Consider the following 118,134-nt stretch of genomic DNA (forward strand, 5'->3'; position numbering starts at 1 on the left):
ATATATGTATATATATATATATACATATATATATATACACACAAACAGAGAGATAAATTCTACAAATTCTCCAAGTCAAGTAGAAGTTAGGTTGAACTAAATTATACCATGTTGTTTTCACCTACTGAGATCTTTCTTTTTTTTTTNTTAACCGACTGAGCCACCCAGGTGCCCCTCACCTACTGAGATCTTTCTTTTGAGCTTACAGATTCTATACAACTTGATTGTTTAGGTTTCCCTTCCATTTCCAGTCTCAGGTGCTAAAAGGATAGCTATTTGTATAAATATGCATAATCATAGCTTAGAATCTAAACAGTTGAAATGTGATGTATTAAAACTGCCGTCAATAGGTTAAATTTTATTTGAACACTTAGTTCATAACTTTTAAAATTTATTTTACTTACTAAAGATTTTTACTTTCCAAAGCTGAAGTACGACCCTTAGTCCCACTGAGCCAGCCAAGCGCCCCTTAAGGTGCTTTTTAAATGACAAAAAAAAAGACTTTTACATTTAATGTTAAATTCATAATATACCCTATTGGATACAATGAGACTATAGAATTACAGCTGTTTTGGTTTTCAAGATATTAGGTCACCTAAAAAATTTTTCAGGAGCGCTTGGTGGCTCAGTCGGTTAAGTGTCTAACTTTGGCTCAGTTCACGGATTTGAGCCTCATGTCAGGCTCTGTGCTGACAGCTCAGAGCGTGGAACCTTCCTTGGATTCTGTGTCTCTCTCAAAAATAAGGAAAAAAGTTAAAAAGCATTTTAAAAAATAAAATATTTTTCAACATAATAAATAACCTTTGTCTTTTTCCTTTTTTAGGGAAATGAAAGCCAGTGTTTCCTGACCCTAAATCCTTAGGCTTTGGTAGACATAGTAGGGTATTCACATTTAATTGTCTCTGCTCTGCTTGAAATCTTTTGAGAGTTTCTAGATATTAAGTGAGATTAAAAACCCAATTCTGTAGACACTGGGGTATTTCGTATTCTATGCCCAGTCAACACAAACATGGGTTGAAATCTTGGGCTCTATCTGCATTTACTTTTCTCACTTTTGTCTTGTGAAATATCAGCTACTTATCAGACGGGCCTATTTTAATGATTTGGGAGTGGTTGTTATAGAGTTTGTAACTTATCAGCAGGTACTGAGACTGCTTTTATGGAAACCCCAGACAATGAGTCTCACATTTTGTTCTCCGAGTAGAATAGCCTCAAAATAGCAAGTGGTACAAGTCAAGAGAATAAACTTTTGTCCTATTGATTCTCTTAATAGCATGTGCCAGCTTTCTGAAAAATAAATCACCTTACTCTTGACTGTCTAGTAAAAACCATCCACTTGAGAAGCTTAGGGACACTCAGCTCCTAGGTCCTTTCTCTAATGTCTCAAATGTCACTTTGTTGCCACCCAGATGCCCTGCCAAAGGCTCATATTGAAACAAAACAAAACAAAACATCCTGCCTTACTCTACCTCCCTGAAGAATAAGCATTTTCATTTTTGAGCGGTATACCTAACCATCCGAGTCTGAAATATTTGCCATTGGAAACCTCACAAAGTCAAGAGCTACCCCAAGAATGAGGAGGTTGACCTGACCAAGAGAAATCATCCAAGTGACCAAAGACAGTAATAGGAAGCATATTTTCAGTGGTTTTGTTTTTGTTGTTGTTATTTTGTTTTTTGTTTTTTTAAGTAGGCTCCACACCCACTGTGGGACCCAAACTCACAAACCCAAGATCAAGAGTCACAGACCCCACTGACTGAGCCAGGCAGGTGCTCCTCTAGTGGATTTGATAGCTTCCAGCGCTCTGCCTCATGAACAAGAAAAATGTTAACAGTAAGAGGATGTTGATGTTTCTTCTTAAAAGCTAAATACCTAGTAGCACTACAAACTTTTACTGAAGGCCTGTTTAAAGCACAAGGCAGGGGACTACCAGGATGTTCAAAAGAATGAGAGGGCCATTGCCCTATTAAATGTCACCATGTCATAGCTGGGAATAACTCAGTGCTTAAGTAATTACAGGAGAAGACACAAAAGTGTGAATGAACTGAGTAGGCGAAGAGTTCAGAAGAGAAAATGCGCTAGCTTTGTTTTTTTGTTTGTTTATTTTAACAACTTAATTCTTTGGGTAACACTGGCCCAAGACAGCAAGACTTTGGGAACCACACCTCCATTTTCTGGATTCCTTTTCTCCTTTTTAAATCAAATTCAGTTTCATTACATGCCCATTTATCCCTCCTGGGGTGTTTTCTGTCTCTTCATGCCATGTGGCAAAATATTAATCTTGCATAAGCCTACTATTTATTCCCTCTACTCCTGAACTTGAGAAGCCACGCTGGAAAAAGTCACACCACCAGACAATGGCTTCATGACAAACTAATGACCAGCATTAACACATCCTAGTCTTGTCTGATCAATTGCCTCTTTCATTGTTCCAATTATTTTTGCTGCAGGACAAACCATTCCTCAATTCAGAGGTGTAAAACAACCATTATATTCTCTCCCTCAGTTCTTTTGGCTGGGTGGGCTCAGCCGGAAGGATCTTGCTCAGATTTCTTACACAGTTGTAGTGAGATAGCAGCTGGGGCTGGAGCTGGTTGAAAAACTGACTGGACCAGATGTCCAAGATGGCTTCTCTGCTTGCATGTCCAACACCTTGGCGGAGGTGGCTGGAGCAGCTAGGGACTGGCTGATGGAGCATCTCTCTCTTTTCAAGTACCTTTCCAGATGGCTAGCTTGGGCTTCATCCTAGCCTGGTGGCCTATGGTCTAGCTGGTTTCTGCTAGAAGTGGCTAGTTTTCTTTTTCTTTTTAAAGTAGGCCCCACATCCAGCAGAGAGACTATCATGGGGCTTGAACCCACATCCCTGAGATCACAATCTGAACTGAGATCAAAAGTCGAACGCTTAACCAACTGAGCCACCCAGGCACCCCCAGATGTGGCTATTTTTAATCTACTTCAGTGGATAGTATCTCTGACAAGTACAGACTTAGGCTTGATCTGAAGGCAGATCAATATAACCTGTATATTAGCATCTTCTGCCTTCCCTTACTTTCCAAAAGACACATACACACAGAAAAACTATCTCATCTCCTTACCGCCTGCCTTAAATCTTTCATTGCAATTTTTTGGTTTCTGATCTTTCTCAGTTACAGAATTTGAGTTTAAAACAATCTTTCTTAGAATATGTAAACACTCCTGGAATGTTGTGGAGCTGTCCCTGGTATCAATCTCTGTGATGTACTAGTTATCTATTGCTATATAACCTCAAAACTTAGTGTTGTAAAACAATAAGCATTTTATATCGTAGTTTCCATGGGTCAGAAATTCAGTAGCAGCTTAGCTAAGTGATTCTGGCTCCAGGTCTTGTGGGAAGTTGTAGCAAGATGGAGGCTGGGGCTGTCATCATCTGAAGTCTTGACTTGGGCTGGAAAATCCATTTCCAAGATGGCACACTCACATAGTCCTGGTTATAGACAAGAACCTTCCTCTCCATGAGGACTTCTCAATGACTTGCTTTGCTGTTCTTTTGACACGGTGGTTGCATTTTCCCAGAGTAAGCAGTCCAAGAGACAGCAAAGTGGAGGCCATATTGCTTTCTGTGACCCAGCCTCAGAAGTCATCCTCTGTCATTTCTATAATATCCTATTGGTTACAGACATTTGATATTCAATGAGAGCAGGGACTGCATAAGGGCATGAATACTAGGAGGTAGGGATCATTGGGAGCCATCTTGGAAACTGAGCTCAGTTAAACTAAGGACAAGATAGTTGGGAAAAGAAAAGAAGACACAAAGGATGTATGTAATATTGATGCCAGGGGCATTTTAAGGAAAAGTCGAGCAATAGTTTTCATGTGGGAGCTGGAAATGGGATGGAGAGTCTGATAGACTGATAGTCCCTGACACGTCTTGTCAAAGATAAGAAGTGAAACAGAAGGGAGCAGGCCAATTTCTCCTCTTCCAAAGTTATTATCGTATTAACAATGGGAGACAAGCTGTCCCTGCCCTTAAAGGTCATTTTCAATTTCTTGGCTGAACTATAAAGGAGATTATTTCTCCTGAATAACTATTTGGTTTTATGAAGATAAATATTTTCAGCTTCTAACAAGAAACCAGGGCGGCCTAAATGATATCTTTATTCAGCAAGGGCACAGTCTTTTAGGAAGTTTACTTTTGCCAACATAATTAGTAGTTACTTCACAGGACAATAGTGTCCAGGTTTCATGCTGCGATGAAAGGAGGTGATTTTCCAGTTAGTGCTAATTGAAAATTGAAGCAAAGAGGGATTTGCAATCAAAACAGGAAGGGAAAACCAGACTAATATGAAAAGAATCTTAGAGCTTTGTTTTTGCATAACATGAATGGAAGCAAAGATCTTTTTAACTACTTTCATCAGAGCCAGGTTTCTTGGAAGAATGCCCTCCACATGCTGTCTCAACTTCTTTCCCTCCCCCATTCCCTCTGGCCTGGCTTTTGCCCTCATCATTTCATTGAACCTGCTTTCATCATGGTTAACAACAACCTCTTTGTTGCTCAATCTGATGGACATTTTTCTGTTTTTGTATTAACTGATCTCTAAGCATCATTGACCCAGTTGACTATCCCACTGTTTCTGGAAATACTCTTCTCCTGGTCCCTGGGATACTAATTTCTCCTGGTTTGCCATCTATGAAAGTTCTTTTTCCACCATCAAACCTCTAAATTTGGTAATTTTCTCTCTTGTCTTTCTGCATGACTTTATCCAGTCCCATGGCTCTGACACCATGTGGATACCAACAAGGCCAACATTAATACCTCCAGCCGTGATCTCTTCCTGGAACTCAAGACTCCTGTATCCAACTTCTTTCTTGATATTCCCATTAGAGGATTTCACAGATATCACGATGTGTCTGCTCTTGGTTTCTCATCTCCCAAACCTGTTGCCCCACCCTACGGCCTTACTTGTCTTGTAAATAGTACCACTCCTTATTTAATCTTCTAAATAGTACCACTCCTTATTTAATCTTCCTGGTGAGAAACTTCAGTATATCTTGATTCATCCTTTCTCTCACTCTCTATATCCAATTCATCAGAATGGCTGTTGATTATATCTCTAAAGCCCATTTCAAACATGTCCACCTCCACTACCACGCAATCTCCTTGCCCTATCCTACCCATTCTCTACACATCAAATCGGTTGGTTTTGTTTTATTTTATTATTTTTTAATGTTTGTTTATTTTTGAGAGACAGAGAGACAGCATGAGTTGGGGGGGGGTGGAGGGAGGGAAACACAAAATCTGAAGCAGGTTCCAGGCTCTGAGCTGTCAGCACAGAGGCTGATGCAGGGCTCAAACCCACAGACTGCGAGATCATGACCTGAGCCGAAGTTGGATGCTTAATCAACTGAGCCACCCAGGTGCCCTGATAGGTTGATTTTAAAAATCGGATCATGCCATGATCTATTTAACATCTTCGATGGATTTCTACCACAGTTAGAATTAAATATAAACTTGCTATTCTCTCTACCTATCCACCTTCACAAGCTCATTTCACACCACTACCTCTCAGGCTCACTATACTGGCCCTGTCCAGCCTCAGGGCCTTTGTCCATGCTATACCTTCTTATGAAAGCTCTTCCCATATTCTTCTTATTTTCCTCCTTTGGATCTTAGCTTAATTATTGTTTACGCCCAGACCATCCTATCTAAAGTAAGCCTCTTTGTTCCTCTATATTCTCTTCTTCGCTCCTTTTCCCCACCCCCATCATCACAGTTATTCCCATGGCTATCCTGCCAGACCAATTTTTCCATGAATGACACTGGGAAACTTTTAAGGCAGCTTGTTAGATTTGAAACAAACCAAAGGCAACATAAACAATGAATTACTTCTCTTCTCTCTGGGGATCCTGCTGGATGTGACCAACCACACCCAATTGTATCCATATCTAAACATTGATAAGGTGAATCTGCATCTGAAACCAAAAATAAGGACATTCTTGAGACCCTTTCTGTGGAAAGTGTTTCAGTAAGCAGTTCCTGTTTTGCTGCGGTCTTGGCCCTCGAAGACACACAGCTGCATTCAGCTTAACATGCAGAGACTGGAAGAATTTTCTCACAAGTCTCATTTCCTGTGTTTCTCATTGGAGTTGACTGTTGTTCTCTTTTTTCCTCCCCTAAGACTGAGGTCTTGGGAGATGGAGTAAGAAAAAAAGGTTTGAACTCACCTTAAACTCTTGTGGATGGGTGCATGAATGAAACTCCAGATGAGCTTCTGGCCCTTTGAAATTCTTACCTTCACAAAAACTATTAACATTAAGGAAATAGACCCTTGAAAGTACTATGTCTCACTTTTGTGTCTACAGCCAGACTTTGCGTTAGGCGCACTGAGCCAGACAACAGGTCTCCTAATAATTATGCAACTGGGAGCTGTCATTTACTTGGCTACATCTGACTCGGGGTTTGAATTCTGTTCTAACACCTTCAACAGCTCCTCTTCTGTTTTGTTAATAAATCACTAAATGCTGGGTACAAATGGCCAGCAAGTTATCAGTGGAATTTAACCCACGGAAGTTGCTACTTTCCAGCATTCATAAAAGCCATTAATCCCTTTTGTCAAGTTACGGATCCAGAAAGTCAAGCCTAAGTGAATTCAGATCATACTCCCCAACCCTCTCCCCCAAAAAACCAAAAATGGTTCAAGTGCTTCAAAATAAATCATTAAAAAGTGCACGGATAGACCAAATTATCTGGGAAGAAGTCTATTTTGCAGAGAATAGGCTTGTATTGGTGAATCTTCAGACAATTAAAAAGATTTTTACCTATAGAGAGTGAGTCAACAGATACTCAAGGGTCAAAGGTCCTAGGCTCATTTGTCCTTGAGGAAACTCTGAGGAGGAAATGTGCCCAGTTGTTCACAATTGTTTCCAAGAAGAAGAAAGCTTATTTTAGTGACAAAAATGCCACTTTTTAAAAAGATTTTTTAAAATGTTTGTTTATTTTTGAGAGAGAGAGAGAAAGAGCAAGCGGGGGAGGGGCAGAGGGAGAGGGAGACAGAAGGAAGATCTGAAGCGGGCCCCTTGCTGACAGCAGACAGTCCTATTCGGGCTCAAACTCACTAACTGTGAGGTCATGACTGGAGCCCAAGTCAGCCGCTTAACAAATGGTCCAGTCACCCAGGCGCCCCCCAAAATGCCACTTTTATATTTTCTTCCACCACTTATTCAATCCTTATGTTATTCAGGACCCAATTAAAATTTTTAAATGATATCAAGAGAAGCATTTTTGTTTGGTGAACTGTAAGGATCAGATGATTGGATTAAGAGATTGTCCTAACCGAGCCATGCATGCTGTATTTGTTAAGACTGTTTCCTTGGCTGTTTCTAAAGGAAGTTATTTGTACTGAGCCCGGCAGCTTAACTTGTAGGTAGAAAATGACATCGGTTTCATCTCTAACTCGGTGTCTGCCGAGCTTCTGGAAGAAATTAGGAGAGGCCACCAGCTACAAGAAGCAGCTCTTTACTTATTTACTTATTTTTGTTTATTTATTTTACAGCTCTCCTTTTATTGCTCAGCAAATACTGACAATGTACATTTTCTGCTCCCAATGAGTCAGCCAAATTGGTCAGCCCTGAGCATGGTGCATTACCTTCTTTAATTGGGTTCTGTGGGCCTAGGCATCTTTCAAATACCTCCACTTTCTAGATGCAGCCCAAATATTTCACAGCTGGAAGGAACCTAAGGACTCACCTCCTCTGATGCTGCCTTTTTTTTTCTTTTAAATCATTGAGTAATCTTTTAGTTTGGCATCGATAAAACAGAGTAGAACTTTCCTACATTCTCAATAAATGATTTAATTGGAAAATGATCACCAGACATATCTTTTAGAGGGGAAATCTGAAAGAAAGGCATTAGTTAATTCTCCTACTCTGAAGTCTACCTGTTGGTCATAACACGGCCCCAGAAGAAACCCACGAATGGGGATTTTGCACTCCAGGGTTTTAACCAGCACAGCTAGTAGCTGTTTATCAAGAAAGCAAATATTTAATAAAACTCAACTGTGGTGCCATGTGTCTACATTCTACTTCCCTCTCACTTTGACAAGGCTACACTGTCAAAACTCTTCATTGTTCTTCTCTTAGCTAATTAGGTCCAATCAAAACCGTATGCTGGCCTGTCCGGCCTCCCCTGTTGGTACTCTTTCTTCAACTCAGTGACCTCCTCCACATCTCCCTTCTCCTCCATCAAAGCCTATTTCTTGAGTGCCTGGGTGGCTCAGTCAGTTGAGTGTCCGACTTCGGCTCGGGTCATTATCTCACAGTTTGTGGGTTCAAGCCCCATATTGGGCTTTACACTGATAGCACTGAGCCTGCTTCAGATTCTCTCTCTCCCTCTCTCTCTGCCCCAACCCTGCTCACTCTCTCTCTCTCGAAAATAAACATTAAAAAAAATTTTTTGTAAGCCTATTCTTGAATAAATTCACTATAGCATAAATACCAAATTATGATTTTTGACAACACTCTCAGGGGTATGTATGTTTTAGGAGGAGGAAACACTTTAGGCCAAAAGAATGACTCTCTAATTGCAAAATTTGCAAACCTCTCATTTTAAAGAAGAGAAATCTGAGGCTCCAAGAAGCTAAGGGGATGTGCCAGAGGTTACCCACTGGCTGGTGGCGGGTTCAGGCTGGAGCTCCTGGCTTCCCATCACACACCACTCTCTTCTCTTGCTACCCAGATGTTGTGCCACGCAGCACCATCTACCAGCAAATGTACCTGTGTTTCATGGACCTGGGGTCCTTGCATAAAGAATCCTCTGCACATAGTAACTTGAGGTCCACTGGTGCTGAATGTCTCTCTGAGAAATGCACGGTTCCCACAATTTCTCTGATCAGTCACTCACATAATCTCACATTTCTACCACAGGAAATATTGAACAAATATTTTCAATTTTGTAGCGAAATGTTTGGAATGGATTTGATTACTCTCTACTCAGGAGACAAGCTTATTGTAACTCAAGGGTCAGTTTCCTGGACCCTTAAGGGCCAGCACAGTCCTTTTTGTGAGAGAGAGAACAAGAAGTGGGGGCAGAGAAAGAGAATCTCATGCAGGCTCTGAGCTGACCTCAATATCAAGACCCTAGGATCATGACCTGAGCTGAAATCAAGAGTGGACTCAACCGACTGAGCCACCCGAGTGCCCCCAGCACATTCTTTTAGGACACAAGAGGTCCCCCACATCCATCATGGACCACGTTAGCCCCCCAGTTTTAAGAGGCCCTCCCCTCCTTTCTCTGCTTTGGATCATCACACCCTTATGCAGGTCTCCCCAGATCCGGTGCCCCGATTGTCACAGCTCACAAGGTATGTAGGTAGGTCAGATTTCACCATACTATTGAGGAAAACTCAGATCGCACAGGACAGGAAAGGTCTGAGTTCAGATGAGGCTGGACAAGAATTTTTCTCTAGTTCAAGGGAAAACTTTCCAAACAGGTCAGTTATTCACTGAGGCTTCTTGTTGGCACACCTCAGTTCTGAAATCTGACCCCACCAACTCATCTTCTACCTTCTGTGAAAGACTCCCTTTCACTGCCACACATAGCTCTTTCGCTCATTCAAACCCAGCCCTGCCCCTGATGGGTCCTCATCAGTGTCCCTCTCTGGGTGTTTCATGTCCCCAAGGCTGATGTATTTGGTCTGGGTCAACACCTTGGGGACCTGGGTGTCAGGATGGTTCTTGAAGGTATTGGTGTCCCAAATCCCTTCCAAGAGTCCCATAAGGATGTGGATCCCTAAGTCCTAACCCTGAACTCCGAATCTCCCTACCAGGTAGTTGCAGAGAAATCTCTTTATTCACTCATTGCGCGTCAGGATGCTAAAGCCTCGTACACACACAAACACACACACGGTCTCCCAAGGACAGACGGAAATCTTTACTCTAAACCCCAAATGAGGAAATAAAAGATTTTCCTACATACCCCATAATTGGCATAGTTCTCTCCCCCCGGGGAATATAAAACTCCACATTTCTATATAAGGCCGCATTCCTTCCTTTCCCTAATCTGCCTTCCTTTCCCCTTCCCCCTTTCAGATGGCTTTTACAGGCCTGTTTGGAATATGAAAGAGGTCTGTGACTGAGTGGTTACATTCCTCAACAACTGTTCTCAGCCACACAGAGACCCAGCTAAAGCTCAGAAACGCACACACACACTCAGCTATTACTTTATGTTATTTCTGCTACATATATGCTATTTCCTGCTTTTTATAGTCTTGTGACCCCCAAAACTGCATTCATGGTGTCTATTATTCAGAATGAAGAGTCATACTCATCAAATTCCACTGTTCTCTGTGCTATGGGAATATATTCGAGAAGTTTCCCAAAAAAACTACAAATGACAATAATAGTGTATAGGCCACAGGGTTGTTGGGAGGTGCCAGTGAATTCAAACATAGCACAGGTACACACATATAACCTAAAAGGGAAGTGATAAGCATAGTACTCGGCACACAGCAAGTGCATGGAACATTCTGGGGATTATGATGAATATATGTATTCACGGTATGTATGTATGTATGAGATTTCAGTTTTTAAAAATGCCACAGTGTAAAAATTGAAAATCTTAGCTCCCCATTAAGCCTAACTATAGGTTGAAGGAAAGCCCCCCAAATATTGTCCAGTAAAGACCTTTGTACCTTTGAAAAACCCATGCTTCCATCAAGCAAATTAGTGATGGGTTTTGAAATCCATATGAATCACTAAAATCAATGGGACACTTCCAATGTGCTGGGTACATTGATAACTTATTCTCCAAAACATCCTCATGAAGAAGGTTCTACACTCATTGATGCCATTTTATAGTTGGGGAACTTGAAATTGACTCAGTCAATAGAGTGAATTAATTGGTTTGTAGGTTGAGAAATGCTCTGGTGACTGGTGTAGATGTGGGTTGAGCCAGTGGTTTTAATCTTGTGATTATTTCTTGCTTCCACTTTCCCATGCTGGCTGTAATCTCGGCAAGTATCTCTCATCATCTTCACTTTATTTTGTTTTATTTATTTATTTACTTACTTACTTATTTAAAGGTTTATTTTTGAGAGAGAGAGAAAGAAAGAGCACGAGCGAGAGAGGGGCAGTGACACAGAATCTGCAGCAGGATCCAGGCTCTGAGCTGTAAGCACAGAGCCCTATGTGGGGCTCAAACCCATGAACCACGAGATAGTGACCTGAACTGAAGATGGACGCTTAACTGACTGAGCCACCCAGGCATCCCTCATTATTGTTAGATGCCTGTCAACAACTCAAAGGAGCATACTTCCATGTCCACAGCTATTGACATAGAAGATCTTTTCTGGCAGATCTTCCAGAAAATTAGGAAAGGGTCATTTTTGGAAGTCTTCCTCAGATCTCTTCTCACTGTTTCATTGTCCTAATTCAGACATCAATGTGGCCTGGAGATGGAGGAGCAGAAGGCTGAGTATAGAAGAAATTACTCCAAAACTGCACTGCAAAAGTAAGAGAGAGAACTTCTCAAAGCAAGTTTAGGGTTGCTGCAGATTTTTATCCTAGAAGCAGATTCTGAGATGTACACGTACATTGGGGGGTATCCTTGTGAGCAGTGACTTGGAAGGGAAGAGAAAGAAGCAGGGTTGAGCAGGAGAAGCCAGACTGCAACATCTCAACAAGGACTTTGGCCAACTCTACAGGGAGCTCTGGTGCTGGGCCGACCCTTCAGAGGTATCTTGAGTTGGAATAAGGTAAGTGGGAATAGGGGTGGGGTCCTCACACCACCCTCACCTTCACCCCTGGTTATAGAAACCAGATATTGTTTGTGGGATGTCCAGGGAGGAAGCAGGGACTTGTGGGAGCCGGTTCTTGTCAGAAGAAGGCAGTTCCTGGAGAGAGATTGGACTGTCAGCTGACCACACTTCCAGCACCTGGGAGAATAAGCCCTTCTGGCCTGAAGAGGAATCTGGGCAGTGCATTCCAGTAGTCATGAAGCAGTGTGGGAAAGGAAGCAAGTCACCTAACTTCTAGAAGCAAAGCTCAGATCTGCACACAGGCCTTTTAGACGGCATTGCCCCAGCTCTCACCTTGTTGCTTCCTGTCCACCGTGTGCCGATTTCTACACAGATTGCTGCAGAGTGTTTTTGGAAAGAATCCCAGATACACAGTATCTAAGTGTCAGCTGCCCATTCACGTGGGGGTCTTGTGAGTAACTAAGAGGGCAGGATGTGAGGAGGAAACCAGTGGTGCTACACCTCACTGGGTGGGTAAGGAGGCTAGATGACCGGCCAGATTCGCACCAGAGAACCGTGGGGTTTGAACAAATGAGGAATGTGAAGAATTTGGAAAGGTTACAAAGAAGTCACTACAGTGATGAATGTTTTTCTGAACCAGCACGGTCAGGAAAGAGAAGACTGCGAATCAGGGATGGCTTTGGTGATCTCACAGAGTTGTTTTTTTACATCATGATGCAGAATGCAGCCAAAATTTACCATCACAGCCTTCTTCAGGCAAATTTGCCAAATGGTTTCATCCCTGACCACATAGACAAAAATGTTACCTGGTTCAGGGCACATGGCCGTTTTATTTCAAATGTTGGAGATGTTCGCCAGTGGCAAAATTAAAAACACACCTAATGGGAAGAAAACTCCCTGGTAGCTTGACAACACCTGACGGAGGATGAAACCTGACCAAGCTTTAGGATGTTGTTGGTCCATGGAGGCTGCATCCAATAAACTACTTAATCTTGTCTGGTTCCCATGGCAACAGGCACTGAAGCGGCTTCCTGAATAAGAGTGAATGTGATCCACTGCCAGCATGGAAATATAAATCCTCCCCTATTTCCTCTCTGTTTTCCAGCGTCTCTCTCTCTGACACGTTCTGTGTTACAAAGCAGTGCCGGGAACACTGCTTGTGTCTCCCTCTTCCCAACACTCACCAGTTGCAATGGTGAAGCCCCGTCCTCTCTATTTTCAGCACGAAACACAGAAATGGAGGTAGAAGAGCATAACGCATATTCTGAAAGGCAGGGAAAGTCATTCCAGATTGCACATTACCCATCCATGTTCCTCACCCTCACTCAGAGCCCTATTTTTACTTCCAGGCAGTAAAGCCTTTTTCCGTTGGAATCCAATCAAAGCGTGTTTGTGCTCAGGAGCAAGACAGATTTCCTAAGTAACAGAGAAGCCATTTTTAGGGAGTCTTAGGAGGGGGAAGATCTTAGAATCCACCTAAACTTAGATCCAGCCTTTGGTGCGGTATGTCTCACAGGATGTACTCACACATTTCATCTGGTTTATTATAAGCTGCCTGAGACGCCCTTCAAGGCTATGCCAGTTGAGCCTCAAGCTGCGGACTGCAGCAGCACAAAGCCTTCTCCTTCTTTTCCTTTACAGCACACCATCTGTTTTCCAGCTCTTGAAGAGCGCTACAATGAAGCCAGTTTGTGCTGACAATGATCATACCGATGGTATATCTGGGCTGTCTGTCAATATATCTGGGTGAGTTAGTTTTGAGGGGACGACATCAGTCGTGGTTTGTGGCTGGTGGTTTGTGGCTGCAGTTAGCTCTGCAAATATAAATGTGAACCGTGAGTTTGCATCCTAGGTGTGTGGCTTGGGGTGTGTACGAGCACAGACAATACTCCGTGATTCAACAAATATGGTAAGAGATGAGCGCTCGATACATATTTATATATATTAACTGAGTGAAAAAATCCAAGTATTATTTTGCAAAATGTGAACTCTAGATATTGATTCAAGCAAATAAACTTATTTAAATTATTTATGAGACATTTAAGGGAATTTGAACACCGATGCAATACTTGATGTTATTCCATCATTGAATGAAGTTGAATGATGGGTTAGAGGGAGTTCATGGTATTGTTCTCTCTACTATGGCATATAGTAAACATGAAAACCACATACAGCTCTGGTGGGGGTAATTTGAAGTTTCCTAGAAGAAGTGTCTTCTAAACTGAGAGCTCAGGATGGGAGGAACTAGAAGGCATAAACTGAAGGTAAGGGCGTGAGAATGAGGTATGAGCTGGGTAAATCTTCCAGGTGGAAGAAACTGCATGGACATAGGCTTGAAGGTGAAAAAGCATCTCCTGAAAGAAATTCAGTAGGATTGCATCAGAGGTTGGCAAGAGAAGAGGCTTAGAAGTAAAATTGGGATCTGCTTTCTTTCTTTTTCTTTCTTTCTTTCTTTCTTTCTTTCTTCCTTTCTTTCTTTCTTTCTTTCATTTCTTCCTTTCTTTCTTTCTTCCTTTCTCTCTTTCTTTCTTTCTTTCTTTCTTTCTTTCTTTCTTTCTTTCTTTCTTTCTTTCTCTTTTATTTTAGAGAGAGAGTGTATGAGCAGGGATAGGCAGAAGGAGAGGGAGAGAGAATATTAAGCAGGCTCCACTCTCAGTGCAGAGCCTGATGGGGGGCTCAACCTCATACCTCTGAGATCGTGACCTGAGCTGAAATCAAAAGTTGGATGCTCAACTGACTGAGCCACCCAGGCACCCCTCTGGACATTTTCTTAAGAGCAATTGGAAGCCATTGAACAAGGAAGTACCAGATTGGATTCAGGGTTTAGAAAATCTGCAGTTAGGCTTGATGGTCCCAAGAGAGTACCAACTTTAGAAAGTCTTTTTTGAGTACTACTCTAGCCCTACTCTTTCTGAGCTGTAGATTTCACCCTCCTTACCAGTTGCTATTGCTCCATGCTTTACAGATTCTATGGTGGTTACATTGAAAGTTCCATGTTGAGGTGAGGGCGGACTGTGTATTCTTTGCTGTGAGTCAGCTGTGTCCCTTGCAAATGCATAAATTGATGCCCCAACTCCTAATATGACTGTATTTAGAGATAGGGTTTTGGGAGGTAATTAAGTTTAAGTAAGGTCATAAGGTTGAAGTCCTGATCTAATAGAGTTGGTCCTGATCTAATAGGATTATAATAAGAGGAAGAAAGAGAGATTGTTCTGTCTATACACAAGCACTGAGAAAAGGCTCTGGGAGGACACGACAGAAGGCCGCCACCTGAAGCCAGGAGGAGAGCTCTCACCAGAACATAACCATGTTGGTATCCTGATCTCAGGCTTCCAGACATGAGGACCCTGAGAAAAGACATTTCTGTTGTTTAAGCCACCCAGCCTACGGTATTTTGTTATGGCGGCCCAATCCAACTAAGTCCCCCTCCATGCAGATAGATGAACTTGGGCTGTGAGAAACCTGCTAAACAAACTGCCTGGCAAATGACCGTCTTTGCAAATTTGATCATGATCCTCAAGCTGATTTTCCATTTCCTACATGACAGACCACCAAAGTATACTTCCCATGACAGACCACCAAAGTACACCGTCTCTCTCAGTGCTAAAGACACGTTTAGTAGTCCTTTCCTTCAGATATTCCCTAATGGCCCTCTATTAATATGATTTTATGCTCCCAGGAATCTGTATGAATTTGTTCCATGAAAATCAAACTCAAAAGCTGTCAACTTCCTCTGCACTCCTTAATGAAACTAAATTGGACTCAACCCCTATTGGCTTTAGCAATGAAGAAATCCAGTCCTAGACTTTTGGTGACCAGTTCCCTCCCCACTCCCTTTAGGATTGTAACAACACCCAGGATTTACTCAGAACAGACATCTTGTCATCTGATCTGTGGGAAGAAGTGGAGTTCTACTTATTCCCTCTCTTTTCCTTTCATTCAGGTGGGGGCTCTGAGTAGACAAGACTCCTGAGAAGCACCTAGGGTCCCAAACCCTTTGCAAACTTGTAACCATCTCATCCAGATGTCCTATCTCTGCAGATCTGTAAACCTTTCCTATCAGTTTTCAGAATTAACACCTCCATTCTGATTCCACCCTCATCCTTGTAAAATGTAGCTCTACTCTCTCACAGAGAGTTTAACTGTCTCCTGTCAAGATATGGAACTTTTCCACTACCCCAAAATGTTCTGATATTTCCCCTTCCCTGACCCCAGGCCTTCACTGACCACTGATTGGTTTTCTATCTATACAGTTTTGCCTTTTCTAGAATTTCTAATAAATGGATTCATAGTGTGTGTACTCTTTTCTGTCTGGGTTTATTCACGTAGTATAATGCTTTTGAGATTTATCCGTGTTGTATTGGCAGTTCATTCCTTTCTAGTGCTAAATACTGGTCCATAAGAAGAATAAACCATACTATCCATTCGCTAATTGGTTGATATTTGGGTTGTTTCTAATTTTTAGTTCTTATGAATTGTGCTGCTTTAAACATTCTCACACAGGTTTTTGTGTAAACCCATGTCTTTATTTCTCTTGAGTTGTTATTTAGGCATGGGAATATAAATCATAAGGTAGGTATGTTTCACCATGGCAAGTTTTCATTTAACTGTATAAAAAGCTGCCCAATTATTTTCTAAAGTGGTTGTGCCATTTTTGCATTCCAACCAGCATTGTATGAAAGTTCCAATTGCTTTACATCCTTGCCAACAATTGGTTTTGTCAGCCTTTGTAATCTTAGCTATTCTAGTGGTATGTGTTACATAAAATATAAAAATAATCTCCATTCTAAATATAGAAATAACTCCATATTACAATGTCAATGCCTCTGAGAAGGATATCAGTTTAAGGTGCTACCACCTAACATCTTAGTGGTATTTGCTCATATAGTCATTCCAGTATAGGGCCCTTGGAATTCAATGACTTCCTGGAGGCCATTAATAAGCAAATATTTCTTGGGCATAGTAATGGTTCATTTTATGCCAGTTTGACTGAGTCATAGTGATGGGGTTTTGGACTGATGGGGTCCACAGCCAACGGTCAAGAAAGAATTCTTGAGATGTCTTTGGTGCAAAAAGGGTGATTTTATTAAAGCACAGGGGCAGGACCCATGGGCAAGAAGAGCTGCACTGTAGTTGTAAAGAATGACTGGTCATATTCTATGGAGTTTGGGGGAAGTAAAGTCAAGAGGAAGTTTCTTAAAGGGATTTCCATCTGCTAAAGAAAACTCATAGATTACTAGGGGCCTAGCTATTGTCAAGCTAAGGTTGTTGTCCCCTCTAACAAAGCATTATCATTAAAACAGTAGGGAGTTCCTGGAGATTAGGCTATTGATAAAATTGCCTTTTTCTTGTAATTTACTAAAATATTTGTAAACTGATGGAGACTCTATCAGTTTAACCATTCATCTACTGTCCTTTCCTTTGTTCTTGGGCAGCGAGGAGTGCCTGAGGAATATCACACATATCCCACAGGGTGAAGGAGGGAGAAAGGGTTGTTAGCTTATGCTCTGCCCTCAGCTTTCCTTACACTTCCTCATTAACTGGATGCCTCCACATTTAGTTACACATTATTCTGAGTGTGTCTGTGAGGATGTTTTAGGATGAGATTAATATCTGTATTGGGGGACTGAGTAAAGTCTTCATTAGGATGGGCCTCATCCAGTCAAAGGAAGACCTGAATAGAAAAAAAGGGTGAATAGGGGCGCCTGGGTGGCTTAGTCGGTTAAGCGTCCGACTTTCACTTAGGTCATGATCTCGCGGTTCGTGGGTTCGAGCCCCGCGTCGGGTTCTGTGCTGACTGCCAGCTCAGAGCCTGGAGCCTGTTTCAGTCTGTGACTCCCTCTCTCTCTGACCCTCCCCTGCTCATGCTGTCTCTCTCTTTCTCTCTTCTATAAATAAATAAAAACATTAAAAAAAAAAAGAAAAAAAGGGTGAATAAGAGAAAATTTGCTCTCTCTCTCTGCCTAATTGTATTTGAGCAGGAACACTGGTCTTCTCCTGTTTTTGAACTCATACTTGGACCGGAACTTACATGATTGGATCTCCTGGTTTTCAGGCCTTTGGTCTCACACTGGAACTACCATTGGCTTTCCTGTCTCTGGCTGGCCACCTGCAGGTCTTGGGATTTTTCAGCCTCCATAATCACATGAGCCAGTTTCTTACAATAAATCTCTTCACATATGTTATGGACTGAATGTTTGTATTTCCNCCTCCAAATGGTGGTTTTAGGATGTGGGGTCTTTGGGGAGTAATTAGGTCGAGGGTAGAACCTTCATGATAGGGTTAGTGTCCTTATAAAAGAGAGTACAGGAAGCTCCCCATGCCCTCGCTGCCATGTTGGGACACAATGAGAAGACAGCTGCCTATGAACCAGGATGTGGGTTCTTTCCAGACACCAAAGCTGCCGGCAACTTGATCTTGGACTTCTCAGCCTCTAGAACTGTGAGAAATGAATTTCGGTTGTTTATAAGACACTGGTCTAAGTAGTTTGTTATAGCAGCAACCCCAAGGACTAAGATACATATAGATACAAATGATGGTATAGGTACGGTATAGATACGGATATAGGTGCGGATATACAGATTCTACATATTTTGTTTCTCTGGAGAACCTTGATGTTCCTACTATGCATGACTCAACACTTTAAACTCTTGGAATTCAGCAGTAAAAACAAAACAAAACGAAACAAAACAGACAATAACCCCTGCCTGCAGGGAATCCCTGCCCAACTTGAAGGCTACTGGAGAAAACAGAAAATAAGAGGAGACAGTAAGTAAAATGTATGGAATGTTAGATGGAGATAGAGGTGAGTGGGAACACCCAAAGCAGGGGAAGGGAGGGGCTGACATTTTAGATAAAGAGTTCCAGGTTTACTGGAAGGCTCACTGAGAAGGTGACGATTGAGAAGACCTGAAGTAGATGAAGGAGTAAGCCATGTAGCTATCTAGAGAAAGAGCATTCCAGGCAGGAGCCTTCCAGGCATGTGTCTGTCTCTGGAGTCACTGCCACAGCCCAGGAACAGTGAGGAAGAAATGTGGGAGAACAGAAATTGGGAAGGAGACAGCACACATGGTATAAGAGGCTAAGTAAGGAAGAGGCACAGGAGGGTTTGTTCTTAATTGTGGTAAAATGCACATAACATAGCATTTACCTCGTAACTATTTTCAAGGGTACCACTCAGTAGTGTTAAGCACGTTCACATTGTTGAGCAACCAACTTCCAGAGCTCTCGGATCTTACAAAATTGAAACCATAGTCCCCATTTGCCCTCCCCTCCAGCTTCTGGCAACCATGCTTCTACTTTCTGTTTCTATAATTTTGACTACTCTAGGTACCTCATGGAAGTGGAATCATACAGTATTTATCTTTTTGTGTCTGGCTTATTTCATTTAGCCTAATATCCTCAAGTTTTGTTTACCTTGTAGCACATAGTGAGATTTCCATTATTATTTTTTTAAGTTTATTTATTTATTTTGAGAGAGAGAGAGAGAGAGAAAGCAGAGCACATGAGCAGGGGAGGGACAGAGAGAGAGAGAGAAGGCAAGAGAATCTAAGCAGCCGAATGTGAGTCTTGAACTCACAAACCATGAGACCAGGACCTGAGCCAAGATCGAGAGTTGGAGTCAGTTTAGCTGACTGAGCCACCCAGGCACCCCAGAATTTCCTTCTTTTGGAAGACAGAATAGTATTCCATTGTACGTGTACACCACGTTTTATCTATTCATCCATTGACGGACATTTAGGTTGCTTCCATCCTTTGTCTATTGTGAATGATGCTGCTGTGAACATGGATGTACAAATATCTTTTCATGACCCTGCTTTCAAGTTTTTTGGCTATATACCCAGAAGTAGAATTGCTAAACCGTATGGTAATTCTGTTTAATCTTTTTGTTTGTTTGTTTGTTTTTTTAGAAATCACTATATTGATTTCTAAGTTTGTATTACTTTACATATCCACTAACAATGCATAAGTGTTCCAGTTTCTCCACATCCTTGCCAACACTTGCTACTTTCTGGGGTTTTGTTTTGTTTTGATAGCCATGCTAATGGGTATAAGGTGGTATCTTATTGTGCTTTGATTTGGATCTCATTGTGGCTTGATTTGATTGCTGATGTCTTTTCATGCTCTTGTTTGCCATTTGTATATTTTCTTTGGAGAAATATTTATTCAAGTCCTTTGCTCACTTTTGAGTTGGGTTATTTATTTTCTTATTGTTAAGTTGCAGGGGTTCTTTATATATTCTAGAACATGATCGCCTTGCCAGATATACGTGATTTGCAGATATTTTCTCCCATTCCATAGATGGTTGCCTTTTCACTTTGTTGATCCTATCCTTTGATTCCCAGAAAGTTTTAATTTTAGTGGAGTCCAATTTGTCTATTTTTACTTTTGTTGCCTGAGTTTTTGGCGTCATTACCAAACCCAATGTCATAAAGCTTTTCCTCTGATTTTTTTTTCTAAGAGTTTTTATAACTATGGGAGCGTTTTAAGCAGAAAAGTGATGTGTCACTAGAATATTCACAAGACAGATGTGGGAGGCTGATTGTATTAAAGGCCCCAGTTCTGCATTTCTTTTCTCATCCACACCCTTTGCCATGTCACGTTGCCACACCTCCCAACAGGAAGCGACAGGCATTTCCCTGGCACTTGATTCGATTTCAGCCATGGAACTTGGAAAGGACTTCTAACTCTGACTCTGGGCTTAACCCTATTACCTGCTTTGGCTGATAGAGTGAGGATGAAGTTATAGCAGTCAGCCCAACCAGCTAACCCCCAGGCATGAATATGAGTCACCTAGCTGATTCCCGGTTAACTCCAGATGCCTCATTGTTGTGTGTCACTAAGGTTTTGTAGCTGTTTCTTATTCATCTTCATGATGACAATGGATAACTGATACAGGGAGCAGACTGGAAACCGGGAGCTGTGTTAGAAAAATATTACTGTAATGTAGGCAAGAGATGATGATAACAGTGAAGGTGGTTAAAAGTGGTTGAATTTGGGCTATATCTTGAAGGTAGAACTGACAAGGTTTGCCCTCAGATGGATATGGGGTATGGGGAAAAGAGAAGAGTCAAGAAGGGTTTTGGCCCAAGCAATTGAAAAGATGGAATTGCCATTAGCTGAGATGAAAAGAGATCATAGAGAACAGGTTTGGGGAGAGTATCAGAGAATCAGTTTTAGGCATTTGTGATTCTTGGGAGAGTTGGCATATGACCCCTGGAATTTGAGAGTGCTCATGAACTTAGAGATCATCAGTGCTTCTTGAATAGAAAATTCTGGGGGCGCCTGGAGGGCTCAGTCAGTTAGGTGTCTGACATTGGCTCAGGTCATGGTCTTGCAGTTGATGAGTTCAAGCCCTGCGTTGGACTCTTTGCTGTCAGCACAGAGCTTGGTTCGGATCTCCGTCCCCCTGTCTCTCTGCCCCTCTCCCACTTGCACGCTCTCTCTGACTCTCTCAAAATAAATAAATAAGCTTAAAAAATATTCTGAAACAGGGAGGCCTGATGAGGCTGTCTGTACTAGATAAGCAATGACCACAGTGCAGCGCGCCCCAAGAAAAGAGGATGGGGAGGCTTTTTTACTTACCTTGTTTCCCTTTACCTGAGAGAGAACCTCAAGGGATCCCCCAAGCTCCTTAGGGTAGAGGTCTACACCAAGGGGCTCCCCCAGTGGTTGTCCAACAAGGAAATGTTTCACCCAGAGAGAGCCTGGGGTCTGGGGGCTGAGGGAAGACATGACTGCTCCTTCCTGAAGTCAGTCTTCAGTGGCAGAAAGGGTCCAGATGAAGTCATGCAATACTCCAAAAGTACCACATTACCCTCTCCGCAGAGCTCACCAAGTCTGTGGGGCCCATGTGCGGCAGAACCAGCCTGAAGGAATCCTCCCAAGAAACCAGTCACACAGGAGGAGGTCAGAGGTCAGAGCCTCCTCTCCTCATGGGTCCAACAGCAGAGCATGAGACTGGGAAGGGTGGAGGGATGGTGAGGAGGGGAGAGTTCTAGAAGGTAGATGTCCGGCTCTGTGAGAGGGTGGGTCTAATGTTCTGATGACCTTCGGTGTTAACCTTTTGTCTGCTAGTATGTTATTTAAGCTACTTGAGAGGAAAGGAGGGATTTCTTATACCTATCTAGACATAATTCACAGACCATGAGCTGGATGTGGGAGGACCACAGGAAGAGAGGAAGCCTGGGACAGGAAGTCATCTCTCATCTCTGATTCTCTTACTCATCCTCTGTCTCTCTGTCTCTCTGTCTCTCTCTGTCTCTGTCCCTTTATTTCTCCCTCTTTCTTGTCCCCTTACTCCACAGTCTGGCTTTCTTTGCTTCTACACTTGTGATCCACTATGACTCCACAAAGCTCCTGAGTTCACACGTGAAAGCTGCAGCCTCTTTCAGACACTCACCAGTATCTTCTCAGTTCCAATATGAAAAATCCTGTAGAGAGAATCAAACTGGCACAGTCAGAAGCCCACTCAGCTTGGGTCCAGCCAGTCACAGCCAGTACCAAGAATGAATTGTATGAGTGTTGCTGCAGGCTTCCCCTAGAAGCAGAGGAAAACACAAGGATATGCATGCAAGTAGTTTTTTTTGGGGGGGGGGGAGGAGGCAGAGAAGATCCTAGGAAGCACCTGTAGGGGAGTAGGGAAGTAATATGGATAAAGAAATGGGAACCTATCCCCCAATCCCACTGGGACTTGGGGAAGAATAGGAAGAACACACCTCAGTTGTCCTACCCAAGGAGTGAGAAAGCTGAGGTATTTATCCACCACCTCCCATCTGTCACTGGTTGAGGGCTGCTTTCAGTGGTGTTAATTCCCTTCCCTCCCCGGAGTGAGCTCCGGTGGAAATTCCAAGCGCTCACATCAAAAAGCACTTGGTGTGAATTGTTGGAGCCGTAGGATCAAGGCACGGATAGCATGTGCTGTAGATATCATTCAGGAATGGAGAAGGAGATTCAAAAAAGCATGGTCGAAAATTTGATTGGAGAAAATAGAATTTTCAGTCCCCCTCTGCCTAGACTTCTCAACGAATTGACAATTTACATGAATTAAAGAGAGAGATCACATGCGTAGACAGAAACGAACACACGTTTGTTATAACAGAAGTGCTTCACACACACCAATGAAAGTCACCGGCAGAGAATTTGTCCTGTACTATGAGTGATCTTAGGTGAGAAGAAGGAAATTAAATTGTTCTTTTAAACATACTGCTTTTGCTGGAAGGCATCAAAAATGTGAAAACAGATGGTAATGGAGCAATGAATGTTTTTTTTTTTCCTTTACCTTGCTATAATGATGTTTGTGCACTGATTGGATTTGAGAAACAATACTTCTAAACATATTTCTCCCTAAAAAATGCCCCCCATCTCTTAGTGTTTCAAAGACATATATTTTTCTAACAGCCTCAGGAGCTCAGTTAGTGCCGGTCTCTTCTGAAAACAATGGAAATTGTTCTCAGCCTCTTTAGTGCTTAGAGGGAGACAGCAAATGAGACTCATGAGAGTTTGGGGCTCAGACAGTTCCCGATGACATATGGGGTGTAAGTGCTCAGATGGTGCCTGTGATGGAGGAAGAGAGCGTTGGAGTCCTGGATCCTTGACTACCTATTTACAGCACAAGGGGTAACCAGAGGTGTTTGGGGGTAGAGGGTTCTAATGGAGGCAAAGGCGTTTTTCCAACAAATGGGGCTGCCTGTGTTCCTCTGGGTATCTTCTTCTCACCTTGAAATAAAAGAGGTAAATCCTACCAACCGTTTTGGAATGTCCCCTTTATGTTTCTCCAGCCCAGAGTGCTTTCCGGAGTATGTAACGATTACCCTATAGGCTTGAGTGTCTTAAAACAGTTTACCAAACATTAAAAGGTAGTAACACCAGAACCTTTTTATTTCAAAAAATAAGCCCAGGTTTTCGTTTTTAAAAAAGGATTATAATATTAATAGGAAAATTAATTTAAAATGTCTAAGTATTTTAAATAAAAATATTTAATTAAGAAATTTTTTGGTTTATTTGTTTGAGAGGGAGAGCACACCCTTGCACATATGCGCAGGGGAGGGGCAGAGACAGAGGAGAGAGAGAGAATCCCAAGCAGGCTCTTCCCATCAGCACAGAGCCCTATGTGTGGTTCGAACTCGCCAACTATGATATTATAACCTGAGCTGAAATCAAGAGTCGGGTGCTTAATGGATTGAGCCACCCATGTACCTCTAAAATATTTAATTTAAAATATTAATAAGAAATACCAAAAACACTAACATTTTTTGGTTTGTATCTGGAGGGTAGGATTATATTTGACTTTCGCTTTTATTTTTTGTTTATCTGTAGTGCAATAAACATGTACTACTATGTATTTTTTTTCCTCTAAAAGCAGGGGGTGGGAAATACAACCTCAGAAATCAAAAAGAAGACTGACGAACTTGTCTTTATAAATATTAAATACTTCTTGAGTCAAAAGATACCAGAAATAAATGTAAAAGACAAGAGATAGACTGGGAGAACAGATTGTAATATGAATAGCAGAACAAGATTTTTAATTATTTAGGTACCTCATACAAATCAACAAGAAAAAGAAAACAAACCAATAAAAAATTGGAGAAAAGATAACAGTAATTCATGGGAAATCAAAGTTAAAATGTCCAATAAACATATAAAGAGATCTTAACTTCACTAAAAACCAAGGAAATAGAAGCTGAGACTACTAATGAAATATCAGTTTTGCCTATCAGTTTAGGACATCTTAAAAGTTGGTAATATCCAGAGCTGTAAGCACATGAATTCTCTTAAAAATTTTTAAAGGCTAATAGTACCCAGTGTCTATGGGGACATGTACTTTTAAAATTGTCAGAGCGCTTTCTACAAAAAATGGTCCTGGGAAAACTCACACTTATATGCAAAAGAATGAAACTGGACATCTTTGTTCCTTCCTTTCTTCCTCTCTTCCTCCCTTTCTTTCAAGGGTGTGTACCTCAGGAGAAGGGACAGAGGTGGGGAGAGAGAAAGAATCTTAAGTAAGCTCCATTGAGCCTGACCTGGAGCTTGATCCCCAGACCCTGGGATCATGATGTGAGCCAAAATCAAGAGTTAGACCCTCAACTGAGTGAGCCTTCCAGGCACCCCTACACTGGACCACTTTCTCACACTATACACAAAAATAAACTCAAAATGGATTAAAGACTTTAATGGGAGCCCTAGAACCATAAAAATCCTAGAAGGGAGCACAGGCAGTAATTTCTCTAACATCTGCCATAGCATATTTTTTTTAGATATGTCTCCTGAGGCAAGAGAAATAAAAGCAAAAATAAATCACTGGGACCAGAGCAAAATAAAATCTTCTGCACAGCAAAGGAAATAGTCAATAAAACTAAAAGACAACCTACTAAATGGGAGAAGATATTTGCAAATGACATATCCAATAAAGGGTTAATATCCAAAATATATAAATTGTTTATACAACTCAACACCTAAAAAACAAGTCCATTTGGGGGCACCTGAGTGGCTCAGTCAGCTAAGCGTCAGACTTTGGTTCCGCTCATGATCTCATAGTTCATGAGTTGGAGCCCCATGTCAGGCTCTGTGCTGACAGCTCAGAGCCTGGAGCCTGCTTCGGACTCTGTGTCTCCCTCTCCCTCTGCCCTTCCCCTGCTTGTTTCTGTCTCTCTTTCTTTCAAAAAGAAATACCATAAACATTAAAAAAGTTAAAAAAAAAGCAAATCCAGTTTAAAAATGGACAGAAGATATGAACTGACATTTCTCCAAAGAAGACATACAGACGGCCAACAGTCACATGAAAAGATGTTCAACATCACTCATCAGCAGGGATGTGCAGATCAAAAACTACAGTGAGATACTACCTCACACCTGTCAGATGGCTAAAATCAAAAGCACGAGAAACAATAAGTGTTGGGGAGGATGTGGAGAAAAAGGAACCCTTGTGCACTGTTGGTAGGAATGCAAACAGGTGCACCCACTTTGGAAAACAGTATAGAGTTTCCTCAGAAAGTTAAAAATAGAACTACCATATGGTCTAGCAATTACACTATGGGGTATTTACCTAGAGAACACAAAAACATGAATTGAAAGGACATATGCACCCAAGTATTTATTGCAGCATTATTTACAAGGGCCAGTCTATGGAGTCAGCCCGTGTCCATTGATAGACGAATGGATAAAGATGTGCCATATATGTATATGTATATGTATATGTATATATGTATACATAAGTATGTATATATATAATATATCATTTTATAAATGTATGAATATTATTCAGCTAAGAAAGGAATAAAGTCTCGCCATTTGCAACAACATGGTTGGAAGAAGAGAGTATAATGCTAAGCAAAATAAGTCAGAGAAAGACAGATACCATGTGATTTCACTCATATGTGGAATTTAAGAAACAAAACAAACAAATAAAGGAAAGAAAGAGAAAGAGAGAAACCAAGAAATAGACTCTCAACTATAGTGAACTAACTGATGTTCACCAGAGGGGAGGCGAGTGGGGGGATGTGTGAAATAGGTGGTGGGGATTAAAGAGTGCTCTTATCATGAGAAAAACAAACACACACATAAAGAACGAAAACTGTCAGAGCACTTCCTGAAGAGAATCGGTGGTATATGTCCCACATTCAGTGTGCCTACCCCGCACTCCAATTTTAGCCCAGAGAAATGGTTACCCACGTACACACTACGCAGGAGAAGAGGCCTGAGTCACAAAACATTGGAAACAATGCAAACATTCAGCACCAGACAGTGGTTACATGAAGGATCTTTAATCCATTCTACTGAAAACCATGCAGCACGTAAAGAGGCTTGGGAAGACCTATGTGGGCAAGCCTGACAAGATCTTAAAGATGAAGGCAGTATAGAACAAAGGTACCCAATGAGGGCTTTAATACCGCCCGCCCGCCCGGACTCAAATCCTGGTGCTGCGTTTCCTGATTATGCTCCCACTTCACCGTTTGCAAAATGGGGAAAATGATGGTACGCTCCTCTCAAGGTTTTTTTTTTTTTTTTATGAGAGTTAAGTAAGGGATTTGAATCACACTTGTCTCATGTATCAACAAGTGCTACTAGCTCTTACACATTAAATGAGAAAATCAAGTTGTAACACACCGAGAACGGTATCACAGCTTTAATATTAGAGACAGTATTTCTATACGCTCATGCCTACACGCACATGGGAAATGGTCCAGGAGAAAACACACCACATTATTAGCTGTGTGTATTTCTTNTCAGTTTTGTCAGCATTCAAGAGTCTCTCACGGTTTGCCTAGCTGTGTGTATTTCTGAGGAAGGGAGAGGCTCGGGTGTGGCTGGAACAGACAAGGGGATGTGTTCTGTCAGCTTTCCACCTTGTGTTGTTTACTTTTTCACAGCAATAAATGTAACTTATGTAAATACCATGGAAAGCAATACAAATATTTAAAAACCTTGAAACATACAACAAGCTGTACCTAAGGGAAGGCAACACAGACTTTGACTGTAAGCTCTAAGTTTTAGAGAGTCACAAATGTTTCACTCAAGGAAGTTGAACAATTGTGCAACGTTCAATACTGTTTTGTATCTGTTTTGGCAATACAAGCAACTTCCTTAGCAACATGAGTTCAGGCATTGGTTAACAATGTTTTCTAGAGAACAGATACCAATGATCTGTCTTGTGAACAGGCTGGCGGTCACCAATGGTGATGCCTTCCAGAGTTGAATAGGGGAGTCAAGTTTAACTTGTTTTTGTCATGTGTGTTAGTTTAAAAAAATTTTTTTGTAACATTTTTATTCGTTTTTGAGAGACAGAGAGACACAGAGTGTGAGCAGAGGCGGGGCAGAGAGAGAGGGGGAGACACAGAATCCGAAGCAGGCTCTGAGCTGTCAGCACACAGCCCTACGTGGGGCTCGAACCCACCAATGGTGAGATCATTACCTGAGCCCAAGTCGGACGCTTAATCCACAGCCACCCAGGCACTCTGTGTGTTATTTTTAATTGCACTTCTGCTCTATCTCACAATCTCTAAGCAAAGAGGATGGGATGTCCAACTGTGCAGGATTTATCTTGAGTCTTTGGAAGAAATGCTGGTGAAGAGAGATCCCAGGGTGAAGGAGAACTTTCCATCAAGTGCAATGTGCCTTGGGGCTCCTGCCTTGGGACAGTGCAATGTGTCTGTCATCGGGTCAATCTGGATAAAGAAGCGTTTCACTTTCTAAAACTGTTATTAAAAGAAAAAAGTACTTAAATTTTTTTTTTAATTTCAGAAAGAGAGAGAGAACATGTGAATGAGAGGAAGGGGCAAAGGGGGAAGGAGGGAGAGAGAGAGAGAGAGAGAGAGAGAATCTTGAGCAGGCTTCATGTCGTTGGAGCCCAACACGGGGCTTGATCCCACCATTCTGTGATCATGACCTGAGCCAAAATCAAGAGTTGGATGTTTGACTGACCGAGTTACCACGTGCCCCTAAAGGAAAATATTTTTAGAAATATTTAAATCGAAACATCATACAACACTCATGTGTTAACCTCCCAGATTTAACTGATTTAAGTATTTCACATAAATTTTATTCAAAAATTTATCTAAAAAATTTTTGGCAAATACAGCACAGCTACAGTTCTCCTCTCTGCTCCCCCATCTTTAATTTCACTCCTTTTCGCAGAGGTGCCCAGTCTCCTGAACTGAGTATATAACATTAGCAGGCATGCTTCTAAATCTTCCCACAGAAATACGTGCCTCATTCGGGACTTGGGCAGGTGCGTGCGAGTGAGCTACCTGAGGTAGACTAAAAGTTCCATTTGCAAATGGATGTGTGATGAGGAAGCTCAGAAAGGGATGGTGAATCACCCTGAGGGGAACAGCTGAAGAGAGTCATCATCATGTCTAGGCTTGGAGGGACTTGGAAGTACTCCTATAGACCGAGCTAGGCCTGCCTCCGGAGGAGGAGCCTGCGACCTGACTGCAGCTGTGGTGTCCAGTGAACAAACGCAGCCTGACAAGGAGGCAGTGGGCAGGCGGGGGGGGGGGGGGGGGGGGGTGTCAGAGTTAATACCCAGCCTCCCTCTTCTCCTCCCATCAGACTCGAACTGGTACCGCCAATTGGACGAACCCAACTAAAGCCACAGGAAAAAGAGCTTCCTCATGAAGTCCATAAAGCCTCCCAGGGCCAGAGCATGGTGGAGAAGGCTAGCAGGTGGATCTGACAGTGGAGAATATGTATCCAAAACAAAACAAAGCATTGGTCGTATGGTTGGCAGATGTACTTAAAGGGTATCTGATTTTTATGTGCGCTTTTGCAACTTTTTTTCCCATTTGCCATAGTTTGGATATTTTATCCATGCTGAGAAAAATACAGCTCCGGTTCATACATTCATTGTTTTTTTAAAATTTATTCCTAGGAGAGAGAGAGAGAGAGAGAGACAGCGTGAGCAGGGGAGGGTCAGAGAGAGAGGGAGATACAGACTCTGAAATAGGCTCCAGGCTCTGAGCTGGCAGTCAGCACAAAGCCCGACGCGGGGCTCGAACCCACGAACCGCGAGATCATGACCTAAGTGAAAGTCGGAGGCTTAACTGACTAAGCCACCCAGGCGCCCCCATACATTCATTTTAATTGTTCTAGAGTATCCCATCCTTTCACCATGGCAAGCTGTGCTGTAACGAACAGGCTTAGGTACAGATGGCCAACCCACGTATGCAAAAACCTGGCTTGTTACATTTACATAAGAGTGTGTTTGTTGAGTTGACATTATGTACACATCAGTATTACTAAGTATTGCAAAAAGGCCTCCTATTGTTATTATTCAAACTTTCACTCCCAGGGACCAACTATGAAAGCCTCCATATCTGATCCTCCAGTCTTACCACAGTTGATTAGTCTTGAAAACCTTGCCAACCTGATGGCTCTGAAATCATAGCTCATTGTTATTTTAATTTGCATTTCCCTTTTCAAGAGCACTGTTTACTTTGTTACACCTTATAATCCCCAACAGTGACATGGAAGGCATAACTAAGCAGTTATTTCCACGAAGCACATGTTCGTGCCACTAATGTTCACCGTCAGTGGCCATTACAAAATATGCCTTTAGTTAACTCCTCACGTCGTGCGTTCCTTGGGTTTTCTAACATACAGTTCACGAATGCTGGAGCACATGTGGGTGCTTTCATGAACGAACACTTGCTAACCTATTTATCCATAAGAAAACAACTCAAAACAGTCTTGGATTCCCATGTTTTCTTGTCACTTTCCAGGGATTGTGTTGAAGTGCGAGTCACTTAGAAAATGAGTTCCAAGATTATTTTTTTCACATGAGAAAGAGTGGATATACTTAAGAAGGAAGAAAGAGAATATTTGGGGGAAAAGGTGCTATGACACAACACGTGTTGGAAAGTTTGCGTTGGTTTAAAATATTTAAAGCTATAACATGCATATGTGTGCGTGGAATATTTTAGGGACAATATTTTAGAAACAAGAAATGGTTGCCTCTAGGGAGGAGACTGAGAATTTCAGGCTTGGGATGAGAAATAGACTGGTTTCCATTATGTAACTCTTGGCATTATGTAGCTCCTGGCTGGCTAAGTGAATAGAGCATGCAACTCTTGATCTCAGGGTTATGAGTTTGAGCCCCATGTTGGGTGCAAGGTTACTTTAAAAAATAAAATCTTGTTTGAAAAATGTTTACTTATTTCTTTGGAGAGCACAAGTGGAGGCAGGGGCCGAGAGAGGGGAACAGAGGATCTGAAGCAGGCTCTGTGCCGACAGGCTGACAGCAGTGAGGCCTGATATGGGGCTTGAACTCATGAACCACGAGATCATGACCTGAGCCGAAGCTCAGATGCTCAACTGATTGAGCCACCCAGATGCCGTCACCTTTTTTTTTTTTCCTTAATGAGAGAGAGGGAGATACAGAATCTGAAACAGGCTCCAGGCTCTGAGGTGGCTATCAGCACAGAGCCCTATGCAGGGCTTGAACCCACGAACTGTGATATCATGACCTGAGCTGAAGTTGGACACTTAACCAACTGAGCCACCCAGGTGCCCGCCGCCACCCTTTTTAAAAATGTTTATTTATTTTTGAGAGAAGGAGAGAGAGAGAGAGAGAGAGAGAGAGAGAAGGGGGGCAGAAACAGAGGGAGACACAGAATCTGAAGTAGGCTCCAGGCTCTGAGCTGTCAGACAGAGCTTGACGCGGAGGCTCCAACTCACAAATGGTGAGATCATGACCGGAGCCGAAGTCAGACACTTAACTGACTGAACCACCCAGGCACCCCAAAAATAAAATCTTAAAAAAAAATTATAGAACTCTTGGCATTCTTGACTTTTATTTTACCACCTCCAAACAAACCAGAGAATATGATCTGATTAAAACACAGATTTGTGACTTTTTCATCCCAAATAATTTAGTTTTAACTTGCCATCAAATTAATTATTAAATACAGAGCTATGTGAAAGGGAAATTAACTCCCTAAAACTGTAAAACAGGAATGTCAACACTTTTTTTTTTTTTTAGGAATGTCAACACTTTGACGTTATAGTTTCACTATCACAGCTTTCCCTTTAACAAACAATCCACGTTATGCTTCCAATTTCAAAGTCAATAATGGATGGAGACCAGTTTAACATCCTGGAAAAGAGGGGCAAACAGCTGTCAAAGGATTGCAAAACTATTTAGAAAACTTTAGGCTAGTTTCAAGTGTTTATTTCAGGGAAGTGTGACCTTTAATTTTCCATCTATAAAACAGATAACAATGGGACTGTGCTAGGTTGAAATTTATTTATTTACTTGTTTTATTTAAGAAAAGATTTTGCTGTATATTCCGCTCATATCTCTGACCCACTTACCCAGGTAGACAGCAAGCTGTTTGTCATCTGGGTCTCCTCACATGTGACTACTTTATCCTCTGCTGCTGCCTCAAGGCAACCCCTTTGTGGTGCTTTAGTTCTCTGCCCTGGGGGAGCCCTGGTCCCCAGAGAAGGGACACAGACTTTCTGGATGAGTGACATTTTCCTCAGAGCAAGGCAACTATCCAGATCAATCAAATCCCTTTTCCCATAGGCTCAAATAAAGAATTCCTACCTCGTGAATATTAAAAAAAATTTTTTTTTATGAATACCTGAAAATATTGTTTTGATTTGGGGGTAAGTTGTATGTTGGCTGATTGGTTTTTTCGGGAAGTGATGTGAAAAGTGTTTTTATAATAGTCATTATGCTAGTTATGACTATTATTTTATACACTGTTTCAGTGTACTTACAGACATAATTATATAATCATGGATAGAGTGTTTAAAATTTGAAAGAAGTTTTATAAACTTTCTCTCCTTCTCCCTATATAACAAGTTCTTTTGGACCTTCAAGGACAATTTTAAAATCAAAATCCATGTAGAAAAATGCGTTCAGGAGCGCCTAGCTGGCTCAGTCAGCCAATGGGGTATGTGACTCTTGATCTTGGGGTTTTAAGTTTGAGCCCTATGTTGGGTGTAGAGATTACTTAAAAATATAATCTTTGAAAAAAATTTTAATGCTTATTTATTTCTGAGAGAGAGAGAGAGAGAGAGAGGCAGAGACAGAGGGAGACACAGAATCTGAAGCAGGATCCAGGCTCTGAGCTGTCAGCACAGAGCCTGATGTGGGGCTTGAACTCACAAACCGTGAGATCATGATCTTAACTGAAGCTGGATGCCAAACCGACTGAGCCACCCAGATGCCCCAAAAATAAAATAAAAGAAAAAGTCCATCCATTTATTCATTTTTTCATGTCTTCATTTACTCAACAAGTATACATTGAATGTACACTGTGTGCCAGGTACAGGTTAGGAGCTGCAAAAAAAGAAAAAAGAAAAAACCCCCACTACCTGTGCAATGGGATATCATAGTACATTAGAAAAGATACGACATATAGATGACTAAGTGCAATAAAGAATGATATGGGCTGTAAAGTCGGCTGTGACCAACATAATGTGTCAGCTAGCTATTGCCGTATAACTAATAGCTCCCACATCCTTATGTCATACAGCACTAATTATTTGTTTCCTCACGAGTCTGGAAACTTGTCTGGCTCAACCTGGGTGACTTGACTCAGCTCCATGTATTTCTCATCTTTCTCCTGAAACCAATGGGTTAGCTTGCACATGTTTGTTTCATTCTGATGGCAGAGGGACAAGCCAAAACACGTATGGCTTAAGACCTAGACACAGAACTGACACACTGTTACGTTTCTTTATACTGTTATCTAAAGTAAGTCATATGTCCAAACCCAAAGTCAAGACTTGGGAAATGGTATGATAGCATTCCTCTCAGTAATGTCTGTTGCCTTTTGCAATCACAGTAGTCAAAATCACTATCCCTATCACATGGTGATGAAGCTGGAGCCCTGTGACCACCAGTGCAGGCTTATGGTTTTGGTAGTTAGAGATCTAGATGCACCTCCAAGTTCACAATTTGATATCCTCCATATTACACCTATAGGGGCTGCTGTTGTGGCCCACCCATGCTCCCTGACATTATGTAGGCCCCACTTTCAGCTGCCAGAGCCCACCCTGCCCACCCACAAGACAGGCTGGAGTGCCCAGGGATTATCACTGTCCCTGAGTGGCCCTGGATGCCTGACTGATGGGTAGCGGCAGTGGGACTCCCTAAGGTACGTTCTGCTCTGGCTCCCCAGAGATCCCCTGCAGATGCAGCTCGGGCTCTCCAAGTGGTAGCTCCCTTGGTAATTCACCTTGATTGGCCGCTTTCCTATATTATCCCACCATCCTCCTACCGGGCTTGAAATTGCCTCCCACATACACCAGTACTCTGAGTCTTTGCCTCAGAGTCAGCCTCTGAGGTTTCTTCATTAAGGATGACTAATGCATTGGGTCATCCCAGGAATTGATGGCCCTAGTCAGCCACTTAAATGACCAGATGGCCTCAGATGAACCACTTTAGAAAGGGAGGTAGTTGGTCAGTCTAAGATTAACTGGGATTTTGACTGGTAGGATTTTTTTTCCAGATAAGGTATTAAACAGGCTGATTGGATAATTAATTTTCTTTTCAAGAAATCCCCTTGTTTTTCCTGGGGTGCTTGGGTGGCTCAGTTGGTTAAGTATCCAGCTTCAGCTCAGGTCATGATCTCATGGTTCATGGGTTTGAGGCTGCATTGGGCTTTGTGCTGACAGCTCAGAGCCTGGAGCCTGCTTCGGATTCTGTGCTCCCTCACTCTCTGCCCTTCCCCTGCTCACTCACTCTCTGTCTCTCTCAAAAATACATAAAAACGTTAAAAAAAAAGAAATCCCCTTGGTTTTCCTCTGACTATAAGGTTGAAACATGATCATTGTAAAATTTTAAGAAATACATGAAAGTACACTGAAAATAATTTAATTACCCTAATTCACCTCTTGGTGATTTTTAAATTAAAATTATTTTTATGGATTTTATTTATCTGTTTATTCATTTATTTATTTTTATTTTTAATTTAATTTTTTTTTTTAGAAAGAGAGAGCATGCACATGAAAGTGGAAGAGACAGACGGGGTGGGAGGAGAGAGAGAGAGAGAGAGAGAGAATCTTAAGCTCTCCATGCTCAGTATGGAGCCCAACATAGGACTCAGTCCCACAACCCTGGGATCATGACCTGAGCTGAAATCAAGAGTTGGAGGCTCAACTTAGAGGGAGAGAGAGAATCTTAAGCAAGCTCCATGCTCAGTACATAGGATTCAATCCCAGAACCCTGGGATCATGACCTGAGCTGAAATCAAGAACTGGAGGCTCAACTGACTGAGCCACCCAAGCACGTCTATTTATTTATTTAAAAGTTTTCATTCCAATATAGTTAACATACAGTGTTATATTAATTTCCGTTGTACAATACAGTGATTCAACACTTCCGTATACCACCCAGTGCTCATCATGGCAAGTGTACTCCTTAATATGCATCACCTATTTTCACTCATCTGCCCTTAAGGATTTTAAATTATGGCTCCTTCAATCCCAACATTCTGTATTTTTTGTTTGTTTATCTTCCCCTAGTTTTATGGAGATATAATTAACAGACAACACTGCATAAGTTTAAGGTGTATAACGTAATAATTTGATTTACATATATTATGAAATAATTACCAAAAAAAGTTTAGCTAACATCCATCAATTCATATAGATACCAAAAAAATGGGTGGTTTTTTTTTTTTTTGCTCTTGATAAGAATTCTTAGGATTCAGTCTCTCACCACCTTTCCTATTGTATCATACAGCTGCAGTATTAAGTACTGTCATCATGTTGCACATTACATCCCTACTACTTATCTTATAAATAGAAATTTGTGCCTTTTGTCCACCTTCCTCCAATTTCCCAACTTCACCGTCCCTGCCTCTAGGGACCATAAATCTGGTCTCTTTTTCTATAAGTTTGGGTTTTACTTTGTTTTGCCTTTTGGACTCCACATAGCAGTGAAGACAGTCTGTGCTTAGACTCTGGCTGTCCTCAGGGCCTATGATCCTAAGATTTCTGCAATTGTTCTGTTGCTATATGTAGACACAGCTTGATGTAAACTGCTTGTACAGCATCAGGAAGAAATGGCTGCTGGACCCTTATGTAACAGAAGAGGAAACTCTGACTGTAAACAAGGTTCTCTTTGTCAAGGAACAGAAACTACCAACCAGTCTTTTCAAGCTCAGACCAGGAGTTTGGGGGAAGCAAAGTAAGTTACAGAATGTAGTGGAGAAATTTAGGAAATGAAAGTCTTAGGAAGTTTATTTAGGCAATTGGACTGTTTTTCTCAAGCTGCAAGGAACCCAAGGGCTGGGACAGGACAAATATAGTTAGAAAGACTGACTTTGATCATAAGAAGACCCGGGGCGTGGGCCATCAAGTAAGGCAGAAGTGGGATCTGGTTGTATTTTTAAGAAGAACAGAAAACATTTTGCAAAGGTGACATTCTTACAGGTAGATTGAGACCAGGGAGAATCACTGTAAGAAGACAACCCCAGGAAGTGACAGGAATAATAAGGAAAACATTAAATCCACGATAGTAACAGCCCTAAGATAAAGACTTGAGTTCAAGCCCTTTCTGGGGGAGGGCATCACAGCAAGTCCAAGTGAGGAAGCGGGGAAGGTGAGGTAGGCAGGGAGGAGAGGGAAGGCTTTTCAGCATGGCTGCCTGTTTTGGGAAACTGAGGCTCAGTTTCAATGGCATCGCAGCAGAAGAAATGCCCAGCTCAGCCGGCCCCAGCTATGGAATCATGAGCACATGAAATGGTTGTTTGTTTAAACCTCTGAATTTTCTTTATGAAGAAATAGGTAGCTGATAGAAGGGAGGAGACTGATGGGTTAAGCAGAATGGCCCCCAAAGAAGTCCACTTCCTAATTCCTGGAACCTGTAAGTATGTTACATTACATGACAAAAGAGACTTTGCAGATGGAATTAAGGTTAAGGATCTTAAAATGGGAAGGTTGTCTTGGATCATCTGGGTATAACCTAATCACAGAAAGCCTTATAAACAGAACTTTCTCCAGCTGGAATCGAGAGACATGGTTGAAGGAAATGTAGGAGATGTTGAAACTATAAGGAAGATTTGACCTACTTTGCTGGGCTGGGGGTGGAGGCGGGGAGGGGAACGTGCAAAGTGTAAGAAACACAGGAAGTCTCTCAAAGAAGCAGAGACTGGCTCTTGGCTGACAACCAGAAAGGAAACTGAGACCCCAGTTCCACAACCAAGAGAAACTGAACTTGGCCAACAACCCGAATGGTCTTGGACGCCAACTGATCCCCAGGCTCTCCAGCAAGGAACGAAGTCCCACCGGCACCATGAGTGCTGCTTTGTGAGATGTTTAGCAGGGCACCCAGCTGAACCGTGCCTGGACTTCTGACCTACAGAACTGTAAGATAAGAAATGGGTGTTGTTTTAAGCTTCTGTGCGGTAATTCATTACAGTAGCAATAGAAAACCTACACCCAGTGTGTAAGCTGACCATGGCACGGCAATTTGAGCCACATGGACTTCAAGGAGTGTGCCCCAGGCCACGGTCAGAGGGAGCAACAGCCAACTGTGGAAGACAGTGGAGAAGGCTTCCTGGAGGAGGAGGAGTTTCAGCAGGACTTTGAAGGAATGCTGTGTTAGGTCAGACCCGCTTGCCCTGAAACAAGGATTTTAGGGCAAGAGGTTGTTTTAGGTGATAATCCCAGGAAATACCAGTAGAGGAATGAGAAAGTGAAACACAGAAGGGAAAGAAGTCAATAAAAATGAATTATCAAGCAAGTGAACAGTTGTAGGGAAAGAGCGCTCAGTCCTTCAAGGAGGTACAGGGAAAGCGTGTAGACTATGCCTGAGAACAGCCATATTCGAGGGACACTAGGACGGGATGATCAACTCCTGTGGTCATTGGCTGAGAGTTTTTTCTGGGGGCACTGATTTCTGGCACTTCTGGCCCATCGTGTGTGTGTGCAGAGCAGCCACCAGCAACTGCAGAAAGCGCTCAGGTGGGAACTTGCAGGTGCTGGCAGCTGGAAATCTGGGTGGTGTGAACTGAACCGGTAGGGGCCCATGGGCATGGGTGGGACACCTACAGTATCTGCTGCAAGGGGTGAGGGTTTACCAGGCACAGACCAGAGAAGGTGTTCCCAACAGAGGGAGATGGATATGCACACAGCGGCATGAAAAACACATACAGGAGTGTCATAAAGTGGTTAGTGGAGTTGGGTCTGAAGTCAGATGAGCAAGGCTGAATTCTGATTCTGTCTCCTCACTCACCATTCCTCCTTGGCCAAGTGACTTCACTGCCCTTTGTGATATCTATACAATGAGAATTCTCTATGTACCTACCTTACTGGGTTGTCACAAGGACACAACCCAGTCACAAGGACTAAATTAAATGTTTTAAAAGGGCATCATGGATCCTTCCCTAACACCACACACAAAAATTAACTCAAAATGGATCAATGGTCTAAATGTAAGAGCTAAAATGATAAAACCCTTCAAAGAAAACATAGGACAAAACCTTCATGACATTGGATTTGTCAATGATTTTTTGGATAGGACACAAAAGACACAGGCAGCAAAACCAAAAATAGACAAATTTGAACTCCATAAAAATTAAAGCTTTTGTGCATTAAAGAATATATCAACAAAGTGAAAAGATGACCTACAGAAAGGGAGAAAATATTTGCAAATTATCTATCTGATAGATTAATATCTAGAATATATAAAGAGCTCCTATAATTCAACAACAAAAAACTAAACAACCTAAATAAAAATGAACAAAGGGCCTGAGTAGAAATTCCTTGAAGAAACATGAATGGCCAATAAGCACATAAAAAGGTGCTCATTGGGGGTGCCTACTTGGCTCAGTTGGTTAAGTGTCCGACTCTTGATATTGACTCAAGTCATCATCTCATGGTTTGTGGGTTTGAGCCCTGTGTTGGGCTCTCCTCTGACAGTGTGGGGCCTGCTTGGGATTCTGCCTATCCCTCTCTACCCCTCCCTCACTTGCTCTTTCTCTCACTCAAAATAAATAAATAAACTTAAAAAAAAGATATTCTTTATCACTAATCATTAATGACAAGTATATCGAAACCACAATGAGATACCACCTCATACCTACTTATGATGGCTATTATATTAAAAAAAACCCACCATCACCACCAGAAACAACAATAAAAAACCCAGAAAAGAGCAAGGTGTGGAAAGGGCCTGATGGAATTGGTATCAGTATGCACTGCTGTTGGGAATGTAAAATGGTACAACCACTGTGGAAAATAGTTTAGCAGTTCCTCAAAAATTAGACATAGAATTTACCATATAATCCAGCAATTCCATTTCTGGATATATATCCCAAAGGACTGAAAGCAGGATCTGAAAGAGATATTTGTATATCTATATTCATAACAGTATTATTCACAATAGCCAAAAGGTGGAAGCAACTCCAATGTCCATTGACAGATGAATGGATAAATAGTGATATATACATACAATGGAACATTATTCAGCCTTAAAAAGGAAGGAAATTCTGACACCTTCTACAATATGAATGAGTCTTGAGGACATTATGCAAAATGAAATAAGCCAATCAAGAAAGACAAATACTGGGGCTCCGGGGTGGCTCAGTTGGTTATGTGTCTGACTCTTGATTTTGAATTAGGTCATGATCTTGTGGTGGTGAGATTGAGCCTCATGTCAGGCTCCATGCTGATCATGAAGCCTGCTTGGGATTCTCTCTCTTCTCTCTCTGCCCTTCCCCCACTTGCGTGTAGATGCTCTCTCTCAAAATAAACATTAAAAAGAAAAGACAAACACTGTATGATTCCACTTATATGAGTTATCTGGAGTAGTCAAAATCATAAAGAAAGTAGAATGGTGGTTGCTAGGAGATGAGGGAAGGGATAACGGGGACTTATTATATAATAGGTACATAGTTTCAGTTTTGCAAGATGAAAAAAGGTGTGGAGATTCATGGTGGTAATGGCTGCACAATGATATGAATATACTTGTACCACTGAACGGTACATTTAAAAATGGCTAAGATGGTACCTTTTATGTTATGTATATTTTACTGCAATTTTAAAAACTGAAAGAAAAAATAATTTAAAAAAAGAAAAAAGGGGTTTGATGCCTGGTCAGCCCTCAATAATGATAAACATTAGTTTTGTTGTGCTGAGTGAGGGTGAATATTGATTAGCTGGCTGTGCTCAAGGACAGAGTACCTGGGAAAACAGAGTAGCTGGGGAAAATGGGTCTAGTGTGGGTATCAGGCCAAAAAGTTGGGCAGCAGGTATGAATAAGATACCTCGGTAGTCTGTGTTTTAAAATGTGGCCTTACTTTTGAATAGGGAACCATAATCCAGGACTTCTGAATGTAGGAGTCCATGGTTCCTAAGGAGTCCCTGAATAAGATTCAGAAGGTCCATAAACTTGGATAGGAAAAAAGGTATCTCTATTTTCATGTACTTTGAATTAAAACTGGTGTTTTCTTTCAATGATGAATATGGGAAACAAATCACAGTGCTATTGGCAGGGATTACGACTTTATCCCTAGGAAAATACACAGAGATTTCCAGATTGCAAACTCATCACAACTCCAAAATGTTGGTTTCTAGATCTGCAGTTAGATTTTGATATTTCATGCATTAATAAAGAAGCATGTATAACAAATGTTTGTTTATTTTTAAATATTTTGTTAAGTACATTTCGGTATTACTGGTGTCCTTTGTATCCTTATGTAGTTTGATTTATGAATTTAAAAACATTCTTCTTTTTTTTAAAGTTTATCTATTTTGAGAGAGAGAGTGAACAGGGGAAGGGCAGAGAGAGGGAGGGAGAGAGCATCCTAAGCAGGGTCCAGGCTGTCAGAGTGGCGCCGATGTGGGGCTCAATCTTACAAACGGTGACATGATGACCCGAGGGGAAATGAAGAGTTAGACGCTTAACTGACTGAGCTACCCAGGTGCCCCTCAAAACATTATTCTTAGAAGGAGGTCCCCACACTTCACCAAGCCTGCAATGAGTCCATGCAAAAATTTAACAAAAAGAGAGAGGGTGAAAAGTATAATCTGACATGTATTTAGTTGCAGCTATTGCTGGCTTTATTGAACATGGCTGTGTTCAAAGGGTCATGATCTGACTTGTGGCAATATACAGAATTATCTGATCATAAATTCATACAAGCAAAAGCTCTGGCCACATTTGCATGCCCGAGTGATAAATGCACATCAGTGGTTCTCAGTCCATCTTCCCCATCAACAGCTGTGGCTAGTCCTGGCACTGAGCCTCACTGAGTCAGAGCCAGGTTTCTTTGGGAACAGATATGCTATCTGTGGGGGAATGTATGTGTGGGTGGAAAAAATGCCTTTTGGGTTTTCTGATAGCACTCTCTTACCCTCAACAGCTGCCCTTCTCTCCTCCTTGATAAACACTTTAAAACAAAAATACTGACACCTAATACTCTGGGTTTGGGAGCTGAAAAGAAGGTGGTCATCATGGGCTCTTTCTGGAAAAGTAGAATGTGAGCACACATATTGAAATAAGTAATTATGTTCGTGTTGAATATAGGGATAAATATAAATTTCAGTTAGATTAGAAATGGAGGGATTTCAGGGCAAGCTTATGAGACAGAAATGCCTAGCTGTTCTTGAAATTCTTTTCCTCTTCTTCGTTGGTCCTACAGACCACTTTTCCCAGCCTCCTTTGCAGTGGAGCAGAGCCATGGGACTATGCTCCGGTTAATGGAAGTTAGTGGATGTGACATGCATTGCTTCTAGGCTAGGTTCTTGAAACCTCCCCACAGGCAGGCATCCTCCAGGCTTTTACCCCTTCTGCCACAATTTTGGTGGTCCATGTGTAATCACAAGGGTCTTTACAAATGGAAGGACAATGGAGGTCATAGCATATGCCAGTTAAGGGTGTATCTTTCCCATTAGCACTGGGAGAGGCCTGGTCTTGCCTAGATCATGGGCTTGTTCTTGAATGAATCACGATGGCCTGGGAGATGGATGGCTAGGTCATGATCCCACCCATGGGGTGAGAAATTGGCCCAGTAGGCCTCATCAAAGCAGATAGAGTGCATTATTTTCTCATCACTGCTGTAACAATTTATCACAAACTTAGTGCCTTGAAATAACATAAATTTACTCTCTTACCGTTCTGGAGGTCAGAAATCTAAACTGAGAATCCATGAGCTAAAATCAGGGTGCTGGTCAGGCCGCCTTCCTTTCTGAGGCTTTAAAGGAGAATCCATTGCCTTGCCTTTTCCACCTTCTAGACACCACTTGCGTGTCATGGCTTGTGCCTAATCTCTCCACTTTCAAAGCCAATAACATCCACATTATGCTGTCATCTTTCTGGTTAAGTTCTATCTCCCTCTTCCACCTATAAGGACCCTTGTGGTTTAAATAAATAAATAAATAAATAAAGGGGGCACCTGCGTGGCTCAGTCAGTGACTCTTGATTTCAGCTCAGGTCATGACCTCACAGTTCATGAGATCGAGCCCCGTGTTGGGCTCTGTGCTGACAGTGTGAACCCTGCTTGGAATTCTCTCTCTGTCCCTCCTCTGCTCATGCATGCACTCTCTCTCTCTCAAAATAAATAAGTAAACATTTTTTTAAAAAAGGACCCTTGTGTGTGCTCGCTTCGGCAGCACATATACTAAAAAAGGACCCTTGTGATTAAATTGGGCTCACTGGATAATCCAGGGTAATCTTCCACGTTAAAGTCAGCTGATCAATGACCTTAATTCCTTCTACAACCTTAATTTCCCTTTGCCACATAATCTAACATATGTATGGGTTCCAGAGATTATGACATGGATATGTCTGGGGTCCATTAGTCTGCATACCACATAGAATGAACATAATCACAATGAGATGAAGAGAAAGGTGGCTTCCCAAAGGAAGAAATGCTGGGAAGACAAGAAGCATATGTTCTTTCCCATAATTTAAGATTTAAAGGGGTGTGGGCACCCTTCTTGGTGCACTTCATTTGTACCTTTTTAAAATTATATATATATATATTTTTTTTTTTTTGAGAGAGAGAGAGCATGCAAGTGGTGGTGGGGGAGGGGGCAGAGAAAGAAGGAGACAGAATCTGAAGCAGGCTCCATGCTCTGAGCTGTTAGCACAGAGCTCGATGTAGGGCTTGAACTCAGGAGCCATGAGATCATGACCTAAGCTCAAGTCAGTTGCTTAACTGACTGAGCCACCCAGGCAGTCCTTGTACCTTTATTAAGCATTTGTAGCAGATGTTTGTGATATCCTATGTCACATCTTCTCAACTCACCTGATTTTAGTACACCTTTGAAAGTTTGCATGATTTGCCAGCATCCTTTATAAAGTTTCCATGGAAACAGCTCTCTGCTTTCTCTAAGACAGTGGAAGATGGGTTAGGCAAATTCAGGTAACTTGAAAATGCAAAGGAGTTAATACTCAGGGAGGGAGCAATGTTTATCTAATGGTAATGGAATCAAGAGTTAAATGCCACAGCTGGAACATTTCTGATGTCCTTTGTTCATGGTTCTTCAGAAGATTCCAGTGGTCTGGGGTGCCTGGGTAGCTCAGTTCATTAAGCATCAAGCTCCATCTTGATTTTGGCTCAGGTCATGATCTCATGGTCATAGGATCCAGTCCTACATCGGGCTCTGAGCTGAACATGGAGCCTGCTTAAGATTCTCTCTCTTCCTCTCTCTCTCCTTCTGCCCCTCTCCCCTGCTCACATACCCTCTCTCTCAAAATAGATAAATAAACTTTAAAACAAAGGAGAAGAAGAAGAAGATGCCAGTTCCATGGTATTGAGCCTCAGCTGCCCACAGAGGTAACTAGCTCCTTAACACACTTGTGTTGGCTTTCCTCCTTCCCTGTCTTGTTCTCCCCATGCTTCACTCCTGCTTCCTCGGATCATCTCCTCAACAGATGACCTGCACCTACAGCCTTCTCTCAGACTGCGGTTTTTTTAGAGGAACCCAGCTAAGACAGCACCTATCACTGAGGTTTCACGGAGCAGAGTCAACGATACGGGGCTCTGCAGGGTAACCTGCCAGGACAATCCAGTGCAGCTTGTTCATGGGCACCCGTTCTGGCTGGCTGGCATCCGGCTGGTTGGCTGGTGCCCGTGTCATACAGGCCATCTCCCACTTGTGAGATCTGTCAGCACCACAGCATAAATCACCATCCCTGATGTGTCCTTCTCGGCTGGTTATGAGGCTCTAGGTCAAGACCTGTGAGTAGGAAATATAAATATCTTAAGACACAGTCCTATTGGGCCACGTGCTAAAAAGGTCGGTGTTCTATAAAGGAGGAGAAAAGGTTATCCGAGGCTATTATTGTTTTTTTCCTTTAGTTCAGGCTGAGGTCAGGGTTGTTTATTTGGATTCTGGCAATAACCCTGGGAATTTACTTAGGAGCCAAGGGAAACATGAGAACAGTGGACTCCAGAAAGAGTGTGCTCCAAGGCACATAAGGTAGCAGGCGTGAACCCAGAGGAAGACACCAGGGCTTCACCCAGACACAACAAATGCCTGGTGACATTTGGGGGGGGCGGTGTCACACATTCTTTGTCAGCTAATGCTGACATCATTTAACCTATGTACCAGAGGAAGGTGAGGTAGAAGGCGGAGACATAGACTTCAAGAAGACTTTTCTCATCTCACCCCTCTCCCCTGAGATGCAGCACGCAGCTATTCTCTTATGAAAACTCGTCCCTCCCCCAAGTGCTGGCAGAGCTGAGAATAGGGTCCTGACATGCTTAGTACCCCTGGGAGCCTCCTTCCCAGTTTCGGGGACGCTGACCCTGAGATGAAGAGCTGCGTGGAGGAAGTCCAGTGAGGAGAGCTTTGGGGGAACATAAGATCTTTGAGGGAGAAAGGGAGGAGGGTTTGGGCAGATTGGGAAGTTGAGCTGTGCTGCTATCACTATACAGGCCTCAACCAAACCCTCTCAGAGCTCTGGAGCTGGGTGGGCCTTCAGAGTTGTCTTGACTTGAGATAACCAGTCTTTGGACTCAGGCTACCCCCAGGAAGGCCGTGTAGACTTGGTCAAGGAAGCCACCAGGGTCCAACCCTCCTGGCAACTGATGGGGGGGAGTATCTTGGTCCTGAAGTGGGGATCTTGACAAGGCACCAGACCATCCATTACACTTACCGTGTGCTCTCGCCCCTCTGGGCTTACAAAGGCCCCCACCCCCCATCCCCATTCTCAGTGACCTTCAACCTTCCCTGGAGACAGGAAGAGCTGCTCTTATCTTGCAGATGGTAGGGGCTGGCTACACACAAAAAACCAGAAATAGATCTGCATTTCAGTAAATTATCCTGGCCCTCAAGCTGAGTATTTTAGAGCCCTCAAAGCACTTTCAGACTTGGTCTTCCTCGGATCTTCCCATTAATGTTGATATTACGATTAACATTAATCGCAGTAGGGTCCTTCCCTTGTCTGATGAAAAACTGCAACTTCTAGGAAATGAGGCTACTATAAATCCCCCAAATCTCTGGAGACAGAAATCCTATTCACACCTGTGCAGACACATGTTTTCACAAGCTTTCTTATCTACCATTTGTTCTAAAAACTCATTTGTCTTTTCCTAAAGAAATCTACTAGTTCTTCCTGTAGAAGCTTCTCTTCTTCCTCCATTTTCCCTACCAAGTTAGGTGCATAAGCCTTTAACTTTAGCCGTTTGATAAGTCAGCTACTTCCTCTGTTGGCTCCTGTATGCATAAGAGATAAACCTTTTTTCTCCTTTGTCAATTTAATTCACAGGCCTCAGGCAAAGAACTTAAAAGGGTGAAAGAAACATTTTTCCTCCCCTACAATGTACTGAACTGTCCTGTAAATAGTTGGCTTGTATAAAATGGTTTAGAGGGCCAAAGATAAAATTCTCCCCCCTGCCTCTTTGTCACCGAAGTTGCTGTTTATTTGTTTGGCTTGTTTGATATACGTGTGAAACAAGGTCCAACAATTAGCTGGAATCTTATTTTGCTGAATTGTTTAACAGCATCAGCAGCAAGGACAACATAAAATAATGAATAATAATTATAGGGCCTTATTCTAGACCTTTATAGATATTGATTCATTCATCCTTACGACTCCGTGACACACATAGATGCAGAAATGGAGGCCCAGAGAGGTCAGGTAAATTACCCAAGGTCACCCAGCCAGGTGGCATCTCTTTGGCCAGTTGAGAAATCCTGACCTTATCTAGAAGCATCTCAGAACTAGCCCCAAGGATATCAGAGACTCTTGGATTCTAAAAACCTCAGCAGCCTCTTCACTTTTCATTATGACCTTCTTAAATCACAGATACACCATCCTTTCTGTAATTCTGTTATTGGAAATGTTTTCTTACTCTGGGTTTAAGGAGAAAGTGTTTTTCCTTTCGCTTTGTATTCCAGGTTAATTCCTTCCATGGTAGGATTTCCTGTCTCACTTGTACTCATTCCTTTGTTTTGCTCTCCTCCTTTTAGCCGGACCTGTCTTTGTTTCTTTGTTCTGCCTGTATCTCCTGTTAGTGTTCTGGGAGTGGCTTACCTGCAAAGGCAGCATTGCCATAGAGAGGACCAGTATACAATGGCCGTGTCATTTGAGTGTTGGAATTGAGCAATTTCATGCAGGCTGTGAACTGTGTAACGGCGTGGGTATCATTATACGTTTCTTCAGCGTCTCCACCAGAGCATGAAAAATACTTGCTGAATTGCACTGCCATGACTAAGGCTGTGGGGAATGAAGTCAGCGGAGTCAGGCTGGCTGTTGGGGAATCCTGGAGAAAGGAGTGAGTAGGACTCAGGGATCACAACAAGTGGCCCCTGAGCTCACTCAGACTCTGGGCTGGGTTTTCAGCTACAACGTGGAATAATTCAACAATGATAACTTGTGACCTTTATTTACTCATGTACGAATGTATATAGTCACCCCATTCAGTAAACAGCAAGTGCCTCAATGTGTTTGGAGCCACCTGGCTGGGATTGGGAGAATCAAAGATAAGGGAGACTGGGGGCTTTCCCTGAGGAATTTGCAGCTGAGAAAGGAAGATAGCTAAGGTAGCAGGTAGGAGATCCGGGCAATAAGCCAGGTGAGAATTCATGATTTAAGTCTAAATTCTGCAAGGAAGACTCATAGTCAAACAAACCTTTCTCTCTTTACAGTTTCCTAATCTGTACCTCAAAGTCTTGCTTTTAATCATTCTTCTTTTCTTAATGAAATGGTAGCTCAGTTGCCTTCCTCCCTTTATATGTAGCACTATTTAGAAATAAGTGGGAAACAAAGGGAGAAAGAGAAAGAGAGAGGGAGAGAGAGAAGGTATAATATAATAGCATACTGACCTGCAAGTTAACAGAAGTTCCTTCTTCAAACTCCAGGACTTTTCCCATAAGACAAAACCTTTCATTGTTTTATGTATGGTGCTTTTATATTCACAGCAATACAGTCGCTGGCCCGAGCCTCTGGTGGATTTTCCTGCTGAGTGGGGAAATTTATGCTGCAACAACCCGAAGCCAAGTCTAGCTTTCCCTGGGGAGCCAAGAGAGTGAACTCCAGGAATGCCACACCACTGATGTTTCCGCTGCTTCAATCAGGAAACTACATCACTGGAGATGATGGAAGGAAGGTTCTAGTCCAAGCTGCACCTTCTACCATGAAAGTAGCATGAACCCTTCCTTTAATGATTAAATGGCTGTGTTAAGCCAGACCAAACTGCAAATGATAAAAAGCATCTGTTAGTAATCAGAGGGACTTAAAGGCATCGAAGCCAATTTTAATTCTGGTGGAATGGTATCAGCCTCCACTCTCTGGTTATCAGAGAGAGGAAGCTTCTGCCATCAGACGTTTTCCCAGAAGAGAACTGGTTGAATCCATAAGGAAACTCATAATGATAATATTAATTTAAAGCTTTTTTTATCATTAAGATATAGAAAAGAAGAGGTATAGGAGGAACTTGACGGAGGAACAAGGGGGAGAAGAAGGGCGGAAATGGTGGGGGAAAGGGAGAGAGGCAAACCATGCGAGACTCTTGAATGCTGACAAAAACTGAAGACTGATGGATGTGCGGGGAGGGGGGATGGGCATGGAGGAGGGCACTTGTGGGGATGAGCACTGAGTGTTATGTGGAAACTAATTTGACAATAAACTATTTGTAAAAAAAAAAAGAAAAGAAGAGGTATAAAAGGATATTTAATATGGCAAGATAAATTATAGTCCATGTAGCAAATATACTACAGTTGGTTTAAGAATGAAAGGAGTCGAGATACTTTAGGCACTTAGTGCCAGCTCATTGGAAATATTGTGTGTTAGCTATTCTTTCTTTTTTTAATTTTTTTTAATGTTTTATTTATTTCTAGGAGAGAGAGAGAGAGAGAGAGAGAGAGACAGCGTGAGCAGGGGAGGGTCAGAGAGAGAGGGAGACACAGAATCCGGAACAGGCTCCAGGCTCTGAGCTGGCAGTCAGCACAGAGCCCGATGTGGGGCTCGAACCCACGAGCGGCGAGATCATGACCTGAGCGAAAGTCGGACGCTCAACCGACTAAGCCACCCAGGTGCCCCTATTCTTTCTTTTTTTAAACGTTTATTTATTTTGGAGAGAGACAGAATGCGAGTGAGGGAGGGGCAGAGAGAGGGAGACACAGAATCTGAAACAGGCTCCAGGCTGTCAGCACAGAGGCCACTTGCATTCTTTGGCTTTTGGCCCCACTGCTTCCAAAGTCACATTTCCTGTTTTGATTCTGACCCTCCTGGGTCCCTCTTATAAGGAAGGAAGACATTGGAACCAGCTGGATATTCCAGGATAAACTTTCCACCTCAAGATCCTTCATTCAATTGCATTTGCCAAGTCCCTTTTCTTCCATGTGAGGTCGTATATTGACAGGTTCTGTGAATTACCATGTGGGCATCTTTGGAGAGGCAATTATCCGCTTCACCACACTTCTTGCAACTATCCCACCTTAGGGGCCTTAACCTCTGTTTCCAGGGAATCCAAACCAGGACACTGGAGAAATTTAAGTAATTTGCCCAATGTCTCGTGGCTAGTAAGTGACAGAGGTTGGATTTGAGCCCAGATCTGACTGCCAAACTCATGCTCCCAGTTACTTCTCTTAGCTGGCTTGTTTCTCATTATACCCGAGGAAGATGGTTGACTCAGGATGTAATCAAGCTAGAAGGTGTCTACTTTCAGGTTCCTCATTTGGAAGAAGAGAGGATCCCCAGAGGGTGGGTGGAGGCTGCAATTCAGCCCTCTTATGCCCAGAAGGGTTGGGTGTTGTGAATCTCAGTCTGCAGCAACCTACTGAACCCTGAGCACACTTGGGTACCACACATAGAATCGTGGAGCAGATGGGAATCATTTTATTACTGTCATATCATTCTTTTATTGATTTCAAATTCAGCTGTAGGATATAGTGACAAGGACCTGGCTTACAAAAACATGAATGCTCACACACTTTATCAGTACTCACATGTGCTTAGGATGGTACACATGAGGATATGGACCATGATGCTAGCTGGAAGGGACAGCTTTCTTCATTGTGGCTCTCCTAGGGGCACTGGGATGGCTCAATTGGTAGAGCATCGGACTCTTGATCTGAGGGCCATGAGTTTGAGCCCCACACTGGGCATAGAGATGACTTTGAAAAAACTGTGGCTCTACTAGAATATAGCCTTCCTACAATATGGGTTTCAGACCATAAGCTGCCTGTACTGTTGAAGAACAAAATGAAATGGGTTGGCGCTCTCTCTCTCTCTCTCTTTAACCTTTAGGGCTGATTCTGACATAACTTTAAATTTGATTTCACCAGGACAAACACTTGTGTGGGAGCCCAAGACTAATTTAGCTCAAGTCTTTCTAATCCTAAGACCTGTGCCTTCCGAGAAAGCCTTTGCCTGTGGGTTTCATGTGGCTTTTTTTTTTTTTCTGTATTTAAAATAGGCAGTCTCTGGAGAAGAACACTCTGAAAAATGAAGGGTTACATTAACATTCACAATATGTGCAAAAGAAAGATCATATTCAAGAATGAGATCCTGCCATTTGTGACAACATGGATGGTATTACGCTAAGTGAAACAGGTCATACAGAGAAAGACAAACACTGTAGGATTTCACTTCTATGCAGAATCTAAAAAACAAAACAGGGCACAGGGGTGGCTCCATTGATTGAGCATCAGGCTTCGGCTCAGGTCATGATCTCATGGTTTGTGAGTTCGAGCCCCGCGTCGGGCTTACTGCTGTCAGTGTGGAGGCTGCTTCAGATCCTCTGTCTCCTGTCTCTCTGCCCCTTCCCCACTGCTGCTCTCTCAAAAATAAATAAATCTTTAAAAAGATTTTTTCAAAAAAACCCAAGCGAATAAACAAACAAACACAAAGCAGAAACAGACCCATAAACACAGAGAATAAATGGGTGATTGCAAGAAGGGAGGGGGTGGGGGGATGGGCAAAGTAGGTAAGGTGTGGGAGGTATGGGCTCCAGCTATGGAATGAATAAATCACTAGGATGAAAGGTACAGCATAGGGAATACAGTCAATGATATTTAAAATAGTGTTGTTTGGTGTCAGATGGTTAAAAAAAGGGTCATATTCAGAATATTGCAAGGCTGCAAATTCACAGAAGATGGACGTGGCATGCCCCACTCAGTGTCACATGCTACTTGGTTCTATTCCTGGTTTTGTTACTGACTCATGGTGTTAAACCTTAGGGGATCTACTTAACCTCTCTATCAGTTACCTGATCAGTGAAAAGAAGATGGTATTACAGTTGTTGGCCGCATCCTTGCTGGAAAGACCTGCAGTTAGTTCATGCTGGTACATTCTTGGTGGGTTAATCCGTGTCTCCAGCTACCCTGTCTCAGGAAGCCTAAAAAATATGAAAGTTTAAGAAATTGACACATTATTGACTCTTTCAGATCTGGCATCCTGTTACCTCTGAGTTCTGGTTTTCTCTTCTGTTGTTGATTTATAACCAATGAATCTGCCATAACAACTTTATATTATATATCATGTCTTACAGCATATATATATAGTCTATATAATAATAAATTCTAGTTACATACCATGTGTGGATGCACAGCATTTATTGCAAAATTATAATACAGATTTTATACAGGGTATGGTTGAATCAATTTATTGTTAACGATTTGGCAATACCAGTACTATTTGGTGACAAGAGAATTAAGTCAATGCCACATTACCCAAGCAAACTCTTCTTGACTTCTTTTTTTTTTTTTAAAGTTTTTATTTTAAAGTAATCTCTATACCCCATGTGGGGCTCGAACTCACAAGCCTGATATCAAGCGTTGCATGCTTCATCGACTGAGCCAACCAAGTGCTCTGGCTTCTTTTAATCCTAAACTGATTTGTACAATGTAATAAGCTTAACAAATTATTCTCAGAAAAGATGAACAAATCTAACTTTATCCTAAATTCAGTAAAAAAAATCTTGAATCATCATGCTAACAATTTTGACTTCACCTTGACCAAAGAGTTTGGGACTAAATGTTTTACCCACCAGAAAGATTTCGAAGGGTTTCTGTGGGGAAAGAGAACCACACAGAAAATGTTGCCGAATAAATCACTTCCTCACCTCTTCTCAAGCTGCAATTTCACAGAGATCCCTCAACCTGAGTGTTAGAACTTGGCCTAGGGAAACAGGGCTGGCAGGGGATATTAGAAGACTGTGGGCAGTGGGCACCTGGGTGGCTAAGTGGGTTAAGCGTCTAACTTCCGCTCAGGTCATGATCTCACACTTCATGAGTTCGAGCCCCTGTGCTGACAGTTCAGAGCCTGGAGCTTGCTTCACATTGTGTGTTTCCCTTTCTCTCTCTGCTTGAACTCTCTCTCTCAAAAATAAATAAATACAGATTAAAAACAAACAAACCAAAAAAAGAAGACCATGGGCAAGTGGGTTGCACCATGTGCACACAGTGCTTAGAGCACAGTCGTGAAAGGCAAAGGGAGGAAAAGGTTGTGAGGCCAACTGTCCTAAAGCTGTCAAGGGAAGCTCCAGAAAGTTTGGGAATTAGAGAATTCTACTCCCTTACATGGTAAGCACACGAGTAGCCGACAACTTCCAACTGCAGTTACCCATCACCAGATGATATTTGCCTGAGTCAACTCAGTACATTGAAAAAGGAAGTGTGCACCTTATCAGAGCACATGCAAATTTTGGGGGTGCAGGCAATCTGTTGTACATGGGCTGAGACATAACCGCCTTTCTCGAAAACAGAGGGGTCTTTTGGCTCTTCTGGCTTTCCCACCATATGTTGTGGGTGTCCTTTTGATGATCCACTCTCCTGATGGGAGCAGATAAATCAGAATGTAAGCAAACCAGTTATTCGATTCTGTATTAGCAAAAGAACCCAAGTCATTCAAGGTTAGCCTAAAATAGAACACCCCTGTAATGTGATCAGCATGGAAAAAAGCATGGCTCAGAGAGGGGAGGACGGAATACATAAGATACCCCTGGCTGGCAACACTGCCCAGACTTCCAGGAACAAGCAGGCAGCAGGCTCAGAAATGCCACCGATATCTGGCAAGCCAACTCTCCCCCGAAGCCCCAGAGGTTCTGGGCTTCTCTATGGCCTTTTGTGTCACTAAAAACAGACTTTCATAATAGCACAAGTCTCTGAAGAGAAATTGAATATAATCCCTTAATTAATATGGGGACATGAATCTAGAGAATGTGAAGTCAGTGAAGGATTGGCATCAAGGGGAAATAACAGGGCTCAAGGTCAGTCTGGGATTTGTCTGTTAGGCTGCTTCAGTTGTATTTTATTCTTTTGTTGATCATTGGTGATTGTGAATGGTCTATCATGTATTCTGATATTCTGGTTTTGCTTGTTTGTTTGCTTCTTAATGTCTTATTTGTCTTTTATCCCCTATATTCCTAATAATGGATGTTAAAGATGACAAGTCTATATATAACAAGTCTGTGTCAAAGACAGGGCCCTCATTTTTGAAAGAATGTTTAATCAACCCAAACTGGATTTGCTCACTGATTTTTATGTATGTATCCCTACAGCTATAAAAATGCTTTTACTTTACAAAAACAAACTAGGGCTCCCGGCTGGCTCAGCTGGTAGAGAACAGAACATGAGTTTGAGCTCTTTGCTGGGTGTAGAGATTAAAAAAATAAGATAAAATACAAATAAGAAAATTTAAAAAATCTTTAAAAAAATAAATAAAACCAAACTTGAATAGCCTAACTTTGTTATTGCAAATCTGAAATCCTTGAACACTTCAATCTCCATCATCCCATTAAAACTATTTTTTCCTTTATATTTTAATTCTATATTTTTAAGACATTCCATGACATTGTTATTTTTGTTTTGTATGTTGAATGTTTATTTTTACTTACATTGCTCTTCTTTCCTCAGCAGCCTCTGAGTTTTGACATTTGTTTTTCTCACCCTTTGACACTGTCAAAATCACAGCTCAGTCCTATAGCTGTTACTTTCAAATCAATGAATGACCTAGAGGCAAAAATAGTTCTGAGCACCATGCTTACCTTTCTAGATTATTGCCTTACTTGAGATTTTGGCTCAGTAATTCTTTACTGTTGTTAACTCATCGATGATTTAAATATATATTTATATATCAACCTATTTTAAATTGTATGCAATACAAGAGTTAGCTTGAATTATCTGGCCACACCTATCAGAAGCAAAGTCACATAATTTTTTAGCATAGAACTTTTGTGAGGGACTCTCACTGTACAGCTCTATCCATATATAGATAGAGCTATAACTCCTGGTCTATATGTCCCATTTCTCCCAAATTTTCCTACTTCTAAATTCCCTGCAAACTGCCTTATGAGCTCTCAAGCATTCCACATGGCCCATTTCTGATTTGTTTGTAGGAATAGTGGAGATGACAAATAATGTTTTTCTTTTTAAAAAATTTTTTTTAATGTTTATTTATTTTTGAGAGACAGAGAGACAGAGCATGAGCAGGGGGAAGGGCAGAGAGAGAGGGAGACACAGAACGTGAAGCAGGCTCCAGTCTCTGAGCTGTCAGCACACAGCCCGATGCGGGGCTTAAACTCCCAAACTAAATCATGACCTGAGCCGAAGTTGGCCGCTTAACCAACTCAGCCACCCAGGCACCCCCAAACAGATAATGTTTTTCAACCACTTGAATGTTATGTCTTCTAGAAGAATGTCTGTCTTCTAGAAGAATATAGTGTCTTTGATGAAGCCTGGCAAAATAAGTGTGGACCCAGTGCAGGGACAAAAATATAGGTACATGATAACAGCACACATGGCTTATCTCAGTCTCTGATCTCATCTCTTCTGGCAGCCGGTTGGAGTAACTTAGGTTAGCTCACAAACACAGCTACCAGGTAGTAGGTACTATGGCTCTTCAACCCCACCCTCACTGTGTTTCCTGGGCTTTAATCTGCACCAAGGCCTTTGATGCTTTGAAACTACTGCTGACTTTGTTGCTGTTGCCATTGTTACCATAGCTGCCTTTAAGATCAAGTGATACCTGGACCAGACTATGCTTAGGGAGATTTCCTTCCTGCCCCAACCTGGCGAAGACACAACAATCGTTGAGGTTGTGGCCGGATCCATGCCCCTGCTGAAGAAACGATGTATGAGTTAAGGTTGCCAATGAAGCACTTGGAAACTTTCCTTCCCCCACCATTGTCTCACACTCTATTACACTGATTCAAAAGAAGTTCACAAATGAAAATCACAATGAGACACTGTGTTCAAACTACCAGCCTGGCAAGATCAAGACGTCTGATAAAATGTGTCAGAAAGGTGCTACGGAAACAGACATTGCAGGTGGAATATAAATTGATATGATCTTTTAGGAGAATAATTTGGTCATATCAATCACAATTTACAATGCCCATGCCATTTGATTGTACATATTTATCCCTAGTTTATTCTTTAACACTTGAAAAATGGCATGTGTGCAAGGATAGCCAATGCAGCAGTGTTTCTAAGTCAAAGATTGGAAACAATGGCATAGCAGATACTGTGTGGCCTTTCCATATTCCCTTGGCTAACCTGAGTTCACTGGCAGCCAGGATGGAAAGTTCTGTGTACTCTAACAAAACGTCCCACCTCAAGCCACCTTCAATGCCCTCAAGAGCAACCCTTAATCATTGAGAATGAAAGATAGTGCATGTCTCAGTCTGCACTGGGCTGTCATAACAAAATACCACAGAGTACGTGGCTTAAAAAACAGACACTTAGGGACAGGAAAGTCTATTTAAAAATAAACCGAAAAATTTTTCAAAAAAACAAAAAAAAGTTTTCTCATAGTTTCAAACACTGGAAGTTCAAGGTCAAGGTTCTGGCCAGCTTAGTTTCTGGTAAGGGCTCTCTTTCTGACTTGCTGATGGCTGCCTTCATCCTATGCCCTCACATGGCCTTTCCTCAGCAAGTGCACATAAAGGGAGAGAGAGAGAAAGACAGAGACAGAGCAGGTAAGCAGGCTCTGGTATCTCTTCTTAGAAGGATACTAAGCCTATCAGACCAGGGCAACACCTCTATGTCTTCATTTAACCTTAATTATTTCCATACAGTCTCAAATCCAAATATAGCCACTCACAGGACTAGGGCTTCAATATGTGAATTGGGGGGGATATGGACGTTTAGTCCATAGCAATGCATAAAACTCCCAGCTCCCTCAGAGTGCTGTTTTTAAGGCATGTTCTACCCAGTTCCTTAGGAGATTCCCAGTAGAAGCAAACCCAGTGTGCCTTAAGTTATGATTTGCTTATTAATTTACTGTTTCATGGCTTTTCTGTCTCTGCTTTCTTTTTTTTTTTAATTTCTATTGTTTTATTTATTTCTGAGAGAGAGAGAGAGACAGCATGAGCAGGGGAGGGTCAGAGAGAGAGGGAGACACAGACTTCAGGCTCTGAGATAGCAGTCGGCACAGAGCTCAACATGGGGCTCGAACCCACAAACTGTGAGATCATGACCTGAGCCAAAGTCAGACGCTTAACCGACTGAACCACCCAGGCACCACTCTCTCTCCGTTTTCACTGAGCTTCCTGGAGTTAACACCCTGCACCCAAGACCTTATTTTGTAACCAGGCAGAGAACCTGTTCCACACTGAGGTTCAGCTGCTTGCTGCCCAAAATCACCGCTTGACAGACAAGTGACAGTGAGAAAGGGAAAGTTGTTTTATTCATGAACCTGGGAAGGAAGACCACCTTTCCTGTCCAGTGGGAGCTGGACGGTTTTACAGGGGAAGGCGCAGGGAAAGGCGGGCGGAGGGGTTAAGTGCAGGAGAAGCAGGTGCCTGGGTGTTAGCTGTATGTCGACATGACCCTGAACAGACTTGCTGGCTTCCGTGACAGCTGTTTTCAAATGTAGTCAGGCCTTATCTTCTGGGAAAGTTTGATCGTTCACTCCTCAAGGCCAGTGGTCTGCAAATGTCAAAATAAGGGAATTACAGACCAAGGGACTTAGGTCTGCAAGTAATGGGTGCACAAACTTGAAGCAAGCTCACCTGTAAGACTGGTTGCAGTGCTGTTACAGTCTCAGGGTCTGCTTTCGGGAAAATGCAGATTGAGAGAATGAATGTTTCAGATAACCAGTGATTTGAACCTAAGGCTACGCCCATAGGTATTCAGAGCTGCAGGTCGTCCTGACTTCCCAGTTCTGAGACAGCTGGTTGCTCTTTCAGTTTCTGGCTGTGCCAGTTCATACAGCAGACTGGAGTGGAGACATTCTGGAAATAAGTCTATCCTGGAGAGGAAGTAAGGCAGGGATTAGGACAGACTGAGCTGCAAGAACCAGAAAGAGGTTCTGGAAGAGGAAACACTATATCCACCCAGCACAGCAGAGACAACAGGCAGTTGCATTTTCCCTGGAACCGGAAGTGTTCCCATAAAGAAGTTGAACCCTATTACTAAGAAGCCTCTAAAACCAGGTGGAGTTTGAAATGTCAGAATATGCTCTCCCTGGCAGATTGCTGTTGGAAAGCTAGTGTTAGAGAGTTGCAGCCAAGGGAGTTCTGATTTTTATCATCATTGACTAATTGCCTGTTATAAAATTTTTAATAACATTTTTTAAATGTTTATTTTTGAGACACATACATGCGCGCGTACACACACACACACACACACACACACACACAGAGTGCTAGCGGAGGAGGGGCAGAGAGAGAGGGCGACACAGAATCCAAAGCAGGTTCCAGTCTCTGAGCTGTCAGCACAGAGCCCTAAGCAGAGCTCGAACTCACAAACCATGAGATCATGATCTGAGCTGAAGTCGGATGCTTAACTGACTGAGCCACCCAGGCGCCCAGTTCTGAAATTTTATATAAATGAAATAACTCGGTGTGTCGCCATTTTCTGTCTGGTTTCTTTTGCTCAGTATGATGCTTGTAAGATTCATCTGTGTTGTTACATGGATACCAACCGTATATTAAGTGCCTACTGAAAGCAGAGTAGACGGCAAAGACTAACCTCGAAAATTTTGTTCCTTTCACTTCTCATAACAAGGAAAAGAAATATAGGTAATCGGACATGCCATATAAGGAAATATTATGATTTTCCACATGTTTTAACATTATCAGAAATTCAGATTTCTATGGGAAATCCGTGCAATCACAGCTCCTCAAATTCTTCACCACTTGATCTGATCTCTCACTCAGGGGGAGAGAGAATTCCTATACCATTCACTCCACAAAGACTTTTAAAACATTTGTTTCTAGAGGCATCTGGGTGGCTCTGTCAGTTAAGCATCCAACTCTTGATCTGGGGCTCAGGTGATGATCTCATGGTTCGTGAGATTGAGCCCCACCTGGGGCAGATGATCTGCTCACGAATGGGCAGAGGATCTGCTCACAGTGCAGAGCCTGCTTGGGATTCTCTCTCTTTCACTCTGCCCTCCCCACCTCCCCCCCCNTCCTTCTCTCTCTCTTAAAGTAAATAAAAAACATTTAATATGTTAGAAAAAATTTTGTTTCTTTATATGTTGCCTTTAAGTTTCAATTTCTCAGATTCTTCTCACCCCTTATAAGCATGAATGACTGTCCATATTTATACTATCACCTTTTAAATGGTGTGTGTATATGTGTGTGGCCCCCTGGGATGAGAGGCAGTTTAGTATTACTTGGTTAAATCTGCTATCGGCTCCTACTCTGTCAATCAACCTTGCCATTTAGTCATAAAATGAAGTCATGCCTTCAGTCATAAAGAAATTTCATGAAAATTAAAAACCTCTGTACAGCAAAAGAAACTATAAACAAAATGAAAAGATGGGCCACCTGGGTGGCTCAGTTGGTTGAGCATCTGACTTTTAACCTCAGCTCAGGTCTTGATTTCAGGGTCGTGAGTTCAAACCCCACACTGGGCTCCACACTGAGCTCCTCACTGGATGTGAAGCCTATTTAAATGTACACAGACACACATACACAATGCAAAGGCACACACACACAACCTACTGAATGGGAGAAAATATTTGCAAATCATATATCTGATTAAGGTGTTATTATCCAAAATATATGAAGAACTCAGTAACAAAAAAACAATGTGATTAACGAATGGGCAGAGGATCTGAATAGACATTTTTCTGAAGAAAACATACAAATTGCCAGTAGGTATATGAAAAGGAAGCCAGAGGAAACATGAAAATCTAGATCTTTAATACTATATTTAAGTCGAGGAAAAGCCTAAGCATGATTTCAGTATTATAAAAGTGATAATTTTTTTTAAATGTTTTTTAAATATTTTTTAAAATGTTTATTTATTTTTGAGAGAGAGAGAGACAGAGTGCGATCAGGGGAGGGTCAGAGAGAGAGAGACACACAGAATTGGAAGCAGGCTCCAGGCTTTGAGCTGTCCAAGTCTCAAACTGTGAGATTGTGACCTGAGCCGAAGTCAGACACTCAACCGACTAAGCCACCCAGGCGCCCCCAGGAGACATCCTAATTTAAACACACATTCATACATTGTGTATATTTATATTTACACACACACACACACACACACAATCATGGTGTATATTTTAAGGTGGCCTTTAGAATTCAATGATCAGACTCGATTCCTATCTGCCACTTTCTCTTTGGGCAAGTTCCTCACCTTCTTTGCCTCTGTTTTCTTATCTGTAAAATGGGAGAACAGCCACTTGTCTTTCAGATTGTTGGATTAAAAGAAACAATTACTTTTAAGGTTCTTTGGGCAGATGGCACTTTCCAAAGCTCGCTGAACAGTCCCCAGTGGGACCTCAGCACTGTCTCATCAAGAGGTGCAGTCCAGTTACCTTCCCTGTGAATGGGGTGCTGCTGGTGGTTTATGGAAGCTTCAACCAATGGCACACAACAGAAGTGATGCTGTTTGACTTCTTTTTCCCCCCAAGTTTATTTATTTATTTTGAGAGAGAAAGCACATGCAAACAAGGGTGGGGCAGAGAGAAGAGAAGAGAGAATCCCAGCAAGCTCCATGCCATCAGCACAGAGCCTGACATGGGGCTTGAACCTTGTGATCATGACCTGAGCTAAAACCAAGAGTTGGACGTTTATCCAACTGAGCCACCCAGGCTCCTTTGCTGTTTGACTTCTGAGGCTGGTTCATAAAAGGCTATGCAGTTTCTGCCTTGTCCATTGGAAAAACCACTCTTGGAGGCTTGGGCTGCCATGTAAGAATTCTGACAATGCCAAGGCCACCATGGGTAGCACATAGTAAGGCCACATGTGAGCCCTTTGGTTGGCAATCCCAGTCTTTGAGTAAGCCTGGCCCAGAGGTCACAGGTGAGTGAATGGAATACCAGATCATTCCACACCCAGCTGTCCAGTCACACTCCCTGCTGAGACTCCAGACATCAGAGACAACAGACAAATTACTCCCATTCTACCTGAAATCCTGACCCATGGTACCTGCAAACAGAATGCAATTATTGTTTTAAACTGCTAAAATTGGAGATGCTTTTTTTGATGCAGCAATAGTAATTGCTGAAGCAAAATAAGACACATAGCTATAGAAGTTCTTTTCTTGTTTCCTTTCTCAGATAAACTTAAATAGCATAGTAAGATACCAGAGAAAGCATCTGATTGTGTTGGGAATCTATAAGGACAACAGATTGGAAAGTAACTGTAGCAAGTGTCACATCATATATATGCCACAGAGAGAGGAAGAGGCTCACGAGCTAGATAGACAGTCATTCCTGGCAAAGCTGCAACACATTTCATGCCAGCAGGCAGATGGCCAGAATTCAGAGCTGGACAGCTGACCCAGGAAAGCATGGGTCATTCAGGGTCAATATGTCACAATTCATCAGGGAGCTGATCCCTGGCGCTTGCCAGCCTTAGTACCATGATGCACTTGGGTAAAGGGAAAAACTTCGTTTTGGTTGATCCTGGGATATAAAGTGTTGAGATGCAATGATGGGTGGTGAGGAAAGGGAGGAGGATGGACTGTGGGATTCACAGCTGAAAAGCACCATGGATGATTCATTATCCAAAAGAGCATGGTGTACTCAGCTTGCTTGGGGTGGCTGTTGGTGTCCAAGATGATCAAAACCGAGGGGCGAGACCAGGGACATGTCTTTGTAGTTGGTAAGTCTTCCTTGAAGACATGCATATGGCTATCTTGCAACAACCAGTGAATTCCTCAGTAGGAAACTGATGTCACATGCAAATAGGGTAATTGAGAGTTTCATAGACTATTTAAAAAGATGTGGACAGGTTAAGGGAAACCAAAATGGATGGTGCAGTGCAGTGAGACTAGCAAGAGTGAGAAGCCACTCACACCCACAGGCCTGAAGGATCAACAGGCAGACGCAGTTACAGTTAAAGAGTGGCAGCCTCCTGGGAGAAGCTCTGGTTTCCAGCAGAAGAATGCAATCACAGCAGCCAGCACAGAAGAATCTAGGACAGGAAGTTCTCCAGCCTGACTCTCCCTCTGCCATCACCTTGCTTGGCTAAATCCAAAGGGAAATCAGAAGGAAGAGGCCCATTGAAGCAGCTTACAAGGACTTCTAGCAGCTTTTTAGGGCATAGGACATAAAGGAAAAAGGCAGAGATTGGACTCAGAGGGGCAAATGTAAGATACTCAGTATATCATGTGGTCAACATATCCAATTCTGGATAACACTCCTAGGCTGGAACAGCAGGACAGTGAGGACCCCTGGAGGAGGTGGCTGCTAAGGGCTATGCAGGAGCTTCCAGTCCTGACTATGACCCACTCCCTCCTCTCCCCTCGCTGCTCTCCCCACTCCTCCGGCCTAATCCCATGGAACCATGTTATTAGATGGAAAACAGGGGTAATCAACTGGGATCATGCAGAAAAGATGGGGACATCTATGACCCAGTAGACTCCCAGTAGATTGGCTATGACAACATAATCAGTTTCACCTCCTAGCCATTCATTCAGGGTCTCTTAAACTTGCATTGTAGGATATTTACCAGCGTCCCTGGCCTCTATGCTCAAAATGCCAGTAGCAGAAATCTGTCCAGTTGTCATAACCAAAAGTGTCTTCAGACCTTTCCAATCGTCCCCTAGGGGCAAAACCACCTTTGGGGTAGGAATCACTGCATTCATCTGTCCAAGAAATATTTCAGGAGCATTTATCATGTTGCAGACTTCATGCTTCTCCTCTTAGAGCATGGAGACAGTGTGCTGGTGGGATGTGGTCCTTGCTTCCTCAAACTTCGTAGTCTAGTGAGGGAGCAACATTAAACGTGCAGTTACACATATAACTCACTTTTGGGGGAAAGTTATATTTAATAGAAAATCTGAATGACCTTTTTAGGCAAGTACCAATTTTAGAATAAAATCCATATACACGGAAATACCAGGCTGTAGGGAGAATTATTTTTATTGACCTTTAACTTTTTTTAAAGTTTAGTTTTTCTTATACCTTGAATCTCCAAATGTCACACACCTTGAAGCTGAAATTTAAATAACATCTGTTAAAATACCAAAGTTATTGTGGTAGGCTAAAATGACTGCAGTTTTTTTAAAAATCTTTTTTTTTTTAAGATTTTATTTTTAAGCAGTCTCTACACCCAACTTGGGGCTTAAACTTAGAAACTTGAGATCAAGAGTCACATGTTCCACTGACTACGTCTACCAGGCGCCCCTCTTTCCCACTCTTATCATCAAGAAATAAGAGTCAATTTCCTTTCCTGGAAACTGGAATGACTTTGTGCCTGGCCTGGTACAGATAGGCCAATAGAATGCAGTGGCAGTGATGCAATGTGGCTTCCAAGCCTAAGTCACAAGGAAATTTAATCTCTGAGAACATGCTCAAGAAGCCCTGGGCCACCATGTAAGTAGTCCAACTATCCTGCTGGAAAGAGAGAAACTGTGGCCAAGCTGTGGACAGTGTGGAGATAAAGGCCAGGTAGAAATGCCTGAGATGTCACTTGTGTAAATTAGGAGTCATTTTGGATGTTCCAACTAATGGAAACTTTAATCTTCAGATGACTCTGCCCCAATCACCAACTGACTAGCCAACTTCACTAGTCCCCAAATGAAGCCAGCAGAAGAACCACCCAGTTGATCCCAGTCAACCAACAAATCCATGAGAGATGACAAAATCGTTCTTTTCAGCTCCTAACTTGGACGTGGTTTGTTAATACAACAGTAGGTAGTCAAGACAATCCTTAAAGTGCTGCCCAACCTATGCATGGAAGTAATCATCAAGGGATGCTTGGCTGGCTCTGTTGGTAAAGCATGCAACTCTTGATCTAAGGGTTGTGAATTCAAGACCCACATTGGTCATAAAGCCTATTAAAAAAAAAAGACATAATCATCGATCTATTTATTGCATAAATAATAGTTGTATGTGCAAAAGAATAGAATATATCAATTAGGATTCTTTTGGAAGTTAGTAATAGAAACCCAACTTTAGCTGCTTAGGGAGAAGGTGGAAAGCTTTGGCTCATGAAACTCAGGGAAGAGTTAACTCATCCAACTGTGGGAGTATCAGGAATGTTTAAGTATTTAAATGTCACCCAGGAATTTTCTCTCCATCCCTCATTTCCACTTCTTTATGTAAGCTTTATTCCTACCCACTGAAGACTAGCATTGTCTATCTAGTAGGAAACACAGCTATGAACAAATCCCCAGTTTCACATCTTACAAATTCTACTATTGGAGAGAGAGTACTTTTTTCATATGTGCTGTTTAAAAAATCCCAGGGAAGAAATCCGATTGGCCATATTTGGATCAGTCACCATTTTTGAGCCCATCAACTGTGGCTGAGTGAAGAAAGGGGAGGAAGAAGGGAGAACCGTCTAAGAAAAAAGCAGGTTCCCACATAACCACATGGGTATGTAAGGATGGGTGTCAGTTACCTTGCGTTATATCATAAACTACCTCCAATTAGCAATCATTTTAGTTGCTCACAATTCTGCTGGTCAAATTGGCATTTTGTTTGCCTGGGCCTGTTAAACTAGGGCTGGGTGGTCTAGGACGGCCTCACTCAGTTGTCTGGTGGTTGGTGAGTCTGCTTGATTTGGGGCTGGAGGAGTTGGGAGAGGCAGTTCGCTCTCATGTCTGGCACTTAGTCTGAGATCAGCTGAGGTGAGAGGATGAACTAGCCAAATGTCATTCATCATCTAGCAGGCTAATCAAGGCTAATAATGGCTTAAGAGGCCCCAGTACCAAGTTAAACCCCAATGCAATGTCTTTTTCAAGCCTCTGTTTGCATTCCATTTGCTAATGTCTTTTTTTATTTTAAATAAATGTTTATTTATTTTGAGGGAGAGAGAGTGTGGGGAAGGGGGAGAGGGAGAGAGGATAGAGGATTCGAAGCAGGCCCCATGTTGATAGCAGTGAGTCCGATGTTGGGCTCAAACTCATGAACTGTGAAATCATGACCTGATAGAGATCATGACCTGAGCTAAAGCTTAACTGACTGAACCACCAAGGAACCCCTCATTTGCTAGTGTCTTAATGGACAAAGCAAGTTATATAGCCAAGACCAGATTCAAGTCACCCAAAAACTTGAGGAAAACTTAACTCCATCTTTCCCTGTTTGTTTTTTTTAAGATTTTATTTTTAAGTAATCTCTACACCCAAAGTGGGACTTGAACTTATGACTCTGAGATCAAGAGTCACATGCTCTACTGACTGAACCAGCCAGAGGTACCCCCTCCAACCCTACATCTCTTGATGAACGAAATGGCAATATATTGCGACTTTTTCTTCCCCAAATCTATGACACTGTGCATGCGTGTGTGTGTGTGTTTGTGTGTGTGTGTGTGTGTGAAGGTGGAGATTTTGAAAGAAAGTGTTGTAAACAAGGCAATTCATGTTGACAATATAAATGAACTGAATTTACCTTATGATTACCTTGAACCTCCCACTTGACCTTAGCAATAAATGCATAACCACAAAGACGGTGATATGTGAACTTATAAATAGAGATATGATGGAATGATATAAGTGATCAAAGAAGCCCTTAGTTTGCCTCAGATGTTTGTGAGAAGTTAGCCATTTCCTGCCCTGTGCATATTTCTGGTATGACCATTGTCCCAGGTTTTGTTTCAGAAGCCTTGGCAGCCTCTGAAAACAGACTGTGTCACTGGGAAATGTTGTGCAAATCAGATCCTGCTGTCTGCTAGTCATAAACATGTCCTTTCCAAGAACGGACTCTCCAAAACAATATGTTCTAATGTTCTTTGGGTCAAAATTAACTATAAAAGTTTAGAAGTCTTGCTTCTGACTGCCAATTAGTGGATAGGTGAGTCTAGAACCAAGACTAACGCATCAGCCGTTTGGCCTTTTAGAATTTTTGTTGTGGAATTTTGGTTTCTTCTTTTTAAATAAAGAGGAGTACAAACTTTCACTAGTATCATTGTGTAGTGGCTAAGAACATGGACTCTGGAGCCAGAATTCAGAGTTCAAATCCTGACTTTCCCACTCACTACGACCTCGGGCAATTTACTTAGCCAATATATGCCTCAGTTTCCTTTTCTTTAATATGAGGTGTAATCCTAATAATTGTTACAAGGACTAAATGGGTGAATAATTCTGAAGCAGGGAATGAATTCCCTGCTTGGAACAGAACCAATATGACACAATCTGAAACATTCTTAGAGATGTCAGTGTGTTATGAAGATGATTATTCATGTCCCGAGTCATAAAAAGGCCTCACCTTTTTTTTTTTGTGGAATAACAGCAGCAGCAGCTCAGGGAGTGGAGGGCAGTCAAAGAGTACTCAGACAATTTACAAATTGCATTTGTGGTGTAAGGCTCAGGTAAAGAGGCGGTCAGTGTGAATACTGAGGTTTAGAGAATGTCAGAGGACTTCAATCATCCATGCTTTCTTAGCCTCCTCATTCCATAAGCTGTGTTTTTAAGTGAAGTCAAATGTTAACAAACTGTTATGAAAATCACAGTCTATATCCTCAATCCATACATGCAAGCCAGCCTTGGCATTCTTGAGCTATCCATCAAAAAGCAGCAACTTTCAAAAGAACAGCTGATGTGAAAAAGAATAAGAGCCTGATGTAATTATTCAAGAGGCATTAAATAAGCCAATTCTCTACTTCCCATTTTTAAAAAGAGTTTCAAAGAACACAAGAGAAGTTTAAATGACTGTACAGAGTAGTAAGCAAATTCCTTGATGTCAACATTGGAATACATTGGCTTTTATTTTTAGGTTGATTAAAACATATGTCTGCCCCACCTCAAATGCCCATTTCCACCATCATTTCATCTTATCATCCCTCCTGTCCACAGAGCCAACGCAAATATTTGCTGAATGAAATGATAAATAGCTTCCTCCATATAGCTGATCTCACAAAACACTTAGGAAACAATTACTCTCTGAACTCTGAGTGTATAGATATTTTTGAAAGGTGGGCAGATATTTGAGGGGGATTTAACCTAGTAACATAGATCCAAAGAAGGCTCCATCTGAATGGATTTAGGATTACTAATATTCTAAGAATGCGGAACCACAAAGAACTGAAAAATAGGATTTTTTTTTTTCCTGATTGGGGATCATTTGCAATCTCACTTTCAACCTTTGTCATCTGGTTCTTGCCTTCTCCCCTCAACCCTATGCCACCTCTGCCCCTTAAGGAAATGGGTTTCCTTTCCGCGTTGTTGCCTTACTGACTACATTTTACAAAAATTAATTTTAAGAAAAAGATTCAGTCTATCCTCTTCAATGAGATGTGTTTCCGGCTTCTATGAGGTTTCATGAAATCTCTAGAGCACTGAGCTCTGACCACATGAATAATTTGGAAAAGATGAATTGTGTTGGAAGAAGGAAAGGCTAGTTCTGGATTAGATTAATGGGATTGAGACATTTGTTATTCTTAAGAAACAAGCTGGAGGAAATAAAATGGTAAGATTCAGGAATTTTGTTAAGGTTATAGTGTTTACTGGCAAGAATGCCTGTGTCCTTTGACATTTATATTTATCCAAATATTCCAGTTACTCTTACTGCGACATAGGCTGCGTCAAGCTTAACGTAAAACAGCTATAATTTTACTATGGTTCTGGATCCCATGGGTCAGGAATTAAGAGAGGGCACAGTGAAGACATCTTGTTTCTGCTCCTTGACATCTGAGGCCTCATTTGGGAAACCTCAAACAGCAGGAAGTGACTTGAGAGCTTGAGGCTGACATTGTCTGAAGGTCTGTTGACTTATAAGTCTGGCGGTCTTTACTGGCTGTTGGCTGGGAGCTTAGCTGAGTTGTTGGCGGGAGCACCAGCACATGGCTTCTCCATGTCACTGCTTGAGCTTCCTCATCGCAAGGTGGCTGGGTTCTAGGAGCGAGCATCCCAAGATGACATGGGTGAAGCTGTCCTATCTTTTATGATCCAGACTTGGAAGTCACACAGAGTGTCAATTCCACCATAGTCTCAAGTCCACCCAGATTAAAACGGAGGGAATATGGCTACATTTTCCCATGTCAGTTTTACTGACTGCCGGTTAAGAAGAGAGAGAATGGAGATATTGTGGCCATATTTGGAGAATACAAGGCGCCACACTGGGCCTAAAATATATTTTAACTTTTCTCGTATGGTAGTGTGGAGAATGAAGTTCTCTTTGGCCCTTGAATCTAATTTGAACAAAAGTAATCGTGTCCTTTTCTCTGTAAACTGGTGAGGATGGAAAATAACACAAACCAAGATAGTGAAAGTGGGAATAATTGATAATCACGAGTCCTCCTTGAAACCCAAGAATATACTAAAACTAAACAAAGATGGTTAGGGTGAGTGAAAGAAGATGGTTGATCAAATTAACAGCAGCCTTGGGGAGAAGCTGGGGGAAAAAAACCTTGGTAAAGCCAAGTATCAATGAAGCAAGAAGTCTCTCTGGGGAATCAATCCCAAACTAACAAATGAATCTTTGGGTTTAATGTGGTGCTTATGCCTAACATCCTTTTTTCCCTCCCAGAACCAACTTTGGTGTTTAGAAGGCTCAATGCAACCACTCTTTGCAGGTAGCCCAAAGAGGTCTCTTTGTCCCCATTTCCCCTTCATCTTTTTCGTCTCCTACTTTCTCTGGCACCCAACATTATTCCAAGTTCAATCTCAACTCCAAAAAGGCATGTACTTCTGGTAAATTTCTGGGAGAGAGCACTCTTTCACTCCACTGCATTTCTGTATTTTAAATTTCTGTTCGGGGGCGGGGGGGGGGTGCCTAGGTGGCTCATTCGGTTAAGGGACCCTTGAATTTGGCTCAGGTCATGATCTCCCAGTTCTCCTGAGATCAAGTCCGCATCAGCTCTGTGCTGACAGCAAGGAGCATACTTGGGATTTTCTTCTCTTTCTGTCCCTCCCCTCCCCTCTCTCTCTCAAAATAAATAAACTTAAAAAAAATTTTTTTAAGTTTTTTTCTGGTAGACTTGAGATTTTTTCTCTCTCTGTCCCTCCCCTCCCCTCTCTCTCTCAAAATAAATAAACTTAAAAAAATTTTTTAAGTATTTTTCTGGTAGACTTGAGATTCTCCCTTAAATACTAGATTTCTACCATCACCTGAAAATGTGTAGTGATAAAAGTTTTCCTTCTTAATTAGTTTGGGACATTTATAAAAATGCAGTATGAAGGGAATGACCCTAATAGCAATGTGGTAGGCAGAATTATGGCCCCTCAAAGATATCTATGTCCTTATCCCTGAGACCTCTGAGTATGTTACCTTACATGGCAAAAGGGTCTTTGCAGAGGTGATTAAGTGAAAGATCTAGAGATGGTGAGATTATCCTGGATTATCTGGTTGGGACCAATGTAATCACAAGTGTCCTTATAAGAGTGAGGTAGGAGTGTCAGAATCCAAGAAGGAGATATGATGATGGATGAAGAGGTGGGAGAAAGAGAGAGAAAATTGAAGATGCTAAGCTTCTGGAAGATGCGGGAAGGGACCACAAACCAAGGAATGCAGGCAGCCTTTTGAAGTTAAAGGAGGCAAGAAAACAGATTCTTCCCTAGAGGCTCCAGAAGAAATCCATTCCTGTTGATCCATTTTGGACTTCTGAAAATCAAACTATAACATAATAAACGTGTTTTGTTTTAAACCGCTAAGCAGTAGGTAAGTAATACAGTCAGACAACTTATTTTTCTTGTATTGTTTGTTTCAGAAACAACAGGAAGCTTTTGGTGAAAGCTGCTTGGGGAAGAAATGTTTCTACAAATCTTCATGGACTGAGTTTGAATCAGTATGAAAGGTGTTCGAATGAAGTCTTGGAGAGTAACTTCCAGAAGCTACACAGGAAGATATGGAGAATAATAAAATCTGATATTACTGTTCTTTTTTTAATTTACTTTTTTGATATGAAGAAATATTTTTTAAATAGTTTATTATCAAGTTGGTTTCCACATAACACCCAGTGCTCATCCCAACAAGTGCCCTCCTTCATGCCCATCACCCCNCATGTCATTTGCAACTATCTTTTCCCATTCTGTTGGTTGCCTATTAGTTTAATGGATTGTTTCCTTTACTGTTCTTTTTTTAATGTTTATTTATTTTGAGAAAGAGCATAAGTGGGGGAGGGGCAGAGAGTGGGAGGGAGAGACTCCCAAACAGGCTCCATACTCAGTGTGGAGCCCAAAGTGGGGTTCAATCTCATGAACCTCAAGATCATGACCTAAGCCCATAGTGACCTGAGCCAACATCAGAGTCAGATGCTTAACTGACTGAGCCATCCAGGCATCCCTGATATCACTGTTCTAAAAACAATTTTCCTCTTGCTTAGGACACAACTACTCACATGGAGTATAACATAAATATATTTGACAATATGTATTTAATATATAATATTTAAACATATTGTATTTAACTGATTAAGTTAAAACAAACCTGGATCATATTTATGTAAATGGAAATATGCTTAAAATTTGTCTAGAAAATTATTGACACTTCTGACCCCAGGTTGCATGAAACAGTGATAAATGCCAAGGGTCAATAGACTATTCAAGTCTCATGAGTAATGTTATGAAATTAGACATGGCTAAATGCTACAAATATCTATGATTAAAGAATGGAATAGTTTATTTTTTTCATATCTGTGTTAGGGTATATAAAGAACATGATTCTTTTTTTAATTTTTTTAATGTTTACTTTTGAGAGAGAGAGAGAAAGAGAGAGAGACAGAGTGGGGGAGAGGCAGAAAGAAGGAGACACAGAATCCGAAGCAGGCTCCAGGCTCTGAGCTGTCAGCACAGAGCCCACATGGGGCTCAAACTCACAGACCTGTGAGATCATGACCTCAGCCAAAGTTGGATGCGTAACCGACAGCCACCCAGGCAACCCTCTTTTTTTTTTAAATTTTTAATGTTTATTTATTTTTGAGAGAGAGAGATATAATGTGAGTGGGGGAGGGTCAGAGAGAGAGGAAGACACAGAATCTAAAGCAGGCTCCAGACTCTGAGCTATCAGCACAGAGCCAAGGTGAGGCTAGAACTCACAAACCTCGAGATCATGACCTGAGCTGAAGTTGGATGTTTAACCGACTGAGCCACCCAGGCACCCTAAATAACACAATTCTCTTGAGAGAATTGTCTGAATCATGTCTTCATCTGCCCCTTCAAATTTAGTTGGTGCCCTTCTTCTTCTTTTTTTTTTAATATTTTTATTTATTTCTAGGAGACAGAGAGAGAGACAGCGTGAGCAGGGGAGGGTCAGAGAGAGAGGGAGACACAGACTCCGAAACAGGCTCCAGGCTCTGAGCGGGCAGTCAGCACAGAGCCCGACGCGGGGCTCGAACCCACGAACCACGAGATCATGACCTAAGTGAAAGTCGGACGCTTAACTGACTAAGCCACCCAGGTGCCCCTAGTTGGTGCCCTTCTTAACCCTGCTCTGTGCCCTGGAAGGCTGGGCTAACATGGGCAAATTCAATAGGCTCCCTGGCTTTCCTGTCCTTTGGCTTGAGACTTTGGCAGAAGTCCTCAGCAGATCAAAAGGGAGTACGAAGGGTGAGGTGGGAGAATATGTTCTCCCAACATCCTCCTAAATAAACTAGTACTCAAATCCTTGATTCAGAGTCTGCTTCAGGGGATCCGATCTAAGACAGCATGATTATCTGGGAACTACCCCCATCTTCAGGGTAGGGTCAGAGAGAGAGGAAGACACAGAATCTAAAGCAATCTTCCTACAATCTTGCTTGTACTTCTCATAGCTGGCTGGACCCAAGCTACACCTATCAGCTTCTCTTTCCCTGGAATCTTGTATTGGAACAAAGAGGATCTAGGTCAGTGTCTGCAGGAGGCTGGTGCTCTCACATGTGAACTCAGGAGCTTTGCAAGTGTAGGGAAGGGTTAGGGAAGCAGAGAATGCCATTCTGCAGGATGGGGCAGAGGGGTGATACAAGGAGGCAGGGGAGAGAGAGAGAGAATGGCCCAGAGAATCAGAGAAGAGACTTAGCTTCTTGACCCAGTCCCTTCCTAAAATCCTCCTACACCTGGCTCCTGCTTTGTGAATTATGTCAATATAGGTACAATACAGGTATAAATTCTTCATTGTGTCTCAAGTAGCTCAAGTAACTTCTATAATATACCATCAAAGAATCAATTAACCCAGAAAATTCATCATAAAACTACACTCACTCTCAGTGAGTCAGAAAGTTCTGCTCCACTACACCCCCTGTGAGAATTTCCTTCTCAAAGGCTTGAAAGCACAACGATTATTAATCTCCCCACAGGTGAATGAACAAAGGCTTCAACCACCCTCCGGCATTTACAAAATCTGCCCTAAAGACCTGGTTGGCACATACAGCCAGGTGTTTGTGGTCCAAGACAACCCAGAATGGAACAATTTATTCCCTAATTACTCTACTGGAGCAGCACAAGCTCACCAGGCAGCCCCGATTTAGAGACAGGTGGCAGGAGGAGGAAGTTGGAGAAAGTCAAATATGCTCCAACAGGACAGACTGTGACAGCAGTTCAGCAAGCTCCCCAGCTCCTGCTACTGCCTGCCAGTGTTCTGAATCTGCAGCTTCCTTGCCTTTACTGCTGGGCCACCCAAATGGGCGGGTGTCATAGGCTGCTCCCCGTATGATGCTGTTATTGGGGGAGCTACAGTACCCTGGTCAAAAGTATCCCCTTTCTGCCAGCCTGCCACAATTCATAAATTCTCATTATTGAGTTGTTCTTCTGGTTAAGCGATTATTTCCAGAATGTCACTGGTAAGGTACAGACATCCTATAAAGGTACAGAAGAAAGACTGGAAACGTTGTTACCTTGCTGTTCAGGATAGGGTGGCAGCAGAAAGAATTTTTTTAAATGCTTTTTGATGATCAGAGGGAGATACCAGAAAGAGATTGGAGAAGGAAGCATTAAAGGACCTTAATTAAGGGAATTAGAATCATTGTGGAACAAATAACTGTTGAGTTGCTGTCCTAGGCATTGGGAAGACAAAAAAACCCCTAAAAAACAGACTTCTGCTTTTATGAAACATAGAGATTAAAGAAGAAGATGGATAGAGATCAAAGAGTCAGTCCAAGATGGTGATTCTCAACTACGGGCGATCTGAGAATTTCTGGAGACGTTTTGGTCACAACTGGAGGAGTTGTTCCTGGCATCTGTCTATTGAGCAGACACCAGGGATGCTGCTAAACATGCTATGATGCACAGAACAACTCCTCCACAGTAAAGAATTATCTGGCTCAAGATGTCAATAAACATGGTTGATAAGCCCTGTGTAAGACAGTGATTCTCAAAGTATGGTCCCCGACAGGCAGCATCAACATCATCTGGGAAGTTGTTAGAGATGCAAACTCTTAAGCCCTATCCTAAACCCGCTGAATCAGAAATTCTGGGGGGTAGAAGCCCAGTATTCTGTGTTTTAACAAGCCCTCCAGGGGACTCTGATGCACGTTAATGTTTGAGAACCACTAAATTAAAGAATGAAGGAATCTATCATTACAAGTGAAGGCAAATGTTCCGAAGGAAAAGAATTCTGTACCAATGCTGCTCAAAAAGTGGTTTACCCACTATTGGTAACATCATTATTGGAGAGCTTGTTAGGAATACAAATTCCTGGGTCCCACCTTTGACTTGCTCAATCATGGAGAGATGTGTAGGGGCTAGACTGAGAAAACCATTGTGGGCCATTCTAAGTAACTAAGACTTTACATGACGAGAAATTGGAAATCTCTTGACTCTGGATATATCAAGTTCTGGCAATAAGCAGGATTAGGTTGGAGAAAAGATTAGAGGGAAATCAGATGGAAGGTTGTTGAGGTAGCTCCATGGGGGTATGAACTGAGGCAGAGGTAGCAGAGATAGAATGAGGGAAGTATATGTGGGAGAACCCCAGGAGGAAGAGGGTATAGGATGTAATGACTGATTGGATTAGGGATGAGGTGTGCCAGGAATTCTTTTGACTGGAAGTAACAAAAATACCCCAATTTAGAGTGGCTTTAAAAAAGAAGAATTAATTTTTCCTCCTAGCAAGAAATCTAGACAGAAGCAAATGCTGCCTTTGTTTTGTGATTCAATGATATCAAGGCTGCTGTCTCTCTACTTCTCTCGGCCTTTTCCTAATAGTTGTCACCTCATGGTCACAAGACAGCTGCTGCAGTTCCAGGTGTCTTGCTTGCATTCAGGGACAGAAGGAGGAAATAAGAAAGACAGGGTCTGATCCTCTCAATAAAAAAACAAAGGGGCGCCCAGGTGACTCAGTTGGTTAAGTGTCCAGCTTCATTCAGCTCAGGTCATGATCTTGTGGTTCAAGAGTTTGAGCCTTGCGTTGGGCTCTGTGCTGACAGCTCAGAGCCCGGAATAAAAGTGTTTGTAAAATCATTCACAGACTTCTACTTATTGACCGCAACTATACCACATGACCACCTATAGCTACAAAGTAGTGTGAAAAAGTGTTTATCATTGGCACCTCCATGGCAGANAAAATGTTTGTAAAATCATTCACAGACTTCTACTTATTGACCGCAACTATACCACATGACCACCTATAGCTACAAAGTAGTGTGAAAAAGTGTTTATCATTGGCACCTCCATGGCAGAAAAAGAGATTTGGAGGTTGGTATTAACTCCTCCAATCTACAGCATCTGTAGGGAGGAAGGAGTAAACTAGGCTGACTCTGGCTTCAGCTAATATGGGAACTCTAGCACTATTCTGTAGGATAGGAACATGATGAGAAGAAACAAGTTTGGAATGGGAAGAATATTATGGTAGATTGTCTACTGTAATAATTCCATCCACTGTTGTATGTATAACCCTTTGCTGTGAGACTGCTACTTTTTTTTTAACGTTTTTATTTATTTTTGAGAGAGAGAGAGAGACAGAGCATGAGTGGGGGAGAAGCAGGGAGAGGGAGACACAGAATCTGAAGCAGGCTCCAGGCTCTGAGCTGTCAGCATAGAGCCCAATGTGGGGCTTGTACTCACAAGTTGTGAGATCATGACTTGAGCCAAAGTCAGACACTTAACTGACTGAACCACCCAGGCACTCTGAGACTGCTACTTCTACCATCAAGAAGTAGAATTTATTTCTCTACCCTTTGAATTGGGGTTTGGCTGTGTGACTTGCTTTGGTGAATGGGGCACTATCTAGGATAACACATGCAGAGCCCTGGAAAGTACTTGTACATGTATACCTTCTCTCTTTCAGCCAGTGTGGGAACACTGAGACCATGATGCGCATGAGCCTGATGAGCTCTACAGGGGAGAACGGAAGTGCCCTAGCCAGGAGTCAGTGCCAACCACCAGAATCTTGAGTCCATTTTAGGCCACTGAGGCCAAGATGAACCACCAGAGGACTATAGCTGCATGAGTGAACTCCGGTGAGATCAGCAGAATTGCCCAGCTGAATCCAGCCCAAAATGCTATTCAAAGAAATATAAGCAAATCAATATACTGGTGAAAACATCCCAGGAACTACCTGAACTTTAAAACATTTTTTTTAATTTTAATTTTTTAAAATTTTATTTTAGAGAGAGAGCAAGCAGAGGAAAGAGGCAGAGGGAGAGAGAGAATCCCTAGAAGACTTTGCACTGTCAGCATGGAGCTGGACTTGGGGCTCAACCCCACAAACCTTGGATCATGACCTGAGCTGAAATCAAGAGTCAGACACCGAACCAACCGAGCCACCCAGGTGCCCTGTACTTGAACTTTTTGACCTGAGGCTGGAGATCAGGATGTGTGAGTTATCAGCACAGAGGGAGTACATATTTGAAGTTGTGAAAAAGGGATGAGATCACCTTGGGGCACCTCAGGAGCACCAGTGAGAGGTGGAAAAGAAATGGACAGAGAGCTCATAAGAGATCATAAAAGGAATTTCCAGAAGGAAAGTATCAACAGTGCCGTGTGCCAAGGAAATGTTAGGAAAGATGAAATCTGAAAAGAGAATGTTGGATTTGGCAATTAGTAGGTCATCAGAGATCTTGACCAGAGCAGTTTTGGGAGACAGGAGGTCTGACCCAGAGGTCAGGTTGGAATAGGCTTACAATGGTTGAAGAGTAAGCAGCAGGTGGGAAGGAGACTGTTTTTCCTAGGAGTCTGGGCTGTGGATAAGCAAATAGAGAGACAGAGACAGAGAGAGAGAGAGAGAGAAAGAGAGGGCAGTAGCTTGATGAAAACACTCAGGGAAGGGAGGCCTGAACCTTTGTTCTGTCTTTCAAGATAGGGGAGGCTTGAAAGTGTTTAAAAAGTGTTGGGATAGAGAGGACATTAAGAAAAGCCATAATATCCACTGGGATTTGTTTCTTGAGAGGCAGGATTTATTTTAATCAGGGGAAAGGGCACCATCAAGTACAGAATGAAAGAAAACAAACACAAAACTAGAGGGTAGGCATTGTGTTTGCCTCTCACTCAGTAGGGGTGAACGAGAGAGACAAGATTGTAGATATGGGGGTGGGAAACTGAGGTACCCATGCTTGACAGCATCCACTTCCTCTGGCTTGTCAGAGATCAAAGAGGCAGGAAGACAATGGCTTTCAAAGAGTAGCAGAGCTTTGGAACAGCCTCCATGGGCGTGAAGGAGGGAGCTGACCAGGCACCCGTGTGGGATTCACTGGGATGCTGAGATCCTGCAGAGGTGTGATGATCGCTCATCCGGCCACTACCTGTGCCAGATGGTAGCATTTGGCAGTCTGTGTACAAACTAGCAGTGTGAATACTGGCTTACTAAATGGATTTCCTCCTAACTCCATTCCCTGCAACACAAACTTTTCTTAATTCTTCTGATTATTAAGTTTTACTGGGCACGTGACTTTCTCGATCAAAGACTGCATTCACAAGCTCCCCTTGCAGCTAGATGTGGCCCTGTGACTAAATACTGACCAATGCGATATGAATGCCAGTAAGATGGCATGGCCATCTTCTCTCTTCCTGTTTCTCCCTGGCTGGAATGCAGATACAATGGCTTTAACCCAAGCAGCTATTTTTGGTTATGAGGGAAAAGCCACATATTTAAATGGCAAAGCAGCAAGATAGAAGGGATCTTGGTTCCAATTGATCATGGAGCCAATATATCAGCACTGGACCAGCTACTGCCAAAAGTCATTTACATGAAGAAAAATATTCTATCACATTTAAGTACATTTTATGTTTTATTTAAATTTCCATACTCACTGCTCTCCTGGAAAGCCTCACCTACACAGGTATTCTGGATATTCCAGATGCATATATATTACTCAACTCCCTATTTAAGCTTCTTCTAAGGTCCTTCTGAACACCTACCACATGGTTTGACCTGACATCAGCTCTGCTTATTCAAACCTCTGACCAAAGACTTACCATATTTGGGGCACATGTGTTTACATTTTGCTTCTGATTAAACTGAAGCCAAAATACTCTCAATTCTTCAACTATTTTTAGTATTGCATTATCTTCACTGTGCTATTAAAAATCATGCCATCGTGTGCTACACATTTATTAACTCATTTATTCAACATTGGTTGAACACTTTCTATGTGCTTTGAAGTGATGGACCTCACAGAGACACAAAAATCAATGGGGTATCCCATCAAGAATTTGACAATCCAGTAGAAGCGAAGACTATGAAACAACTAAAATAGTGAAAGTAGAAGTGAGACAACCATATTTTGATGTTTTGGAGAAGTATGCAATGTTTAAAATATATTCCTAAATTTACCACAGTAGTTTTATAAGACTGGAATTAAACTAAAATTTCCTGATTCCCAACATTCTGGTCATTGTATCAGACTAAACCATCATCCCATGTTTCATAAAAACATCTTGAAAAGCAAATTTTTATTTATTTAAAAGTTTTTAAAAAAGAAAACAAAGGCTGTGAAAGAAGTAGGAGTTGATTTAAGTTTATTCATTTGTTTACCATTGTCAGGCCCCAAGGTACATGTTGGAATAAAATTGAAACAAATGATTGATGTGGCCTTGTCCTCAGAGATATTAAAAATAAATCTTCCATGGAAACATCAAGTGCAAACTGTGATGAAAACATTTCCAAAGGGAGGTACATGTTACCCAGATATATGATGGAGCATTGGTCCTAGACAAGAAAAGCAAGGCAGGGGCTGGGCTGGGGAGGGGAGGTGAAGGTAGCCTAGCAAAGACATGAAGAAAGGCCCATTAACAGGAGAAAATATTAGAGACACTGAAAATTGGCTCGCTCAGTGGAGCTCAGAGAGCAAGGGGAAGGGAACATGGTGTAAGAGGAGATGGGAGAGGTAAGTAGGCACCAGACTGCAGAGGCTCCTGTAGACCACATTACAACTTTGGCTCATTTTAAGAGCAACAGGAGGCAAATGAAGTGATTTGATTTCAAATAGATCCCTTGGGTCACCAAGTGAAGAGAGAAATACAAGGATGAGGAAAGAATAGGAAGCAGGGAGACAAGTTTGGCAGCCATGGTGGGAATGCAGCTGTGAGGTGAGAGTAGCCCTGATGAGGGTGTGCTGTGGGGAGAAGGAGACTGATAGAAGTCTTCAGGAGGACTTAGCAATAGTTTAGAGCTGGGATGTAAGGAAAGAGATGTCAAGGAGGACACTTGGGTGTCTGGGTTTCTTCACCTGATGGATTATTCAGGGAAGAACACGAACCAGATTTGGGGATGAGGGCAAAATGAAATGGGTCTTTCTTGAGTGCAGTTTTGGACATGCCCTTGAAATACCCAAGAGAAAATGTCATGAAGGGTGTCAAAAAAATGGGTAAAGATTCACTTAGGAGTGGGACCTGGATGGGAGAGAGGGATGAGTTACCTGTGGGTTGGTTCAGATTAAAGCTACAGGCAGGGATGAGACAACGCAGGCAGTGTGTGGGCATTAAGGGGCAGGGTGGGGTACGGGAGTGAGTTGAAGAATCACCAGGGCTGGGTGGCCAGGTAAGGCAGCAGGAGCCCACGTAGGAAATGGGGCCAGATTTGCTAAGGAAAAGGAAAAAAAGCAGGAGATGGCAGAGACTTGCAGGTCAATCAGGAGAGCATTTCTTTTTTTTTAAATTTAAGTGTATTTATTTATTTTGAGAGAGAAGCAGAGAGAGAGAGAGAGAATCCCAAGCAGGCTTTAACACTGTCAGCGCAGAGCTCGATGTGGGGCTTGAACTCACAAACTGTGAGATCATGACCTAAGCCAAAATCAAGAGTCAGATGCTTAACTGACTGAGTCATCCCCCCTCCCCAAAGAGAACATTTCAAGGAGTGTTCAACAATGTCGGAAGCTGCTGAGAGAATGAATAAGATGAGGTCCAGAATCTGCCTGGGGAATCCAGTGTCATGGTGATAATTCAAGTTCAAAATATTTTGATGGAGTGACAAGGGTGAAAGCCAGACGAGAGGGAATTGAAGAGTAAAGGGAGGTAGGAAATGAAGGCAGAGTATAGACAACTATTTTGTAAAGTTCGAATGCAAAGTGGAGGAGAGATCTAGGGCCAAACCCAGAGGAGGATGTGGGCTTGAGGGATTTTTTTTTCTCTTTATGGTAGATTCATAAATAGAAAATCTATAAATTGACTCAAATACATGCAGACATTTAGAACATAATAAAAGTGACATCTCAGATCTCTGGGGCTAAGACTTTTTACTAAATGATGTTGGGATGCCTAAACAGCTATTTGGAAATTCTAAAATTGGATCCATACCTCATATCATATATAAGGGTAAATTCCAAATGGATTGGATCTGTAAATGTAAAAAGGAAACCATACCATTCTAGAAGAAATATGTATGAATTCCTTGATATCTTGAGGGTGGGGAAAGGCTTTTGTTTGTTTGTTGTTAGTAATCGCTATACTCAATGTGGGGCTCAAATTCAAAACCCCAAGATCAAGAGTCACATGCTTTTTTAATTGAGCCAGCCAGTCACCCCTTTATGTATGTATGTATGTATGTATGTATGTATGTATGATGTATGTACATATGTATTTAGTAAGGGAAAGGTATTTTTAACTAAAAATCCATATGCAATAAAAGAAAAGTTTGATAAATGTTATTATTTAGAAAGAAACATTTGCATGCCAAAAAACCACAAAACACAACAATGAGGCAAACAAACAAAAACCATCATAAACAAAATTAAGACAAATGACAAACTTTTGTCTTCTTGGGGTTCATATTTGTAGCATGCATTATATATATTACAGGTATTACAGGTAAAGGAATGGATGTATAGATATAGATATAAAGAACCAGTGGAGAGGGAGTAATTGGCTAAGGAAGGGAGGGGAAGGGAAAGGAAGGAAGGGAAGTCATGGGAGGGATGGGAAGGGAAGGGGGGAAGGAAAGGGAAGAGAAGAGAAGGGAAGGGAAAAGGAAGAGAAGATAAATAGTGTGAGTGTCCTGTGAACAGTCCAGGACAGAGGATAGGGCATAGAAAGACAAAAAGGAACTGCCAGCAACTTCTGTGTAAAATGGACAGGAAGATGATCTGCATGTGGCTGGATGTTTAATAACATGAGGAAGCCAGGAAACAGCTGAGAGGGAGAGGAGAGAAATTTACAGTAATCATGGTGGAGGTCAGGAACCTGCACTGATCAGAGAAATGCCCAGAAAAACCAGAGGCTGCTGACTGAGTGCAGTTGGTGAGGGTGAACTTACAAAGGAGCCATTGTGCCCCATGAGTGGCTTTTCCCTGGCAGTCCTCGAGAGCTGAGTTATTTTTTTAAGTAAGTCTCTATTATTATTATTATTATTATTATTATTAAATAGAAAAGCAATGGCAATANTTATTGTCAAATTGGTTTCCATATAACACCCAGTGCTCCCAAAAAGTGCCCTCCTTCATGCTCATCATCCCCCTTCCCCTCTCCCCGACCTTCATTAGCCCTCAGTTTGTTCTCAGCATTCAAGAGTCTCATGGTTTGCCTCCCTCCCTCTCCCCAACTANAGCTGAGTTATTTGACTTTTTATTGTCTTCTTGGAGAAAAGAGTTCCTCCTGATTGCACTCCATCATCCTGGGAATTTTTTCTCTGCAGAGCCAGGAAGAGGGAGGAAATGAAGGGGGCTCAGTAGGAAGCAATTTAACTCATATGAAAAATATTTTGACCAACTCATTAAGTTTGTCAGGTAAAACTGAGCAATGTGAGACATGGAGAGAGGTGGAGAAACTCAGAAGATTCTGACAGAAATGTTAAGGACAACTGTTAAGAGAAGGCTAGTGATAAGTTTATCTTATCACCTTAATTCAGAGCATGCTCTCACTGCAATTTGCTATGTGGCTGAGTGAGGAAACCCTTGCTCAGAGTTCAAAGTCCTAACACTTCCTCATGTTAATCTCTGAGATGGTTCTCTGAAAGGGGTGGTACATGGGGTGTGTCCGTCTCTGCGATTTGCTAATTCCTTCCTCCTTGCTTGCCACTCCTCCCTCCTCCCAGTTCCCAACTGTCTGCGGATTAAATATACATTAATAGTTTTCTGTTGCGACAACCTCTTCACAGTCAGGGCTGCTGGGAATGGCCCTTAGTTTAGTGTTGCTGGCACTCAGGGGATGGTAGGTTAGATGCTAAGAGAAAAAAATGTGAGTGTAATGAATTCCTTTTGCAGAGGGGGAAAAGGCATTCCTGTTTAGGACCTTCAGATCCTTAATCAGGGCAGAATACAGACTCATTCTCTATGGAAAGGATTAGAAAATCCATGATGACAATATAATTTAAAAGCAAAAACAAAAAAACCCCAATCTTCTTGGGTTCAGGAGTCCAGCTTGGAAAGATCATGTCTGCATCTAGGCACCAGAGCCCAGCTCTGTGTGTCTACAGAGCCTCAAAGCAGAGGAGAGAAATAATGCCAGTGAGCCACCAAGTCTAGCTATTTGCTGGGAAGGTGACTTTAGGAGGAACTCGCCAAACCTGGAGGTTTTTGTGCATTTGGAAGGTAGATTACCAGCCTAGCCCTGTTTCTGTAGAACATACCGACCTGGGAAGGATGAGAGCTCTTAGAGTCCTAGGGGCAGGCCAAAGCTAGGAATAGTAACTCTGATTCTTTTTAGAATAATCACATTCTTTGCAGTTTGTTTATTTTAACATCTTTTTGTGTCTCTCTCCTAGGCCGGCTCCTCCTAACTCCTGACTTGAGGACTGATCGACCTTCTAGGCATTACTCCCAATGACCCAACTTTGAACTAACTGCCCATGTGGCAAGCTGACGTCAAGATACTTTCACTCTGAAGGAAGACTCTAACAGTTCAAAGGGATGGATATCCAACGGTGGAACTTTGGGTACATGGTGTGCCCACAGACGTTTAGGGACAGGATGTTCTACCTTGTGCTATTCAAATGATTGACTAGGTAGCCTTCTACTTTACCCTCTTGAAAAGTTGGCTCTGCCCTTTGGAACTGCAGAAACATCTGGCTCATTGTCTTTCTCGAAGGTTAGTGGATTTCATTCACTGCAAGGACTTACTGATAATGGGTATTTAGAACTTGATATCACCAGTGGACAGTAGGTAATTTTCTCATCACTTTGTTAGCAAAGGGAGAGTATGTTTCACATGCTGCCTTCAGGTATGGAGGGGAGGTGGATTTTACTACCTTCTTTTATAGAACAGGCACATTAGGACCTGCAGGAGCTGAGGCTGCTGACTCTTGAGTGTCACCACAGACATGAAGGGAGCAGTCTGCCTCTCTCATCAGTCTGTCTGGCTGTCCACAACAAAGGACGCGGCCAATTTAAGATAATAAACCCAATGAAAGGGGTGTCTTCACATTTTTATTTTCTACATCAATTAGTTTGGAGCATTTTAGCTTTGTAATTACACATTTCTCCTCGTTTATGCTTTTGCTAGTGATTTTCCCTCTCTTGGCCTTTAAACAAGCCAGTTTAGCAACTAGGCATTCTGACATGGGGTTTTTATAGTGCACACAAAAGATATTTCTAAAGCACACAAATGATTTAGGTCATAGATATCCAGTATAAGGCTGTGTCTGCTCTATTTTAATAATATTCTTAAAAAATAATTTATGAGTTTGATGTGCTCCAGTTCATTTTTTAAATTAAAACTTAAATTATTTCCTAAATTATGAATTCTTTTAAAATTATTTTCTAAAGCTAGGGATAGTACCACTGATTCCTTCTGGGATAATAGTATTCTTTACAGTTTATATATTTTAAAATCCTCTTAGTCAGCCATTTACGAGCTCTGTGTCTGTGTCTCGGTTTCTCATCTGTGACACAGACATAATAATAGTACCTTACCCACAGCATTATGACTAAAATTACATGAAGAAATCCATGTCATCAATGCCCTTAGCACCGTCAGGAGTGCTCTACCAAACTTAGCTATTGTCAGCATATTACAACTGTTTTGAATTACAAAAGTCATATGTGCTCTTATTTAAAAAAATCCAAACAATTTGGAGGTTTATAAAGTAAAATGTGATAGTGTCCACTCTCCACCCAGGCCTACCCGGTCCACTTTCTAGAGATAGCCACTGTATATCGACTGCATTTTCCTCTGCACATTCATGCAACTCTCTTTGAACTTTGCTTGCCCCATCTAGCAACTGACCATGGACATCCTTCCAGAGCAGGTTCCCTGGGGCACCCTCCATACATAAGATGGGTATCAGCTCCTCGTCTGATTTGTCTGTGGCTCTGATATGTGTTTAGGGCAGCTTTTCACATTTCTGTGCAGTCAAATCCTTGCTCTTTCCTTACACCTTCTGGGATGTGTACAATGCATAGGGAGATCTTCTCAGTGACCAGCATTTAGAAACACACTTCCCAGAACTGCAAAAGAAAGACTTGCACAGTTCAAGAGAACTTTTGTGGAACATACGTTAAACTTTGTGATTCATTAGTGTGAGTGTATTTTGCTGTTTACTGGAGAAGTTCAAAGACTGAGCTGCTTTTAGGTGTCATGGGCAATGCTGCCTTCAGCTAAAGATGAGAAATACAGGAATGAAGACATCTTACAATCTGCATAGGCCTCTTTGTGGCTTTTTAGAGGTCATGGTGTGGGGGGGGAGGAGAAGTCAATAATGTGGTGCTTGATATACTTGAACCTGTGATTTAACCAGCATGGAGTGTAAGAAGGTGGCTTTACCTTATCTCATTTCAGAAGGTCATTGCCAAAGATCATAACACTAAAATCATTTGGAAACTCAAAAATTACCAACAAAGCCAGTTGAAGCCAGTAGTTCTTGGTAAGTTCTGTCAAGTCCTCTGCATTCTTGCTCACATCTGGTCATTGAGGCACTATCTTTGAGAATATGACTCAAAGGTATTTGCCAAAAAGACAAGTGGATATTTAAAAAGAAAAAAAAAAAAAAAGGAATGATTGCTATATCTTTGACAGTGATTTTTTTTTTAAGTTTTTTAAATGTTTATTTATTTTTGAGCGTGAGAGACAGAGTGTGAGTGGAGAAGGGGCAGAGAGAGAGAGAAAGACACAGTATCTAGAGCAGGCTCCAGGCTCTGAGCTGTCGGCACAGAGCCCAATATGGGGCTCAAACTCATGGACTACGAGGTCATCACCTGAGCCGAAGTTGGATGCCGAACCGACCAAGCCACTCAGGTGCCCCAACAGTGAGGTTATTTCTATAAATATCTTGCTGCTCATGTTTTTTCCTACATTTTTTTCCTCAGTAAACACATACTATGTCTATGTAAAGTCAGCAGAACTGGCGGAAAAATAAATAATCTTTTACTTTTCACTTACAGGTGCTGAATAATTGGATCAACTGAGAAAGAAAGCCTATTTTGAGACCTTATAGACACTACTCTATCTACATATGTTCATACCATATATATGTGTACATATGTGCGTGTATATATATATATATATATATTTAATTCAACAAACATTTATTTGATGCCCAGTATTTCAAAATAATTTTGTTAGGAGTTGTGTGAGATTTTTGAAGATAAAAAGATAGTCTCCACCCACAATCTAGTTCTTTAAATTCTTTACTATTTTCTAGACCTTTTGTAAGGACATAAGTCTAAACCAGACTGACTCCATAATAGGCTTTAAGTTTCCCCTCTAAACTAGAAGGCCTAAATTTCAGTTTCCCTGAAACTATCAGGCAGGTACACATTGCCCGAGGCCGAAGAAACTGCCCACCACTTCACTCCACCACACTACCTTGGCAACGCCCAATCAAGAAAGGCCAGCAACTATAGATAAATCTTAGCTATCTTATGTTAAAGTTAACCTGTTAGGCGCCGAACAAGACCCTAGGCTCCCTCTGTAATTGGTTGAATTTAAAAGTACTCTAAATGTTGTAATTGGGTCTCGCCAAAAGTAACAAATACTCTAGACAATGTGTATGGTTAAACCCGCTGTCAATGATATTGTATAATTATGATTGGATCACTGTTTCCATGCCACAACTTCTGTAACTCCCCCGTCACAAACCCCATAAAAACCCTACTCTGCCTTTGTTCGAGGCTCTCAGCACGGATCCACTGCATTGGTGAGGTCTGGGAGCCTGAGCTCGAGCCCGTAATAAAGCCCTTTGCCTTTGCATGCGTGACTCAGTCTCCCCAGTGGTCTCTGGTCATTGAGGATACTGCGATCTGGGTATAACACTTTCAGGGAATAATACAGAAAAATACCAAGCAATTAGGAGTAGAATATCTTGTATTTTATGATAAGGACAATTCTCTGTGTGGTCTATCATATTAATCAACTGGTATGTTCCTCAGACACCGTGCAGCAGTGTCCTCTGATGATCCTAGCCTTTGGCATAGCCTTCAAACCCTCATAGACTCCTCTCCCACATAAATCAATAGAATACAATGGAGGGTGTGACTTGGCAGGCTAAGTCTTTAAAGATAGGGCAGCTTCCATCTTGGTCTCTTGGATTGCTTACTCTGGGTCAAGGACTGGAATTAGACTTAATGGGCAAAATCCAGCCTACAGACTGTTTTTGTATGCCTGTGAACTAAGACTGGCTTTCCTATAAAAAAAAAATTTTTTTTTGGAAAACATTTATTCATTTTTGAGAGACACAGAGAGAGAGTGTGAGCAGGGGAGGGGCAGAGAGAGGGAGACACAGACTCCAAATCAGGCTCCAGGCTCTGAGCTGTCAACACAGAGCCCAACGTGAGACTTGAACCCACAAACTGTGAGATCATGACCTGACCTGAAGTTGGACACCTAACTGAGCCATCCAGGTGCTCCTCTGATTTTTAAAATACAGTGTTTTAGGGGTACCTGGGTGGCTCAGTCGGTTGAGCATCTGACTCTTGGTTTCAGCTCAGGTCATAATCTCACGGTTCATGAGTCAGAGCCCCACATGAGGCTCTGCACTGACACCATGGAGCCTGCTTGGGATTCTCTCTCTCCTATACTCAATTCCTCTTCCCCCATTTATGCTCTCTCTCTCTTTCTCAAAATAAATAAACTTAAAAATAAAAAATAAAATATAGGTTTTTAAAATATAGATATAAAATTTTTTTTTTGAGAGAGAGATCATGTGTGCTGGGTAGAGGGGCAGAGAAGAGAGAATCTTAAGCAGGATCTTAAGAACCTCCATGCTGAGCATGGAGCCCAATGTGGGGCTCGATCCCAGGACCCTGGGATCATGACCTGAGCCAAAACCAAGAGTTGGACACTCAACCAACTGAGCCACCCAGGCACCCCCAAAATATAGTTTTTTAAAAAGGGAAGAATATGTGGCAGAGACTGGAGGTGGCCCACAGGGCTTAAAATACTTGCTATCTGGTCCTTTACAGAAAAAGTTTGCCACCCCCTCCCAGCCCCCACCCTGAGGAATGCAGGCACCTTGCTGTGAGCACACTTATATGGAGTGCCCTGGGCCTTAGGCAGCCCTATGAAAAGGCCAGTACGGAGAGGAACTGAGGCCTCCCATCCAGAGCCAATACAAACTTCCTCATCATGAGTGAACCAGCAGGAAAGCAGAGTCTTTAACCCCAGTTAAACCCTCAGAAGATTGCAGCCTTACCTGCTATCAGCCCATATCCTCATGAGACACACCAATCCAGAACCAGCTAGCCAAACCACTTCCAAATAACTCAAGCACAGAAACCGTAAGAGATAATACATGATAATTATTATCTTAAGCCTCAAATTTTAGGGTAATATATTATGCAGCATAGTAAATGGAATATATTATGTACTGTCTAAAGTCCCCAGGTAAAATGTTCGTTCACTTCCTTTAAAAGTTCTTGGAGTCAGGATGAACATAAACACATAAAAATCTTCATCACCATATTGTATCTGACGACTTCAAAGCTTTGCAGTAACTACTAAGACCCCAGACATCACATTCCAACAAATGTATAAGAATCAAATGATTTCTTTAGTATTTATAAATATCATCAATGTTTTAATCTACAGCCTCTACAAACTGCTTTTGTTCTCTGCTCACCTTATACTTTCATTATACCTGGCATTCTTCATATCACTCATTTGGGAGAAAAGTGAATTTAGAATTGCTGGCCATCAATCTGTCAATTATTCCATCAAGCAGTTTTTTTTTTCTAAGTAGTCCTGGAAGGCATTTATTGTTCCCTTTTACAGATAAGGAATTTGAGGCTCACAGAGATTAAATGGCTACAGCCACATAATTGGTTAATGAGCGCTAGGACTGAAGCTCCACCTCCTGACTCTAAGCTAAGGGCACTTGTTTCTTCACCTTTGAGTATAGATCATACAGAGTGGCTTTGGGTTATAGGTCAGAAAGTCTTCACCATTGTGCTAGTACTGACTTTAGAAATTAAGGTCCAAGCTTTTGTTCATGATAAATATACATGGTCCAAGTGCTCGGTATCCATTGGCAAATAAAACCCACACCTTCACTTTCATGGATCTGCCAGTCTAGTCTAGGAGTTTACAGCCTATCTGATACACCTATTCTCTTCCTTGGTAATCTATTTATTGCTTAATTATGGCTCTATAATATTGCATGAATGAAAAGCAATAGAATGCCTGGAGACTCATCAATTACTTAACCCTTGAACTTTTGCAAAGCTTTCTTTCTTTTTTCTTAATGCTAAATTCCCAGATGGGTGAGTAATTAGATCAAAGTTCAGAATAACAAAGACAGATAAGGTAACTGCAAACAACATCGTCCCACTTTGAAAGAGCTATTCTGGTCTTTCACCTAAAGTGACTTCTTTCTACTGAAAGAGATTTGGCAGCAGCTAGCTTAGCTGATGGCAGAAAAATCAACCATGAAATATAAAGGTTTCATAAGATTGTGACATAACCCAGTTTTTTACAGCCGTTATATAATAAATGGCAAAACAGCAGGGGAACCGAAATAGCTTATACCTCACTTTTGGAATGCAATAAAATCTCTATTTTGCTGTCTTCGCAGATTTAAAGTCCCTATTTTGTTTTGATGATGACTTCAATTAGTTTTTCTTTCTTATGAACTAATCAATTGAAAGGGGTAAGAAGGGATGGTCAGAAGCATGCTATATGGCAAAGAAACAGAATTCAGAAATTTGCTCCAGGAAACCCATCAGAAAGATACAACTTATTATGGAAAGACCACAGAAGTATAAATAAGAATCAGTTTATAAGCAAATAAATGTGTTTTCCTAAAAAATTTTTTTAATGTTTATTTATTTTTGAGAGAGAGAAAGAGAGAGAGAGATAGTGCAAGCAGGGGAGGAGGCAGAAAGAGAGGGAGACACAGAATCCAAAGCAGGCTCTAGACTCCAAGCTGTCAGGACAGAGCTGGACAAGGGGCTGGAAGCCACGAGTCATGAGGTCATGACCTGGGCTGAAATCAGACGCTTAACCGCTTAACCGACTGAGCCATCAAGGCACCCCAACAAATGTGTTTTTCAAGGAAAGGGTGACAACGGTAAAAGTTTCCGAGGTTTGTTTCACTGATAACAAATCAGCAAGAAGGTATGTTTTTGAGACTTTTTGGAAAGTATAAGGATTGAGTGGGGAATGGGAGATACCTGAGAAGAGACTTATCAATTGATGCATATAAAAATCCTTTCTGAGTCACTGGGCTGGGATCTGGACTACTAGTATGAAATAGACATGGTCCTTGCCTTCAAGGCAGTTACAGTTAGTGGGAGAAACAGAAAGGGCAAAGGAATTTAATCAGGGTAAATGGAGGAATGCAGGATTCTTAGGAGGGACAACTAACTTTCATTTGAAGAGTCAGAGCAAGTTTCCTGGAAGAATTTCTTAGACTCAGATCTGAAAGATGAGAAAGACCAAAGAGTGTCCCTAAGGAAGCAAATTGTATAGGTAAAAAGCTCAGAGGCGAAAACAAGCAAGCACAGAGTATTTAAGGAAAAGAAAATAGTGTACAGGTGGAAGTTTGGAGGATAGTGATGGGAGATAAGGGATAGGGGTCCTCTAAGTCTAGTAAAGAAGTTTGAGCTTTAGCCCGAGGGTAAGGGAAGGTGTGCTCAACTTCATTAAAACAAAACAAAACAAAACAAAACAAAACAAAAACAACTGGTTGCTGGAGAGTTGGAAAGCTGTTGTCATCCCCATGGTAGATAACGGTGAGCTGTACTCTGAAAGTTGCTGTGTTATGCCCAGATCACAATCTCCCCAAAATCCCAAGACCACCAAGGAGTCCGAGTCACGCATGCAAAAGCAAAGGGTGTTTATTCGAGCTTAAGCTCGGGGTCCCAGACCTCACCAACGCAGTGGATCCGTGCTGAGAGCCCCCAACAAGGGCAGAGGAGGGTTTTTATGGGGTTTGTGACAGGGGAGTTACAGAAGTTGTGACATGGGAACAGTGATCCAATCATAATTATACAACATCATTGACAGCGGGTTTGACCATACACATTGTCTAGAGTATTTGTTACTTTTGGCGGGATCCAATCACAACATTTAGAGTACCTTTAAACTCAACCAATCACAGAGTGAGCCTAGGGTCTTGTTCAGTGACTAACAGGTTAACTTTACCATTAGGTAACAGGGTCCTATCTATAGTTTCTATCTCCAGGCCTCTCCCTTAGTAATGTGGAGGGTGGTCACTGGCCTTTCCTGATTGGGTGTTGCAAGCGTGGTTTCTCCTGCCTTGGGCAATGTGTAACTGCCTGATAGTTTCGGGAAAGCTGAAATTTAGGCCTTCTAGATTAGAGGGGAAACTTAAAGCCTGTCATGGAGTCAGTTTGGTTTAGATGTTTAGACTTGTGTCCTTACAGCTGTATGGATGGAGAGAATTAAGAGATAGTCAATAGAGCTTTAAGAGAAAGAATCAGCAGGGGAGGATTTGATTATGGTTGTATACAGGACATGCTGACAAAGGAGGAGAAAAATGTTCTGGCTTTGGCAACTAAATGGTCCAATTCACTGAGGACAGGAGACACTGGGGTAAGAGCAGGTTGACTGAGAGGTGTGGAAAGTTTGAATAAAAGGTAGCTGAAAGGTATGTTGATTTGAATCTCAGGAGGAGACTAGGCTTAGAGGTTTGGGAATCATCTGCATAGATGTGAGGGAGAAGATTCAAGACAGAATCCTGAGAAAGGTCCACAACGAAGAGAAAGAAGAGCTTATGAAGGAGATTTAGATGAATTTCTGAGAGTGGAAAAAGAAAAATAGGAAGGTGGTATCAGGGAAACCCAGGAACAAAAGTTTTCCAGAGGGAGGGCGTGATCAACAGTGTTCAATGCCATTGCAGACCAGGCCAAAGCATCAGACAAATTCCAGTTGAGGGACATTCCATAAAATAAGTAATGTGAAATCTTAAAAAATGTCAACATCGTGGTGCCTGGGTGGCTCAGTCAGTTAAGCGTCCGACTTCGGCTCAGGTCATGATCTCGTGGTTCGTGAGTCAGGCTCTGTGCTGACAGCCAGCTCAGAGCCTGGAGCCTGTTTCAGATTCTGTATCTCCCTCCCTCTCTGACCCTCCCCTGCTCACGCTGTCTCTTTCTCTCAGAAATAAATTTAAAAAAAATTAAAAAAATAATTTAAAAAAATGTTAACACCAAGAAATACAAAAAGACTGAGAAATGGAGATTTGAGGAGGCCAAAAAAATATGGAAACTGAGAATGCAGTGCATGATCTCAGATTTTCTTTTGCTGTATTTTCTATCATCTTTTATAGTTGTATAATAATCTGGATAATCAATGTCATTTAATTATATTTGAGTTTGTTTTATGAAACAAACAGAAAGTAACTTAGTATTATTCCAGGCTTTCTCTAATCACAATCTATGTTACTTTAGAAGAATGTTTTTAGGGCGCCTTGGCTCAGTTGGTTGAGTGACAACTCTTGATTTCAGCTCAGTTCACAATCCCAGGGTCCTGGGCTGGAGCTCTCCCCACCACCTCCACACTTAGCCTGGAGTCTGCTTAAGATTCTCTCTCTTTCCCTTTCCCACTTCCCAGCTCACATGCATTCTCTCTCTTTCTCTAAAATAATAATAAAAATAATATTTTTATAAGATATATTACAAGAAAGGTGAAAATTGAATCTGTTCACTTTGATTACCAATGCTGGAAGAGAAAGTGAAATTTACAGTTGCTGGTTAGGTTTGTCTGAATATGTTTTTACTTCTGATTCTGTTTTTCAATTTGCCTTCAAATGTGGCATGTGGTTGCCCAAACCTCAGCTAGTGTTATTTGAAAAATTCTTCTCAGGTAAAGGACTCCTTCATTTATGGGGTTCTATTCTAAGATAGGCATCTGTAGGAGGATGTAAGTGTACAGGAGTCTTTCAAGAAGATGGTGAAATGGGACAATGACCTTCAGTCTCCTTTCTGTGATCCTACAAGTCTGGCAGTAGTGTATGCCTAAACTGCATGCAACACACTAAAATATTTTCATTTTCTTTGTTAATTCTCTCTACACGTTATGTTTTTTAAAACGTAGGCATTAAATTTTTTAAAATTTAAATTTTTTCCTGTTCGCTTTAACGTCCACCAAGCGCGTTTACCAATAAGCCTTTGGAAAGGCTTAGTCAAGGGCGCAAAACTTCACGGGCTTGGCCAATGCCCTCAGTCAAGATGGCCGTAGCTACATTCTATTGCCCTTACTTGCCCTCAGTAAAAGTGGCTCCAGTGACTTCCTTTCAAACCCGCTTTTCCCATAACAAATATGGCGTCTCCGCTTCCGGGTTTGGATGTGCTGCTGTTGTCGGTCGGTGAGTGTGAAGGGGACTTTGCAAGTTTTCTCTATCAGTTGTTCAAGTGGAACGAGGAGTGCCCTGAGATTGGGAATAGGCAGGGGGTCTAGGCAATGTATTAGATCAGTCTCATAATTGGGAAGTTATGGCGGCTTCCCCTGGCACACTTCCAATTTCCCCGTCCCACCCCCTCCTCCACCCCAACAACTCATGGCCTTTGCAGACAGACACCTCTTTGGGGAAATCCCCTAGAATTGCAGATAGTGTGACCGGATGCCCTTTGGCTCTTCTGCTTTTTAAAAAGCAGCTTTGTAAAGATATAAATACATATCATAAAATCCACCTGTTTAAGGTGTAAAATTCAGTGGCTTTTCATATATTCTCATAATTGTGCAGCCGTCCTTACAATCTTTTTTTTTTTTTTAAAGTTTACTTGTTTAGAGAAAGAGAGAGAGATAGAGCTCATGTGCACGCTCAGGCAGGGCAGGAGCAGAGACAGAATCCCAGGCAGGCTCTTTACTGTCATCGTAGAGCCCATCAGGGTTCCAGCCCATGAACCATGAGGTCATTACCTGTGTATGACCTGAGCCCTGGGCCAGAATCAAGAGCAGGATGCTTAACTGACTTAGCTACCCAGGTTCAACCCCCACCCCAATCTAATTTTGGAACATTTTCATCAAGGTAAAGAAACACCCTGTGCCCATTAGCAGTCTCCATTCACTTTGACCTTCCAGTCCTAGGCAACTACTAGTCTACTTTCTATAGATTGTCAACTTGGACATTTGATACGAATGAAATCATACAACACCTGGTCTTTCTTTACTAGTGTTAAAAGATAAACCGAGGTAGATTTAAAATTCTAAGTTAACTTGAGCAAGAAAGCGACTTGAATTGGGCAGGATCCAATCTCACAGATAGAAAGGAGCTTTGAGGAGTTGAACAAAATGAGAGACTTATAGGCAGAAGGGAGCAGGAACGAGGAAGTAATACTAGGCCAAAAAAGCAGGTTGGTTATTGCGTGGTTACTTCTCTTTAGGAGATGGGAAGGTTCTATCTGGCAGATTACCCAACCACTGCTGATTAGGCGATTCCTGATTGGTTGTGGAGTTTAAGATAAGCGAAACCATTCTGGATCTGTTGTTTTGTTTTTTAATGCTAGGTTCTTATCACTAAGTATATATGCGGCATGTATTAGAACTTAATTCTTTTATAAAGCTGAAAAATATTCCATGTGTGCGTATACCACATTTTATTCATCCATTCATCAGTTGATGGACATTTGGATTGTTTCCACTTATTGTCTGTTATGGATAAAGCTGCTGTGAACATTTGTGTAAAGTTTGTGTGGACATATGTTTTTATTTCTCTTGAGCATATGCCTAGTAGTGGACTTTCCAGGTCAAAGTGTCATCTTTTGAAGAACTACCAAACAGTTTTCCAAAGTGCTGGTGACTTTGTATGTGGCTCTCCAGTTGTCTCAGTGTTGAAAAGATTGCCCTTTTCCTTTCCTATGTTTTGTCACCATGTGGCAAAATCAACTGACCATAATTGTAAGATTTTACTTCTGGACTCTCAGTGCTATTTCACTGATCTATACGTCCATACTTAATGCCAGTGCTACATGGTCTTGATTGGTGTGGCTTTTTAATAAGTTTTGAATTAAAAAAATATGAGTCTTCCAACTTTGTTCTTTTTCAGTGTTGTTTTGGGTATTCTGGATCGCTTGCATTTCTGTATGAATTTTTTAAGGACTTCTGTTAATGTCTGCAAGTAGAAAAAAAAAACCCTACACAACTGAGATGCCACTAAGAATTACACTGATCTGTAGATTGATTCAAGCCATATTGCCATCTTAAAATATTTGGTGTCTTTCCATTCATTTAGATTTTTAATTTCTTTCAACTCTTTTAAAAAAGATTTTAATTTTAGTAATCTCTGCACTGAACGTGGAGATCAGACTTATAACCCCAAGATCATGAGTCATATGTTCTACTGACTGAACCAGCCAAGAGCCTCTCTTTCAAAAGTTTTTTTCTAGTTTTCATTGTGTCTGTCTTACACATTTTTATTAACTATATTTCTCAGTATTTTATTATTTTTTTTCTTAAGTTTATTTATTTTTGGGGAGAGTGTGAGCATGGGAGGGGCAGAAAGAGGGAGAGAAAGAATCCCAAGCAGGCTCCACACTGTCAGCACAGAGTCCACTTGAGGGGCTCACTCCCATGAACTGTGAGATCATGACCTGAGTCGAAATCAAGAGTTGGTCACTCAACTGACTGAGCTACGCAGGAGCCCTTTAATCTTTTTTGATGCTATTGTAAATGGAATTATGTTCTTAATTTAATTTTAGGATTGCTTATTGCTAGTGTATGTAAATATTTCCATAATATTTTTACATATTTTTATTGCTAGTGTAAAATAATTTGCATATAATTTTACCATATTGATCTTGTATCCAGCAATCTTGTTTAATGTTTCTACTAGTTTTTAAAGTGGATTCCTTGAGATTTTCTATCCAAAGATCACATCTTCTGTTAATAGAAATAATTTTATTTCTCTCTCATATAGAAGGCTTTTATTTCATTTTCTTGCCTAATTTTGCTAGCTAAAACCTCCAGTATCATATTGAATAGAAGTGATCAGAGCAGACACTATTGTCTTCTTTCTGATCTTAGCGGGAAAACATCTTACCACAAAATATGCTGCTAGCTATGCATTTTTTAAAAAAAATACCCTTTATCAGATTGAGGAAGTTCCCTTCTATTTCTAGTTGTTGAGTGTTTTGATCGTGAAAGAGTGTTTGACTTTCTCAAATGCTGTGTGTGTGTGTGTTGTGGTTTTTGTCCCTTATTCTTGTTTATTTGGCCCATTTTTTTAATATAGTATATTATATTAATTGATCTGCAGTTGTTAGAACAACTTCGAATTCCTAAGATAAGTTCCCCTTGGTCATGGAGTATAATCCTTTCTGTATTTTGCTAGGTTTGGTTCGCTAGTATTCTGTCAAGGATTTTTGTGCCTGTATTCATAATACTGGTTTGTAGTTTTTTGTGATGTATTTGTCTTGACTTAGTATCAGGCTGATGCTGAGCTTAGAGTAAATTGGGAAGTGTTCCCTTCTCTTCCATTTTTTAGGAGAGCTGTTTAGGGGGAGGGAATGACAAGTGCAGTTGGGAGGAAGTGGGGCTTATTGGAGAACCTGAAGGAAAGTCATTATGCTTGAATCCTGGAAAGCAGTGGGACCCGATGTTGGAGGATCTGGGTTAGAGAGAAATTTCTGGTTGGTGATTAATGCCTCAGAAGAGGAGAGAACCTTGGGCTAAACATGGAGGAAGTCCAGTTGGGAATGGAGGATGAGTCACAGAGTTGGTGGACGAGGAAATGAACCAGTTTAGACTCTTGAGAATTTTGTGGATACAAGAGGAGACTGGCTGTGGGGAGGGCAGGTGTCAAAGGTTTCCTTTTCACTTTTCTTTTTTTCTTGACAACTTTTTTTTTTTTTGAGAGAGAGAGAGAGAGAGAGCGCTTGTGCATGGGAGCCAAAGGAGGGCAGAGAGAGAGGGGGAGAGAGAATCCCAAGCAAGCAGCATTGGTTCAACTCATGAACCATGAGATCATGACTAGAGCTGAAATCAAGAGTCTGTCACTTGACCAACTGAGCCACCCAGGCACCCCACTTTCTTGATAATTTTTTTTAAAAGTTTATTTTATTTATTCATTTTGAGAGAGAGAGGGAGAGAGAACAAGTGGAGGAGGGGCAGAGAGAGAGGGAGACAGAGGATCCAAAGCAGGCTCTGTGCTGACAGCAGAGAACCCCATGCAGGGCTTGAACTCACAAACCATGAGATCATGACCTGAGATGAAAGTCAGATACCTAGCCGACTGAGCCACCCAGGCACCATTTCTTGACAACTTTTAATGTTGATATGATTTTATACCTTCAAAAAATTGCAAGACTAGTACAAGGAACTCCCAAATAACATTTTCCAGGTTCACCAACTGTCTATACTTGCCCCATCAAGTTACTTTATCATTCTCTCTCATACACCTGCACACACACACACACACACACACACACCTATTTGATAGTATGTTGTACATGTCATTCCCTCTACCAATTAATATTTGAGTGGCATTTCCAAAGAACAAGGATATTCTCTTTCATACTAGGTTTTGTTGAAAATAGGAGCAATTTGGGATATTGGAAAATCTGAGTGAAGATCTAGTGGGATAGAAGTGAGAGAAGGGGTTGTCATCACTGAGGGCTTGTTAAAGGTTCTAGAGAATAGATTTCAGGTGCAGGTGGAGGGTTGGACTTTGCCATAGGAGGGACAGCTCTCTGTTGTGAAGAGGAGTGAAGCAGTGTGCAGACATGGGAGACTTTGTTCTGCTTGACAGGGTAGTGGAGGAAGTTCCTCCCTGCTGGATTCTGTTTCCTTTGTCAATTAGGAAGTGAGCAGATCTACTGAAAAAAGCAGGAAGGTGTGTGACAGATGGGAAGAGTCTGAGTTGAAGATGGGAGAAAACACAGGAGTCAAAGAGGCGGGAAGAGGAAGTAATGAGATAAACATCTCAAGATTCCTGTGGCCAGACAGCCCATTTCAGGTTGATGTTTATTCCGTTAGAGTGAGCCAGCTTGCTCTATTCAGTGGCTCATGTCTAGCCTGCAGAGTGGGGAGATAAACTGAGTTCATCTAGGCTATGGTTTTGCCAAAGGGGTGTGATAAGAAGACAGGATGGTTCAGAAAGGGAAGTTTAGGGTACTAACAAGCTAATGGACCATAAAATATACTAGATAAGAATGAATGAAGTAAGATGGCTACTGAATGGGAAATAGGAGGGCAAATGGATGGGACATAGACTGGGAAGGTGGAAGCCTATGATTGTTTTTTAATTATTACTGTTTCACTTATTGGATCTAGACATTATTAAGCATGCGTTCTCTACTGGAGTATTTTACATGCATTAATTTCATATAATTCCTATGACAACCCTGTGAGGTAAGCATGGTCATCAAGCCATTTTTATAGATAGAGGAAACTGCTGTGAAGTGACTTGCCCAAGGTAACACAGCTAAAAATCGAGTTTCTAATTGACCCCCTGGGTATCTCAGACCTCTCTGCAGAGCTTCCCAGCTGTGTTCCCTTCTCTGCTTTTACCCTCCTCTGACTCACCCTTCACTTAGCTAACAGCGTGAGCATTTGGAAATGCAAATTGATTGTATCATGCACTAACTCAGAACCCTTCATTACGTGTCCCTGGAAATACGTATAAAAAGAAGAACTGACAGATGAATAGAGTCTTGGATAGATGGATAGTTTTGTGATAAAGAAAATCATAGTAAAATGTTAATTGTGAAATCTAGACAGTAGCTATAAGAGTGTTCATCAGATAATTTTCTCCACTTTTCTTTATGTTTGAAACTTTTCATGTAAAATGTTGGGAGGGAAGACTTTTGACTGAAAAAAGAGATGAAGCTAAATATCTTTTAATCTGAGGACCCTGACTGACTTGGATTTGTAGGTCGGTAAGAATCTGTAGTCATGGGAGAATGGCTGTCTTCGCCCAGTAAGCAGGTTTTGATATACCAAGAGATGTCTTGTGCCTGTGCCCCTCTGGCATTGGAAAAGAAAGCCTAAAGTGTGTAATTAAAGCCTTTCGTTTTTTAAAGTTTTATTTATTTATTTTGAGAGAGAGAGAGACAGCACAAGGGGGAAAGGGCAGAGAGAGAAGGAGAGAGAATCCCAAGTAGGCTCCACACTGCCAGCACAGAGCCTAGTGGGGGCTTGAATCCATGAAACCGTGAGATCATGACCTGAGCCAAAACCAAGAGTCGGACGCTTAACCGACCAAGCCACCCAGGCACCTCAGCCTTTTCTTTTTTTTTTTTTTTAAATTTTTTAATGTTTTTTAAATTTATTTCTAGCAGAGAGAGAGAGAGAGCGTGAGCAGGGGAGGGTCAGAGAGAGAGAGAGAGTCACAGACTCTGAAACAGGCTCCAGGCTCTGAGCTGGCAGTCAGCACAGAGCCTGACGCGGGGCTCGAACCCACGAACTGCGAGATTATGACCTGAGCGAAAGTCGGACGCTTAACCAACTAAGCTACCCGGGCGCCGCCCCCCCCTTTTTTTTTTTTTTAAAGATTCTTTTAAGCAGTCTCTACACACAGCATGAGGCCCAAACTCACAACCCTGAGATCAAGAGCCTCATGCTTCCCTGGTGAGCCAGCTAGGTGCACGAAAGTACTTTTAAGAGAAGAAAATAAGCTCTTCTAGAGAAGGAAGTAGAACCATGTGTTTAAAGTTTTAGGGCAGAGATCACCATCACACTGTACTTGTCAGCTTAGGTGGATGCAGACCCTAGGAAAGGTCTCATCTGTACTTATTACTTGCTTTCTCCCATGCAACTTCAGAATTCCAAAGAACGTTTTGCAGGCATAGTTTCTTACTTTGTAAAAAACCAGATTCTGCCTTTCAGTAGGCTTTCTTTTTTCTTCCTTCCTTCCTTCCTTCCTTTTTTTTTTTTTTTTTTGTTCAAATGCCCAGTTTGGGATGTATTTGACATCTAACACCAGTGATTCTAAAGAAAAGACAGGTATCACATCAATATGCTGCTTGTATCACTAATGACACTCTTGCTTGATGGTCGATGTTAAGGCTCCTTTTCAGGCAGGCAGGATGTACTGCTGTCCTTCAGTGACCTGTTTTTTCCCTTCCAGAAGCCTCCAGGGCAGTGTTTGGTAACACGAGGGGAGAAGGAAGAGACACAGATGCCTGTGGTGGAGGTGTTTGCTGAAACTTCAGGCTTGGTTGGCTAATGTTATATGTGTGAAGAGACAGGATGTTCTTGCTTCTTTGGGAACCTTGATCCCTCTGCTTCTTTCAGAAGCAATCAGCTGCTTGCTCTCTTGGCTCACTGTCTGCCTGAGCTAATGTCCACAACAGCATGTGACTGGGTGTCCTCAAACAACAAGAATCTTGCCAGGCCTCTCTGTTGATTTGTTTTTTACACCCCATATCTTTGCCTGATAGGGTGGTACTTTGGGCTGTGCAGACACAGGAGGCTGGGAGGTCTTGGGGCTGGGTTCATTCCAGATTGGTATTTTCTAGATGAGTTTCTTTGGGCAAGTCACTCTGCTTCTCTCTGTGTCTGACTATCTGATTGTAAATGAGGGTAGTGGTAGGATTACCTGCTTCATGGGGCTGTTCTTGCTCTTAGCACCATGCTCGGCATCCAATAAGCACTGGATAAATGTCATCTACTCTTATTATTATACTGTCCCTGTTATTCTGAAATTGCTTGTTTCATTCAAACATATGTCTTTGAGATCTTTCAGGTTCCAACTGCCATCTTAACAGCTGCACGGTATTCTGTAATTTGGAATACTGCCTCCTTCCAAAACTATTCCTTCTCTAGTCTTCTCTAACCCAGTTAGATAAAACAACCCAGTCGTCGAAGCTGCCACCCCTCGTTGACTCTCTTTCTCTTTAGGACCTTCATCTGTTCAGTGATTAAGTTCTTCTCTCATTTTAGTTCCTAAATATGTTCTTAGTCTGTCCCCTGCTCTTGACTGCCCTACCCTAGTTCACATGCTCCTCCTCTCTCACCAGGGCCATGGCAGGTGGATGAATTCCTATTGCTTCTAAGATCACTGGCCACTGGACTGAAACTCTATAAATTCATCTCCCATCCAGCTGCCAAATCTGCAGATCTGGCCGTGTAAACTCCTCTGCAAGGCATGCGGTGGCCTATGGCAGTCATGATGCATGGTGTTGGCTAGAATATGATTTGTTGATGACAGTTTATGAGGCAGAGAGTTGCAGAGGGTTTAGGATCACCCCAGGCCTATCTTATTTTATGGAGAAGTGGGCAGAGCTGAATGCACTGAAAAGAACCCTCCAGCCGAGAATCCAGCACCCACAAGTAGACCAGGGTCTATCGGGGGAGGGAGGGTAAGGAAGATCTAATTTTATTTTATTTTATTTTTTAGGAACACCTCATTTTTAATAAGAAATGTGCAAGAGATGAACTCAATAAACCACCTTTGTGGTTTCTAGAGCTCAGCTGGAACGTTTGTGCATCCAAGTTGCTATCAACAACCAAGCCTTGCCGTCCTTCCCAGAGCTAGGACAGGAGAGCCCCACGGCCATCCAGCTGCAGCCCACAGGGTTTGTCTCTCCCCAGTTACCCATGTGTGATTGTTCTCTGACTCTCACTTTAAACTCCCGACACCCAGTGCCACTTGTGGTTGCCCAAGCTGGTTTTACGGGTGTTTGCACTGTTCCCCAGGCATTGGCCTGGCCTGCCCCGTGCTTGGAGAGGACCTTCTCCAGAAAACTTACTGTTCCTTTCTGGGTTCTGTTCTGTCTTGTCATTGTGTTTACATAGTATGTTGCTGTGTTTGGATCATCCCAAACTGTGAGCAACTTGAAGGAAAAGTCTATTACATTCACCTTTGTCTACTCAGAGCCGGGCATGTTAAATCATTGATTGAATGCATGTTTGAGTAGGCCACAGATAAAAATACGAGTCACCTAAAATCTCAGTAGTTAGAAATCAAACCACTGAGGGGCGCCTGGGTGGCTTAGTCGGTTAAGCGTCCGACTTTCGCTTAGGTCATGATCTCGCGGTTCGTGGGTTCGAGCCCCGCGTCGGGCTCTGTGCTGACTGCCAGCTCAGAGCCTGGAGCCTATTTCAGTCTGTGACTCCCTCTCTCTCTGACCCTCCCCTGCTCACGCTGTCTCTCTCTCTCTCCTAGAAATAAATAAAACATTTTTTAAAAAATTAAAAGAAAAAGAAATCAAACCGCTGAATTAATTACCATTGAAGTTAATTTGAGGTGTATTCTTCCAGATGCTCTTTAAAAATTTTTTTTTTTAATATTTATATTTTGAGAGAGAGAAGGGTGTCAGAGAGAGAGGGAGACACAGAATCCGAAGCAGGCTGCAGGCCCTGAGCTGTCAGCACAGAGCCTGACGGGGGGCTCGAACTTACAAGATATGAGGTCGTGACCTGAGCTGAAGTTGAGATCTGTATATTTCTTACACACACACACACACACACACACACACACGATTTTGTATTTTATAAAGTCTGGATCAAATCCTACCTGTTGTTTAAAAATCTTTTTTCCACGTAATGTATCATAGACAGTCTCTCTTCTCATTATGTATTCTTTTTCTTTTTTTCTTTTAGTATTTTTATTTCTTGGAGAGAGAGAACGTGAGCAGGGGAGGGTCAGAGAGAGAGGGAGATTCAGACTCCGAAATAAACTCCAGGCTCCGAGCTGGCAGTCAGCACAGAGCCCGGCGCAGGGCTCGAACCCACAAACTGCGAGATCATGACCTAAGCGAAAGTCGGACGCTTAACCGACTAAGCCACTCAGGCGCCCCTCTCATTACGTATTCTTGTCGTCCTTGGATTATCGTGTGCTGCACAGTGCTTCATCCTTTTCAGACATGCGGCTTATTCTCCAGCTGAAATTGTTAATGGTTTCTTTCTGTGTCGAGAGTATTTGTTTCTCGTGGTGAAGAAACACGGGAAACACATCCTGGGTCTACAGTAAGGACAAGGAGGGCTGTTACTAATGGGAAAGAACAGTATTCTGCCCAAACTGTTGTTTGGCCTTTGGGCACTGGGACTGAAACGGGGGCTCCTCTTAGGCAGTGCCTCTTGTGTTGAATTATTTTTTCCACGGCAGGACTATGGCGACCCAGGAAGCCACTCCAGGCAGCCAGTCCGAGGAGAGCAGTGCCTTGGATTTGCCAACAGTTAATGACATAAGAGATTATGTGCTGCAGAGACCCCATCAGGAGCCCGACAGCGAGCCTTTTAGTTCTGTAGAAGCCCTTTCTAGTCTTTGCTCTTCTGATCTGGATCCAGGTAAGAAGCAGTGTTTAAAACAAGCTAACATTGACCACCTCCCTCTGCCCCCCAATACATACAGGTACGTGGCCGTTTGTTTCTCTCTCTTCCAATAGCACCTCTCGGAGGCATGATTCATTGTCTTGGGTGGAAAACATCTTATCTAAGCACAACTGTGGGGAGAGACTTCAAAGGATAAGCTCCCTGGTGTAACCACAAGGAGCTGTTTCCTGGAGGCCTTTTTGTCTGAGAACCTTTCTAATCTCCATCCAACTGCATTCAGAGGTTCAACAGGGAGAGGGTGGAATTGAATTTTGTTTTGTTCTTTTAAAACTTCAGAAAGTTGGGGCACCTGGGTGGCTCAGTCGGTTAAGCATCTGACTCTTGATTTCAGCTCAGGTCATGATCCCATGGTTTGTGAGTTTGAGCCCCACATTGGGCTCTATGCTGACAGCATGGAGCCTGCTTGGGCTTCTCTCTCTCCCTCTCTCTCTGCCCCTCCCCTGTGTGCGCTCACATGAGCGTGTGTGCTATCTCTCTCTCTAGAAAAAAAAGTGAATAAATTAAAAAATAAAATAAAAACTAAACCTTCAGAATAGTAGTAGGGAGCTCAGTATTCCTTGTATACAGTATACTCTGCATTTGGGGAACAGCTTTTCTACTAGTTTCCCTGGCTGAATTGCCAAAAAGTCTCTGGGACTTCAGGCACATTTCTTAATGGCTCTGAGCTCTGTGTACTTGACATCATCACTTAGATTTCTGTTTGGCTTCTGAGATTTGATATATCCTAAACCAAATTGCTGATTCCTCTACTCCGTCCCCAGTCCCTTCCCCTTCATAGACACACACCTGTTCTTTGACCCTTTCTCATCTCGACAAAGCGCTTTTATCCATCTGTTCATTTAGGCCCAAACTAGGAGTCATCCTCAGTCTCTCTCACATCCAGTCCATCACTGTCAGCTTTACTGCCGGAGTAAATCTAGAATCTAAACGGTTCTGCCATCTCCGCTGCTACCACCCTGGTCCAAGTCACTGCTGTCTGTCTTCTGGATTGTTGTTACAAACTCCTAACTGGCTCTTTCCATACCTGCCCTTCACCTCCAACAGTGTCTTCTGAACACAACCACAGAGGATCCTTTTCAAATGTAAATCAGATCATGTTAGTCCTTGGTGCAAAAACTCAGAGTGAAAGCCAACGTCCTGTGGCACCCATGCTCTCTGGGCCCTGGGTCTGCCACCTCTCTGACCTGACCTCCTACTGTTCTTGTTCTCACTGGCAGGGCCTCTGCCTCCCACCTCTAAGAGCCAGCCACCCTCCCACCTGCTGATGTTCCTTTGTCATATCCTTTCTGGCTTTATTCTTTGCCTCCGCAGGAATGCCACTGGGCACCCTAGATTTGGCTGTTAATTGATTTGTCTCCCTGCTCTGGAATATAAATTCCAGGATAGCAGGTACTCAATAAATACTTGTATGAGGAATGAATGGGTGAATGTTAATCGCTATTGTTACTTCATTAAGAGATATGTTTGTATGGATTTAGGGCTGAAGTTGATCCCAACTGAAAACATGTCTGGTCCCCTCTCCACTCCCTACACGTGTAGCTTAAGGCTGGTTATGAGTAACTTCGGAAAGTTCCATGTATAAGGAGTGGGAGTCATAGGCAGCACTGAATTAGGTGAAGCCTGAATTTATCTCCAAGCACGAACAGTATCGGAGGAGATTGTCAGATTGCGTCTGCCTCCCAGAAGAAAAGTCAAAGTGTGTAAATTGATGGAGACATGGCCCAACTGTCAGCCATTAATGTGTGCAAAGTGGGTTATCGACTATTGTGCAGTGATATAAATCCTGTGGCAGAAGTGTCTGCCAGGATAGAACACAAGGGGTGTGTAACATGTACCCCAAACCCAAGTGGGTCACTCTGTGCCTGTGCCCTTGGGAATCCCAGTTCTCACTTTCTCTTCTCCTTGCTTGCTCTTCTGCCCCATTCTCTGTGCCCAGGGCCTTCATATGTCACCTTTCAGAGCCTCCCAAAAAAACAATTTGAAACTTAGAGACAACTGACTAATTATAGCTTCAAGTGTCAGCTTTTCCAGGATGGTCTTCATTTAAGAATTCCTAGCCTTAACTTGAAAGAATGGATTAACTTCAGGAATCAAGGACAGGTAGAAGAGAGATTGGGAGGCTCTGTCTCTCTGATGTTCCTAAAATGCACCCTATTTATGTTTTCCACCCCTACACATTCTCACACCCCCCTCTGCACCCTCCCCCCTTCCAATTTGACCTTTCCAAATGGAGCCATTCTTAGCATCCAGGAGTCTTATCTCCTCCTCCTTCCCCGTGACCATGCCTCCTGATCTGCGGCATGTGTTTAAAATACTCATGTTGGTTTGCACATACTGCACCAAGGAAGGTCCTATGGTTCCTTTTCTCTGCAGAGCTAGATGCTGGAATGTCATAGAATACGTGAATACTGATCATTCCCATTTATGGCAGGCTCTCTGCTGGTCAGGTTTTGTGTTGTTGGGCTCCATACTAAGTGTTTCACAAAGACTGCTACTTTTTATTCTTACCACAAACCTGAGAAGTGGAAAGCAACCCTATTTTATAAATAAGGAAATGTAGATGTGGAGACGTTAGGAAGCGTGCCCAGTGTCACTTAGTAAACGGTGGAACTGGGCTGAGTCCAAAGGCATTGATTGTTCTATATCACATTTTTATCGGGGAAAAAAGTTGCTTTTTCTAACCTGGAAAATAACCAAATAGATGATATCACTGAGATAAGGAATTGCCCAGAAATGAATCTAGGCAAGTTTGTTAGCTTGAGACAGCAAACAACTCATTTTGGGAAGGAGTGGGGGGGTGGGGGGGATTTTAAGGAGGAATATTAAGTTTTTGATACAATTTTATTCAGACTTAAATATTTTAAAGCAATCTTAATTTTAATTAATTTAATTAATTTAAATTAATTAATCTGTGCAATCCACCATGCAGTAGTTTTGTGTGCTATACCATTTATTACTCATAATACTTGTTATGATTGTTTAAAATTGGACCAGACTTGGTGTCTGAGTGGCCCAGGGGGTTAAGTGTGTGACTTTGGCTCAAGTCATAATGTCGTGGTTCATGAATTCGGGCCCCACATCAAGGCTCTGTGCTGACAGCTCAGAGCCTGGAGCCTGCTTCGGGTTCTGTGCCTCCCTCTCTCTTTCTCCCCCTCTCCCCCCTTGTACTCTTTCTCTCTCTCTCAAGAATAAAATAAATACTTAAAAATTTTTTCAAAAATAAATAAAATTAGACCAGATCACCTAGAGCTTCCCAAGAACTGAGTGGAAATGATATCTGAAAGATATGATGGGAGCAGGGATTATGCTAGGATCAAATGGAAGACAGCCACCTTTATATTTAGTAGCTTCGTAGCTGATAACTTATGGTAAGCAGAAATAAATGCACTCGGGTTTATCCACCACTAAGGGAACTTCATTCTGATGTCACTAGGTGAAGTTTACCCAGCATGGGAAGCTATTTATTTTGTTGTAATCATTTCAGAGTTGTCTTTTGTGAAACAGAGATGTTTTATAAAGTAAATTTAGGAAAGGTCGTCACTGGTAATCCGACCATTACCAACCAGTGAAATGGTTGAGGTGGATGGTCCTAAACTCAGGGAAATCACTGCCCTAACCACCCAGCCTGATTTGCCCTGGGCTGACCACCTTGGACTTCCAGTTTCTCAAAGCTGTGTAAGGTCTTGAGTTTTGATTTTCTGTTTGTAAGTAGGATCCGGGGCACCTGGGTGGCTCCGTTGGTTAAGGGGACTTTGATTTAGGCCCAGGTCATGATCTTGTAGCTCGCCATGGGCTTGAGCCCCATGTTGGGCTCTGTGCTGACAGTGCAGAGCCTGCTTGGGATTCTCTCTCCCTCTTCTCTCTCTCTGCCCCTCCCTGGCTCGCTCTCTCACTCTCAAAAATAAATAAACATTTAAAAATTTAAAACAATATATATAATTAGGATCCACTTTCCTTCCCTTCACTGCATGGTCATGGGTAGTTGTAGTTACAGGTTTTAAGCCCTCAGCAGATTTTGCCACATTTTAATCTCATTCTGATAACTCTGGATCTGTTGTTTGCTCAGAGACATGGCCTACCTTTACATTGGTCTCTGTTGTTGTTCTGATGGCTACTGTTCTAGCTCTGATTCTTAACATATCCAGCTCCCATGCCAACTTGCATTCTTGGCTTGCTTGTTTGCTGTTGTGTACTGTTAGGAAATTGATCTTCTAGAGATTGGTGAAGACAGTCAGAAGTTTCCAGCTGATATCACCCAAGGTATCCCGGCATTGAGCTGTATCCAGCCTGTACTCCCTCACTGTTGGCTGCACTTAGGTAGCCTGTGCTTGCCTCAAAATATAGTTGACTATCTTAAGAGCTGATGGAGTATGCCAGGTTGCTTATAGGTCTGAGGGTGAACCCAGGACCTGGCTTCTCTAGCTACTGGGTGAAATAGAAGCCAGGAGCTGACCATCAAGATTCATTCAAATTAGTCAGCTGTCAAAACCTATGGTCCAAATTCAGACCCACAGTTAGCAAGGGGGTGGGGTCCACCCACAATGGTGATGTAGAGCACAGCCCTGCAACAGGTAATGCCATGAGAGTGCCCAGCAATCCCGGCAGGTGGCAGGCAGTGTGCAGGTGGCTTATCAACGAGTGGCAAGGTCCCAACTTCAAGGTCAGAGTCAGCATCACAGTTGTAACCTCTGGAAGAATAGCTGGCAAGGGACGAGTGGCCTCAGTTTTAGGCGATGGCAGGGACCACTGGAAAAGCCAGCTTATAAAGACAGGGACCTGGGCTGAAGCCTGACTTCTATAAAGGATCCCCCACTTCACCCTGCAGCTGCCTCTGACTTTGGCCCATCACTGACCTGCTCTTCCCAGCCAGGCTTTTTGAAGGGGTTGCCTATATTCCATGCTAGTTTCTCTTACGATTGTTTTTCATTCCTGGGCACATATCGTCCACCCCCAGTACGCACTAGACTAAGCCTGCCCTTGCTCAGATGCTGGTGATTTTGCCCAGGAGCTAAGCCTAATGGGTACTTCTCTACCCTCATCTTGTATGCCCAACTGCCATATCACTGTTCATGCCCTGGAGGAGGATATTAGTGGCAAGAGACGTGAGACTTCAGAGCACCTTCTAGGAAACTAGTGAGTTGATAAGAATCCGAGAGTATTAGTCAGGAAAACCTCAAAGCCTTGGTCATTTCAGTCTAGGTACCCAAAAGCGGGTGAGTCTGGGCTGTGTCTTTCTAGATAAACACAGGTCATCTGTCTTGAACGGGTGTCTTGAGCAAACGTTGTCTAGCTACTTCTCATGAAGTGGTAGTAAAACAAACAACAACTTGTCACCTAAGCCACGCATAGGAGTACAGAAACTCCCTCTCCGCCCTTCCTGGTGAGATCTGGCAGGAGACCCATACTGCCAAAGAGGTCTTCCTGAGATAGCATTTCCATCACCTTTCTCTGTTTAAATCCCTTTGAGATATTGTACACCTTCACTTCCCTTCCAACTCCAGTCAAGGCTCCTGTGCCTCATTTTCAGGGCTCTGCATAATCTCACATCCAGAGCATTTGTTCAAGATATTTAAAAAAAAATTTTTTTAAATGTTTGCTTATTTTTGAGAGAGAGAGAGGAACAGTGTGTGTGGGGGAAGGGCAGAGAGTGAGGGACACAGAATCTGAAGCAGGCTCCAGGCTCTGAGCTGTCAGCACAGAGCACAACGCGGGGCTCAAACCCATGAACCATGAGATCATGACCTGAGCCGAAGTTGGACGCTTAACCAACTGAGTCACCGAGGCGCCCCCATTCAAGATATTTAAGAACCAATTCAGCAGTATTGCAATATTTTCGGAACTGGCAAGGCACCAGGCAATGTACAGGTAGGTGCGTGCCAGCTGAATACAGGCCCCTGCTGGTGTCTAACTACTCATTAACACAGGCCTGCTACTCCTGTTGGGCTTGTTTTTATGCTGAGTCAGACCTTAATGCCTCAGCTGCATGGCTCCTGTCCTTGAAATGTGCTCTTTCCTTCCTGGTCAACGCCAGGCCACTCCAGAAACTGTTGAGCTGAATCCTTCAGTTAGTCCCCAGCACACACTTATTGAGGGACTTGGCCTCTTAGATACTTGTTTCCTTTCTCTTTTGTTACTGGTCTCGAGAAAAGCACAGAGTAGACAGAAAGGAAGTGCCAAGTGAGGTGGTCAGTGGTCTCGGATAAACCCCTCAAAAGCGAGGTCACCAACGTTTCCTGGAGGTGAAGTCCTGCGTGTCCTGCTATGGCTTGAGAAAAGTCTGAGATCAGTGGCTGATGTCATCAGAGCCCTCTGCGGCCTCTCTTCTGGAGATGCATTCTATTAGGTGCATTCTAATAGAGGACAAAGACTTTCTCTGAAGTTGTTTGTCTTAGACATTGCAATATGGAGTTGGCAAATCTTTCTTTCTGAGGTCTTTCCTCAAACTTTGACTTCTAAAAGCATTTGTTGAGAAATTGGTTGATTGTGAATAGCAAATTGAATCTTAAACACAATAAGTCTTTGATGATTAAAAGCCCTAGTGGGTAGCCTAGCTATATGTCTAAATAATAGAGATAATGTCTTCTTATTTTTCTTCTGGAATCTGTCAGAATCCCAATCTTCAAAGGCCATTCAGTAACCTATATATTTAGGCATTTCATCCAAGGAATTTGCTACTTAAGAATAGATAAATATGTCCTTTTTCCTTTCTATGATTCCTATGGTATTTATTTGTAATTCTGGAAAATTTTATTTCCATAAGAAACATGAAACTCTTGGGGCGCCTGGGTGGCTTAGTCGGTTAAGCGTCCGACTTTCGCTTAGGTCATGATCTCGCGGTTCGTGGGTTCGAGCCCCGCGTCGGGCTCTGGGCTGCCTGCCAGCTCAGAGCCTGGAGCCTGTTTCAGAGTCTGTCTCTTCCTCTCTCTCTGACCCTCCCCTGCTCACGCTGTCTCTCTCTCTCTCTCTCCTAGAAATAAATAAAAATATAAAAAAACAAAAAAACCAAAAGAAACATGAAACTCTTAAATGTAAAATTTCAAAGTAGAATTTAAATAATAATTATAGACTTCTAATTAAATAATAATTATAGACTTCTAATAATTATAGAATGTGGTGTTGTCATTTTAAAAAGGAGTCAGGATATATTCTCTACATGTAAATAATGTTAAAGACATTTTCCTTAGAGGTGCATTAAGTGACGTCCAATCTAGTAGCTAATGGCCCAGCGCCCTTTAAACTGCACCCAAGACATAGGCAGGAAGGGAAAGAAGGAGCTTGAGGAACTAGTTCTTTGAGAAATCAGAGAACAGAATCTGGTGCTTACTATCCCATGTCCAGCTGGTGGGTTTTATTTGGAAAGTTTGAGTGTCCTGCGTGGCAATGAACTTCTGATTTGTTCCCACTCCATGGGGGTGAGTTCTACAGAATCAGACACTTAAGCTTCATTTTCAGGTCCCAAACAGGATTTTGAATTCTTTGCTTGCTACCGTTGGAAGGAAGCAGTGTGTCCTAATTGTGTGGCCCAAGCAGTGAAGAATAAACCATAAGTGTATATGACTAAGGCCCGCAGAGTTATAGGATGTTATAGCAGCCTGGCTGGTGTTTTTCAAACTGTGTTCCAAGCAGCCCTTCCAGAGCTATAAGGTCAGGACTGAACTTATGGGGGCCTTGGACTCTCCTCTCTTGCTCTTCATATCAACTTATTTGCATCGTAGGTTTCCAGATGAGCAGTCATTGGAAGAAAGGATGTTAGGGCCAGTTTGAAAACTGTCAAGCTCACCCAGATGTGTCGTTTTCTCTAAGACGGGGTCACACCCCAGGAGAATGAAGAAAATCACCCAAGGTCACAGAGCAACCTGGCAACTTCTATTTTTTAGGTGGGCTTCTATACAGACTACTTCTAACTGTGACTTTTCCATCCCTTTTCTAAAAATAGAAGAATATAGTTCTCCGGTTTAGACTGCTAAATTGTAGATAATATTAAATAGTCATTAGAGATACTAGTTTAAGAGGCGAGTTCTTTTCAAAGGCTCAAGAATGGTATTTACCATCTGTGACATCTCTCATTGCTCCTCACTTTTAAGTTTCAAGCACACTTGCTATGGAAGAAGAGACTTGTTTACTTCTGTGTACTTTGCCTACAGTTACAGGATTTTAAAAAATTTATGCTTATTTATTTATTATGAGAGGGGAAGGGAGGGGCAAAGAGAGAGAATCCCAAGCAGGATTCATGCTCAGCGTGGAGCCCGATGTGGGAATTGATCTCACAACCCTGAGATCATGACCTGACCTGAAATCAAGAGCCATGTGCTCTTCCGACTGAGCCAGCCAGGTGCCCCAGGAAAACTACACTCTTATCATATTTTGTAGCATTGGGATTTTTTTTCTGCTCACAAAATAATGCAATTGAGTGGAAAATTTAAGTAAATTCTAGAAACAGACAAACAAACAAGAGATTTAGCCCCGTGTTTTCACAATATATTCAGTCATTAGATTCAGAATTTTCTTCTATAAAGAACTCTTAGAAACTATTAGGGAATGTTAAGCTCAGTGTAAGTGAAAATATGAGGAAGTTACCCATGGGCCAGTGCCATTTTAGAAGTCGAGTGTAAGGGAGAATGGGTTAAAATAATATCCCATGTTTTCAGCCAATAAAACCCAAACAACTGCTCTGAGTCCAGAACGTGGAGATGCTGCTTGGCAATTGCTTGCCATGGGGCAGTGTTTGAGTCTACTGCCCTCTAGTGACTACTTTTTACATATTCCTGAGCCTTACTGAGAACAAGAATTTAAGTGTACCAGATTTGTTAAACCTTTATAATTCATTCTTTCCAGAGCTTTTGTGCCTACTAGAAATAAAACTTCAAGTTTTTAGAGATTATTTTCCTTGAAGTCTGAGACTCTAACTTGTCTTAAGGCCACCAATGTTAAGTCTGGTTACTGCCTGTGCATTACATAATTTGAGGACACCTTTTCATGTCTCTTGCTTGATTGATTGCAGGCTAAAATACAAACATAAAGAATAATATCTGATTTTTCTGTGTGCATTTGCCAAGAAGACATTGCACTTTTCTGCAAAGACAAAACCAAAGGTTTTTAAATTTGCTTTATTTGATGAAATTATAGTAGCATTAAAGGGTAATGAGATTTTAAAATTATTTTGGGATTTCTGACCTGACAAGATGGCATACCCATTACTTCTGCTAAGTACAACTATAAACCATGGAAATGTGAGAGGCGATCAAGATAGTGAGCAGTGGTAAGGAGAGGAATTTGTTTCGGGCCCCAGGACTGAAAGAACAACACAGAGGCAGAGTGTCTTCTGTTCTCCCACCCAACAGAAGAAGGTGACCAGAACTTGGTGCATTTCAGCCTGCAACCTAGCAACAAGAAGGAGCCCAGGTAGGCTCATTTCTCCTCAGTACTGACCAAATTGGGTCATCCCACATCACCAGAAGAGCCCAGCACTCAACAAGGGGGAATCTCTAGCAAAGCCTATAATAGTAAGTGGCAAGAGGAAGCGCTCTCCTCCATTGGGCCAGAGACTTCACTCCTCTGCTAAACCAGACCCAGGAGGCCAGGGAGCACAAGTGGGGATTCGGCCGACACAGAAGTGACCTGGCCTGGAAGCCCCTTTGTCTTTGCAGGTCCTAGACTCCTCTTGCTCCCTACTCTCTTGCATTCACTGGGGCAGCTGGAGGCACCGGAAAAAGGGAAATGCCACTACAACAAGCAGCCCACCTGGAAAGCCTCCTCTTCCCAGTGGGCCTGAGATCAACCCCCCACCAAGAGACACCCGTTGGCTACGTCAGTCCTACAGGCAGTTCCAGCAGGGTGCTATGGGAGCCTCAACAGCGCCTGATAAACCAAGGAGACCAAGATAAACAGCAGAGGCTCTGAAAATTAAGCTGTCATTGGAACCATGCAAAAGTAGGCCATGACCTGTGTGCTAAACCTAAACAGGATGGCTGTTTGCTAAAGTATAGGACTTACATAGGGCCAAAGTCTCTCGTCATACCAAGAACCAAAAGTCACAACTTGAATGAAAAAAAAATCACAGACACCAATACTGAGATGAATCAGACGCTAGAATTACCTGCTAAGGATTTTAAAGCAATCACCATAAAAGCACTTCAGCAATCAGTTATAAATTCTGTTGAAACAAATGAAAAAATAGAAAGTTCAGTGAAGAAATACAGGTTATTAAAAAAAAAATGGAAATGATTGAAATGAAATAGACCATGGCCAAAAAACTGATAAACTGGATCTCATCAACATTTCTTAAATTTACAGGGTGCCTGTGTGGCTCGGGTGGTTAAGCATCTGACTTTGGCTGAGGTCATGATCTCACGGTTCATGGGTTTGAGCCCCACATCGGGCTCTGTGTTGACAGCCCTGAGCCTGGAACCTGCTTAGGATTCTGTGCCTGTCCCCCACTTACGCTCTGTTTCTCTTTCTCTCTCAAAAATAAATAAACATTAAGAGAATTTTTTTTTTTTAATTTGATCTCTGAAAGCCCACATTAAAAGGATGAAAAGACAAGTTACACACCAGGAGAAAATACTTGCAAGTCTGTTATCTGACAAAGGACTAGTATCTTGAGTATAAAAGAACTGTCAAAACTCAGCTGTAGGAAAGTAAACACTTCAAATGGAAAATGGGCAAAAGACATGAAGAGACATTTCTCTGAAGGAGGGTATCCAAATGGCAGATGAGCACGTGAAAATACGTCCAACATCAGTAGCCATCAGCAAAGTACAAATTAAAGCAATAACGATACCTACAGAAATGGCTAAGATAACACCACCAAATGCTGGTGAAGAGGTAGAGAAGCCGGACCATCCACACATTGCTGTTGCCAGTGTAAAATGGCACAGCTACTCTGGAAAACAGTTTGGTAGTTTCTTATAAAACTAAACATGCAATTACCATATGACCCAGCATTTGCACTCTTGGGCATTTATCTGAGAGAAATGAAAACTCACATCTGTGCAAAAGCCTGTACATGAATGTTCGTAGTAGGTTTCATCTTAATAGCAGAAAACTTGAACCCCCCAGATATCCTTCATCAGGAGATTGTTAAGCAAATCCTGGTGCATCCATACCAGTGAACACCACTCCGCAGTAGAGTAATGAACTATCCAGACACATAACCACTTGGATGAATAAATCTCCCAGGGAATTCAGCTCATGGGAAAAAGACTGAATTCCAAAAGTTGACATACTATATTGTTCATTTACATGATATTTTTGAAGTGAAAACATTTTTAGAAATTGGAGAACAGACTAGTGGATGTCAAGGTTTAGAGCTGAGGTGGGCAGAAGGGAGGTGGGTGTGGTTCTAAAAGGGCAATGCTTGGGATCCTTGTGATGGACAATTCTGTCTCTTGAGTGTGGTTGTTGATGGGTGAGCCCGGATGCGTGATAAAATTGTGGAGACATACATAAATGCGTACAAGTAAACTGGAGAAATCAGAATAAGATTGTTGGATTTATCAACGCCAGTATTCTGTAATTGGAAGTACGCTGAAGGAGAGTAGGTAAATGTTCACAGGATTTGTCTGCATTGCTCTGTAGCACTGCATGGGAGTCTTAATTATCTCAGGAAAACTTTCAACCAAAAAATCTGTTGGGCATCAGAAAAATCCTGGCTCTTTTTCTTTAAATGCTTGTAAGATCACCTTTTCTGTGTTTTCCTTTGTTTCCTTATGTTTCTCTGAAATAGTTGTATTTTTCTCTGAAACAACTGTAAAAATCGCTCAAATAAACAGTTCCCTAGCTTTGATCATTTTCATTGTTTCTAATGCCTTGCTGTTATAAAGGGCTGTGTCCAACATCCTTCTGGTTAAGCCCTTGTATATATCTTAAATTATTCTTCAAGCCAAATTCCTATAAGAAAAATTGCTCTATCACATTAAAACTTTTTTTGTCACATATTATTAATTTGTCCTCCAGAAAAGAGATGAAAATAATTTTTACAAGACCCTTCTCAACACTAATATTATAATTTTTTGAATTACAAACCTTTGCTAATTATAGGAGGGAAAAGATGTCTTATTTTAATTTGCATTTCTCTGATTATAGTGTAAAGAAATACTGTGTTTTCTTGGACATTTTCTTTTCTATGAATTGCCTGTTTTCTATTAAAATTGTCATCTTTTCTTTCTAATTCATGAGTACTTTACACATCAAGAATACTAACTCTTTAGCATTTTTTGCAATAATTTCTCCCAGTTTTCCCTTTTAATTTTTATACATTCTCTGATTGAAATTTGTTTTCTCTAAAATGACCAAAGTAATGGGTACTTTAAAAAAAGGAAAACGGGGGGCGCCTGGGTGGCTTAGTCGGTTAAGCGTCCGACTTTCGCTCAGGTCATGATCTCGCGGTTCGTGGGNCTGTCCCTCCTCCACTTGTGCTCTGTCTCTCTCTCTCTATCACTCTCAAAAATAAATAAACATTAAAAAAAAAAAGTAAAATACCACAGATGAAAAGGAGACAAAAAGAGAACATTCTCTATTCTCACCCTCCCTTTCTACTTCCTGGTGGTAACCAGTAGTGTTGTGTATATTTTTAGGGGAGTATACCATAAAAATAGACATCTCAGTGTTGGTAAACTGTGCATGTAAACGTGTGTATTTTAGTACAATCGATTATGCATAGCTTTTAACCTGTCCAAAGTTCAGGAAAAAAAAACCCAGAAGTAAAACCAATGAATCACTAAAGTAGTAATTAGATTATTGTGCATACACTAAAAAGACACTTTGCAAATTGGGATGCTCAAACCAAAACATGGAATGAGGCTCAGAGGTATATTGTTATAAAGCAGCTTATGTAGTGTGGAGGCAGTGACTGGTCTTTACGGTAATTGGTTACAATATCAGAATTTTCTTAAATATAAAGGGTTTGGTTGGTGGTTACCTCCTATTAGTTTGGGAGGACAGTATGAGTTTTGCTTATGATTTTCAGACACATAACCAAGAAGTGACCCAGGTCAAGTTAGCCTCTCTTATCTTGCAAAATAAACTAAATTAAGCTTTGTATTAAGCTTGTATGATTAACTGGTTGTGTCCACTCAGGGAATTTTCAAGTCTGGTCTCTGTTTGTGTTTGATTTTAACAAACCAGAAATCTCTAACAAAAACATACTGTTCTCCAACTTGCCTTTTAAAAAATTTATTATTAATTTTTTTAATGTTTATGTTTGAAAGAGAGAGACAGAGCACGAACAGGGGAGGAGCAGAGAGAGAGAGGAAGACACAGAATATGAAGCAGGCTCCAGGCTCTGAGCTGTCAGCACAGAGCCCCACATGGGGCTTGAACTCATGAACTATGAGATCTTGACCTGAGCCAAAGTCAGACACTTAACTGACTGAGCAACCCAGGTGCCCCTCCAACTTGCCTTTTAAAATTCCACATTTTATCACAATCATCTTTAGATGTTAATACCTCAGCCAATTTAAGGTCTGTGTAGTAGTCTGGAGTTCAAATATACTATAATCTTTTTCACAGTCCCCTTATTAATGGTCATTAGTTTGTCTCCCAGTTTTGGCTACTACAAGTAAATGTGTTGGGTTTTTTGTTGTTGTTGTTGTACGGAGATTTTAGATTCTTACATAATTTTATCCATCAATGCTTCTGCTTTGATATAATATTCAGAAAATCATTCTCGCTCAAGATTATACAAATAGGTATATCCTGGTAATTTCACAGTTAAAAATTTTTTCTTTTAATTTTGAAATGTGCATCTTGGTGTAAAATGTAAGGGAGGGTGATAGCTTTATTATTTTCCCAATGGGAGCCAGTTGTCTTAATGCTATTTATTTAATTATATCATTTTCTCTTAAAAAGATCATATTCTGTATTCTTATTTTTGGCTTTGGAGCCAGACTGGTTTGGGTTTAACCCCGACTCTGACCTTGGGCAAGTTGCTACCCTTAGCCTTGTTCAATTTCTTCATCTGTAGAATGAAAATGATAATATTGCCTGCTTCTTGGGTTGTCATGACGACTGAATGAGGCAACAGAGCCTAGAACATTTAGTAAAGGCAAGTGGTCATCACTATTGCTGCTGCTATAGTTAGTAGTACCACTGCGGGTGTTTCTAGACTTCTCCTTCTTTGTTGAACTCCTTTCAAGAAGAGACTATAAGCCTTATCCTTTATGGTGCTCAGCACTGGGCAAAAAACTGATTTGTACTGGCACAGAGCCTTTACAGGAAAGTTATTCTGATTCATACTGGTCCAAAGTATCCATAGAATTACTTTCTAGCATTAGCTATTAGTATATATGTTTTCTGCTAACTCTGGGTATAGTTTTAGGCACATTATCTAACCCTATTCTCATATAATCTCTTCATTGCAAATGTATATGTCAACAGATGCAATTTGCAAAATGCTTTGATTTGTATTTTTTTTTAATGTTTTATTTATTTCTGAGAGAGAGAGAGAGAGACAGCATGAGCAAGGGAGGGTCAGAGAGAGGGAGACACAGAATCTGAAACAGCCTCCAGGCTGTGAGCTGGCTGTCAGCACAGAGCCCGACTCAGGGCCTGAACCCATGAACTGCAAGATCATGACCTGAGCCAAAGTTGGACGCTTAACCGACTGAGCCACCCACGCACCCCTTGATTTGTATTTGAAGAGGCTTCCGTGTAGTCCCCACAAATCATCTTATGATGAAGGGTCCCAATTAATTTCAGGTGGCTTTATGCAGAGCCACGTTTGTGAGAACACATTTTATGGCATACTTTTTGTTTTTTTAATTTTATTTTTAAGTAATTTTTATACCCAACATGAGGCTCAAACTTACAACCCTGAGATCAAAGAGTTGTATGCTCTACCCACCGAACCAGCCAGGTGCCTTTATATGGCGTGTTTATTACAGGTCTGTCTAACCAGTCAATGAAACTTTTTTTTTTTTTTTTTATTCTACTCTGTGTCTATCACCACCATGCTCTAGGTTGAGGGTGACATAAAACATGATTTCGGTATGCAGGGAGTTGAAGGGGTAGTTAGGAAAATAAGATATGCAAACTTAAAATATGAGGAACAAAATGAGGCAGGGTATGTATCATAGCTTCACAGAACAAATAAATAGAAGTGAACAAATTCATTTAAGAAAAAAACATCTTTTCAGGAAAAAGCTTTATCTTATTTACCATGTCAGAATTCTCTATGAAAAGAGTAGCTGTTGAAGCATTCTGAGGATGCTAGAAAAATATTACTTAAGGAATAGAATTAGCATGTTATTTTATATTTATAAACCCCCAGAGAAGAACAATAATACAAAATTTAATCAGATCTTGGAGGAAACATTTTTATAACCATTTATTACTGGGCCTCGGAGTTTTCTTATTTATTGTCAGTACTTTTTATTTTTTTATTATTTTTTTTTACTGTTTTATTTCTAGGAGGGAGAGAGAGAGACAGCGGGAGCAGGGGAGGGTCAGAGAGAGAGGGAGACACAGACTGAAACAGGCTCCAGGCTCTGAGCTGGCAGTCAGCACAGAGCCCGACGCAGGGCTCGAACCCACGAACCGTGAGGTCATGACCTGAGCGAAACTAACCAACTAAGCCACCCAGGCGCCCCTATTGTCAGTACTTTTTAAATGACCTGTAGAGTTTTAAATTATTTTCAGAAATTGCTCTGTTGGCCATAGTTATTAAAAATGTTATTATTAATATATTATTAATGAAGTATAGAGAAATAGTCATAATAAGAAACAGGTAATTGCTCAATTGTGATTTCAGCTGGTGCCAGTGGAATTTTTCCTTTCATGGTGCATCTGAGAAGTACCCTACAGTTTCTCACTGCTTTATTGCTGCCTATAAATTCTCAGCTAATTACCTAAATTTGAATTTGAGTTACTTTGTGAAGATGAAAAGATCATTGGTCTTTGTGGCCAAGTCTGTGGCTAATTGTGCCTTCTTTCTTCAAAGAATGAGTTGATTGAGGGGCGCCTGGGTGGCTAGTCGGTTGAACGTCCGACTTTCGCTTGGGTCATGATCTCGCGGTTCGTGGGTTCGAGCCCCGCATCGGGCTCTGTGCTGACTGCCAGCTCAGAGCCTGGAGCCTATTTCAGAGTCTGTATCTTCCTCTCTCTATGACCCTCCCCTGCTCACGCTGTCTCTCTCTCTCTCTCCTAGAAATTAAAAAAAAAAAAACATTAAAAAAAAAAAAGAATGAGTTGATTGAAATATATTGTCTCTCAAATCTGGACCTCATGAATATAGATTATGTGGTAACTTCCTACAGGTTCAAGACAATAGCGGCCTGCGCAACAGTACGAATTGGCAAGATTTAAAGGTTGGGAAAAACAAATTTGAAATTACCTACATAATGCTGTAAACGAGAATTTTTTTTAAATTTTTTATGTTTTATTTATTTCTGAGAGAGAGAGAGAGAGAGAGAGACAGTGTGAGCAGGGGAGGGTCAGAGAGAGAGAGAGGGAGTCACAGACTGAAACAGGCTCCAGGCTCTGAGCTGGCTGTCAGCACAGAGCCCGACGCGGGGCTCGAACCCACGAACCGGGAAATCATGACCTGAGCGGAAGTCGGAGGCTTAACTGACTAAGCCACCCAGGCGCCCCTAAACGAGAATTTTTTTAATGCATTCAGGTAAACTTTGCGGCATCAGTATGAACCAATAATATCAGATAATCCTACTTTACTTATTTTATACAGTAAACACAGTTGTTTAACATTATTTCCAGATGTCCATATTACTCTCTAATGCTTTTTATTCATCCAGTAAGCGTTGACTAAGTGCATGCTCTGTTCTGAATACTGTGTCTGCTGCTGACCCTCCAGGTATCTTACAGAACGGTGGAAAGGAAATGACTTTCTCAATGCCCGGATGTCCATCTAGGTAGAATCTTTCTACTTGTGATCTGTTTCTAATTTCATCTACTGAGGAGGTGACATGGTGTTTACCCATGTGGTGGGCACTCAGTAAATGTTTGTAGGGTGTTAGGCCATGGGAGGTGAGCTGAAAGATCATTGGTCTCTGCCGTAGTAGGCTGTAAACCTACATATCACTTTTCAAATATTAACTCAACCTTCAACAGGTGTGAGAAGTTGTTGTTTGCAGCTAGCCAGGAAGCTAGGAAGGATATGGAATGTGTTTCAGCATATTAAGAACTGGGAAGAAACGGCCATTAAAAAAATGAAATCTTGCCATTTGCAACAAAATGGATGGAGCTAGAATGTATTATGCAAAGCGAGATAAGTCAGTCAGAGGAAGACAAATACCACATGATTTCACTCATATGTGAACATCCTACAATGTTGGCATAGGACAGCCATCTTTCACAACAAAGAATTTTCTGGCCCAAAATGTCAGTAGTCCCAAGGCCAGGAAACCTTGAGCTGGAGCAAAGATTCTTCCTAGACTGCTTTGTAAGTTCATACAGAGTGCATTGCGTTTTATACTCCAAGACATCATTTATACCTTTCATCTTATGAATAAATTTTTTATCTATGTATTTCCAGATTCGAATTGTGAGATTTCTCTAAGGGCTCTCAAAAGCCACAACTTATATTTTAAGTTTATTTTGTTATTTTTTTTAGTAATCTCTACAGCCAACGTGAGGTTCAAACTTAAGACGCCAAGATTAAGAGTCGCATGCTCCTCTGATTGAGCCAGCCCGGTGCCCCGCTGCAACTTCTGTTTACTTTTGTATTTAAATCATTTATTTATAGAGACTCAACAAGGTGGCTGGTAGTCCACACATCCTACCTTTCAAGAAATGACGAGAAAAAATTACATCTGTGTCTATATCTGTCTGTGTCTGTCTCTATCTCTATTTCCATCTCCGTCACTATCTCTATTTCTGTCTTTATCCTTCTATCTCTGTCTCTATCTTCTGGAAAAGTTGGGTTGGTCACTATGGACCAGAAATACTGAGACTTGTTGAAAGGCTGTATTGGTCAGAAGGGGCAAGGTTATGCTGTGGTAACAGACAGTCCCCAGATCTAAGTGATTGGAAATCATAGAGTTGATTTCTCATTCATGCTGCATGGTCATTTGGGCGGTCAGGATGGTTGGCACTCTTTCTTCCAAAAGTTTCCATGGTCATGTGGAGGAAGAAAGAGAACTCTGGAGGGCTTTGCCCTGGCAGTTAAAGGAATAAGCCCCAAGAACCCCTTCTACTCACAGCTCATTGCCAGAACTATTGACATGGCCCCATTTCCACAAAGGAACCAGGAAAAGCAGTCCTGTAAGTGCCTGGAGAGGGAAAATTAAAAATATTTGGCATATAGGTTTAC

General features: G+C 41.9%; 1 protein-coding gene and 1 long non-coding RNA gene across 3 annotated transcripts in view; both read left to right on the forward strand.

The window, feature by feature from the left end:
* The first annotated feature begins 13,326 nt into the window (after positions 1-13,326).
* LOC144219194 (uncharacterized) lies at positions 13,327-67,771 on the forward strand. The gene is made up of 3 exons (XR_013331332.1): positions 13,327-13,475; positions 13,582-13,638; positions 67,634-67,771. It is a non-coding gene; the product is annotated as an uncharacterized LOC144219194 (long non-coding RNA).
* Positions 67,772-89,910: 22,139 nt separating this feature from the next.
* The window catches only part of SHLD1 (shieldin complex subunit 1), an 86,114-nt gene continuing 57,890 nt past the window's right edge, over positions 89,911-118,134 (forward strand). Inside the window, exons 1-3 of one of the 2 annotated variants that reach the window (XM_077749146.1) lie at positions 89,911-89,961; positions 97,933-98,110; positions 99,643-99,824. In XM_077749146.1, the coding sequence (XP_077605272.1) occupies positions 99,647-99,824 (178 nt within the window). In that variant the 5' untranslated portion in view covers positions 89,911-89,961; positions 97,933-98,110; positions 99,643-99,646. The remainder of the gene's footprint in view (positions 89,962-97,932; positions 98,111-99,642; positions 99,825-118,134) is intronic. The other variant, XM_077749147.1, reaches the window with a different exon arrangement.

This window comes from Crocuta crocuta, unplaced genomic scaffold (assembly GCF_008692635.1).
Source record: "Crocuta crocuta isolate KB4526 unplaced genomic scaffold, BGI_CrCroc_1.0 scaffold407, whole genome shotgun sequence".
Lineage (NCBI taxonomy): Eukaryota > Metazoa > Chordata > Mammalia > Carnivora > Hyaenidae > Crocuta > Crocuta crocuta.